This window comes from Lactuca serriola, chromosome 9, assembly GCF_051521515.1.
Source record: "Lactuca serriola cultivar US96UC23 chromosome 9, Lser_US96UC23_V15, whole genome shotgun sequence".
Classification (NCBI taxonomy): domain Eukaryota; kingdom Viridiplantae; phylum Streptophyta; class Magnoliopsida; order Asterales; family Asteraceae; genus Lactuca; species Lactuca serriola.
The window spans coordinates 236,493-380,671 of record NC_136416.1 but is presented as its reverse complement, the minus strand read 5'-3'; the positions used below and the strand labels follow the sequence as shown (position 1 = coordinate 380,671).

Below are 144,179 nucleotides of genomic sequence, written 5' to 3'. Positions count from 1 at the left end.
TAATTCAATTTAAAATAGTATGTGAGAAATATAATAGTTTTAAAACTAATAGTATCTAATAATTTAATAAGTTAGAGGATGAAAACATGAAAACACAATAATTAATATGTTTCCTAATTATATAAAACAAATCTTTTGAATTTTAAGTATTAACAAAAATTTTAAAAATTAAAAAAAACTATAATGATAGTTGTATAATTTTAATTTAAGTATTGTGAAACTATAATTATTGAAAGTCTTTTTAAATTTCAAAAAACAAAGTTTATATACATTTTATTTTTTTTACACGATCTGTAGACTTTAAAAGAAAACAATCTTTTTTTTGCAGACTTTAGACATTTGGTTCATATTTTTTTTTTTTTTTTTTCTATAGATGTCTACAGATATGATTCTCAGACTGCAGATTTACCTATTAAAAAACAAACAACATTTTAGATGGTAACAATATGAGGGACCAGCCATGCAACTTTTGGGAACTATAGAGACGACCCATATCAATTTTCAGAAAGCTGGACTCAAACTACACATGGGTGTAAACAACATGGACCAAAAGTATAATTTACTTTTTTCCCGATTTCGGTATATCAAGATCGACACCTTATCCGAAGCAGTTTGCTTTGCTAGTCTCATCCAATTTTCCCCACTCATCTTCTTCGTTGCATAACTGAGAAGGGGTTCTTACCTTCGAAGTCATGGGGTACCCAGTAGCAAGTATATAACAGTAGTACTAATTTTTGGGAAGTGGAATGGCGCTCCCATCTCTGTCGCCCACCAATAACTTTTCCTCCCCATCCTCCTATTCTGTTTCACCTTTCAGTTCCAAATTTCCCACTTTTCATCGTCAACTCAATAGTTATTGCACTCGACATCTTCTACTATTAAGGGAATGCACCAGTAGCAGTAGCTTCCTTTTCCGGGGTGGAAAAAATAACTCGGCACACGGATATTGTCATTTTTACGCTCCAAGAGAGCGGAAGACGATGACAGTGGCGGCGGCGTCATTAGGAGGTCTACTGGGCGGAATCTTCAAGGGTGGGGCTGACACCGGGGAGTCCACCAGGCAGCAATACTCTGCCACCGTCGCTCTCATCAACTCTCTTGAATCCGAGCTGACGTCTCTCTCGGACTCTCAGCTGAGGGATAGGACCACTCTCTTGAGGCAACGAGCTCGCCAAGGTCCCCAATCTTTAGACTCTATTTTACCTGTAAGCACATCTCATTTCTATATCACATTTGGGATTTGGAGACCATGTATTGTTCTCTACACATTTTCCCCTTTGAATTTGCGTAAGGATAATACAATGCAAGAAAAAGAGATAACTGACTTTATTTTTTCGGTCCTGTTGGTTCATAAACCACCTCTTGTTGGAAGACCTATATTCCTCTTTCTCTGCAACGTTCTTAAATCATTACTTTGGCTGTTAGAAGTGTTGTGCTCCGTGGCTTATCATTCTAAATATATATATAATATCGTGCAGGAGGCGTTTGCTATAGTGAGAGAGGCTTCGAAGAGGGTTCTAGGTCTTCGTCCTTTTGATGTTCAACTGATAGGTAAATAAATACTAAATTGTTTTGAGTTCAATTCGGCTACAACATCAAACCTGAAATGAGAAACTAGGCTGCTTAAAAAGCATGAAAGTTTAATGTCCATTACAATTTACAAACATGCTATGGTGATGTAGGTGGCATGGTACTTCATAAAGGAGAAATAGCTGAAATGAGGACGGGAGAGGGAAAGACTCTGGTGGCCATATTACCAGCTTATTTAAATGCTTTAAGTGGTAAAGGAGTTCATGTTGTTACTGTGAATGATTACCTTGCAAGGAGGGACTGTGAATGGGTCGGTCAAGTTGCCCGTTTTCTTGGACTCACGGTTGGCCTAATCCAGCGTATACTTCTTCTTCTTCTTCTTTTGATTTATATGCATATGGTTATTGTATAATTGTTGAAGGTGGATGGATAACAAAGTTAAGAGGACTTTGTTATCTAACTTTCAATCCAAATAAGATCAACCCTTAGCTAGAGTCTTTCTTCATGTACCTCAAAATTCTGGTGACAAGAATTAGGTGTGATAACTAGGATTTTTGCATTGTATGCCATGTTTGTTGCAAACTGTAAAAAAGATGAGTAAGGAAGTATCATATCCAAGCACAACATAAACACTTTAGAGTGACCATATTAATTAGAAAATCATCGGTACCATACAAGGCTTGACAATTTAGCTCTTTTTGTTGTTTTGTATCAGTTGGATTAAGAGTTTGTGGGCTTGGTTATTGACAACATCAAAAATTGCCCAATATTTACAGTAATAGACTCATTATGACCTAGTTTGATGAAGGCTTTTCCCTTTTGTGGGTAGGCTACTAGGCTCAGTGCCCTTTTACCTTGGTGCCCATGTCATCCTATTGCAACTTCAAAGAACGATGTGCCCTATGCTACAACCCAGGCCCACAAAACTCAAAAAACATGTCATTACTTAAATAGCATACATGAGATATGATGTTATTAAGATTTTTTTGGCTGATTTTCATCTTTCTGTCTAACTGGAAAAGTCAGAGTTTTCCTCTTCATTTTCTTGTTCTTTTTGACATTTTTCCTTTCCTAATAGATGCAATTGTACTTGATTAGCTATGAGTGCTGGTGTATTCTAGATCTCAGGTTTCTTAGTTGAAAGTATCCCCCTGACAATCAATTATTTGGCAGAAAACATGACAAGTGAACAAAGGAGGCAGAATTACTTGTGTGACATCACATATGTCACCAATAGTGAGCTTGGTTTTGATTACTTAAGAGACAATCTTGCCATGGAAAGTAATTTATGCTATACGCAGTCTTCAATAATATTCTCTTATACCATTCATTTTCACTTATAACTTCTTCTCTTGGTCTACAGAGTGTTGATGAGCTTGTATTAAGAGGTTTCAATTACTGTGTCATCGATGAGGTCGATTCAATTCTAATTGATGAAGCAAGAACTCCTCTTATTATATCAGGACCTGCTGAAAAACCAAGCGAACAATACTACAAAGCTGCTAAAATAGCTGCTGCTTTTGAGCGAGATATACATTATACGGTCAGGATTCAGAAAGAAAGATGCTTGCAAATATACATCACATGTCTTTTTTTTTTTCTTTTCTAATGTGCATCTGCCACTTGGCTATTTCTTGCAGGTTGATGAGAAGCAGAAAAATGTTTTACTCACAGAACAGGGTTATGCAGATGCTGAGGAAATTCTAGAAGTAAAGGATCTATATGATCCTCGAGAACAGTGGGCCTCATTTGTCTTGAATGCAATAAAAGCTAAAGAGCTCTTTCTCAGAGATGTCAACTATATTATACGTGCCAAAGAGGTTCTCATAGTGGACGAGTTTAGTGGTCGAGTCATGCAGGTAAAGGATTTCAGTTTTTAGTTTATATATATCTTGTTTCCAAGTTGGAAGTAAATGAGGTGTATTTTATTGTGTTACAGGGGAGGCGTTGGAGTGATGGGCTTCACCAGGCGGTGGAAGCCAAAGAAAGCTTGCCCATACAAAATGAGACGGTGACACTGGCCTCAATTAGCTACCAAAACTTCTTTCTTCAGGTTCTAAGCATCTTTGTGATCTTTAGAGGGTTGACAAGTCAACTTGTTATAGTTGTTGAAGCTAATGGGATTTTTACGTTTCTATTAGTTCCCAAAACTTTGTGGCATGACTGGCACCGCTGCAACTGAGAGTTCAGAGTTTGAAAGTATTTACAAGCTCAAAGTTACAATTGTGCCCACAAACAAGCCTATGATAAGAAAGGTTCATTAATTTGAAATATTCCACCACGTGGTTTCTTTCTGTTTTTTCATGAAATGAATATTGAAAAGGAGTGATATGATGTGATGCTTAGGATGACTCAGACGTGGTATTTAGGGCAACCACGGGAAAATGGCAGGCGGTGGTGGTAGAAATTTCTAGAATGAACAAGACAGGGCGGCCTGTGCTTGTTGGGACAACCAGTGTTGAACAGAGTGACACATTGTCCAAACAACTCCGTGAAGCTGGAATCCCTCATGAGGTGATTCATTGAATCCTATTCCTATCTTGTTTTTCTAAGAGAAGAAGAACAACATAGGTATAAATGATAAAATGAATAATACACTCACATTATATTTGATATTTGGAGCAACTTAGGTTCTAAATGCCAAACCAGAAAATGTGGAAAGAGAAGCTGAGATTGTGGCACAAAGTGGTCGCCTTGGTGCAGTTACTATTGCTACAAATATGGCGGGCCGAGGAACCGATATAATTCTTGGTGGTAATGCAGAGTTTATGGCTAGGTTGAAGCTACGTGAGTTGCTCATGCCAAGGTAAGAATACAACAAAATCTATTTTTGCTTTTAGTTCCTTAAACAGCTTTCGCTTAATAAATGTTGCAGCATTGTAAAGCCAGCTGAGGGAGTTTTTGTTTCTGTGAAGAAAGCTCCCCCAAAGAAGACATGGAAGGTCTGTGTGTGTGTGTGTGTATTTGCTTTTAGCCATATGTATTCTCTTACTTTTGGGTGCATTTTTAGGTGAGTGAAAGTTTGTTCCCGTGTTCACTATCTCAAGAAAATAGCTTGGTGGTTGAGGAAGCTGTACATTTGGCTGTCAGTTCATGGGGTCGAAGATCTTTAGCTGAGTTGGAAGCAGAAGAGCGGCTATCTTATGCTTGTGAAAAGGTGCCACCTGTCTGTCGATAGATGATGTCTTTGTTTTTGTAACAAGTTCATTCCCTAAACAACTCTAATGTTGGGTAGTATCTATAGGGTCCGGCTCAAGATGAAGTAATTGCCAAATTGCGCCATTCTTTCCTACAAATTGCAAAAGAATATAAGACTTACACCGAGGAAGAAAGGAAGAAGGTAAGGGGCTGTTTCTTTGCGACTTAATGGGTTAACCACTTCATCTGGGCAGCTAGCTTAGCTATACATGGTTGTTTCTTTATTAAAACCTGGCTTAATGTATTAAGACACCGATTCTTTACACATTTGCCCTTCTTTTTTCCTCCTAACTCTGATGAATATTGTGAAATTTATTTTTTGGAATGTAAGGGTAAAGTGGTGATTTAGACAGCCACTTTACGCATACATGACTTAATGGCCCCTAAATTGTCTTTGATCTATATATATATATATATATATATATATATATATATATATATATATATATATATATATATATATATATATATATATATTCTTGTTTCCAAGTTCCAACTGAGACTTTCTTTATTAAAAACAAGCGTCAAGTGTAAATGACATGAAAGAAATCAAGAATAATAAAAATGTTGTGCTTCCGTGTCACAGGTTGTAGCAGCTGGGGGACTTCATGTCATCGGGACGGAACGCCATGAATCACGGAGAATCGACAACCAGGTGCAATTTTTATAATTTAACTTAACAATTAAATAATAATAATAATAATAATAATAATAATAATAATAATAATAATAATATATTAGTTTCCAAATGAAATGTATACAGCTGCGTGGTAGAAGTGGCAGGCAGGGGGATCCTGGAAGTTCGCGTTTCTTCCTTAGTCTGGAAGATAATATCTTTCGCATTTTTGGGGGTGATAGAATTCAGGTTTAATTTTCTCTTTTCTTTTGATATGATTATTAATGCTTAATTTGGAAACCAGTTTAAAAAGTTGCAAGTTGTAGGGTATGATGAGGGCTTTTAGAGTTGAGGATTTACCAATTGAATCAAAAATGTTGACGAAAGCATTGGACGAAGCTCAAAGAAAAGTGGAGAATTACTTTTTTGATATCAGAAAGCAATTATTTGAGTATGACGAGGTTCTCAACAGCCAAAGAGACCGTGTCTATACGGAGAGAAGGAGAGCTCTACAGTCTGAAGATCTTCAATCTCTATTGATCGAATATTCTGAACTCACAATGGATGACATATTAGAGGTAAACAAATGATTAATAAAAGAGGTAAAAATGATTTACTATTGTATTTTTGTTAAACTTTGTTGTAGGCAAATATTGGTTCTGATGCTCCAAAGGAAAACTGGGATTTTGAAAAGCTTATTGCAAAACTCCAGCAGTAAGTTGTAGTCTGAAGAGGTTGCTTATTTTCTCTTAAAACTCCATTAAAGATGATTTTTGTGAGTACAGGTATTGCTATCTTTTGAATGACTTGACTCCAGATTTACTGGCAAGCCAGTGTGCGACTTATGAAGATTTGAGGATTTATCTTCGTGTTTGTGGACGCAAAGCATATTTACAGAAGAGGGTAAGAAAGAATGGATGTAAATTGTGAATTGTAGAAGAGAAGCACCACCTAATTATTATTATTATCATAGGATATTGTGGAGAAAGAAGCTCCAGGGTTGATGAAGGAAGCAGAAAGGTTTCTGATATTGAGCAACATAGATAGGCTATGGAAAGAACACTTGCAAGCACTTAAATTTGTTCAACAAGCTGTAGGGTTACGTGGATATGCACAAAGAGATCCTTTGATCGAGTACAAGCTTGAAGGCTACAATCTTTTTATTGAGATGATGGCGCAAATAAGAAGAAATGTTATATATTCTATATACCAGGTATCAAATCATGTCAATATAACATATTAATATGTTTGTTGTGTGGACTTTTTCATATTTGTATTCTTTTCCCAGTTTAAACCGGTGATGGTGAACAAGGATCAAGGGAAAACCAGCAACAGCAAAATAAAGGATAAGGATAATGGCTCAGTGACCCCGCCACCACCACCATCATCATCATCATCATCATCATCATCAGCCTCATCTGTCAGCGTCTGAGTAGCAGTCCAAATGGCATGGACCCCACCTGCAGATAATTGTGTATATTTGTGACCCTGAAGATAATAAGAATTTGGGCTGCCTGTAGACTGTAGAGAGGAGAGGAAAGGAAGAGGAAGCATATACTTACTGTAAAGTTGCTTCATAATCATTTCCTATTTCCATAATCATACAAAAAGAATTGTGTAGCCTTCCTTGTAAACAGATCGACTTCCTTGGAAACTAATTCACAATATTATATTATTATATGATGGTAATAAATGCTTTTAAGCTATGCATCTGACCAGGAAAGTGGAAACCATCCAAGCCCGTCATATACATAGCATACATATTGTCTGAAAAGCATGTCATTTGCCGGGTGACTGGGTATGATATGATTTGTATGCTTTTTGTTTTGATACTCGGGAACACTACCACCACTACTGTTGTGCAAAAAAGTGTGTGCGGAATCATTTAACAAGAAGAGGTGCTTCAATAGTTGCAAAAACCCTGGACTTGTTATTTCTCCGATGAGATAGGAACATCTATACAACAGAAAGAAAGAGGAAAAATAACTAGATACGAAAAAATGTATTAAATTCTTTCAACAAAACATTATTCTTTCTATACCAAACTCAAAAGTGTCGTTTTAACTTTAACCACTGCCAACTCTTTTTTAGTCCATAGACTTATTTGTAAGTCAGAAAATAGCTTACAAAACTTCACACCTCCGATAAAAAAAAACAAAACAAGCATTCCACCTTGAATTGAATTGGATGCTTAAAAGCTCTTTCAACTTTTAGACATCCATATCTATTAGTACGTATTTTACGTTCATTAAAATCCTGATCTTGATATTAAGATCTTATGATTTTAAAATCCTATAAGTGAAAAACGATCTTTATCACACCACGACTCGATCTCACCTCTTTAGTTTTATTATATACATGAGTTTCAAAAATCGTCATTTTAACTTGAAATCGACCATTGCGAGAAGTCTTGTAGAATATCACTATTTTATTATTTCATGTTAAACTAGGCAGAATGCACTCATAACAATCCTTTTGTGATCTCATGTCTTAAGTTGAACATGATCAAAACGATTTATTTTTATTTTTTTTTTCTAATTAAGATATTTTCTTCTTATGGTTTGTAGCAACAAAATTTATGGTTCATGCTTAAGAAGTTAAATTTGATTCCACTATCGACGTCTTCATCAATATCAAGTTATAATGTATACTTTACACCCAATATCTTTCGAGCAAATTTGAATATGAATTCATTTTGGTAGGATCTTTCAATCTCGATCTGATCTTACAATCACAATCTTGCAAAACATAAAACAATCATAAGTAAGATCATGATCTTGACAACCTTGCTCCAAAGCAATGAGAAATCTGATACGAAAACATTTAAAACATACATGGTATCATGGATTCTTTCTCTGCTATCCATCCATTTGCCTTTTTTGCTCAACCTTAACCGACTACCATCATTGCATTGATGTCGTATTATTCATCTACTTCTCCTACTTTCTTCTCGCACCTCTCCTTTATACGATCTCATGGCTGACAATGCTCAACCCCAGGTGAACAACAAACCCTTCAGCATCACCACCACCACCCAATCTTATGCACCCCTGATCCTTGATCTAAACAAATTGCACTATGACGTATGGCGAGAGCTATTTAAAACTCATTGCGTTGGATTCAGTGTTCTTGGACACCTCGATGGTGTAACATCCTAAAATACAGATAATTTTATTATTTTTATTTTTATTTATATTTATTTATTTATTTTAAGTTCATTCAAACATAGATTACTCATTGCGTTGGATTTAGTGTTGTTGGACACCTCGATGGTGTAACATCCTAAAATAAAGATAATTTTATTTATTTATTTATTTATTTATTTATTTTTAAAGTTCATTCAAACATAGACTACTCATAATAAATTAGTCAAATACGTATCATGGTAGCATATTCTCAGAGTACAAAATCCCAAAATCGCAATTGTGGAAAACATAGGGTGATGCAGTGCGATCAGACGGTCCCTTCCCCTTCAAACTGGAAGTACCTGAAACATAAACTGAAAACTATAAGCACAAAGCTTAGTGGGTTCCCCCAAAATACCACATACTAAACAAACATACTCCTAAGCATATCTGGGTGTTTGCCTACCCCTTCGGTCTATTTCAACCAGATACTATCAAGCATATATGGGTGCTTGCACTCCCATTCGGTCTATTTCAACCGGATACTGTCAAACATATATGGGTGCTTGCAATCCCCTTCGGTCTATTTCAACTGGATACCGGGTCTATTTCACCCCCAACTTATACCACATAATATCACAACAGGAATCACAAAGTCATCAAGCAAATACATGCATAACTAACAATTATCACAAAGACAATCATCACTCTACATCGTAAACTAGTGGGCCGACATTAGTGCCTTAGACTCACGAATATAGCGAAGGAAAACTCACCTCTCGATCGATAATCAACTACTATTGCTCTCACGATCAGCTACACAGGTGCTATTCCACACTTAGATAATCATGCAAGGCAAACCTTAGATTTGCCCTTCAAAACCAAGAATAGACCAAAAGTCAAATCAAGTCAAAAGTCAACGCCTAAGGTCAAAGTTCAACTTTCTCCTTAGCTCACCCTCACGTCGTCTAAGGCTCACGTCGTGAGGATCGACTCGACCAAGAACCACTCAACGAGTCGACTCAGTTTCACTCATCCAACATAGTCCTCAGATTGGGACAACCACCTGGATCACGACGTGAGTTTCCATTTCTCATGTTGTGAGATCGGTTCTGACCAACTTTGAGCATTAATCTCTTAATCCTTTAAGGCATACACTGAGACTTTCCATAACACCTTCCTCGAACCTTAGGACCATAAAAAATCGTAGCTTTCAGTCATGCATGTCCAATGCATGACTTAGACACTAACTAAGTCAAAAGAAGGGTATTAAGATCAAGACTCAAGCTTGGAGTCCAAAACGCACACCAAAACTTAGATCCAAGGACTCACATACAGAAGATGTCTCAATGATCCATAAAGTTGCCAAATTTATGGATCTCGTGCATGTTAAACAACCCAACCATGCAAAGAAAGGTTCCAAAGATTAGATCTAGCATGCTTAAGGCAAAAAGATAGGAGCTTTATGACTTACAAATGCTCACAAACTCAGTGGTAGAAACTAGATTGCCAAAATGAAACACCACAAGAGCCTTCTTCCACTTCAAAGAACCAAAAAACTCCAAGTAAGCTCTTCAAAATCACCAACAATGGCCCAAGGTATCAAGGAGGTCGAAGTTAGGGTTTTTAGGGGGCTAAAGAGTGAGAGAGGTTGAGGATGGGCGATCCTAGCGCTCTCATTCCATTAAATAATCGAAAATTAGGGTTTTGGGTCATCAAACTTGGCTCACGGCGTGAGATCTTATGCCTCACATCATGAGGTTCGAAAATACGGGTCAAATGGTAAATGGGCATTCTCACGTCGTGAGCCTCCCCCAAAATGCAAAATTTCAAGAGTTTAAGTACCTCAAGGATTTGGATGGTACAAATCTCCCCCAATTGAATCGGACTTCATCCTCGAAGTCCATCGCTGCAAATAACTTTGGGTAATGTTCCATCATCTCATCCTGAGGCTCCCACGTCCATTCTAAACCCTTTCGGTGCTGCCATTGCACCTTCACCAAATCTACGAATTTGTTCCTCAAGGCCTTTGTCTTCCTGTCGGGGATCGCTACCGATCTTTCAATGTAGTTTTGGCGGTCATCCACCTGTATATCCTCCAATGGAACCATTGCAGAATCATCAGCCAAACACCTCTGCAGACGAGAGACGTGAAAAGTACTGTGGATCTGACTAAGTTCCTTCGGTAGATTGAACCGATATGCTACCTTACCCACCCAGGCTATAACCCTGAAAGGACCGATATACATGGGGCCCAACTTGACACGCTTCCTGAATCGAATGACACATTTCCAAGGTGACACATTCAGGAGAACCATAACCCCAACCTGAAACTCTAGGTCTGATCGACGCTTGTCGGCATAACTTTTCTGCCGACTCTGAGTTGTCTGAAGTCTGCTCCGATATAACATCCCATATATTAAATAAATAGATAAGGGTTAATATGAATAATAATCCTAAAGTAAATAAAATTTAGCGAGGTGTTGGTGTTGGGGAGCCAATTGATACAATTATAGAAGTTGATAAATCATTGGGAATTAATTTGAAAAGATTTGAGAGGCTCAGGGACTAAATGGTAAGTTTTGGACCCTAAATGAAAGGAATTTATAGAAGCAGGGGCTAAAGGGTAACTTTTGGATTTACTTTGAAAATATTTTAGTGGGGAGGGACCGACATCGTATATTGGGCATCATAGTTTGAATTGTACACGGGTTAACCCCGTATCCTCCTTTTCCTTCCCTCTAGTTGGATATTGTAACCCTAAACCATTATGAGATCGGCCACCACCATCAGTTGTAGACTTGTAGCACCTCCAGCCGCCGCCCCTGTCGTGACCGAGCACCACCTTCCTTCGACAACCACTTCGCCACCGAGAACGCAACCATGATGCCGGAAACGTTGTGACAGTCGAGGAAACCACCGAGATCGAGCGTTGAACCTCAGATGCGTCGTTATGAGGGGCGTATGTGAACGAGAAGCTTCCAGTATGTCTTAACGCCACCCTCCTTCTCTCTCTTTTGTTTTTGTTGTGATGCGACATCGGCTGTGGTTGCCGGTGGCCTTAGGCTGCCGCTTCTACGCCTTCGGTTGTTGACTGCCGCCCAATGAGGTTGAGTGGGGTGTGTTGTTGTGTTCGGATCGTGTATGTGATCGTGTTCGTGGGTTGCACGATAGGAAATCATAAGAACCTGTGACAACCTGAAATTTCCATTCTGAACAAACCATTTGAAGCCAATAGAAGTAGAACAGTTACAGTGAAAACTCAGATTTCGAGTATAAGTTTGGCAGTTTTCAAGATTTTACACTTAAGGAGATATTAGGAGAGTGGATGCACTAGGGTTTTGTGCAACACTGTTATTCCAATACTCTAGGACATTAGAGTTCGTTCCAGGAATAAAAATATTTTCTGCCAAAAAATATCTCAGGACTATAAATAGAATTCTGAACCAAATTGGTTCATTTGTTGAATTCCATTTAGAGAAAAGTCAAAATTCTCTCTCACGGATCTTCGGGTTTTTATCCCAAATTGTGAGTACTTCGATCTAGTTATGTTATATAGCTTAGATTGTGTTTAGAAACACCAATTACATATCAAATCTGTGAGACTCGGGAGTTTACCGCCCAAGAACGTTCTTGGGGAGTAAACTCCAAAATGTGGCTTAAATGCTACCTAGTCCTTTCCCCGTGAATTGTAACTACCTTAGACTAGTATGCTAGTGAGTATATGACAAGAAAACATCAAAAACGAATTAAGACCCCAAGATTTGGGAGTTTACCGCCCAAGAACACTTGGGGAGTAAACTTCATTTTAAGGTCCTAAAGGGTTCCAATGACCCTCAAAGCTTTAGAACTCGAACTAGAACCCACCATTGCATGTTTAGGACACCAAAAACAATTAAAATCAATGATGAAAAGTGAGTTCACGGCCAAGGGTGTTCTTGGGCTGTGAACTCCATGTTTAAGTGCCAAAATGCCCTTAAAACCTTCCTTAAGCCAAGAGACTAATTTGGGCATGTACCTAAATGAGTTTTGGACTAGCTAACACACTTAGAACACCAAGAGTAAGGGAGTTTATGGCCCAAAAGGTTCTAGGGCCGTGAACTCCATAAAATGATGCCAAATGGTGCCATAAACTCTTCTAAAGCCAAGTACAAAAGCCTAGTTTAGTTCCTAGTTAATTTAGAGACTTGAAAACACCATAAACACCCTCCCAAGGGAGTTTACGGCCGTAAACTCCATGGAATATGGTCCCAGGGCCGTAAACTCCTCAAAGGAGTTAATAAGAAGCCCAAACACTTGTTTAAGCCTTGAAGCAATTCACCACATGAGTTGTATAATTATTAGACTTCATTTAGGGACTTGGTTGTGAGTTTACGGCCAGGAGTTTACTCCCCTGGGCTGTAAACTCCAAAACATATGGCCATTAGACCATAAACTCCCATTAGGGGCATTGCACTCCTTTGTTGCAACCCATTAGCCTCCTAGCACTTGACCAAAAGTGTTTTCCTTGTGTTTAATTGTTTATACTTGTATAATTAGTGTTTTAATCACTAATTATTTATATACATATGTCTTCATATGTAATTAGGATCATTGTGTGTGTCTAAAGTCTTCACTTGACACCGAGCACTTGCCCGATCCTTCCTTACGATAACAGTCCGTTCAATTCCAGTCACTTACTGCAGGTGAGTTCATACCCCTTAAATAATGTTTCAAACTATTTTTAAATGTTTTATGGGGGGGGGATACAAGTAGAATTATTCTAGTTATTATATCAATCACATGTGATTAATAAGTAGAATTATGCTAGTTATTATATCAATCACATGTGATTAATATACAACATTCAAATGATTTACTACACATTAGCCGTTTTACCAAACAGTTTCCTTCAAATGATTTTTATAAACAATTTTATATGTTTTAAACTCTTTATTACACTGTACATTTTACTCTGTATATTACATTTCAAACTTATTTACAATTCTGTTTCAAACAAATGTTTCCTTATACTTAAACTGTTTTATCAAACCTATGCCTTCAAATTGTTTTATAGATTGACATCAAGTCGATCTTTTCTTAAGATAATAATTATGTTTCAAATGTTTTACAAAACTTATTTATGCTTTTATATTATAAATTACATGCCTTTATATGTATAGTTATATAAGAAATGTTTAAAAGACTTAGGAAGGCTATCCACCCTATTTCCTTTTCGCGCTTGAGATGTGGTCTGGTGGGATATCGGGTATTCGTCCGAAGGTCGTTTAAATATTAGTTATATATCATGTGTACATATATAGTCATAAAAGGTCCTTGCAGTTCATCCCATGCCCTTGGGTAGCAAGGGTATACATCCATGTCCATACGTACCAGATAGATTACTAGTAAACTACCATATGGGTAGTTTAGGAAGATACTAGAACAATTACTAGAACGCGATATCATACAATGAGTCAGTTCATTCATAAGTCAATACTTTCTAGAACATTACAGTACATTACATATACTACGATACTAGGAATAGAACATATACAACGATACTAGAACGATTACATTACTATACTTGCTAGGTAGAGAGCACGTACATTACAACTAGAACAGTTCATTACGTTTCATAGATATGAATACGTTAATTATTGTGATGTGTATCGGAGCATGCCTTAAATGTCATGACCCGAGTTGTAGCCAGAGTCTCTTGAAGGGAGAGCCTGAGTTTGCGTATAGATCTATACTGGATTGACTATCCTACACCTTGCTGCTAGCTACAGCGGGACCTACAGGTCTGCGGGTGCCAAACGTCATTCCTTATTACGACCATTCTTATGTCGTTGTTACCAGTCGATAGTATGGTGCAATTAATCACATGATGCCTTAATATAAATCCGGTTTAAGGTAGTTAGTACAGCAGTAGTTCTTATAGCGCTACGTTTTAGTACTACATTCATTTTCCCCGTACATATATTTAGTGATGTTTTCACTTAAACTATAAATGTAAAAACTATATTTTGATAATGATAGTTACACTTGGGAAAATTTCACACTTTTACAAGAGACGAACATATAGAACAATTAAGTCTTGGTAGAAGACTACATAGAGATCAGTTAAGTCTTGGTAGAAGACTCCCTGTTATAATAGTAGGACTCATAGGGATTTCTAGGGTTTTTCAATCGTTTATAGTTGTTTTACAAACATCTTCATACTTACAGTTCATATATAAATTCTTACATACAAATACTTACATACAAATTAAGACACTAAAATACTTATGATCTCACCAGCTTCAAAGCTGATACTCGCTTTCGAAATTACTTGTATCCTCAGGTCATCATAGACAGGTACCGATGCAAGGAGAAAGGAAGATGGAGCTTGTTCAAGACTCATCTTTCATTTTGATTTATGCTTTAGTGTTTATCAAAATTTGACAAAAAACTTGTATAATAATTATATTATTAATGCAATGGATGATGTTGTTGCTTGTTTACTACTTTTCATTGTTGTGATACTGTACATGACGTCCTCCGCCCCAGAACGTTTCCTCCGTTCTTGGTTTTGGGGTGTGACAGATTGGTATCAGAGCATTGTTTATAGTGAATTAAGTATATCAAGCCATAAAAGATATACTAACTATAAATACATAAGGGATTAAAAATACTCTGACCAAGAGTTTATACTTTAAATAATAAAATATTTAATAAAGTATACGTGCCTGCATTCATACTAAAATCAGTGTCATTAGGACAATACAAAAGAATTACGATTGTTGGGCAACACAAGTGGGCTTAGAGACATATGGTCAAAACTGGGAAGATATAACCTGATCACCTATATTATCCGAGGGTTGACTAGCATGTGCCTAAGTTTAATTGTGTGGTTGCAACAATGCTAAAATCTTACCAACCCTACCACAATGAGAACAATAGAACATAACATTAAAATTTAAAATACTATAGGAGTATTTGGTGTTACTATAAGTACGTTATACTTGAGAACTAAAACGGGATCTTCATTACTAAGTTGATAGTTGCTAAGTGGATACACTAAGGATATATGTAATTAGGATGTTATAGACTTAGAATCTATGAAATTTTACTTTACCACGATTCTGTGTGAATTTGGAGTTAAGATCACTTATTCGAAGGTCTATCCTGTTTAGATTACACATAGCTGGTATGCACTTCACAAATAGCGATGTAACTAATGAAGGTTTTCTAAATAATTATCTAGATAGTTCGTCTAATAATTATTCTCTTACCCTAAATTCTTGCATAGAAAATATAGCTGGACTCCATCCCCACGGCAACCAGTACCTTCTGAGTGAGGTCATAACTGGTTGGTTTGGAGAAGAACCAGAGAATGATCATCCTATCCCCTTGAATGATCACCATGATTAAGACCTTTCGTATGATGCTAACTCCGAACCAGAGGTTGAGAACCTACCCTAAGCAGCTCCCTTTCCAATTCCTAACCCTCGTCCGACTTTTCATGGCCCGACCCTGAGTGAGTGGAATGCTTGGAAATATGGAGCCAAGGACAAGATCAACCCATGCCATTTAATGGTGACCGAAGCTTTTGCGACTTGAACAATGGGGGCTCAGCAGATAGAGTCTTGCCAATCTTGGTCCGCAGAGTGACCCGAAATGAGATTCAAGGCAGGACAACCCTACATCAGATTACCGAAGTTGTCGCCAATGCGAGAATGCATACCCTCCACACCATTCGTCTAGAAGATGCTCGCGAGAAATCAGAGAGAAACCATGAAACCCTGCTGCAAGCACTGGCTGAATCAGGAGCCGAAGTCATAGAGCTCCGAGTACACCAGAGGGTGTACGAAAGACACCTACTTGATGTAGAACGTCAACTGGCTGAACTGAGAGTTCACCAGAGGGGTGACCGTCGTCAGTAGTAGACTCTTTACTTTGCTTCCCTTGTTAGAAAGTAATTGTTTTCTGTCTTTGCCTGATGTGGCATTTTATATGAAATTACCTTGTACTGTAAGTACTTTAGGTTAGGTCCTTATGCTGTCAGGAACTATCTTCTGTGGATATGATGTAAGACCTTTACAAGGTCATTTTCCCGAATCTTTACGTCGTGGATATCCAAGATATTGACAGCCGGCTAACTTCTGTGTCATTCTTTATTCAAGTACTCTTATCATACTCTTATTGGAGTCTATCTGGAACATGCTTTAGTCAAGTCATTGGACTATAGTGATCTATCTCCAGAGACATTTCCAAGTCTCTTTCAGTGGTTGGATCCTGTTATTCACCAACCAACGATACCTCGGCTTGTACGACAAACGTCTTGAGAACATTCTACAAACTCACTTCCATTCCGTACTAGGACTGCATCATAAGGATGTAGGTCAAACCTTTGTAATCATACCTTCAATCTGTACTAGGACTGCATCATAGGGATGTAGGTCAAACTTTCGAGAACATACTTCTATTCTTTACATAAACAGTCGAACTACGTCTAGAGTCAACCAGAATCGCTCACAAATTCCTTGTCTTTCGTATTACAGAATCATGTCGTCATCCGGAAACAATCATCCAAGCAATGAAACCTCTACTTTTCCTATGGACGCCGCTACTTTCCAAACCGCCGTTACAGCTGCTGTGATGGCTGCCGTGACAACTATCCTAGCTAATCGCAGCACTGTCAACGCAACCGAGACTGAAAAAGGAATTGACAATCCCGATCGTGTTAACGATCCGAGAAATCAACAAATAGTAAAAGTCGCCACCGCTCAAAACAACAACTCAGAGTTCAAGAAACGAAAATGTCAAACTCAAGTAAAACGCAAGCGATTTCAGAGAATTGCCGTACAACAACCACAAGTGGAAACTGCTGCCATCCCAGTACCGGACAGACCATATAAAGGAACACTCCCGAAGTGTTACCGGTGCAACTACCACCACAAGGGAATTTGCCGAGCCTGGCAATGCAATAGTTGCAACAACATGGGGCACATTGCTCGTTTCTGTAGAACTACCTCCACCACTGGAGCAAGCCTAGTTTGCTATAGTTATGGTGAGGCAGGGCATTATCACATGAATTTTCCAAAAGAGAAGATCAATGAAAGCAACCGTGTCCCCATAACTCCTACTCGATACTTCACTTCCACCACCAATGTTGGTGCTGTCCAGATATGTCACCAATGCGGTGAAATTGGGCACTTCAAGAAAGATTGCCCGATAACAAAGAACTCGGGTGCTAATGGGAAGATTCTCAGGATCACAGCCGCAGGAGAGCCTACTCCGGAACCCTCATTAATGTAATTTAGGCGTTTCGTTGTATCAGACTTATAAACTATCCAGGACTAGTGCAACTAGAGTCTTACCTTTTGCGAGATCTTGTATGTATAGGGATTCTCGTGCTACGTATACTTGTCTTTTGTAGTATATCTTATTCGCAGCAATAGTCTTGTGGTAAATCTAAAGTACTGTAACTCTATTCATGGTTGCACGGTTGTGTTTTGTCTGTAAACGTCTTATGTTCAAATCTAATGTCTTTAAGTTTCAGTATAATTCCGACATTATCATACGGCTCGATTCAATTTGATCCTCACAAAAACAACTTTTTACGTACATCTCTTTCTTCTAGATCACTTTTCCAGCGAAGCCGTCATATCAGAACACCGAAGTAATCATGCCAGGAGTACCTCTTAGTTATTTTCTTTCCGAAGAAATCCCCGAAGTACCACTCATGTAGTACGTCAAGTTTAATCCAAGGATTCATGCGATTGATCTATCACTGAGGAAGGTATACATAAGAGTGATATATAATCAAGCTTCTACAGGTTTAGAATTGATGATTCCACTTTAACTTCTTTTTCCCCCAGGGGATGTGAGCTTAAAGAAGAATCAGTTATTCAACTACCTTTTCAATCTTAATTATATACGACTCGTATACACGAAAAAGTGATTGTGAAACCAGGTATGAATTCTAAAATGAACTTCAGGACGGAGAACTGCCTAAGCCTACGAGAAATCGCATCGTCATGTGAACAAACTTAGAACCCAGTACGACTCGTGTAAACAGATCACCCTATAGTCTAAACACCCACAGAGATACCGGAACAGTACAAACAACTTAGCGAACTGCACAACGATAGAATAAGAAGACTAGGCTTCTCACCCTGGAGAAACCCCAATCTTATTCTCCCAGAGATCGACGGATTGCATCGTATGTGCCTCGGATTTCGAGGACTCCGTCAAGATTTTTCATTAGAAATCGTTATCTCTACCGCACATAGATGAAATGGTTGGGCAAACACAAGGAAAGAATTACTTTCAGAAATGGATCTGAGATCCGAATATCACCAGTTCGAGTGTTAGGGAAGGATGTCCGGAAGACTATCTTCTGAACTCGATGCGGACACTTCGAGTCCGTAGTGATACCCTTCGGATAGGACCAATACGCCCATAGCTTTCATGAGCTAAATGAGTAGGGTACGTCTTTCTTACTTGGATCTGTTCGTCATTTCTCCATGAAATGACTTACTTACCTACCCTCGTAGTAAGAAGAAAACCCATGGAAACATTTCCTACAGAGGAGCTTTTAGCGAAGTTCTCTAGGCACGAGTTTTGAAATTGAAAAGTCAAATTTGTATGACACACTGTTGTAATGTGGGAAATTTTGAGTACTCTTTCAATTTGTCAAAACTGTTGAGCATTTATCGACACCAGAGACGCCGATAGTCTTTCGCCAAATTCTAGGTCTTACCAACCTATCGTCATAATTCATTCAGAACTCCTCGCAAATTTCAGAAACCCGTACGACTCTGACCCAGCAAAGGGTGGCCTTTGACTGGGAAGTTAAGCAAGAAAAGGAACCTTTGGAATTCCAAGTGAGTGACCAAGCTCTTTAGGTTAACTCACTCTGGGAATGGCTTAATACGCTTCGTATCGCGTGGAAAGCTAAATCCAATATAGTTAGGACCTCCGAGATTCTTATCAGAATCAGTCCTGTGCCTCGCACAAACTAGACCTACTCCGCGAACTCAATAGCGTACATTCTACTCTTCGCGTCTCGATCGTGAAACCATACCTTTCCGTTAGGACTCTTGTAAGTCCACTCATCGAGATCCTCGCCTTCATATTAGAACCGTAGTGACCCTCGAACGAGAGGTCAAGCGGACGAAGCAACGCCAACGCCCGATAGTGAAGGTTCGTTGGGATTCCAACCGAGAACCCGATTTCACTTAGCTGCGCTAGAACCAATCGATTAGGAAGTTTCCTCCTCACGACTCGATCTTTCGTACATACTTCCTTGCCTAAATTCTAATTTCGGGACGAAATTCCCTTCAACAGGGGGATGATGTGACAACCCGAAATTTCCATTCTGAACAAACCATTTGAAGCCAATAGAAGTAGAATAGTTACAGTGAAAACTCAGATTTCGAGTATAAGTTTGGCAGTTTTTAGGATTTTACACTTAAGGAGATATTAGGAGAGTGGATGCACTAGGGTTTTGTGCAACACTGTTATTCCCATACTCTAGGACATTAGACTTCGTTCCAGGAATAAAAATATTTTCTGCCAAAAAATATCTCAGGACTATAAATAGAATTCTGAACCAAATTGGTTCATTTGTTGAATTCCATTTAGAGAAAAGTCAAAATTCTCTCTCTCACGGATCTTCAGGTTTTTATCCCAAATTGTGAGTACTTCGATCTAGTTATGTTATATAGCTTAGATTGTGTTTAGAAACACCATTTACATATCAAATCTGTGAGACTCGGGAGTTTACCGCCCAAGAACGTTCTTGGGGAGTAAACTCCAAAATGTGGCTTAAATGCTACCTAGTCCTTTCCCCGTGAATTGTAACTACCTTAGACTAGTATGCTAGTGAGTATATGACAAGAAAACATCAAAAACGGATTAAGACCCCAAGATTTGGGAGTTTACCGCCCAAGAACACTTGGGGAGTAAACTCCATTTTAAGGTCCTAAAGGGCTCCAATGACCCTCAAAGCTTTAGAACTCGAACTAGAACCCACCATTGCATGTTTAGGACACCAAAAACAATTAAAATCAATGATGAAAAGTGAGTTCACGGCCAAGGGTGTTCTTGGGCCGTGAACTCCATGTTTAAGTGCTAAAATGTCCTTAAAACCTTCCTTAAGCCAAGAGACTAATTTGGGCATGTACCTAAATGAGTTTTGGACTAGCTAACACACTTATAACACCAAGAGTAAGGGAGTTTACGGCCCAAAAGGTTCTAGGGCCGTGAACTCCATAAAATGATGCCAAATGGTGCCATAAACTCTTCTAAAGCCAAGTACAAAAGCCTAGTTTTGTTCCTAGTTAATTTAGAGACTTGAAAACACCATAAACACCCTCCCAAGGGAGTTTACGGCCGTAAACTCCAGGGAATATGGTCCCAGGGCCGTAAACTCCTCAAAGGAGTTAATAAGAAGCCCAAACACTTGTTTAAGCCTTGAAGCAATTCACCACATGAGTTGTATAATTATTAGACTTCATTTAGGGACTTGGTTGTGAGTTTACGGCCAGGAGTTTACTCCCCTGGGCCGTAAACTCCAAAACATATGGCCATTAGACCATAAACTCCCATTAGGGGCATTGCACTCCTTTGTTGCAACCCATTAGCCTCCTAGCACTTGACCAAAAGTGTTTTCCTTGCGTTTAATTGTTTATACTTGTATAATTAGTGTTTTAATCACTAATTATTTATATACATATGTCTTCATATGTAATTAGGATCATTGTGTGTGTCTAAAGTCTTCACTTGACACCGAGCACTTGCCCGATCCTTCCTTACGATAACAGTCCGTTCAATTCCAGTCACTTACTGCAGGTGAGTTCATACCCCTTAAATAATGTTTCAAACTATTTTTAAATGTTTTATGGGGGGGGGGATACAAGTAGAATTATTCTAGTTATTATATCAATCACATGTGATTAATAAGTAGAATTATGCTAGTTATTATATCAATCACATGTGATTAATATGCAGCATTCAAATGATTTACTACACATTAGCCGTTTTACCAAACAGTTTCCTTCAAATGATTTTTATAAACAATTTTATATGTTTTAAACTCTTTATTACACTATACATTTTACTCTGTATATTACATTTCAAACTTATTTACAATTCTGTTTCAAACAAATGTTTCCTTATACTTAAACTGTTTTATCAAACCTATGCCTTCAAATTGTTTTATAGATTGACATCAAGTTCATCTTTTCTTAAGATAATAATTATGTTTCAAATGTTTTACAAAACTTATTTATGCTTTTATATTATAAATTGCATGCCTTGATATGTATAGTTATATAAGAAATGTTTAAAAGACTTAGGAAGGCTATCCACCCTATTTCCTTTTCGCGCTTGAGATGTGGTCTGGTGGGATATCGGGTACTCGTCCGAAGGTCGTTTAAATATTAGTTATATATCATGTGTACATATATAGTCATAAAAGGTCCTTCCAGTTCATCCCATGCCCTTGGGTAGCAAGGGTATACATCCATGTCCATACGTACCAGATAGATTACTAGTAAACTACCATATGGGTAGTTTAGGAAGATACTAGAACAATTACTAGAATGTGATATCATACAATGAGTCAGTTCATTCATGAGTCAATACTTTCTAGAACATTACAGTACATTACATATACTACGATACTAGGAATAGAACATATACAACGATACTAGAACGATTACATTACTATACTTGCCAGGTAGAGAGCACGTACATTACAATTAGAACAGTTCATTACGTTTCATAGATATGAATACGTTAATTATTGTGATGTGTATCGGAGCATGCCTTAAATGTCATGACCCGAGTTGTAGCCAGAGTCTCTTGAAGGGAGAGCGTGAGTTTGCGTATAGATCTATACTGGATTGACTATCCTACACCTTGCTGCTAGCTACAGCGGGACCTGCAGGTCTTCGGGTGCCAAACGTCATTCCTTATTACGACCATTCTTATGTCGTTGTTACCAGTCGATAGTATGGTGCAATTAATCACATGCTGCCTTAATATAAATCCGGTTTAAGGTAGTTAGTACAGCAGTAGTTCTTATAGCGCTACGTTTTAGTACTACATTCATTTTCCCCGTACATATATTTAGTGATCTTTTCACTTAAACTATAAATGTAAAAACTATATTTTGATAATGATAGTTACACTTGGGAAAATTTCACACTTTTACAAGAGACGAACATATAGAACAGTTAAGTCTTGGTAGAAGACTACATAGAGATCAGTTAAGTCTTGGTAGAAGACTCCCTGTTATAATAGTAGGAATCATTGGGATTTCTAGGGTTTTTCAAACGTTTACAGTTGTTTTACAAACATCTTCATACTTACAGTTCATATACAAATTCTTACATACAAATACTTACATACAAATTAAGACACTAAAATACTTATGATCTCACCAGCTTCAAAGCTGATACTCGCTTTCAAAATTACTTGTATCCTCAGGTCATCATAGACAGGTACCGATGCAAGGAGAAAGGAAGATGGAGCTTGTTCAAGACTCATCTTTCATTTTGATTTATGCTTTAGTGTTTATCAAATTTTGACAGAACACTTGTATAATAATTATATTATTAATGCAATGGATGATGTTGTTGCTTGTTTACTACTTTTCATTGTTGTGATACTGTACATGATGTCCTCCGCCGCAGAACATTTCCGCCGTTCTTGGTTTTGGGGTGTGACAGAACCCACCACCACCACCGGGGGGGGGTGGTGGCTGCCACCCATTGTCGCATTCTGCCGCTCTTTGCCGCCACCAGCAACCATGGGAGGTGGTTGTGTGCATGTGTATTTCATGTAAGGTTGTTATGCATGTTTATGTGGTCGGAAAACCCACCACCACCACCGTGAACCGCCACTGACCACCACTACCTGAGGTGGTAGAGGGTGGTGCTTGGCATAGTTAACCCTAGCTAGCCCAATTGATTATTATTGGACTGGGTTGGCTCGTGATTGGACCATAAATCCTAATTAGGGTTTAGAAAACTCTAATTTTGGGTTTGTTGGTTTGAGCCTATTGGGACCCGCGTTTGGACCAGTGGACTGAAGTTGTGACTCATCCTGATTCCATTATATGATGGCTTAGTGGAGTAATGGACTTAATGGGTTAAGTGAGATATACTTAACCCTAATCGTCATTTTATGTGAAAACCCTAATTTGGAAAATTGGGCCATAGTTGGGCCATTAGTGGACCTTTGAGGACCCATGTGGTATTGGGCCTTGGTGGGCCCAATAGGCTTGGGTTATTTATGGGATGGTTTAGTGTACCATATTTAGACCTAATATATGAAGATTTGTTCTTAGATCATAATGGGGTTAATTGTGGGTTTGGCTCAATGATAGAAGTCGGAGTGTAGCAGCAACATTTATAGGATCTGCTCGCCATCCGAGGTGAGTCTTCTCACTATACTTTTCTGTGTTGTAATTTGTGTGTGATCAGAAGGTCTTATTCTTGTTGATGACCGGAGGGTCGTATTTACACTATTGACCGGAGGGTCTTAGTATATTATTGACCGGAGGGTCACTGTACGTTGTAGACCGGAGGGCTTAGTACATTATGGACCGGAGGGTCTTGTTTGTTTATAATGAGATATGTATTATCGTGCATACTGTCTTTGTGACTTATGCTGTTATAGTAATATGTGAAAATATTGATCTTATGTGCTTACCCGAGTTATGTGATAGTATGCATTTTCTTATGTGCATATAATGTGTATTGAGATATCCTGCTTATTGTTGTTGTGATATGTATATTGTTATTAATTGAGTTACTGAGTTGAGGGACCGGAGGGTCTATCTGAGTTGTGGGACCAGAGGGCCCCACTGAGACACATTAACAGGAGGGTCTTAGTGTGAGTATAGCCACGAGGGGCTAATGGGATGTGTGTGGTATTTTGGGGAACTCACTAAGCTTTGTGCTTACGGTGTTATGTGATATGTGTTTCAGGTTCTCTCAGGATCGCGGGAAGGCGCTGGCTTGATTGTACACACCAGAGAAAGAGTTATGATTTGAGGATCCTGGATTATTAAACGAACAATTATGGAGTTGTGCTGGTAAATTAAATAAATGGGATTTTGTGAAATGTATTATGAGAATATTTGTGATTTAAAAATAAAGAAAATTTTGTTTGAAAATTTACGGTGTTACAGGTTGGTATCAGAGCCTTGGTTTGAGGGATTCGGATGCACCTTCGGGTATGTCTGGACTCAAACTGGGGAGTTGAGAAAATTGTTCAAAAGAAATTATTTTTCTAAAACGAGCAAGAGTTTCTAAGAGAAAACGAGAATGAGCAGTGTGTACAATCAGCCAGAGTCCGAACGGTGATTCCCAAAATACCCTTACTTATTTGTGAACACCTTTACTTATTTGTGTTATGAGTTATTATTGAGATATTAGAGATTCATGCTACAAGATAGGCTAGGTATTTCCTATATTAGGGCTAGAGTTGCCTGATTTGTGATGCCTTAGCCTAGGAGCTGTTGTTATTTGTAATGTGCTTTGAGTATGTGCGAAGTAATAGTATCCAACATGAATCATTTAGAGAGAACTTTGGGTAGAGGAGTAATCTAGGAGAGATACCTAGATGAGCTTTGGAGGAGCCTACTGAGGGAGTAGTTAGATACCCATGAGGGGTAGGGATGCTTGAGTTCAGTGATACCTTTTGAGTGTGAATAGAGCAAGTGAAGTGGAAACCTAGAGTGGTTTTGCATGTTGGTGGAGATTATTCGATGCTCGAATACTGTTGCTTCATGCTTTGGGGAACTCTTGATGATGGGAGTCAGCTACTAAGTGAATATGACGATATTCAAGAGGTAGATGGCTGATATCATAGGGAGTTCTTCAGTAGCTGATGGCAGAGAAATGCGAGAACTTAGGAAGAGCCTAGGGAGTGACATTTGTCAGATGAGTAAGCTAATAGGGGAGAGTATTCATAGGGGAGTGACCAGGTATGACGGGATTGGTCATTGAGGAGGATGAGCAACAACTTAGGAAATATGGGATGATCCTTGTGGAAAGTATGGGTAGATGTGGCAGGTAGTATGGGCCTGTACTATTGAAAGCAGAGGACCCATACTCGATAAAATGAAAATTCCAGAGGTTCTAAGTAGTAGAACGAGAGGTGATCACATGGTTCGAGTATCATGATTCGTAGAAGATTGAGGGGTGGTCATATAGTTCGAGTACCATGGTTCGTGGCGGTTAGTGTTTCTGGTTTTACCAGTTATCCTGTTGTGTTTGAGTAGTCTGAGATCAGATATGATAGAGTGTGGGGCCAGAGGGCCATGTCGAGTGAGTTTCAATGGAGCATACCTTGAGAGAGGGATCAAGTTAGCTTCCGAGAGATCTTATTGGTGAGATGCCAACTGGAGTTGCAAGACTCAAGGATGAGTAGAGATGATGCTTATTGGAGGATCGCGGTTTGAGTTGAAAAATCGACCGATAGATGAGACGTCACCCCATGTGACAAGAGTTGCACTGTCCCCATTTCATGGGAGGAGCAAAAGAGATAATGAGTTTCCGATTTCAGAAGTGGAGGTAAACCCCATGGGGTAGCATATGATGGTGACCTTTTCACCAGTGTATTTGGACAATGTGTTTGTTGTGAGGTATATTTCTTATATATACCCCGGAGGAGTCATTAGTGGGGACTAAGATGGAAGAGAACAAGGAGGTTCCTTATTGAGGAAAGCATACTTGTAACAACAGTTCCGGGTGATTAAGAGGAGTATATCGGGGTGGTGGCCCTCGTTGTCTACGTTGTGTATCGACTGTGAGAGTGGGGTCTCTGACTTTTATAATGATTCCCGTGATGGGAGGCTGATCGAGGAATCAGAGACGAGGTGCGTGATAGTGCATTATTTCCAAATTGAGAATAGGGACTAATTCGGAACAGTTGGGGTATCCGGCGGTGTGTGTGACATCCCCAATTTCACGGCCAGAAAAAACCGATTTGTTTATGCTTTGTTTTATAATATCAGAGTAATCCTTTGATTAAAAGAGTTGCAGAATTTGTTCCCAAAATAAAATATGATAAACTAAAATTTATCAAAGCATTTCTTAAAGAAATGTATTTTCATTAAATAACAAAATCTCGGGATGTCATGTTCCGATACAGACCAAAAGCATAAAAAAATATAAAATAGACCTTACAACAATTATTTATAACTACTGATTTATAATCCAAAATCTCTCGTCAAGTCCACCAACTTATACCCTTGTGCCATTACCTGTAATGCAAAGAAAACTGAGTGGGTCAGGCTTTGGAGCCTGGTGAGCATATAGGGTTTTCAACCCACAATAATATAATTATTATATTTAATCATGAAATAATCAACCCAATTACCCATCCCCATTATCTTCTTTATTTCTTAAGGTTTTACCCTAAGAACCAACAATCCTTCATTCATTCATTCCTAAGGATTTACCTAAGGAATTGGCACGAAGTCCATTGCTGCCAAAGTTTATCTACCAGGTACTAAATCCATAGCTATCAGGCGCTAACTCTATAGTCACCAAGGTTCACTTAACAAGCGCTAACTCCATAGTCGCCAAGGTTTACTCAACAAACGCTAACTCCATAGTCGCCAAGGTTTACTCAACGTGCGCTAACTCTATAGTCGCCAAGGTTCATCAAATAGGAATGAAGTCACATCGTCGCCAAGGTTTATACATTAGGCGCTAACTCCATAGTCACCAACTATCCCATCTACCCATGTTCTACCCAACATTTTCGCAGATACAAATACTTACACAGTTTAAATCATTTAACACCTGTATAAAACATCAATTCTATGCCCATCTCAAATAGACAAACAATATGTAAACACATAGCACGTATTTCATAGCAAATACTTCGTATTTATGTGTTAGAAGAAAGTAACTACACACTCACACATATAAACAACAATATATATATATATATATATATATATATATATATATATATATATATATATACATATAACACGTATTTTATAAAATACTTCATATCTATGTGTAAGATGAAAGTGACTATACACTCACTTGATCAGAAGACGATTGAACAACACTACGACTTGTAGAAGTAGTATTCTTCGGTGAAACCGGTAGATCTTCACAAAAACCGGCTTCTCACGGGCAGAGCTTCGGCTCGGGAATTTCACTTCTCGGGATCTTCGGGGCTTCGGGACTTGCTTCGGGTCTCGGGAATGATACCGGGGCTTCGGGATATTTCTTGCATGCAAAACGATGCAAAACGGGAGAGAAAGGGAAGAATGGAGCACCAAAACTCGGTAGTCCTCAACATCTATTTATAGGGTCCTGAAACTAGGATTACGCTGGGCGTAATTTCAGAGTACGCTGGGCGTACTAAGCGCTATGCTGGGCGTACGCTTCGGATCAGGCCGAAGACGTCATTGCTTACGATCCCGTGTACTCGAGTGTTGGGTCAGGTCGACGTGGCCCATTTCAGTTCATGCATATGGGTACGCTGGGCGTACTCCATTACGCTTAGCGTACACCGACATACCAAACTTCAAAATTGCGTAACTTTCGCATACGAGCTCCGTTTTCAACGTTCTTTATATCCACGCGTAGGTGAGACTAAGCTCTACAACTTTAATATAGACTCTGTCGGCTAATTTTGACTTTATTCTTATTATTATATTTTTAACAGGCTGGGACAGGAAATGTCCGTTAAAAATTCATAACTTCTTCATCCGACGTCCGTTTTCGTCTGTCTTTTTACCGTTGAACTACTATCAACGAGATCTTCGATTCTATTTTAGATTGTTTCGGCTAGAAATCACTCGATCTTGAATTCGAGTTTCGGGCTGCAGACTGCTAAGTTGAAATTTAGAAAAATCATATCTTCTTCATACGAAGTCAGATTTGGATGTTCTTTTTATGCACGCTCTCGGTTTAACGAACTCTATGACTTTCATTTAGATCACTAAGGCTAGAAATCGCTCTAACATAAATTCACATTTTACGTCACTCAGTGTCGTGCCGGTTCTGTCGCAAAACTTCGACATGTCATAACTTCTTCATTATAACTCGAATTTCGGCGTTCTTTATATTTACGAAATCCTTGTAACATATACTACAACTTAGTTAAGATTACTCCTTCTAAATAATCTTCCATAAAAAGTCATTTTTGACGCTTATCGTCTCTAGATTGACTAGCCTTGATCTACGAGCGTTATAGTGTGTCGGTTTGAGGCTTCGAGATGATTAGAGGCAGTCACGTTGGGAGGGTTCTGAGATTTTTGTATGAGTTACGGGATATTGGAGTTTCTTGGTTTCCATCAGGAAGATCATTGAGTGATTATGTGGTATGTTCCAAGAGTCAAGGGTGATGTACCTGGAGAAATAGTCTGTGGAGTAGACTGTTAGTATGCCAATTAGCGATGGTTCGAAGCCTGAGTGGGGGAGAACTGGGTGTTCTATTGAGAGGATCAACGATCCATTGAAATACGATTAGAGAACTGGTTATGGAGGTCTATAGTGCGGACACATGAGACCTGGGTTATTGGTAGATGAAGCCAGATGCAAGATGGGAAAATTTATGAGAATGTGTTTAAGAAAGGATGTGTGAATCCACGGAAGGTGGCCGTTGGTCAGAGAATTTATTGTGGCTAGGGATTTTTTAGGTTTGCAATGGATGGGTTCGAGGCGGTTGGCTCGTTGAGGTCCCGTTTCATTTGTTGGGATTTCCATTTTGTTGTATAGATTTTTATTTAATACTTCGGGAGGAGCAACATTTGATTTGTCAATTAGTTTCAGAGTCATTATGAGCAGCTTCGCATGGGTTTTTATCAGCAAGAGGATGGGGTTTCAGATAGTCATCAACGTGATCTCAGACATTGACGATTTCTCCGTGGTTCAAATTGTGAGCGGAGTATTTCGAGGTTATGGGTTGTGCGAGAAGAAGATCACTGTTCGTAGCAGACATTATGAGATTCTATGATGGTGTATCGCAGTATCCTAGTATGATTCCGTGAGTGGAAGATCAGAAGTTGGGGCAAGCGAGCGTGAGATTCTGCGATAAGTGTATCGGGGTATCCAAGTATGATACCCTAAGTCGTTGGATTATTTTGAGACTCGAGTTTATGAGATGGCAAGTGGGATACCGGGTAATTATCATTCCAGTGGGAACCTATCAACTGGTTTTTCGGACGGGGATTGTTAAAGAATATAACTAGTATTGAGGGAAAGTGCGTTGTTGCGACAATTGCTGTCAGGGGTAGTGATGCTCAGTCTGGGTGGGTGCACCTATCCATGATGGGTCGCGGAGCATGAGTTTAGTGAACGCAACATGGTGTTGGATTGATGAGATTGTGGGATGGTAAGAGAGTGGAAGGATCCAAGTGGGAGTAATCACTTTGTAATAACAGGGAAAACGATGGGGAGAGCCCATGGTGAGTGAGTAAGTGATCTAAGCCTACCAGGAGCCGTAGCATTCACGAGTGAGTGAGTAAGTGATGTAATGTAACACTCGTGTTTCTATCCTAGGCATTTATATTGAGTTGATACTCTAGGTTAACCTTTGTAACTTATTTTGAAGAAATGAAAAGGAATTATGTGAATATTATATGAATTATGTGTTTTATGCTTAATGATTAGGGCTTAATTAATTAAGAATAAAAATAAGCGTCAAAATTAAAGTGTAAGATAAGCCCGATATCTTTACATAAAGTTGTAGTGGTCGAAACAAGGATTTCGGGGATATAAAGAATACCAAAATCCGAGTTATAACGAAGAAGTTATGACTTGTCGAAGTTTCGCGACAAAACCGGCACAGTGTTGAATGTCGTAAAAAGTGAGTTTTCGATAAACTACTTTTTAGCCTCAGTGATCTAAACGAAATTCATAGTATTCGTTAAACCGAGAAGTTCGATAAAAAGAATGCCCAAATCTGACTTCATATGAGGAAGTTATGATTTTTTGAAGTTTCAACTTAGCAGTAGACAGCTAAAAACTCGAATTTTAGATCGAGCGATTTTTAGCCAACACAACCTAAATGAGAATTGAAGGTCTCATCATTAGGAGCACAACGGTAAAAAGTCTGACGAAAACGGACGTCGGATGAAGAAGTTATGAATTTTTAACGGATTTCCTATCCCGGTCTGTTAAAAATAATAATATAAAATTTAAAGTCAAAATTAGCCGACGAAGTCTAAATGAAAGTTGTAGAGCGTAATTTTAGCTACGCGTTCATATCAAGAACGTCAAAAACGGAGCTCGTATGCGAAAGTTATGGATTTTAGAAGTTTTGGCGCGAAAATCGAGAAAATTCGCATAGTCACGAGTTGCCACGTCACCCTCGCTGAAAAAGTGCCACGTGTCCTGCTGAGTCACCGAAGCTGCTGAGTCATGCAAAGCCACGTGTAGGATTCTGATTTGACCGAAGGGAGGTCCAATCCGAGGCTAGCATATGGACCGAACCCCGCACCCTAGCTCCGAGCCTCTCATGTGTGATACGACTCCGCGGTCCAATCAGGGAGTGCCACTGAGACCTTTGCACATGCTGACCACCTGCGCATCGGACACACGCCTTGGTCCAATCACAGACTGCCAGCGAGCCCTCGCATGCGCAGACCATGTGTGAGCCACCCCCTGCGAAGCCTCTCAGCCGTCGGATCAGAAGCTTCTCAGCCGTTGGATCAGGACTTCGGACCCTATAAATAGAAGGGTGCGAGACCTCCCGGGTAACTTTGAAAATTTGTCAATTTTAACCCCTAAACCCATATTTCTTTCATCTTAACATCCCGCGAAGCCCCAGTATCGATTGTAAAGCCCGGAATACGCCACGAAGTGCCTGAGAAACCCGAAAAATTTATTTTTTCGGTTTCGAAGCCCGACTTTTACAAAACCTGTTTTCTCAATAAAACTCTCGGTTTTATTAGAAACGATCGTTTTAGGAAACGAATTGATGCCCGATTATCACCAAATCATGTGAGTTTATAGTCACTTTCATTTTATACATAGATACGAAGTATATACCTTATAATACGTGCTATGTGTAAATATATTAATTGTTTATTTGAGGTGACTGTTGAGTTGTGGTTTTATACAAGTTTTAAATTGTATAAGTATTTTGTATTTTTATCTACAAATATCTTGGGTAGAACATGGGTAGATAGTGATGTGTGATAAAATAAAATTGAGGAGAGGCCTCGATGTTTTTTGAGATCCAGTCATCTAGCGGAGTTTGGATGACGACCACGGACTTTCTAGACAGTCCAGTGGGAAATATTAGCAGGCCGCAAACTGTAGGTGTTAATGAACTGAGAGTGTTCATTCGATGTACTTCATCCCCCTCATGGTTGCCTTTAGGACATGTATGGCTGGGGAAACCCCTTAGCAGTAGTGTCCATCTCGATGATATTCTTTAGGCTAGGTCCCTTGTGATAAGTGTTTAGGGACATAAAGTAAGGATAACGGGAATGGGTAATCAAGGTTATTGTTGATTGATGAACTTAGTAAGTTTATTATTATTGTGGGTTGAAAACCCTATATGCTCACCAGGCTCCCAAGCCTGACCCACTCAGCTCTTTATGTTACAGGAAGTGGACCCCGAGCATAGTCGGAGGACGAATAGAGATTTTTGGATTATAGGCCAGTAGTTGTAAATAACTGTTGAAAGGCTTATAATGTCTTGTTTATGCTTTTGATCTGTATCAGAACATGACATCCAAGGTTTTGATATATATGGAAAATATATACCTTCTTAATGAAGGATTTTGATAAACTTTTATCACATGTTGTTTGGGGACCAATTCTGCAACATCTTTTAAAAAGATTTCTCTGATTTTATTTTAAAAAGCATAAATTAAATCGGTTTTTTCTGGCCGAGAAATTAGGGGATGTCACAAAAAACCTTTTAGACAATCTACAAACAAATTCATGACAATCTTACTTCATATCTACTTCCAACATATGAACGATTGTGGACTGTTTGAATAATCTTATTATTCGAGAAGTCAAAACTGTTGGATTAGTGTCTAAGTCCATAACTATTTTGGTATGTACTTGACCCGATGGTGCATGGTCCTTTTGGGTTGCCTTCGCCAAAGCAACTTGATAGGATGAATTATGGAGAGAAAGGATTGATTATGATTTATTAATATATTATGAGAATAATATATTAAAGGAGAAATCATATTGTTTAATAAATATTAGTCAAGAATTAATTGATAATTAATTTTGTGGCTAAACTTAAGGGACTGGAATTGTAATTATAAGATAATTGCAATTGGGCTATGGATTACCTTATAATATAAGGTTGGACGAATTCTATGGGGAAACCCATTAGAAATCGTCCAAGGCTTATTAAAGAAGGGTTCATGGGCTGCTTAGGGCTTAAGTAGTCAGTTTAGGGTTTCCTAGTTCAAAACCCTAATAACCTACATGTATATAAAGGACCCTTAAGCCCCAAAAACGTGGTGGACATGTTCCTTAGGGTTTTCACACGTTTTGGGCAGCCTCTCTCTCTTCTCATTCTTCATCCTCTTTCTCTTGGTGTTTGTGAACCATTAGAGGAGTGACATTTGTGACTCTAAGCTTTCTAAAGTCATTACAAGGAGGATTTGAGATTGTTATTGCTACATAACAATCAAGGTAATATCTTAAACCCATTGTTATGTTAATATTGATTTTCATATGCTAGATCTAGGGTTTAAAGTCTTGGATAAATTGCATGTACAATAGAGAAACCTAGATCCAAGCATTAGGGTTTGTATGAGCACATAGGATGTTCTTATGGCTAAAACCCATCAGTGGTATCAGAGCTTTGATTGCTTTCTATTGTATTGATGCCTCTAATGTTCATTCTTGTTGCAAAATCGAAATTTTGGCTTTCTGACTGATGAACTCGGCGAGTTCCAATGTGGACTCGGCGAGTTGGCTCCTACTCGGCGAGTCCATAGAGGAACTCGGCGAGTTCGAGCGTCAGAAGGAGGCAGTTTCGGGATTTCTTGTTGTTTTACTCAAAGATACTTGCCTTAACTATTATGAGTCATTAAAATTCGAATTTTAATCATATTTTGAGTGTATCCTTGATTAAACAAAAGATAATTACCAATTGATTAGATAATAACTTCCTTATTTGATTAAAGTTTGATTATTTGTATTAATTGGTGATATGAGTATATTTAGTTATAAAATTCATGCATTATCTTAATACTTTATGTTAATTTTATCTCAAATTATGAACCAAAGGTGCTTAATTAGCTTAAATATTTCACTTTCAGTAACGATTACATGCTCGGATGGAAAAGGAAGCGGAACTAGTGATTAGAAGCTTGGATCTTGGATTTTGAAGAAAGAAGGATGTTGTTGGACAGCTTGACCCCTTGTCAGTGTTTTGGCGATATCTCATGAACCATAACACCGATTGACGAGATTCAAAATGTTCTGAAAACTAGACACAATTTCGGACGACTTTCATGTTTTGAGAAAATGCTGATTCCAAATGGACTCGGCGAGTAGGCCATCAACTCGCCGAGTTGGTCAGAAGTTTCGCGATTCTGGACGCGCCGACTTGTCGTACACGGGTTTTAAGTGACAGACTCGCCGAGTAGGTCACTGGACTCACCGAGTAGCCTCTGTTTTGTGAAAATCTATATAAAGGGACTTTCAGATCGATACCCTAGCATATAGAGGTGAACCCTTGGAGGCCAATTGTCGACTAATGGTGCTGCTGGAGCGTGGGAAGCAAGGGAATCAACCCTACATTCAATTTTAAGGAGAATCAATTCAAAATCAAGTTTACTCTTACCTAATCTCTTGTTTGAACTATGTTTTTACCAATTGATTTCGTTTTTGTGCTTGTTTCTGCTGTAATCATGAGCAAAAAACTCATAACTTCTATTTAGGTAGATGAATTTGTGAACATGGATTGATTATTTGATTAGGATTAATTTTAATTGGTGATTATGTTTTATTAAGCTTGTTAAAGAACCTTATGTGTTAACAATATCTATTCTTCTGTTAATAAATCAGTAATTAAGTTGTATGAACATCTCTTAGTTGCTAATTTCATATGATTTATTGTGACCACATAGTTGTATGTCTAGGAATAACGAATGTGAAACTAGAATTAACTAGAAGATAGGTAAGTTAATGTGTGAGATTGTTTGATGAACATCAACAAGAGGTTAATTGAAGGGTCAATTTAATTAACCATTACGAGTCTTATTTAACCCGAATCAATAACTAGGAAATCCGTTAATTTAGACAACTGGTCACTGCTTGAGTTAATTTGTTTCCTAAGGATTAGTAATAGCGAACGTGAAACTAATCATCTTAGTCGGTAGCTGATGAACAATTAATCCGATACATTGAAATCATCCATGGGAACAAATGAGTCGAACCTAAACAGAAGTCCTCTTTATTATTGAATTTAGTCGATTTTAATTTGTGTAGCTCTTAGTTTCTTAGTTTAAGTTTTAGTTAATTGTTTAAGTTTCTAGTCTTGCAAAACTAGAGAAAACCCTCTTTCTATTACTTATTTTATTTAGATAATATTAGCATTTATTTTAATTGTTTACCGTTCCCTATGTTCGATACCCTACTTACCTGAACTAAACTACTAATCGATAGGTACACTGCCTTTCGTGTGTTTATTTTGTGTCTAAGTTAGTAGGATTAAAACTAGTTCGTTTTACACACATCAAGGTTTTGCCGGGGAACGGTTCAAATAGTTAATTTTATTTGTTAATTGTTATCATTTTTATTTTATTGATTTTTTTATATAGTTTAATTTTTAATTTTTTTTTTTATTTATTATGTATTTTCCAAATCTCGATGCTTTTGATGCTTTTCTTAAGGAAGTAGTGCAGGAAATTAAGCAAGAAGATGAGGAGTATGACTCAGATGATGATTTGAAGAAATTTGGAAGATGGTTAGATAACTTCTTGACTAACAAACAAGAGCAATCTGAGTCACAAGAGCTAAAGTTACAATATGAAGAATTTAATCAAGAAAAAGATTTGGAGGAGCTGGAAAGGTTGCTGGCAGAAGGGTCAGATGAAGAACAAGAACAAGATGAATTGCAGAAACCAAGTTGTGGTTTGACTATTACCACGACGTGGCCCCCTTTTCTTCCGGTTTGTGTTTCGAAGCATGGGGTGACGATTCCAACTTTGGAGAAAGTTCTGAAGCGCGATCCATTTCTGATTAGTATCCAACCGGTCCCAACCCTTGTCAAAATTCTTGGGTTTTATGTATTCAAGCTCGTTTGGCCAATTTTAGAAGAAAAGAGCCAAATTTTACGAATTGGTCCAAAGAAAATATTTAATGCAATGGATGGATTGGCATTGAGTTTATTGAAAGTTTATTAAGTTGGGAGTCCAGCTCAAGACTTGCACAAAAAGAAGCGCTTGCGGGAGGCAACCCGTCATTAGAGTTTGCTTTTCTTTTTCTTTTTAAACTTCTAGTGTTTAAGGATAATTTAGGATTTTTTTTTATTTTAATGTTTTTTTATTACTTGGTTTTTGTTTTTGATCTTTTCAGTTTGAGTGTAAGGATGTATGTGAGGGTCTAGAGTCAAGGCTAACGAAGCAAGAAATTGAGTCTAGGCGAGAGAGGAAACGAAGTTTTGAGTCAAGCTATGAGTCCAATTGATAGAAGGGTTATAGAGTGTTTATTCCCTGAAGAAAAATGAGGGAAATTATTAGTTTATATAACCCCCATACATCAGAAACGGACTTGGGCAGAATAAAATTTTTGTCACACATCGGTCTACTCGCCGAGTGCATCTCATGGACTCGCTGAGTCCATGTGAAAATTCACGATTCTTCTGCCATTTACGCTTCAACTCGGCGAGTCTACATACTTACTCGACGAGTCACTCATTCTTCTTACTTTTGAGCTGAAGATTTGATGACATTCGATATGGGCATTGGTTCTATTCTTTGAAGATCATTTTTCGAGCATTTCCAAGAGTTTTTCCCTTATATTTGGAGCTTTTATAAAGGCTGTACCACACGAGATTTTGACACCCAATACATGGATGAGTTGTTCCCATGTCTAAAGTCAATTGAAGATGGAGCTGAAGAGAAAAGATATCAACCTCGCCACTACTATCCCAAGGGAGTTTGTTCCAATTCTCTCTTTATTTTATTGTTCCTTATCATGCATAATATGCAATGGGAACATTGCATAAATTAAGTGTGGGGTAGGGGGTTGGTTATATTAGTTAAAATTTTAGTTAATTTTTGATAATTTGGCATTAAAATTGCTAGGGCTAAATTAGAAAATTTTGGTAAAGCAATTAGGGATCATGCTAGTATTATATTTGATGATTTTATGAAGACCCAAATGTTTAGTTGAGCCTATATACATTCTAGTGCATTTGTGGCTTCCTTATTCTAGTGAAATCATGGGACAAAAACACGACCCCACTTAGTTTGAGGGATGCAATATGTTTAGCATCGTGTCCCAGAAATGTATCCAGGAAAATTATTATCGTTAACCAATAAAGGTTGAAGTTGAGCGCCCTTGCTTAAGCATGTAGGGTTTTGAGTGAAAAAAAAGTGAGGTACATGTAAAAAAAAAAGAGAATTACAAGAAAAGTTGTAAGAATTTTGGAGCAATCAAAGTGAAGATCAAAAGATCAAAAATTCTGAAGAAATTCAAAAGTTGAAGATACCAAAAATCAAACAACAAGGTGGTGAATTCAAAAAAATTAAAGATCAAATGTCAAAGAAGTGAAGAATTCCAAAGAGCTCCATAGTGGTATCATAAATTGTAATTGTCTAGATTATGTATGCTTGGGTTGCTCAACCAAAAATACCTTGAGGTTAAGAGGTTTTATGAGGATAGATTCAGAGGGATGCATAAAATGAGCATTGTTCGGAAAGAGTGGGCGAATGTTTATGAGGATTGTGAGTATTTGGAGTATGGGGGGTTATTAGGAAAATTTTAGACACAAATGCATGCGTTGCGGTCTTGGCATAATGGCTGGGTTCGATTGGGATTGTCTTATGTAATATTAGTGTAGTAAAATTCAGTTTTGCTTGGGGGCAAGCAAAAGTCAAGTGTGGGGTATTTTGATATGAATATATTTAGTTATAAAATTCATGCATTATCTTAATACTTTATGTTAATTTTATCTCAAATAATGAACCAAAGGTGCTTAATTAGCTTAAATATTTCACTTTCAGTAACGATTACATGCTCGGATGGAAAAGGAAGCGAAACTAGTGATTAGAAGCTTGGATCTTGGATTTTGAAGAAAGAAGGATGTTGTTGGACACTTGACCCCTTGTCAGTGTTTTGGCGATATCTCATGAACCATAACACCGATTGACGAGATTCAAAATGTTCTGAAAACTAGACACAATTTCGGACGACTTTCATGTTTTGAGAAAATGCTGATTCCAAATGGACTCGGCGAGTAGGCCATCAACTCGCCGAGTTGGTCAGAAGTTTCGCGATTCTGGACGCGCCGACTTGTCGTACACGGGTTTTAAGTGACAGACTCGCCGAGTAGGTCACTGGACTCACCGAGTAGCCTCTGTTTTGTGAAAATCTATATAAAGGGACTTTCAGATCGATACCCTAGCATATAGAGGTGAACCCTTGGAGGCCAATTGTCGACTAATGGTGCTGCTGGAGCGTGGGAAGCAAGGGAATCAACCCTACATTCAATTTTAAGGAGAATCAATTCAAAATCAAGTTTACTCTTACCTAATCTCTTGTTTGAACTATGTTTTTACCAATTGATTTCGTTTTTGTGCTTGTTTCTGCTGTAATCATGAGCAAAAAACTCATAACTTCTATTTAGGTAGATGAATTTGTGAACATGGATTGATTATTTGATTAGGATTAATTTTAATTGGTGATTATGTTTTATTAAGCTTGTTAAAGAACCTTATGTGTTAACAATATCTATTCTTCTGTTAATAAATCAGTAATTAAGTTGTATGAACATCTCTTAGTTGCTAATTTCATATGATTTATTGTGACCACATAGTTGTATGTCTAGGAATAACGAATGTGAAACTAGAATTAACTAGAAGATAGGTAAGTTAATGTGTGAGAGTGTTTGATGAACATCAACAAGAGGTTAATTGAAGGGTCAATTTAATTAACCATTACGAGTCTTATTTAACCCGAATCAATAACTAGGAAATCCGTTAATTTAGACAACTGGTCACTGCTTGAGTTAATTTGTTTCCTAAGGATTAGTAATAGCGAACGTGAAACTAATCATCTTAGTCGGTAGCTGATGAACAATTAATCCGATACATTGAAATCATCCATGGGAACAAATGAGTCGAACCTAAACAGAAGTCCTCTTTATTATTGAATTTAGTCGATTTTAATTTGTGTAGCTCTTAGTTTCTTAGTTTAAGTTTTAGTTAATTGTTTAAGTTTCTAGTCTTGCAAAACTGGAGAAAACCCTCTTTCTATTACTTGTTTTATTTAGATAATATTAGCATTTATTTTAATTGTTTACCGTTCCCTGTGTTCGATACCCTACTTACCTGAACTAAACTACTAATCGATAGGTACACTGCCTTTCGTGTGTTTATTTTGTGTCTAAGTTAGTAGGATTAAAACTAGTTCGTTTTACACACATCAATTGGGTAACTTACTTTGCAAGAAATTGAAATTAGGTCAAATATAGATAATGATAAAATTAATTGTTTAATTTAAGTTATTTGCTATTTGATCCTTGTGTTTTGAAAAGTTTCCAGACTTGCCCTCAAGTTTTGGAATTTAAATTTTGATTAAAAGGTTTGATTTTGAAATATTTAAGTTCTAAACCCTAATGTTTTGAAATGTTTCAAAACTTGCCCTCATGTTTTTGGAATTTAAAAGTTGATTAAAAGTTTAATTTTAGAAATGTTAAATTCTAAAACCCTAATGTTGTTTTGAAAAGTTCAAATCACACCCTTATGGTTTTATTAATTAATTAAGGTGTATAATTAAAAGAGGTTTAATAAATCCATAAAGTTTTGGTTCATAATCTAATTGAATTAAAAGTATAATTGTTAAATTTGACCACCTAGTATTTTATAAGTGTAAAATACACCCTATACTATATATATAACATTAAAAGTATAACATTATATATATATATATATATATATATATATATATATATATATATATATATATATATATTTATGAGTAAAAGTCAGTCTTACTGTTAGTAGGCCTCATTCATGAAGCTAGTATATAAGGGGTGTTTAAGGAAATTGCCTATAAAATGGCGATTGAATGGGTATCCACTCTTACCCACCGCACTGTTGACTAGTGGAGGGTCGTTAGCCGAACGGGTAGGATAGGACAGAAACCTTCCATTATAAGTATAATGAAGTACAAAAGTAACTCAATGTTTTACAAATTCCCAATCTTAGTTACTCTAAGCAAAAGTGAATTGATGCAATTCCATGAAATTACACTTTGTACCCTTGCGAAGACGTTAGTGGAGCGTGTGTGGTTAACCGACACACTAAATGGTTCTAAGCAAAGGTAGCGAAGGGGTGACTCAATGTTTGTCATAGTTCAGTGGAGCGTGTGTGGTTAACCGGCACATCGAATAGGTGACTGTAACATGTAGGGGCACCATGTAAGTTTGCATGGTTATTCACACCCGATTTGTGATCCTCGGTATCCCAGTCACAAACTGGAGGGGCATATCGAGATTTAAACATGCCATTGAAAAGTTCAATGAATCTCAAAGAATCTAGGAGTTTTCAAAGCATTTAAAACTTAATCCGTTTTTCGTTTTTCATGGTGGAAAATTAGTGAATCGTCATTCACTTACCTTCAAATATTCTGCAACTAGATTAGAACATCCCTTTTCTAGGTTGTAGCGTATTGTGTTGGGTCCTAGCCTTAATATCTCATTTGGGTGATTTATTAAGGACTCAATCAATCAACTAACTTGAATTTATTTTCTCCCATTTTGTAGATGTCAAAGTACGACAACTATGGTCTTCCCAAATCCCGTGGAACAAGCATTCCACATGAAGATGATATTCCACGATTCGATCGAGGAACAAAAGATCATGTTTCGCTTCCTCCTCCTCCTACCATTGTTCTCCCTAACCCACAAGATCGAAGAATTGAAAGGTTCAATGTCACTAAAGCCCTATTGAAATGAAACATGAAGATGGTAAACCCATGTGTGCCCACGTTCTAGGAATGAAATCACACATCGATAGGTTGATAATGTTGGGTGCGTCATTCCCTGATAAGTTGGCTGTGAACTAGGTTCTGCAGTCACTCCCTGAATCATATAATGAGTTCAAAAGAAAGTATTATATGATGGATCATGACGAAAACTTCATTGACCTAACTTACATGCTCATTGCTGCTGAATCAAAAATGATTTGGCAAAGCAATGAAGCGTATTTGTTGGGAAAGTCAACCAACCATGCTTCCGAGGACGTTCTAGGAGAACCGACCTGCGTTTGCTGCCAAGTGAAAGGGCGTTGGATACAAGTCTGCCCTAAGAGCCTGAAGAGTCTAGAAGATGGGAGAGTCAAAGAGTATGGTTGTGCTTCAGGTAAAATCCACTATCTGACTCCATTAAGTTTCTATCCGTTGATTCTTAATACATGATGTGATAAGGTTGCATTTGAATGTTTTGCAGGATCAGTGAAAAGAGAGGAAGCTTGATGAAAGAGCAAGATGAGTCTAATCACGAAGAAATGGATCTTGATCGCATGGATTTGAAGATTAGATTTTGAGCTTAGAAAGTTATGATAGAGTTGTTAGAAATTTTTCTTTTTGACTACATAGTTTTCAGTTCATTTTGCATTGTAAGGACAAATGTTTTCCGCTGCTTTTATGAATAAATAAATTTTTGTTTGACTTATTTATTTATTTATTTCCTTGCAATGAAATCGTTATGAAAAATTGATGTTCGCATATTTCTACAACAAATGGATGTGATTCTTAATTATGTAATTTATGGAAATGTCAAGAATTTACCAAATAGGGAGAGTTTCTCATCGCCCAAGTTTCAGTTGGACAGAAACTTGGAATCATCCAACAAGTATTGTATGATGAATGAAAAACTTTCACATTTGGGAAATTTAGACTAATTCTTTGACAAAGTGTCAATTGAAAGGACTAGGAGATCGAGTACACAAAGTTGTGTATTGATCAAGTCCACCATAAGAGTGACAAAGATATTCGTCATGATTTACTAAAGGTTTAGTAAATATGATTATACTTATAAGATTAAGTGTAATTCTGAATTGATTGAAAGAGTTTAAATCAATAGCAGAACGAATAAGAAGAATCAAATAGGCAGAAAGATAAAAGTTTCTCTATTCTAAGAAGAAGGGAGAGTACCTTTTATGCTTTATGATCTGTCTTAATGATTAAGAACCATATCTCAATTGATCCTCTAAGTAAATCTTAGTACAATTGTATGTCTGAGAAGAGGAATAAAGAATTGGAGAAATGGTTAAACCAAGAAGTCAATCATACTTCATTCCAAAACAAGTCTTAGAGTTAAGATTGTGACATTGAGTGACAAGTCTTAAAAAGGTTTATAACATTCATCAAATGTAGAATTTAGAAAAAGGTTTTTCTTATTCTTGCACATTTGGAATTGGTAAGTTGTGATGTCTTGGATAAGACAAAGACCAACTAGGACCAATTTTGTGAAGTGTTTTGTCTTGACAAAAATTACACTAACTCTTGAATATTGGTTTGTCAAGAAATGTTTATTGATAAAAGAATCTTATATGTCAAGGAATTAGTGGGAGTCTTAATGATCTCGAAAAGTTTCAAGAACTAATCAAGAATAAACCTTATCGATCATCACTAGCACACGAGTTGAGGTTTACAACGTATCGTGTTGACACTATATTGTTTCTGTGCCGTTCCAATTGAGTTAATTATGCATATGAGTCCTATGAGTTCTCATTTGAATGCATAAATGGCAAGGACCTTGATCAATGAAAAGTACATTGATAGGAAAAGGTGAGCTGCTTAACTACTTGGAAGACATGGTGGGCGGCTGTGTTATCATAAGGCAATAAATCAAGATTGAGAAAGTTCGGTCCATATGAGTTTGGATTTGTCACAAACCTTGGTTTTGACAAATTCGCATGGATAGGAACACATACACAATTAAAATCTAAGTGTCATAAGATTCCCTCCTTCATTAAAATGACTGTGAGGAAATGTTTTCACTAAGGAAGATTTTAAGAAGATAGTGATGTGAAATTGTATTCTCGAATTCGATTATGGTTACGGTATCCCTTTCCATGATTCAAATTGTGAGATTTGGCAATTAGTCTGAATTGTTTAGACACACATATGAGCTATCTAAGGCAAAGGTGTATAAGTTTAAGAAGCCTTGATAAAATATTATCAAAGAATTGGGTATTAGAAATATGAACTTAAAGAAATTCAATAGGCATTGTTTTTCTAAAAGTTAAGTTGTTTCTGAATACGTGTCAAAGCTAGTGGGAGCATAAGTGTTATGTTTATAATAATCATCGTGATAGTGAGAGCATATAAGTTATGCTTGTATGATTATTAAGGCAAGTATTGCAAGTTAGCAATATTAATTATAGAAAACAAGAGTCATACTTTGCAAAGTTGTAAGGGTTGAATAGTTGTTTTTTCTATAATTAAGGGAGATAATGTTATGCTTCATTTCAAAATACTAAAGGCTTAGGTTATGGAATGTTAATAAACTTAGTCAAGGATACATAGTGTGTTCCTAAATTGCGATTATGATTACGACATTCCTCTTCATAGTTCGAATTGTGAGAACGTAGCACATAAAATATTATGGCAGAAGATTGATAAAGTATCAAATCTTTATGTAAGACATTATGCATCGTGTCCCATATGTTTCGGGTATAGGATTGATTGCAAATGCTATAATATTTGACCATTCTAAAATTTTCCAAATGTATAGCGCATTTAGAGGGAAAAAGGACAAGAATCGGTTTTGACTAAGATAATTAAACAACTATCAAAGGACGATCCAAAGCTCGCTGAGGATTGGTTGCTAGTGAGTAGTTGGAAGTATGATATTGGATGGACCATATCAAAATTATTATGAATATATAAGATTCTGTTAAGAATGAGTTGTCATATGGAAAATATGGAAATGTTTCCATATTGGGAGTTGAATATTGAGAATCTATGTCTAGATTAGAAACTTTTATGCAAAAGGATGTTCAAAGGAATGTACTTTGAGTGAGAGACATCACATCTATGGGATTGTCTTGTAACAATCTCCGATAGAGGACTTTGTAATTTCACTGGCAATAGTCATTGTGACTTTAGTGCAGTGATATTATGAAAGGATCATTGCATAAAATGTTAGAATCTAACATATTCTATAAGTGGCAAGAATTTGATATTCTTACGCTTGTGATAAGGATTGGAAATGTGTTCATTTGATCTATTTCACAAAGTAAGGATCATAGGTTAGCATTGTGTGCATGCTAAGAGCATGGGACAAGTGTAGTTATAATTCAAGTAAGAAGTTGATTACCTGAAACAACAAATAATGAGTAATTAAAAGGTGTTTTATTTATACTCAAAGGTTTGGGGCCATATGGGATTAGTATTATTCTTGTGTTTCACTTTGCATGTTTTGACTTCCTGAATAATTTAATTGGTTCAGAACAGTCAAATTATTCGAACGGGCCACAGTCATTCATATGTTGGAAGTAGGTATGAATGAAGACTGTCATGAATTAGTGTGTGGATTGTCTGAAGTATATTAGACATAAGCAAATGTTTGCTGCAACGTTCATGAGTGCTTATGAATATGATTTAAGCATTGGATTAAACCCACGCTCACTTGGATCACTTCATGAATTGTATCACGAATGATTGGTGAGACGATAACATCTTATATTCTTGAAACCGAGATGTGTGAGTTGTATCTTGCGAGTCGGTTGCACATTGATAATATGTAATCCCACCAATAACTTGGTGTTATAAAACATGTTGTTGTGTGTGATTCGGTAAGTGAGTGCAAGCGAGCATTAGGTCAAAGTTTATCCGTTACTTTTATCCAAAGAAGGATAAAAGCGATATTTGTGGGCCTCTCGATGATTTAGTGATGACATCTAAGCGCTTGGCCAAGCCGGGACTAATTTGATGTGTTCAATTGTAGTTTGTTGTCGGTCATCATAAATTGGAAGTCGGGAAATAGTATAGAGAGAATGATTAAGTTCGTGTCTCATATCTATACGGTATCTAGAATGGAGGAATATATGATCCCTTATCTAAAGGACAGGCGTATCTGATAAGATCAGAGTTGACAGCGGATTTAGAAAGCTATGATTGCAGATCAGGATCTGAAGTCATATGCATAATAGTTATTAGACTTATCCTAGTGGGAGACTGTTGGATTAGTGTCTAAGTCCATAACTATTTTGGTATGTACTTGACCCGATGGTGCATGGTCCTTTTGGATTGCCTTCACCAAAACAACTTGATAGGATGAATTATGGAGAGAAAGGATTGATTATGATTTATTAATATATTATGAGAATAATATATTAAAGGAGAAATCATATTGTTCAATTAATATTAGTCAAGAATTAATTGATAATTAATTTGTTGGCTAAAAGAGATTAATTAAACTTAAGGGACTGGAATTGTAATTATAAGATAATTGCAATTGGGCTATGGATTACCTTATAATATAAGGTTGGCCGAATTCTATGGGGAAACCCATTAGAAATCGTCCAAGGCTTATTAAAGAAGGGTCTATGGGCTGCTTAGGGCTTAAGCAGTCAGTTTAGGGTTTCCTAGTTCAAAACCCTAATAGCCTACATGTATATAAAGGACCCTTAAGCCCCAAAAACGTGTTGGACATGTTCCTTAGGGTTTTCACACGTTTTGGACAGCCTCTCTCTCTTCTCATTCTTCATCCTCTTGCTCTTGGTGTTTGTGAACCATTAGAGGAGTGACATTTGTGACTCTAAGCTTTCTAAAGTCAATACAAGGAGGATTTGAGATTGTTATTGCTACATAACAATCAAGGTAATATCTTGAACCCATTGTTATGTTAATATTGATTATCATATGCTAGATCTAGGGTTTAAAGTCTTGGATGAATTGCATGTACAATAGAGAAACCTAGATCTAAGCATTAGGGTTTGTATGAGCACATAGGATGTTCTTATGGCTAAAACCCATCAAAAACATGAAAAATAGAAACAATAGATAAATAATCAACATAAGATAGTAACCTTTCTTATAAATAACACATCTTTATTTAATCATCAAATGTTGAATCCAAAATTATCTATTACAAGTTTCCTACCTATCTAATCCAAACTAATATCGTCCTTTAGCCCAACGCTCTTAGCGTGCTGCAAATGCTTGGCCCTACTCAGTCCCTTCGTAAGAGGATCTTCTGGGTTATCTTCTGACGATACCCTCTTCACAACGAGGAGTCCCTCTTCTACCCGATGTCTAATAAAATGGTATTTTCTGTCGATATGTCGAGATCTGCCATGATCCCTTGGTTCCTTGGTTAAGGCAACCGCTCCTTCATTATCACAGAAAATTTCCATGGGCTCCTTTATGGATGGCACAACTCCAAGGTCTCCAATGAAGTTCTTAAACCATATAGCCTCTTTCGACGCTTCGTTTGCCGCAATGTACTCTGATTCACACGTTGAATCAGCCACGGTCTCTTGCTTGGAACTTTTCCAAGTCACTGCTCCTCCGTTCAGGGTAAAGACCCAACCCGACTACGATCGATAATTATCCCGATCTGTCTGAAAGCTAGCGTCACTGTACCCTCGTACCCTTAAGTCATCACTCCCACCAAGGACTAGAAATCATTCCTTGGTCCTTCGTAGGTACTTAATAATATTCTTGACAGCAATCCAATGCGCTCTACCAGGGTTCCCTTGATATCTGCTGACCATGCTCAAAGCGAAGGCCACATCAGGGCGAGTACAAGTCATAGCATACATGATAGAGCCAACTGCGGAAGTGTAAGGTACTCGGCTCATATCAACTATTTCTGCCTCTGTACTCGGGAATTGAGTCTTACTCAACTTGTTATTGCTTTGGATTGGCAACTCCTCTTTCTTGGAATTTTCCATACTAAAACACTTTAGTACCTTATCCAAGTATGTATCCTGACTGAGTCCTATCAGTCTCTTACTTGTGTTTCTTACTATCCTTATTCCTAGAATATACGCAGCCTCTCCGAGGTCCTTCATAGAGAAACACTTCCCAAGCAAGGACTTAACCTCCTGCAAGGTTGGGATGTCGTATCCTATGAGAAATATGTCATCGACATACAATACGAGGAAGCTCACTATACTCCTACTGGCCTTGACATACCCACATGACTCATCTTCTCTTCACAGAAATCCAAACTCTTTGACCTTCTCGTCAAAACAAAGATTCCATCTGCGAGACGCTTGATTTAATCCATAAATGGATTTTTAAAGCTTACACACTCTATTTGGATGCTTCGCATCGACAAAACCCTCTGGCTGATTCATGTAAACATCCTCATCCAACTTTCCATTAAGAAAAGCGGTTTTCACGTCCATCTGCCATATTTCATAATCATGAAACGCAGCTATTGCGAGCAGCACCCTAATAGACTTTATCTTGGCAACTGGCAAGAAGGTCTCATCATAGTCAACTCCAGGAGTTTGAGTAAAGCCCTTCGCAACCAATCGCGCTTTATAAGTGTGCACATTCCCATCCATGTATATCTTCTTCTTGAATATCCACTTGCACCCGACTGTCTTACGACCCGGTACATTATCAACCAAATTCCAAACTTGGTTGTCGTACATGGACTGAGTCTCGCTGTCCATTGCCTCTTTCTACTTAGCAGACTCCGGGCCTGCCATGGCTTCCTTGTAGCTACTAGGTTCGTCCAAATACACTAGTGTACTATCACTAATAAATGTATCCCCTTAAGTAGTAATATGGAATCCATAAAATTGGGGTGGAACACTAGCCCTACTGGAACGTCTAAGAGGTAAGGACTCGTCAACAGGTTCAACAGGAGTTTCCTCCTTAGGTTGAGTGCCAGTGTTAGAAGCTCCTTCACCGCTCTGCTTTTGAATCTCTTCAAGGTCAATTTGCCTCCCACTGTCTCATTGGCTTTTAAGTTCTCTTTCTTGGAAAACCCCTCTCCTCACAACAAAGACAACATTGTCACTCGGTCTGTAGAAGAGATAGCCAAAGGACCTCTTTGGATAGCCAATGAAATCACACTTCTCACTATGAGGTTCGAGTTTCTCGTGAGTCTCTCATCGTACGAAAGCCTCGCAACCCCAAACCTTGATATGTGCCAACGAGGGAGCTTTCCCTGTCCACATCTCGTGAGGTGTTTTTGCGACCTTCTTGGTGGGAAATAAATTTAGGATGTGGGTGGCTGTCTCTAAGGTGTACCCCCAGAAAGCTATTGGTAACGAATCCCGACTCATCATAAAACGAACCATGTCCAACAAGGTCCGATTACGTCTCTCAACCACACCATTCAATTTTGGCGTTCTCGGAAGCGTCAATTGTGAAACGATTCTGCATTCCTTTAGATAGTCATGAAACTCAAGACTTCGGTACTCTCCTCCTCGGTTTGACCGAAGCATCTTAATTTCCCTGCCCAACTGATTCTCCACTTCATTATTAAACTCTTTGAACTTTTCAAAGGTTTCTGACTTTTGCTTGATTAAGTAGATACATCCATATGTGCTATAATCATCCGTAAAAGTCACGTAGAAACGGCAAGCATCCCTTGTGGTGGATCTAAAGGGCCCACACACATCAGTGTGTATGAGATCCAATAGACCCTCACCCCTTTCACAAGTGCCAGTAAAGGGTGACTTGGTCATCTTCCCACGTAAGCAAGATTCACACACGTCATCGTCCCTAAGGCGAATGACTCCAAGACTCCATCCTTTTGGAGTTGGGCTATGTGTTTCTTGTTTACATGAACAAGGCGACAATGCCACAAGCATGCTTTGTCCAAACTATTGGACGAATCAATATTCAACACATCATTTCCCAAATTATCAACAACTAACACAGATTCATAAATCCCATTACAAGGTAATGCATTGAAATAAAAAAACACCATTCAAATAAACATTAATAGAACCATTACTATTATCAAATGAATATATGAAACCTTGTTTATATAATCCATGAAAAGAAATGATGTTCCTTGCCATATCTGGCAAATAACAACAATTATTTAAATCTAATCCTAACCCATTACTCAACACTAAAGAATAAACTCTGACTCTGGTCACAAGCGACAATGTTCTGTTTCCCATAATCAGGTTTATCTTCCCATGTTCCACCTCCCTACTTCTTCTTAGGCCCTGCAAATCGGAACAAATGTGGAAACCACATCCTGTATCAAGAACCCATGAAGTAGCAAGTGATGAGTTGTTAGATTTAATAGAATACATACCTGCATAGGTGGGCTTTATCTTCCCATCTCTAATGTCCTACAGATATTTTGGGTAGCTTCGATTCCAGTGGTCCTTCTCGTGGCAATAGAATCACTATGCTTCTTTAGGGTCAGAGGAGGGTTTAGCAGAACCTACTTTGGTCCCACTAGAGGATGAACCATCACGGGATTTTCCTTTCCGGTAGCTCTTTGAAGGAGCCTTCCTCTTCTTTCCCTTCCCTTGGCCAATTGCCAACACGGGAGAATACACAACAGAGGATGATGCAACAGATTTGTCCTTGAGGTTGCTCTCATCAGTCCTTGAAGCTTACTCAAGGAGACCTCCTCTTTATTCATGTGGTAGGTCATTTTGAACTGGTTGTAGTAGGAAGGCAAGGAGTGGAGGATGATGTCGATAGCCAAATCCTCATCAAACTTAACATTAAGTTTGAGAAGACGATCAACATACCTCTACATTTTCTGCAAATGCGAGGTTAGGGATTCTCCACTCCTCATCTTAGCGGTGATCATGTTAGTAATGATGTCATAGCGTTCTTGCCTTGCGCTTTGGTGGTATCTGTCCAGCAAATCTTGATGCATCTCATATGGATACATGTCCACATAGGACTTTTGGAGTTCGAGGTTCATGGTGGCCAGCATGATGCAACGAACTTTCGTGGCATCATGCTCGTGGGCCTCAAAGGCGGCCAACTCTTCAGGAGTAGCAACATCTGGGTTGATCTTTTCAAGTTTCTCATCGAGGACATATTCTTTGTCCTCGCAATGAGTGATCATACGAATGTATCTCATCCACTCGTTGAAATTCGACCCATCAAATGTCACCTTTTGGGATAGATTCATTAGCGAGAATGACCTTGAAGCGTTGTTGTTTGCGTTTGCATTAGACATCTGAAATAGAAAGGAACAAAGTTTGATTAGAAAGGAATTCCCAATTAAACACCCAAATGAGAAATTAGGGCTAGGATCCAACAACATTATTTACAACTTAGAAAAGGGATGCCGTAATCTAAAAGTAAATAATTTGAAGGTAAGTGAATGACGATTCACTAATTTTCACCATGAAAAACGAAAAAAAAGATTAAGTTTTAAATGTATTTGAAAACTCCTAGATCGTTGAGATTCATTGAACTTTTCAATGACATGTTTAAATCTCGATATGCACTTCAAATTTGCGACTGGGATACCGAGGATCGCAAACAAGTTGTGAATAACCATGCGAACCAACATGGTGCACTCAATGTCACTATCACCCAATCAATGTGCCGGTAAGCCACGCACGCTCTATTGATCTATGATACACATCGAGCCACCCTTCGCCACCAATGTCAATCCCAAATTAGTGTGCCGGTTAACCACGCATGCTCCACTAACGTTTGACAAGGGTGCAAAGTGTAATTCCATGGAATGGCATCATTTTCACATTTTACCATAAAGTAACTGAGATTGGGAATTTGTAAAAACATGTTAGTTACTTTGTAATGTTCATTATACTTATAATGAGATATTAAGTGCCATATCCTATCCGTTCGGCTAAGGACCCTTCACCAGTCAAGCAAGCGGTGGGTGTGAGTGTACACCCATTAAGCGCCATTTTATAGGCAACAACCTTATACCGACCTTATAGACTGGCTTCGTGAATGAGGCCTAGTAGCAATAAGACTAGCTTATTCTTATACATATATATTAATTAATCTTATAATAATATAATAGTATAGGGTTGAATTTTAAACTTGTAAAATTCTAAGGGTTTGAAATTTAAATCATTCAAAATTAAACTTTGAATCATAAAATTTAAATTTCAAAACTTGAGCACAAGTTTTGAACTTTTCAAAACATAAGGGGTCAAATAACAAATAATATAAATCAAACAATTAATTTTATGATTATCTATATTTGAGCTAATCTAATTTTAGTCATAAGATAATTACCAAATAATTTAAATAATCCATATTTATCATATAAAGAAACTATTATTCAAAAGATTTGAAATTATCTTTTGTTTTGGTAAGGATAATCATTTGCATACAATAAAATTCGGATTTTATTATCAAAAAATGAGTTGTGCCAACTCGCCGAGTCCAGATACTGACTTGTTGAGTTGAGTCGGGCAGAGGCCAAAAAATCGATTTTCAGCAGAAATACGACAATTACATCACATACAACAGAAACCAATCAAGTCTCTGATACCACTGATGGGTTTTATGCATAAGAACAATGTTATGTGCTCATACAAACCCTAATGCTTGGATCTAGGTTTCTCTATTGTACATGCAATGAATCCAAGACTTACAACCCCTAAACAAGCATACATATTTCATTAATTAACATATAGAATCAGATCTAGATGTTTACCTCTTCAAATAGTGGTTTGAATTTTCTTCTCTTGAGCTTAGAGTTACAATTGTAACTCCTCTAGTGGATCACAAACACCCCAAGTAAGAAGGAAAATATGAGAGAGGAGGGAGGATGCTTAATTTCGGCCTAGGGTTTCTCTTGGGAAGCAAGTCTCTGAAAATTAGAGCCTTGGGGTCTTACTTATAGTGCAGGTTGCTAGGGTTTCAGTCTAAACCCTAATGGACAACTTAGCCACCAAGTAACCCAAGGAACCTTCTGGAATAAGGCCCTTGGATGAAAATATGATGATCCCTCATCATAATTTCGTTCCCCCTTATTCCATTAGGTTTCCCAGCACAAAACTCAACTATCATACATTTGACAGTTTATGCCCCTTTATTTAATTAATCTCTTTTAGTCACCAAATTAATTCCTAATTAATTTATGACTAATACTAATTAAATAAATATGATTTCTCCTTTAATATTTTATTCTTATAATACATTAATAAATCAAATTATCCTCACTATCTCATCAAATTACCTTGTCAAGTTGCTTTGGTGAAGGCAACCCAAAAGGACCATGCACAACCGGGTCAAGTACATACCAAATATACTTACAGACTTAGACACTAATCCAACAGTATGGTGGTGATTAGGCTAGAGAGATATGGAGGGGGAGAGAGATTTGAAAGAGAGCTGGAGTTGTTGTGTGAAAATGGAGATGGTGTGAGCTTCCTTTTATAGTTAAAGTTCTCACTCACAACACAAGTGAACCATACCTCCAACTCATCTTGTACTCTCTTGGTGAAACTTGCACAAAAAGACGAAGAAGAAGAAGAAAGGGAGAAGCTATAGTCATGTGGGATGATACAAGAGAGGAAAATATCAGATTTTTGAGTTTCTAAAGTCACATGTGGGCCCCACATGGGTTATTCCTCCATTAATGGCCCAAAACACATAAAACCGGGTGTATGGGGATCCGTGCGTCAATAATTTTTTTTTCGAGAACATCGTTGGATATAGTTTAATTCAAGGATTACGGAACATCAATCAGATTAATTTTTGGAGTTATGAATCTCTGGGAAATTGCGTTTGAAGTTTCACATCTTAACGGCTCGCGGTGTCCATTTTCGCAAATTTTGTAAATAATTTCGTAAAAATTATTTCAAGTGTGAAATTAAATAATAGACTATAACCTGACTATAACCTGAGTCCATAAACGCTCTCGGAAATCCCTTCGGAAAAGCGTAAGTGCATCAACGGATTAAAACAATTTATGCAGAACAGGTAAAACCGGTGTTATACCAGTTTGTTTTCTTAAAATAGTTGTATGTTTTGCATACGAACTCCATTTTGGATGTTCTTTATATTTTTGCAAACAAGGGAACATGTACTATAATTTTTTAATATTTTATTTGCTCAAAATTGCTTAATACAAAATTTCAGTTTTTTTGATGCATTAATTGGTGTTGCAGTTTGAGCGGTTTGATTCGGTTAACAGTTTACATATTTGGAAGTAAGGTAACATTTGACATCTTATATTATTTGAAATAAACTCATTTATTTTACTTTAGATGCACTAAAACTGAATGAGTTAAATTCCAAACAGATTTACGGTAGTTTCGTCATTCGTAATCTATGCCCTGAATTTCAGGATGTTACATTACCTCCTTGTTAAGGTAATATCGTCCCGAAATTATTATGTTTTATGCTACTTTCTGTTGTTATTAAGTCGTTCCACAAGTGGAGGGAGAATTACCGAACATGTGTGGATAATCTGTTTCATATTATCCTCGCGTTCCCAACTAAGCTTCGCCCCCTACAAGAATTCATTCAGACTTTTACTATAGGACGTGACTTTGCTTGAAGTAATTTGAGCTTGAAAGCCACCGAACCAACCCTTTCCAGGGTTTTGAAAGGATGTAAACTTTAGCTTTCCTCGTTTTCCAAATCTGATGATGCCCTTCTATGGAGCAAACTTTAGCAGGAAATGGTCTCCTACTTTGAATTTCAATGGCTTGTGTCTATTGTTAGCATAGCTCTTCTATCGAATATGTGTGGCTTTTAATCGTTCCTTTATTTGTATGGTCTTTTCCTTCTTTTCATGAATCATCTCGGGACCAGTGAGTTGATTGTCTCCAGCATGCTTTTTAGCTACTTGAGTATCTCTAACTTCTGCCTAACATAACAGATAATGGAACTTGCGTCCATACATGGCCTTGAATGGAACGACCTTTATATGGGTGTGATAGTTGTTGTTGGTGCTTCCAATTCTTAACCACTTCAATCTTTGCAGGAAAGACATGATTCCCTTTACTGATGACCACATGACCGAGGAAATGAACTTCGTTAATCCAGAACTCATATTTAGAAAACTTTGCATAATGTTTCTCTTTTCTTAACAGTTCCATAATTAAATGCAAGTGTTGACCATGTACTTCCTTGGTTCGTGAGTATATCAATATTTCGTCGATGAATACAATCACGAATTTATCTAATTAGGGTTTACACACCCGATTCATAAGGTCCATGAATATAGTTCGTGCGTCGTCCAGTCCAAATGGCATAACTAGAAACTCGTAGTGACTATATCTTGTTCAAAATGTTGTATTTGGAATATCTACTTCTCAAACTCTAAGTTAATGAGCCGGTGGTTAGGCCGATCTTCGAGTAGTAGCAGAATTCTTGCAGTTGGTCAAACAGGTCATCGATCCTTGGTAGTGGATATTGGTTCTTGATGGTGAGCTTTTTCAACTCTCGATAGTCGATGCACATCCTGAACGATCCATCCTTCTTTTTGATAAATAATATCGGGGCTCCCCATGGAGAGAAGCTTGGCCGGATAAAGCCTTTGTTGAGAAGTTCTTGAAGTTGACTGGATAGTTTTTGCATTTTCGATGGAGCCAGACGATAAGGAGATCATGCCATTGGTGCCGCACCCGGAATTAGGTCGATTTGGATTTCAACCTATCTTACCGAAGGTACTCCAGATAGATCTTCTATAAATACGTTTGGGTGGTCGCACACTTGCGGTATGTCTGTGATTTCCTTACCCTTGTCTTGCATATCCACCACTTGGGCTAAGAAAGCGAAGCATATTTTCTAAAAATACTTCCTTTCCTTCATGCAAGTGATTACTCTTAGGTTCTTCCCTGCCTTGTCTCTGTAACTCACAAGGGCTTCGTCGTTTTGTATGGGGTAGTCGAACGGCTTTTTCGTATCGTTAAACTTCCATTCGATGTGGTGATGATCAATCCATTTTGATGATCACATTGAACTTCCAATGGTCATAGGAATTAGGTCGACATAAGAGATATGGTTATTCAAGGTGAGAAGGCAATTGGCGGTTATATCTAAAGTGTTTTCTAATTGGACTGATTGCGATTTCTGTTATGTAAGTTTTATTAAGTTTACGGGATCTAGGTTTTATCATGTTTCTAAAACTATGGTCAATAAAGCTTATATCGTTTATCAGTATCAAATCATATGGAAGCATAAATATTGTTGATGTGAAATGTATCAATAACTACTGTTGGTTCCTGTCGAGTATCTTCATCATTGATCACAAGTGCTCTTCCATGGCCACCATGATTCTTTAGTTCCGGGCAGTCCTTCCTAAAATGCCCCTGGTTGATTGCATTTGAAGCAGTTACGACTTCCTTCGGCCATAGTGGTTGATGTTGTAATCGTTGGGGTCTTTCTATAGTACCTCGAGATGTGACCTCTTCAGTTACAGTTGTTGCAGATTATCTCCCTACAATTTCCGACGTGGTGGAAATTGCATTCGATACAATGGGGTAAAGTCCCAGAGTAGGACTTGGACGGAATGGGAGTGTTTGAGTTGTGGACAGTCATAGGTTCTGATTTGGGCTTGAGGAGTTTGAAGTTCCCTTTATACTCCTCGTACTTTCGTTTCTTACCCTTCGGCTGGTCCTACTCCGTCTGTTGGATTGTGGTACTCGGACGGAGATATTGTTCAGTCAAATGATAGACCAATTGTTTAGCACTATCAAAGGTAGTGGGTCTAACTGTAACAACTAGAACCTAAACTGGGGGAGTTAGCCCCTAAATGTACCTTTCCATCTTTTTGTATTCTGAGTTTACTATACCCAGACAGAGGTTGGCATGGTAGTTAAATCGGGAGGTGTAAGTAGTCACTTCTGACTCTTTCATAGAAATGTTTAACAATTCTCGTTCTAGGGCCTGGATTTCTTGTCGTGGACAATACTCCTCGATCAACATTTGTTTCAGGGCTTCCCAAGAAATGGCATAGGCTGCATCAATTCCTATAGACTTGGCATGGTTATTCCGCCAAGTCAGGGTAGAATCCATTAGCGTACAAGTGGCATACTTAACACGTCAATCATTAGCACAAGAGTTGATACAAAACACTGCCTCCATCAACTCTATCCAACGGGATAGTGTCACACCCCCGAACTAGAAAGGCGGAAACGTCCGGGGGCGGATGACGTCATTGTACAGTATCATAACAATTGAATATAAATGAAACAAGCATCACAACCAATATAGTGAAAATAGAAATATTACATTGTTTTCAAAGTGTTGTTTACATAACATCAAAAATATGTAATAAAAGAAAATGACACGTTGTGACATCGTCCCATTTCTCAAAAGGTTGTCACTTGAACTTACCTGTTACTGATTCCCTGAGAATACAAGTGATTTTGAAAAGTGTCAATAATTAAGTTTTTGGGTTCATAAGCATTTTGTATGAAAAGGGCTTGTATCTGTTTCACGTAAAATGGTTTCGTATACTTCCAGAAAATCCGATATTTTCTTTATAAAAACGAGTTGTAAGCCTTATGCCCAAGACTAAAAATGTAGTATTTCCTTTGTATCTTTCCTTGTAAAATTATAATGTATGTTTCCAGAAAATCCAATATTTTATTAAATATGAACTGTAGTCTTAAAACCCTAAGACCAGAAATGTAAGTGATGATGTACCGAATAATAGTATGTAGTTTTATCTTTTTATAAAACTGATGAAGTGAAAGTTACCCTGTAACTCGAATGTTTTGTTAATCCCTATGTGAGTTATTATAAACATGTTGAATATGACTGATATGCCTGAACGACGTTCTTCAGGCGCCGGAATTGGTAGATATTTGTCACCCTAAACTTGCCGGTCTAACTGTAGCAAACAGCTTAGGTGCGGGGTTGTCAATCCCGTATAGATCTATACACAACTATCTCGCTCTCCTTCCAGGAGACTCTGGATATAATGCATGACTTAAAGTGTACGCTAGGTAGGTATGGTGAAGAGAATGTCTCACAAGAGAATCAACAGATTTATGTGAACTATGACTCATTTTTCTTGTAAAATGAAATAATTATACCATTGAATAATTATATGGTTCTTCAAAAATGAAAGTGTAGTTTTGTAACTCCCAAACTATACCAATTATAGTTTGTCTTGTATGTTTTGTTTAGACTTTTTATATAATCTTTTATATAAATATAAAGTTGTAATTTTGTCTATTGTCAAAATATGTAATCAAAACATGGTATCTTTGGGTTGTAACCCACCAAAATAGTTAATGACTATATTGTAACCTTTTTTTGCTAGAAAAGCTATCTTTTAGTAAAAGTTTCCAAAAACTTGTAGTTTTCCAAATCATACTTTTCCTTATGATATTTGTAGCACATAATGACTTATGTTCTTGTTGAATTTGCATATCCAAAACTAATATATCACGAATATTGTATAAAAAGTAGTGATATTCATAAATTAAACAAATAAAGGTTTATATAAAAGTAGTGATATTCATAACTCCTTCCATACCGAAGAAGGATGGGGGTTGGTAGGCTAATAAATCATTTTATGAACAGGACATGGGGTTGTTTTTGTTAAAGACTAGAATATCGTCATTACTTCCATCGTTCACGGAAGATTCGTTCCAGGCAGCCTCATACGTAGCTAAGGCTCTAGCAATCCCTTATGTAATCATGGTTTGCATTAGTGTTGAGTCCATTCGAAATGTTGGGTGAACTCGCAGACTCCTTCGAAGGCCTTTATCCTAAACGTTTTAGAAAAAGACACACTTAAGTTGTTTATACTACTTAATCATAAATAAGCATGTGGGAATTATATTGCATGAAAGTGTCTTAGTATACTTTGTTCTTAGAATCCTATAGATTTCCAAATTATAGAGTGAGATTGATTCCTGAAATCCTACGGAATTCCAAGTGATAAGGGAAAGGTGATTGATTCGGAAATCCTCCAAGTTTCCAAATGATGGGGAGGGAATTGAAATCCTTAAGATTGAAGTCTTTTTCATCTTTGGAAGAGAGAAGTTTGGAGACTATTGAACGATTAACTGATAACTTATGGGTTTCTTTGTTACGAAGGTGGCAGAGTTATCGATTCTTCAGATTTAGGCGAATTAGGAAAATCTAAAGGTTATCCCATATTTTAAGTATTTTTATATGATTTAAAATGTATATATTTTTTGGGGTTGAAATAAGGTTTCTAAGGTACTAGGTATCTGCAGCGAATCTTGAGAACATTCTTCAATCTCGACCACAAATAACATAGGCGCTCGTTCCATGTTTATTTGTGGTATGGATTATGTACGGTACTAACCTTTAATTGAGGCGTCTGACCTAAAGGGTTGAGTTAATAGTTTTAGTTGAAGGGATGGTTAGACTTTTTATTGAGTGTTCTCATTACGGGTTAGAGTATATATAAACTCTTATATATTATGGTTGGTGGGGTTTGTAGTATTATTAATTTTTGTTTTGTACTCCAAGGATAATATGTACAGACGAGGGTCATACATGAAGCACCAGAGGGCATGATCATTTTGGCAATTAAGCTATTCTGAAATCCAAAAACCTTATTCGGCACTTCAAACCAGATTCCTCGTACTGTACGTAGCAAAGAAGTAGTGTTATTATTAATAATACTTCTATTAGAAGCTAGTTGATATAGTTGTATTTCCTCTCTCGAGGATACGAGTTCTCTGTAGCCAATCTAGCTTTGATACCAATCCGTCACACTCCCGGCTGAGGTGGCGAAACATACCGGGTTGTGCGACTAAGTTCAAGGATCACAGATAAATTGAATATACAACACAAGTACAACAATAAACAAAACAGCATTTGTATTCCATCATTATGTTTGAATACTGGGTCCTTAAAGATAATAATAATAATAATAATAATAATAATAATAATAATAATAATAATAATAATAATAATAATAATAATACATGAAGTGCCATAACAATTAGGCTAACCAAAACAAAAAGTAACAATTTAAAGGGCCTGCAATCCATGTTTTCCAATGTCTGAATATGCTTGAGATTCACTGATTTCCTGAGAATACATGTATTTTGAAAGTCGACACAAGGTTTGTGAGAGTCACAGGCTTTCTGCTTAACCGCAGTATAATACTTTTAAAAAGTTCAAAAAGTATTTTGTTTTTGTAAGTATAACCATACTCAAAAATAGTTTGAAACTAACCAAGTCTATGATTTGTGAAAAGTGAGAGTTTTTAGTTAGGGGTTGTTTGTTTTTTTTTTGTGAAGAGCTGCGCAACCACTTTTGTCTGCGCCGCGCAAACAACGCGCAGACGTACGCCCTCGCAGAGTGTTTGTTTTTTGGAAGTGCGCAGACCAAAAAACGTCTGCGCGATGTCTTCCTGGCGCAGACATGGGCCACTGTCTTCAAAGGTCTTCAGACCTCATTTTAACCAAAAAAAAAAAAAGACCAGCCGTTTTTTTCTTTCTCTTTTTGCTGAAAATGCATTTTTAATCTTTATGACATGAAATTAAGTTTGAAAAATTAATTTATTTCAACAGCTGCAGACATTAAAAACAAATAGTCTTCTTATTGCAGACTGCCGACATTTTGGCTTCAAAAAAACAAACAACACCTTAATGTTTTTAATGAGTCCTATAACCGAGCTATTTGACTGAATTTACCCCCTACAACGCTTCATTGGACGTTGCAGTAATGATTGATAAACATTTATCACCTACTTCGATTGATCAGTCGAGAATGTAGCTAGCAGCCACAGGTGGGGATGTCAACCCCATATAGATCTATACATATGTATCTCGTTTCGAAGATTAACGGTTATAGTAGTATGGGTATGCTAAGTGATTAAACTTAGCTAATGAATAACGTCTCACTAAAAAGCCTTTAACTAAGGGAGTTGAAAAAGCTCTCAGCCTAAGAGTATTTAGGTAATATGAATTTGTATAGAAGTTAACCATGTACACCATAAGGCACTTAACTAAGTATATTCCTTGAATAAATTTCAAAATAGAAGGCATATGTTATTTCAATGACTGTATTCTCATAACATACTTGAAGTCTACGAGCAATATTGTTTTACTTGTGTTATATAAATGTTAAATAATACTTTTCAATGAATATGTACAGACAGGGGCCAAACATGAAACACCGGAGGGCATGACCATTTTGACATTTAAGCACTTCTGAAATCCAACAACCCTATGCGGCCCTTCAAACCAGATTCCCCATACCATAAGCAGTAAAAAGGTATTATAATAACATTTTTGTATAATTTATAATACTTAGTACATTTATTCTCCCCAAAATAAGTAAATACAAAAGATGGGTCATAACACTCACCTTATCGAGTGGTTAATAAGTAGTTCTGAAAGCCGGGAAGTACCGTCGAGAGGTTGTGATCTCCGGGATTAATCCGATTTTCGAGAAATTTCGATATATATTAATATTTGGATGCGATTTGGCATTTTGGTTAAGTATAAGGCTTTATTAATTTTTCCAAGTTTTTATTATTCCAAAATTTATTTAAATAACCATTTTAAATAAATTTTATTTTAAAAATTAAAATTTTAATTTATTATTTTCCCAAAATTCTTTAAATAAACGAACATTTTAAATTAAGATTTAATTAATAACTTCAAAAAGAATTTATTTATTCTAAATCTTATTTAATAAATTAATATTTATAAATATATTTTTTTATTTTGTATTAAAATTGGATTTGTTTTGAAAGTAGTTTGTAGATTAGGGTAAGTTTTAAACATTTTGATTAAACTTTCATTGTTTAAAACTTAAATTATATATATATATATATATATATATATATATATATATATATATATATATATATATATATATATATTAAACTTGGACAATGCTAAGGAATAGTGAACATTGCCTTTTTTTGTCACAGCTGCCCCTCGCTTTCTATCTGTCCTTCTTATTTTCGAATGAAATGTATTTTGGGTGCTATTTGACAATTTGTTGAGACTTTTCCGTTTTCGTATCCAATCATGCTTTCACTGCTGTATTTGTTTAATTTTTTTATGGGTAATATTTTGGCATTTTGTATATTCTAAAACATGTTGTTTCTATCTTACTTTCACCGCTTTTCGACCCAATTAGATTCCGATGAGTGTTATTCTTCTTCACGTGCTTCCGATCAATGTTAATCCCTCCACCCATCCACCGCCTCGGATACTTCTTAATTCTTCATTATCGCTCACTTCCACTGCAAACTTTCATACACTCCAAAACCCACCGTCTCTCTCTAAAGGCATCGATGGGTTCTTGACTGACGCGATTTATCAGAGGCTCGGGTTCGTGTCGGGCTTTCCAGAACAGCCTAATACTCCTTCTTCGATATCATCTGATGCGTCCAGATTGGGTGGATTAAGGTGCCCAGGAGTGGTTCATGTGATCCACGCCCAAGACGAGAACAAAAATCAGCGAACGATTTATCGGAGGCTCGGGTTCGTGTGGGGCTTTCCAGAACAGCCGAATACTCCTTCTTCGATATCATCTGATGCGTCTAGATTGGGTGGATTAAGGCGCCCAGGAGTGGTTCATGTGATCCAGGCCCAAGACGAGAACAAAAATCAGCGAACGTGGGCATCCAATAAAGGGATCGATGGTGCTTAACTGTAATCTATATGGTCGCTTATGTTTCTCTTCTCCAATCTACATATGGGTGCTGCTGTTGGTGGGTTGTACACTATCAACCCTCTCATACACGTTTACTGGTGTTTTACCTGAATTTTTTAATTTGATTATACATATTGAATTCTTATTCGATTCTATTCATTCTTGGTTTTTTTTCGATTTCATCATGTTTCAAGTTGAAAACCATGTATCACAGAGGACATAATCGATTCGTCTGTGTTGCTTTCAGGTCACGGGAACGAAAAATATGAGTGCAGCCACTGATTGTTATAGTGCCGACCATCGGAGGGTGTAGCGGTGGCATCCCGTTTTTCCAAACGATGGATGGAAATTGCCTAAGCAATATCGCAGTAAACAAATTAGATATCGACGTAAGTTCTTCAATCCATAGTTCACCACTCTGTTTGAACTGAAAAGGATATGGGGAAGCATATTGGTAAAGAAAGAATGTAGCATGGGTAATAAATATATATTTAGATATCTAGATGTATCATTTAGTTATATGTCAAACAAAATTAACATTAAGCATTGAAATACTTGGAAGAAACTTTTATAATAATATAATTTATTTGGTCTTACAATTCAATTTTTTTTTATATAATTCAGCTATCATTCTGATTGAGAAGATAGTCGATACTGCAGAAGAAATGGTGCTGCCCTCATACAGGTTAGATATCTAATATCGGATGAATTATGTATTTCCACTTATTTCAATTTTTTAATTTGGAAACAGGAAAGCGGGACTGACAAGGCTATCGTTGGTAATCAAAATATGGTTAACATGTTTCTATTTTAGATGCATATAAAGTGTTCTATGAAATGCCCAAATGAACCTTCTATTTATAAAAGCACTTTTCAAGTCTTAAGAAACGACATCATGTAGTGGTGTTTGAGAAGATCGTTAGCTTTCACAATTTAAGCTTGAAGCCAAGCATATTTATTTATTTATTTTTTATTTATGTATATTTTATATTTTATACATGTTTTTTTTATAATTTGTAATAATTTTGAAGTGGAAGTTGGTATGAACATGACAGAAGTAGATGGACGTGTGATGGCCCCACGACAACTCAAACTCGGTTCTTTAGATGGTAAAAAATAGCAGCAACGACAGAATATGCGACAGTAAAAAGGTAAAACGCAGACAATATCATGAAATCCAAATATAAGTTGTATTACATTATTTATATTCATTATTAGATAGCCTAAAAAGAGATTGACTTACGCTTATGGTACTTTGTGTATATGACAGGCAACACTTTTGGAATTTATCTGGAAAATTTATTGATAGACAATTTGTTAGTTGCTGCTGATAAATATGATTTGTAAGGGTATATCTGTCAATTCTGTTGGTAGCCCTCTACCACTTGCAGATGGTTATTAACTTATTATGTCAGAGAATTGAAAGTTGTTTGCTTAAGATTTGTTGTTGAAAAAATTACGGGTATACTCTCATTTTACAAAAGTTTTTTTTCCATTCAAACGATTAGGTCCATACATACCGGTCACCGCTTCCAGCTCCTACATCGACAATCAAATCAAATACGTACACGAATGTAGACCAGATGCGACCGTCTTCACGGTTCTCATACGCCTTTGTGTCCGTTTACACCTGTCACGGTTCTCATATTGCTCAAAGGAGAGGGACCCAGACTCCGGACACTTCCTGAAATAGCTGCGCTCCATCTTTGAAAGTTGAAATGGGTTTAATACACATCTCTAGGTGTTTTGATTTCTAAACAATTAAATCCAATTTACTTGATTTTGACTCTTTTTTTTCATTTGGGATTTCATATCTTCTCCTGTTGAGGTTTTCTCTTGTGGTTTTTGTAGTAAATAATGATTTCGTGGAGTATTATGGAGAAGGAAGCAGGTTTTACCAAAGTGATTGGTGGTGGTTAAAGCAAGAATTGAACGTGGAGGCGAATATTTGGTCTTTAGGGGTAACAACAACTGAAATGGAAAAAAAAGGAACCTCCGTTACCAAGTCTTCATCAATGAGAGTACATTTCATTATCAGGTCTTGATTTTTCCCTTTATTTCATCATTTCAAGATTTTCCTTGAATAAAGTCTCTTTGTTTTGTTTATTAATTTTTCTATTTCAATATGTATATTGATTGTTTTTATACTCTTTATTTACATACTGTTTTAGACAAATGGAACTCCAACTAAATAAATGCAACATTTTTCCAATATTGACCTTTTTCCCATTAACAAGCATTGTAATAACGATTTTGACTAAAGTCATTGACTTTGTTTATAGTGTAGTATAATTTTGACCATAGAATTGGATTTCTGATTGAATTTGCAGGTTAGTGGATGAAGATTTGTATTTAAAGCTAAACCCATTCAGAAAATGGAGTTGATTGTGTCGACTATTGCAAAGTCTCAGGTAGACACCCGATGTTAGTTGTAATTTTTGATTTTCTTGATAAGTCATTGATTCATTAACGTCTTATAATCAATTTTTATAGGCAACTGATTTGTTGACTCAGTACTGCAGCCATGGAAGCGTATTCCAAGATCCTGAAAGACCTTCCCCACATGTAACAACGAATGATCTTATATTATCATCTAAACAGATAAGCATCGGATGTAATATACACTATGTCTTCACACCAATATCAACTATGTGACATTCATGCTTTCAACTATCTCTTACCGCATTAAGTTGCAAATATGCATATTGATGTAGACTCAACAACATATCATTAACACTTAAAAAGAGTAGTTTGCATTAGGTAACTAATATTTTTTACAAAATTCATAGCTATGCCATAACGATTCCACAAACAAATTGTCCATAAATTAATATATAATCCTTCATATTCATAAGAAGCATAAGATGCCAAAAATAATGATCATATATGTTTATATCCATCCCCACAGTGCGGGACTCCTCATCTAGTTTGAAATAATTTTTGTGAGGGTGGGACTATTGCTCCGTAAATTCAAAGTTGAGGGGCTGAACTCATTAAAATGTTATATAAGTTTGAATTACAAAGAAGATGCCTCCTATGTTTCTTCCTCACTCGACGCAGGTAAAACAAAAATTGTATACTCGCTCAGTGATCAGTCAACGATGCATGGAGAATTGGAAATCAAATTTAAGAGGTGGATATGCTTACTGGTGGAGTAAAGGAGGCCAGTGGTGGTGGTGACCGGTGGTGAGGGCGGGTGAAAGTTGGACGTTCGGTGAATGCAGGGGGGTGACGGAGCTTACTGCTTCGTTTCCTCCTTGATTCTTTGGCAGCCACACGATGGAATGGGGTGAGGGAGAGTAGGAAAAGATTTCCCAGTAGCATTGCAGTTCACAACGGTGGTGGCGGTGATCCTTGATGGCAGCGGCGGTGGGTGTCAAAGGGCAGCAATCGGTGGTCTTTCAAGGTGGCAGAGTTGTGTCAGCATCACTCTTTGCTGCTTCCTTCGTCGTTTATGTTTGTTTTTTATGTCGATGGAGGGAAGAGAAGACAGGGGCTGGTGGGTGGTGGGCTGATTGATTATGGTAAGAGGTTAAATGGGTGGTTTAGTAGTGGTGTATGGTGGTGATTAGGCTAGAAGGATATGGAGGGGGAGAGATAGATTTGAGAGAGAGTTGGATTTGTTGTGTGAAAATGGAGGTCGTGTGAGCTTCCTTTTATAGTTGAAATTCTCACTCACAGGGAACCATACCTCCAACTCATCTTAATTGGTGAAACTTGCACACAAAGAAAAAGAAGGGGAGAAGATATAGTCATGTGGGATGATAAAGAGAGCGATACATTTTTGGGCTTCTTAAGTAACATGTGGGCTACAGATAGCTATTCCTCTATTAATGGCCTAAAACACGCAAAACTGAGTGTATCGGGATCCGTGCATTGAGAATTTTTTTCGAGAATATCATTGGATATAGTTTAAATCAAGGATTCTAGAACATCAAACGGATTAATTTTTGGAGTTACAGATCTCCGAAAAATTGCGTTTGAAGTTTCACGTCTTAACGGCTCGCGATATCCGTTTTTGCGACTTTTGTAAATATTTTCATAAAAATTATTTCAAGTGTGAAATTAAATAGTAGACTATGACCTAAGTCCAAAAACGCTCTCGAAAATCCCGTCGGCAAAGCGTAAGTGCCTCAACGGATTTAAAAAGTTTATGCAGAAGAGGTAAAACTGGTGTTATATCGGTTTGTTTTCTTAAAACAGCTGTATCTTTTGCATACGAACTCCGTTTTGGCGTTCTTTATATTTTTGGAAACAGTGGAACATGTACTATTATATTTTAATATTTTCTTTGCTCAAAATTGCTTAATACAAAATTTTAGTTTTTCAGCTACATTAATCGGTGTTGCAGTTTGAGCAATTTGATTCGGTTGACAGTTTACACATTTGGAAGTATGGTAACATTTTACATCTTATATTATTTGAAATAAACTCATTTATTTTACTTTAGATGCACTAAAATTGAATGAGTTAAATTACAAACAAAATTACGGTAGTTTTGTTGTTCATAGTATATGCCCTGAATTCCAGGATGTCACATTTTGGCTATCTGAGTCGTACCTGCGAGTTGTTAGAAAATTGGGGTATGGAAAGACTTGGAAATCTTGAGAATCGTGTGTTAAACACTTTCAGATTAAAGTATTTGGGTGGTACTCCCAACCTTTAATCGGATAAGACTCAGAAGAGTTTCTAGAATAGAGAATATGAAGTTATGATTTCGTGATTGTTCTTGTACCAGGAAAATAATGACCAAAGAATGATTATGTATATCATTTGTCTGAAAATTGTCAAGGCAGTTTTCTTTGTCCAAAAACTACTCCAACTGTCAAAACGGTTAATAACAGTCACAAACTATCACTAAAACCGGATCATTAAAAACGGTTAAAATGAAGTCAAAAAAGCGGGTTCATTTATAGAAAATTCGATCCCAGCCAGGGGCTCTGCCCCTTGGACCCCGCCAGGGGCTGCCGCCCCTTGGACCCCGCTCCCAGGGGCGTTGCCCCCGGACCCCTATTCATTTATGGTCAACAAGTCAATCCATTACACTTAAATACACATTGATGATGCAAAATCACCAACAAACCTCCCCCATTTAAGTGTAATCTTGATTAACTTAAAACAAAACATAACAACAACAAACTGATACATAAATGAAATGTCGTGACGATTGAATTTCACATTAGTATATTATTCAATCCAAATATTCGAATATCAGGGTGTCTCTAAGGATTGAACCCTTTCTATTCATAGTGAATACATGAAAATAATACACACAACAGTTTATATTCTCATAAGTTCTAACTTGACACTATATTTTACTAGCTTGTGTCCCATCCTTCAATAAGCATATCAAAGCCAAGTCCTAACTTCTTGAAGCAGCTAAACTTCATGCTTATATAGGTAGTCTTTTTATTCTTGCACCTACAAATGCAATTTTTCAAAAGAACTATTAAGAATATAAATTTAACCTCCTTTACTTGCAGTACTGAACACATACCTTGGGATGATGATAATAATGTGTTCCAATCTTCAAATATCAAGCTTTCCACATTGATTTTAGCATCTAATATTACATTAGATGGGAATTGGGTATCTCAACATAAAAGATTTTAAGTGGACTTTAAACCCATCCCAACAGCCGCCTTGTGCACAAGATCTCTTGCTAACCCTTTGGTTAGATGATCGGCTAAATTCAACTGAGTTCTTACAAACTCCACAGATATCACACCAGTCATGATGAGCTCACGAATCATGCTATGTCTAACACCTAAATGTCTAGACTTTCCATTGTATACTTGACTATAAGCCTTAGCCAATGTTGCAGCACTATCACATCTGATAGAAATGGTAGATATCGGTTTGGGCCATAATGGAATTTCATAAATCAAATTCCTTAGCCACTCAGCTTCTTTACTAGCAGCGGATAATGCAACAAACTCAGACTCCGTGGTTGAGTTAGTAATACAAGTTTGTTTCTTAGATTCCCAAGAAATGGCACCTCCTCCAAGAAGAAACACCCAACCACTTGTAGAGGAGTGATCCTATAAGTTGTTAATCCAGCTGGAATCTGAATAACCTTCCAAAACAAAAGGATATCCATTATAAGTTAAACCATAATTAATGATCCCTTTCAAGTACTTGAATACTCTACTCACAGCTTGCCAATGATGTGAACTAGGATTACTAGTATATCTACTAAGCCTTCCCACAGCATATGCGGTATCAGGCGTAGTACTAATCATGGCATACATTAGACAACCAATAGCCCTTGAGTATTCAAGTTGAGACACTAGAGATCCTTTATTATGTAGAATCTTAAGACTAGGATCTATAGGAGTGCTTACAGGAGAACAATTCTCAAAGTTAAACTTTTTCAAGATCTTCTCAGTATAATGAGATTGAGAAATTGAATCCCATTGTTACCTTTTCTAATTCTTATACCAAGAATTAACTCAGCCTCCCCCATGTCTTTCATATCAAAACTAGATTATAAGAATTTCTTGGTTTTATCAACTTCTTCTAAATCAGTACCAAAAATCAACATATCATCTACATATAAGCAAATCATGACTCCTTTACTAGAAGTATCAAATTTGCTATATACACACTTGTCAGCTTGGTTTAATGCAAAACCATTAGACAAGACAACATCATCAAACTTTTGATGCCATTGTTTTGGTGCTTGTTTCAAACCATATAATGATTTCTTCAACTTGCACACCTTGTGTTCATTTCCAGGCATCACAAACCCTTCAGGTTGTTTCATGTATATTTCCTCATCCAAGTCACCATTCAAGAATGCAGTTTTCACATCCATTTGGTGAATCACAAGATTATGTATAGCTGCAAGAGCTAATAATAATCTAATAGTAGAAATTCTGGCAACAGGAGCATAAGTGTCAAAGAAATCAATGCCTTCCTTTTGTCTAAAGCCTTGGATAACCAATCTGGCTTTATACTTATCAATAGCGCCATCCACCTTCATTTTTCTTTTGAGGATCCATTTACATCCTAATGCCTTGCAACCAGGAGGTAAATCAGCCAATACCCAAGTATTGTTATGCATGATAGAATCAATCTCATCATGAATTGCCTCTTTCCATAAATGAACATACCTAGAAGCCATAGCTTCACTGAAAGTCTTTGGATCCTCTTCAATATTAAAACAATATTGATGTTGAGAAATAGTTTCATTCCTTGTTCCTTCAACTAAATATAGTTGAAAATCAGATCCAAAAGACTTAGCTTTTCTAGCTCTGGTGCTTTTCCTAGGTTCAAAACTTACACCACCAGAAACATCTTCAACTTGAGTAGTACTCTTCCTAGAAGATTGATGAACCATGTCCCTTGGTCTAGGTATAGATGTAAATCTTTCTTCATCAAAGATAGCATTTCTTGACTCTATCACTGTGTTTACAGACACAGAGTCATTAGATTCTAAAACATAGAATCTATATGCTTTGGAATGCTCAGCATATCCAATAAAGATACAATCTATACCTCTCTCACCCCAATGTTTTCCTTTTGGGTTCAGTGAGCCTTACAACTGCTCTACAACCCAAACTTTGAGATAACTCAAATTTGGTACCTTTTTACACCAAAGTTCATAAGGAGTATTCTTACTCCTTTTATTTGGAGTTCTATTTAAGATGTAACATGCAGTTAACATTGCCTCACCCCAAAACCATTCACTTAATCCAAAATATGACAACATGGAATTAACCATTTCTTTCAAAGTCCTATTCTTCCTTTCAGCTACACCATTTTGTTGTGGTGTATATGGAGCTGTGGTTTGATGTATTATTCCAGTTGATTCAAAATAAACTGGATCATAATACTCACCACCTCTATCAGTACGCAATACTTTTATTAATTCATTTTTATGAAGCTCAACTTGTTGTTTATAAATTTTAAATTTATCAAGTGCTTCATCCTTAGAATGTAGCAAATAGATATAACAATATCTAGATGCATCATCAATAAAAGTAATAACATACTTCTTGTTTCCAAGGGAAGGTGTTGCATGGAAATCACATAAATCACTATGTATAAGATCCAACACCTTGGTTTCCCTAACAACATCTTTGAAAGGTTGTCTAGTTATTTTAGTTAGCATGCATGTTTTACATTTTTCATTATTTTGCATATCAAAAGCAGGAATTAAACTCATTTAAGAAGTGTCTTTTCATCTTTTGTAATGAATGTCCTAGTCTAGCATGCCATAATTCATATTTATTAAAATTATTGCTAGTACTAGTAGAAGCCATGCAAATAGAATTATCAATAAAAGGATAATTAATATTTAGCCTAATCATTCCATTACATACATATCCAAATCCCATAAAAGAACCATGTCTTGACAAGATATACTTGTCACTTTCTAATACTTGTTTGTAACCATAATTATTTAATACAATTTCAGACACGAGATTCTTACGAATCCCTGGAACATAAAAAACATTGTTCAAACACAAACATTTCCCAGAAGTAAAAGTAAGTAAAATAGATCCTATGCCCTTGATTGGTTCAGTTGCAACATTTCCCATCTTCACAACAGATCCATCATTAATTGGTTGAAAGTCCTTGAACCAATATTGATTTTTGCAAACATAATTTGTTGCTCCCGAATCAACCCACCATGCAACATTATCATCCTACACATAAAATGCTTCAAAAATCACAGAAATATAATTGTGAATATAGTTAGACTTCTGCATGAAAACAGAATTCTGACCTTGTTGCTTTTCAGGATCCTTGGATCCACTTGGCCCTGCACCATCCTTGTTCATTTTACGCAAATGACAATCTTTCTTGAAGTGACCCGGTTTGTTACAATTCCAACACACCCCTTTTTTCCTACTACATATAGCTGGTCCGCACTTTGACCTTTAGCATAAAGCTAGTCCGCTCGAGTTTATTGGCCTTTAACACGAGGCTAGTCCGCCCTCAACTCCCCATATAATATATATCAATACATTTAAACATTACAACATGCAATAATCCAATACTACTGGTGTTGTGATATGTCTTTGAGCTTAATTTCGTATGTGGTATTTCCGCCTGAGTTAAGTCTAAGAATCACAACAAAGAAAGAGCCGACATTAGTCGTCGTCTGGGAGAGGGTCCCGAAACGAGGTTCTGATAGTCTAGTCAGTATTTGTATGATAGAATTAGGGTTTAATTTGATATAGAGAGAGAGAGAGGCGATCCCTTCTTCTAAAGAAGAATGATCTCTTTAATACTTGTCATCATGGGAGCATGTCCTTGAAAATACTTCTTGTCTTGTCTGGACCGTCAAGACTTGGGGGCATCTTATTGGCGGATCATGCACCACTAGTGGTTATCTGCTATTAGTGCATAACCACCAAAGAGCAGCGCTCTGAGCACTACACTTGTCGCTCTGGGAAGTGGTTGGTACGTTTTGGTCTGTTATAGAATGAAGCTAATTGTTCTGTGTGACATCCCCTAAATTCTCGGCCAGAAAAGACCGATTTAATTTATGCTTTTTAAAATAAAATCAGAGAAATCTTTTTAAAAGATGTTGTGGAATTGCTCCCCAACAAAATATGATAAAAGTTTATCAAAACCCTTCATTAAGAAGGTATATGTTTTCCATATATATATCAAAACCTCGGGATGTCATGTTCCGATACAGATCAAAAGCATAAACAAGAAATTATAAGCCTTTCAATAGTTATTTACAACTACTGGCCTATAATCCAAAAATCTCTCGTTGTCCTCCGACTATGCTCGGGGTCCACTACCTGTAACATAAAAAGCTGAGTGGGTCAGGCTTGGGAGCCTGGTGAGCATATAGGGTTTTCGACCCACAATAATAATAAACTTACTAAGTTCATCAATCAACAATAACCCTAATTACCCGTTCCCGTTATCCTCACTTTATGTCCCTAAACACTTATCACAAGGGACCTAGTCTAAAGAATATCATCGGGATGGACACTACTGCTAAGGGGTTTCCTCATCCATACATTTCCTAAAGGAAACTATGAGGGGGATGGAGTACAGCGAATGAACACTCTAAGTTCATTAACACCTACAGGTTGCGGACCTGCTAATGTTTCCCACTGGACTGTCTAGAAAGTCCGTGGTCGTCATCCAAACTCCGCTAGATGACTGGATCTCAAAACACATCGAGGCCTCTCATCAATTTTATTTTATCACACATCACAATCTACCCATGTTCTACCCAACATATTTGTAGATAAAAATACTTATACAGTTTAAAACTTGTATAAAACATCAACACAACAATCACCTCAAATAAATAATTAATATATTTACACATAACACGTATTATAAGGTAAATACTGCATATCTATGTGTAAAATGAAAGTGACTATACACTCACATGATTTGATGATAATCGGGCAGCAATTTGTTTCCTAAAACGATCGTTTCTAATAAAACCGGGAGTTTTATTAAGAAACCGGGCTTTGTAAAAGTCGGGCTCCGAAACCGAAAAAAATAAATTTTCTGGGCTTCTCGGGCACTTCGTGGTGTATTCCGGGCTTTACAATCGATATCAGGGCTTTGCGGGATGTTAATATGAAGAAAATATGGGTTTAGGGGCTAAATATGGCAAAATTCCAAAAATACCTGGGAGGTCTCGCACCCTTCTATTTATAGGGGCGAGGCTTCTGATCGGACGGTCAGGAGGTCTTCTGATCCGACGGCTGAGAAGGCTCGCAGGGGGGGAGGCTCGCATGAGGTCTGCGCGTGCGAAGGAGCTGCTAGCGGCCTGTGATTGGACCGAAGTCCGGATCCGATGAGGGAAGCACGTGGCTTCTGCGAGGGCTCGGACACGAGGGAGAAGGCACACGTCGGATCTTCACTGGACCACTTCAGATAGGGCCATGTGCTCGGATGAATCAGAAGCTGCGGTGACTCAGCAGCCTGGTGACTCAGCAGGACACGTGGCGCATGCGAGGCGAGGGTGACGTGGCAAAGTGTGACTATGCGAAATTTCTCGGTTTTCGCGCCAAAACTTCTAAAATCCATAACTTTCGCATACGAGCTCTGTTTTTAACGTTCTTTATATGCACGCGTAGCTAAAATTACGATCTACAACTTCCGTTTAGACTTCGTCGGCTAATTTTGACTTTAAATTTTATATTATTATTTTTAACAGACCGGGACAGGAAATCCATTAAAAATTCATAACTTCTTCATCCGACGTCCATTTTTGTCAGACTTTTTACCGTTGTGCTCTTAATGACGAGACCTTCAATTCTTGTTTAGGTTGTGTCGGCTAAAAATCGCTCGATCTAAAATTCGAGTTTTTAGCTGTCTATTGCTACGCTGAAACTTCGAAAAATCATAACTTCCTCATACGAAGTCAGATTTGGGCGTTCTTTTTATCGAACTTCTCGGTTTAACAAATACTACGACTTTCATTTAGATTACTAAGGCTAAAAAGTAGTTTATCAAAAACTCACTTTTTACGACATTCAGCACCATGTCGGTTTTGTCGCGAAACTTCGACAGGTCATAACTTCTTCGTCATAACTCGGATTTTGGTATTCTTTATATCCCCGAAATCCTTGGTTCGACCACTACAACTTTATGTAAAGATATCGGGCTTATCTCACACTTTAATTTTGATGCTTATTTTTATTCTTAATTAATTAAGCCCTAATAATTAAGCATAAAACACATAATTCACATAATATTCACATAATTCATTTTCATTTCTTCAAAATGAGTTACAAAGGTTAACCTAGACTATTAACTCAATATAAATTCCTAGGCTAGAAACACGAGTGTTACAATTCTCTCCCCATTAGGATGATTCCGTCCCCGGAATCACATATCACCAAACAACTGCGGGTAGCGACTCTTCATGTCACTCTCCGCTTCCCAAGTGAGATTTGGTCCATTCGTATGTTTCCAGCGCACAAGCACTAAATCGACCATCTTGCGTCGTAACTTCATAGTCTTATGGTCAACGATTGCCTCAGGTTCCTCGATCAACCTCTTGTTTTCATCCAACCTTAACTCAGAAATCGGAATTATGTCGGGAACATCTCCTGTGAACTCTCTCAAATAACACACATGAAAGGTGTTATGAATACCCTCTAGTTCTTCCGGTAACTCTAGCTTGTAAGCTTGATTCCTGATTCTCTGAAGAACTTTAAATGGTCCAATAAACCTTGGACTCAACTTCCCTCTCTTACCAAATTTTATAAGTCCCTTCCACGGCGAGACTTTAAGTAAAACCGAATCTCCAACATTGAAGGATATCGGTTGTCTTTTCTTGTCAGCATAACTCTTTTGTCGATCTTGAGCAGCTAACATCCTTTCCCTTATCACTTTCAACTTTTCAGCAATCTCATGGACTATTTCAGGTCCCATAAACTGCTTTTCCCCAGCTTCCAGCCAACATGATGGCGTTCGACACTTTTCCCCATACAAAGCGTGATAAGGTGTCATCTTAATGCTTGAGTGGAAACTATTATTATAGGAGAATTCTACTAAAGGTAAGTGTTCATCCCAGTTACCTTGGAATTCTAGGGTGCATGCTCTCAGCATATCCTCCAATGTTTGAATCGTTCGCTCGCTCTGACCATCGGTTTGCGGATGGTAAGCTGTACTCAAACACAACTTGGTACCCAATTCCTCTTGTAGACTCCTCCAAAACCTTGAGGTAAAACGGCTATCACGATCGGACACAATCGTTAACGGAACACCGTGAAGCCTCACCATTTCCTTCACTTAAGAATTCGCAAGTTTATCCATAGACCACTTCTCTTTGGCTGCTATGAAATGCGCACTCTTAGTGAAGCGATCAACGACCACCCAAATCATGTCGTGACCGTTCCTTGTTCTGGGCAGTTTAGTCACAAAATCCATGGTGATGTCTTCCCATTTACCCATGGGTACGGGTAAAGATTCTAAACTCCCATATGGTTTCTGATGTTGTGCCTTAACCCTAGCACAAGTTACACACTCGGCCACATACTTAGCAAAATCGAGCTTCATCGTCGGCCACCAATAATAGGGTTTTAGATCCCTATACATTTTGTACTGTCGGGATGAATCGAGTACATGGTCTTGTGAGCTTCTTCCATCAGAAGATCTCTGACTCCGCCCGTCTTAGGTACCCAAATTCTATCTTGGAATACCCTCAACTCTTGGTTGTTTGTACCGAACACTAACGTTTTGTCCAAACATTCTTCCTTTCGGTCATTTTTCTCTAAAGCTTCCTCTTGAGCTTTCTTTATACTTTCCACAATTGTCGAGACAACTTCAATTCTCAACGCTCTTGGCCTTTTCTTTTCAAGGTTTACCTTCCGACTGAGAGCATCGGTAACAACATTTGCTTTACCAGGGTGGTAAAGTATCTCACAGTCGTAGTCCTTGAGTAACTCTAGCCAGCGTCATTGCCTCATGTTCAATTCCTTTTGATTAAAGAGATATTGGAGACTCTTATGATCAGTGAAAAGTTTACACTTTGTGCCATAAAGATAATGCCTCCATATCTTCAAGGCAAATACTACCGCTGCCAACTCCAGATCATGAGTGGGGTAGTTCTTTTCATGTTCCTTCAATTGCCTCGATGCATACGCTATCACTTTATCCCTTTGGGTTAGAACACAACCTAACCCAACTCCAGATGCATCGCTATAAACATGCGAAGTCATCAACTCCTTCGGGCAACGAAAGAATCGGTGCTTCACACAGTCACTTCTTCAACTTCTCAAAGGCTTCCTTCTGCTTCTCATTCCAAGCATAAGTGGCTCCTTTGTGGGTCAAAGTTGTTAATGGAGTAGCAATCGAAGAAAAGCCTTGGATAAACCTTCGGTAATATCCAGCTAATCCTAAAAAGCTTCGAATCTCCGTAGGACTTTTTGGTTGTTCCCACTTCATTACAGCTTCAATCTTTGCTGGGTCAACCATTATTCCTTCTTGTTTAACCACATGACCTAAAAATTGGACTTCTTATGTAACAGCCCGAAATCTCAGGTATTATTAATATTATGTTTTGGGGTGATTTAAGAGGGGACTCGGCGAGTTGGAGCCTAGACTCGCCGAGTAGGATCACAGTCTTGGTCGCGGAATCGCCATTGGACTCGACGAGTCCAGATATGGACTCGGCGAGTCGACGCTGTTTAGCGAAAACCCTAACCGTTCAGGTTTGGGACGTATAAAGGAGACTTATTGGCCGTCATTATTCATTTTAGCCTTCTGAGAAGAACCCTAAATCGATTGGGTGCATCTGGAGCAAGGATCATAGGCCATTATTGATTATAGAAGAGTGATTGTGCAAGGAAGAGAAGAGATTGGCTAAGGGAGCAGCAAGGGGGTCACATTCTGAGGATTGGGGACACAGAGAATACATCATCCAGGTAAGAATTCGTGTATGCTCTGCTATATTGATGAATTTACGGATTTAGGGTTTATGGAACCCTTGTGTGATTAGATTGACTGTGACCCTAGTTCCCTAAACGAGTGTAAACCTGTATTGAGACCCTTGGAGGTCCAGAATGTCCCATGTCTATGCATTTCGGGAATTGATGAAGGTTTTGGATTGGAATCCTTATGCCTTAGGTCAAATGTAAATTATGAATCACATGGTGTATCATGAGCACTGAAATGAGGACTTCACGTGGTAGATCATTCTAGGAAGGCCAGACCTAGGAATGGTCGAAGCAGTTCTGACCTTAGGATGCAGTTTGAGCGGTTGCATGGCATGGACTCGCCGAGTTCGATGAGCAGACTCGGCGAGTAGCTTGAAGATTAACTGGGACTCGTCGAGTTGTTCTTCAGACTCGGCGAGTTGAGTTGGGGTGGCCCCGCGATTCTTCCAGGAGTAACTCGTCGGGTCAAGGAGGATACTCGACGAGTAGATAGGGAATCCCAGAGAGTTGGAGGACGTCTAGACTCGCCGAGTCGCCATGGTACTCGCCGAGTCCGGTCGAGTTGACCGTCGACCGTTGACCAGAGTTGACCTAAGTCTGACTTCTTAGGGATAGTCACACTTAGAAGGTATATGTGTTAATGAGATATGTGATGTTATAGGGAGGTTGTAGCTCGTCGGATTGTGCACGAGTGATTTCAGGATCTGCTAGCTTTCAGCATTCATGAGGTGAGTCTTCTCACTATACTGTACCCGGAAGGGTTTGACTGTGTGACCGGAAGGTCAGATACGATATGTGATATGTATGCTATATGTGGTAAGATATTTGTTATATGTGCTATGTATGTTATGTGCGCCGGAAGGCGAATATGTTATGGGCCGGAAGGCGTGGTGTTGATGACCGGAAGGTCAGGGCCTGGAAAGGCGTATGTGCGTAAGTTGTATATTGGGAAACTCACTAAGCATTTATGCTTACAGTTGTTATGTATGCGTTTCAGGTACTAGCGAGGATCGTGGGAAGGCGCCGGCGTGATCGATACACACTGAAGGATGCTTTTATGATCTTGGGATTTTGAATATTTGTAATTGACAGAATACTTAAACTATTTATGCCTTGTTTTGAATGGAAATAATTATATTTTTAAAAATGAAAAATTTGTTTGAAAATTTGAGTTGTTACAATTGGTATCAGAGCCTTGGTTTGAGGGATTCGGGTGCACCTTCGGGGGTAACTGAACTCAAACCGAGGATTTGAGGAAACTTTTTTAAATAAAGGCATAAACTTTTGTAAATGGTTTTGTGGTAAGCAAGAAAGAAGCAGTGTGTACGATCAGTCAGCGCCCGAACGGTAAAGATCCCCAAAATACCTTACAATATTATATGATATGAATTGTTATGCATGCTAGAAGACTAGGTAATCATGATAGGACTAGAGTGGCCTGATTTGTGATGCCTTAGTCTAGGGAAGTTTGCATATATTAGATGCTTTGCTAGTATGCGGGTAGATAGTGCATATCCGAAGTAGAGTGCTCACTATCCGGAGTTTGGGGAGGAAGACTTGGGGTGAACACTGATGCGGTGTGGTCGGTAGTATTGGGCCCGTACTACCGAGGACACCGGGTCAGTGGGAGGCCCAAGTAAGAATCCCTGGATATCGGAGACTGAGTAAGGTTGCGTTATCGATTGCGATTACACTCGCTGGAGTCCCTGATAGTTTATGTTGTATTTCAGAGACATCATGGTTAGACCACGCCACGGAGCAAGTTCGAGCGGTGTGAGTGACGAGGAGATTCGTCAGATGATTCACGAGGAAGTAGCGGCGGCGATCCGGGCTGAGATCCCGGAGATGTTTGGGTCTATTAAGACCACACTGATGGAGACGTTCGATGAGCGGTACGCCGCATTGACTGAGGCTGCAACCGCTGCAGCTACCGCAGCTGTGGCCGCTGCTAGGCCACAGGGGGGTGACTCGTTGCTGTTCCGAGAGTTCAGCAACACGAAGCCACCAGAGTTCGATGGGACGCAGGATCCGATTGCTGCGATGAGGTGGATCGCAGATATAGAGGGGTGCTTCTACACTTGTTCATGCCCGGAGCACTTGAGGGTACGGTTCGCTTTGAACCAGCTCCGTCTGGGAGCGAAGGATTGGTGGAAGTTCGTGACGGCGAACTTCACTTTGGCAGAAACTGCGGCAGTGACATGGGAGGGGTTCACTGCCATGTTCAGGGATGAGTACGTTCCCCCGGTGGAGCGGGAACGATTGGTTCAGGAGTTCTTAACCCTCAAGCAGGGTACTAACTCGGTGGCAGCAATCACGCGGAAGTTTCATGAGAGGGCGATGTTTTGCCCCGAACTGGTGGCCACAGAGCAGGCTCGGATGAGCCGGTACTTGGGTGTTCTGAGGAGGGAGATCCGGGAGTTTGTGTCAAACTCCACTTACCACACTTTTACTGAGCTTCAGGCGAATGCCAGGAAGCGTGAGATCGAGTTGGAGACTCAGGCCAGGGAGGAGGCCGAGTCTCAGCAGACAGACCGGCGGCCGGCTCAGTCTCAGCCGGCAGCCAAGCGGATCAAGTTCGCCGATTCGAGGACGGGAGGTTCGAAGAACCGCACTTGCGGAAAGTGCGGCAAGGGTCACGACGGGGCGTGTCGAGCCGGTGCTTGCTACAAGTGTGGCAAGGAGGGGCACATTGCTAGGGAGTGTCCCAAGGGGTTTATGGTTTGCTTTCATTGCAACCAGACCGGCCATCGGAAGGCCGAGTGCCCTCAGCTTCGTCAGGGATCTGCGCCTACTGCCAGGACTACTGAGACTCGACCGGTGAAGGTCGAGGCCCCGAGGGCTCGTGGGAGAGCCTTTCAGCTGACTGCGGAGGAGGTCCGCGCTGCGCCCGATGTTGTGGCAGGTATGTTGTAATTCATGTATTTATTTTTGATGTCGAGATGTTATGCTTATGTTATTATATGCGTAGGTACTTTCCTTGTGAACTTTGTGCCTGCCTTAATGTTATTTGACTCGGGTGCGAGTAGGTCCTTTGTATCTTTAGCCTTTAGTCAGCATATCAGCGTTAATCGTGAGTCTTTGAGTCGGCCTTTGAGAGTTTCTATAGCTGACGAGAAATCGATTTATGCCACGGAAGTTCTTCAGGGATGTGTGCTAGAGATTTTCGGGGTTGGGTTTCCGATTGACCTGATTCCTATTGCGATGGGTGATGTCTGTGTCATTGTGGGCATGGACTGGTTAAGCCGATTCGGCGCTGTCATCGACTGTGAGCGTCAGTTGGTGACTATACGAGACCATAGTGGAGGAGTTCTTTCGGTGTACGGCGAGGGTACCCGTTCGGGATCAGCTTTTTGTTCGGCCGCTAGGGCGAGGCAGTGTCTACAGCAGGGCTGTAAGGGTTTTGTGGCGTATGTGACGGATACGCGGGAGGTTTCCGAGAGACCGAAATCAGTTGAGGAGGTTCCTGTGGTGCGCGAGTTTTCAGATGTTTTCCCCGAGGAGTTGCCGGGAGTACCTCCTGTGAGACAAGTAGAGTTTGGTATTGACCTGGTTCCGGGGGCCGCGCCTATTGCTAAGGTGCCTTATCGTCTTGCACCTCCAGAGATGCAAGAGTTGTCCTCGCAGCTCCAGGAGTTGCTGGGGAAGGGATTCATTCGACCGAGCAGTTCACCGTGGGGAGCACCTATTCTGTTCGTCAAGAAGAAGGATGGTTCACACCGGATGTGTATTGATTACCGGGAGTTGAACAAGTTGACGGTCAAGAACCGTTATCCGTTACCGAGAATCGATGACTTATTCGATCAGTTGCAGGGAGCATCTTGGTTTTCCAAGATCGATCTGAGGTCAGGGTACCATCAGGTGAGAGTGCGGGATGAGGACGTTCAGAAGACAGCGTTTAGGACACGGTATGGACATTATGAGTTTGTAGTGATGCCTTTCGGGCTCACCAATGCCCCGGCTGTGTTCATGGATCTCATGAACAGGGTATGCAGACCGATGTTGGATCGGTCAGTGATTGTATTTATCGACGACATTCTGGTGTATTCGAGGTCTAGAGAGCAGCATGAGGAGCACTTGAGGGAGGTCCTTGAGATATTGAGGTCGGAGAAGCTTTATGCAAAGTTCTCCAAATGTGACTTCTGGTTGCGGGAGGTCCAATTTCTAGGACATGTGGTTAATCAGAAAGGGATATTGGTCGATCCGGCCAAGATTGAGGCGGTGATGAGTTGGGAGGTGCCGAAGTCACCCTCTGAGATCAGGAGTTTCCTTGGGTTGGCAGGGTATTATCGGAGATTCATTAAGGATTTCTCCAAGATCGCAGTGCCGCTCACCAGATTGACCCGGAAGGGTGTTGCATTCTCATGGGGGCCCGAACAGCAGACCTCCTTTGAGACACTTCGCCAAAGGTTGTGCGAAGCCCCGATATTAGCTCTCCCGGAAGGGATGGAAGATTTTGTAGTATATTGTGACGCATCGATTTCGGGACTGGGTGCAGTGTTGATGCAGAGGGGTCATGTGATAGCGTATGCGTCGAGGCAGCTGAAGCCTCATGAGGCGAGATACCCCACGCATGATTTAGAGTTGGGAGCAGTAGTGTTCGCTCTCAAGATTTGGCGTCACTACCTGTATGGGGTTCGATGTACGATATACACGGACCATAAAAGCTTGAAGTATTTGATGGATCAGCCCAACCTAAATATGCGTCAGAGGAGGTGGCTGGATGTGGTCAAGGATTATGATTGTGAGATCCTGTACCACCCAGGTAAGGCTAATGTGGTGGTCGACGCGTTGAGCCGCAAGGCGGAGAGCACTCCATTGCGAGATGTATGCTTGAGACTGACTGTGATGACTCCTGTATTGGATGCTATTCGTGGGGCACAGGCCGAAGCGGTGCGACCAGAAATGCAGAAGAAAGAGCGGGTTGTGGGGTTAATTTCAGAGTTCGTCCAGGATGGTCGAGGGCTTATGACGTTTCAGGGCCGGATTTGGGTACCGTTCGTGGGCGGTACACGTATTACTTTGATGGAAGAGGCTCATAGATCGAAATTCTCGATCCATCCCGGTGCTACGAAGATGTATTTAGACTTGAGGAAAGAGTATTGGTGGCCCTGTATGAAGAGGGACGTCGCATGGTTCGTTGAGAGGTGCTTGACCTGTCGTAGGGTTAAGGCCGAGCACCAGAGACCGCATGGCAAGTTACAGCCATTGGAGATCCCCGAGTGGAAGTGGGAACAGATCACTATGGATTTCATCACCAAATTGCTGAAAACTGCCAGGGGAGTTGATGCAATTTGGGTGATTGTGGATAGGTTGACGAAGAGTGCACACTTCCTTGCCATCAGTGAGAGTTCTTCAGCGGAGAAGTTGGCGGAGACATATGTGAGAGAGGTGGTATCTCGGCATGGGGTACCGATTTCGATTGTTTCAGACCGTGATGTGCGTTTCACTTCCAGGTTCTGGAAGAAATTTCATGAGGAGCTGGGTACTAAATTGCATTTTAGTACCGCATACCATCCCCAGACAGACGGTCAGAGCGAGCGAACGATTCAGACGCTGGAGGACATGCTTCGAGCATGTGTATTAGACTTCGGGGGTAGCTGGGATGCGTATTTACCCTTAGCAGAGTTTTCCTACAACAACAGCCATCATTCGAGCATTGGTATGCCACCTTTTGAGGTGTTGTATGGTAGGAGGTGTCGGACCCCCATTTGCTGGGGAGAGGTGGGACAGAGAGTGATGGGTGGCACAGAGATCGTTCTTCAGACGACAGAGCAGATTCAACAAATTAGACAGAGGTTATTGACCGCCCAGAGCCGACAGAAGAGTTATGCAGACAGGCGCCGATCCGAGCTTGAGTTTCAAGTCGGCGACTTCGTTCTCCTGAAGGTCTCTCCTTGGAAAGGAGTGATTCGATTCAGGAAGGGGGGCAAGTTGGGGCCCCGGTATATTGGGCCATTTCGTGTGATTGCAAGGGTAGGTCGGGTAGCCTATCGGTTGGAGTTGCCAGCGGAGTTGGGACAGATCCACGACACGTTTCATGTGTCGCAATTGAGGAAATGCATAGCCGATGAGTCGGCAGTGGTTCCATTGGAGGATATCCAGGTGGATGCGAGCCAGAATTATGCTGAGAAACCAGTGGCCATCAGGGATCGGAAGATCAAGGTTCTGAGGAACAAGGAGGTACCTCTGGTGTTGGTTCAGTGGCAACACCGTAAGGGATCGGAAATGACTTGGGAGATGGAACGTGAGATGCGGGAGCAGCATCCGGAACTATTTGCAGAGTGAGACTTCGAGGGCGAAGTCTAATCCTAGTGGGGGAGAGTTGTAACAGCCCGAAATCTCAGGTATTATTAATATTATGTTGTGGGGTGATTTAAGAGGGGACTCGGCGAGTTGGAGCCTAGACTCGCCGAGTAGGATCGCAGACTTGGTCGCGGAATCGCGACTGGACTCGACGAGTCCAGATATGGACTCGGCGAGTCGACGCTGTTTAGCGAAAACCCTAACCGTTCAGGTTTGGGACGTATAAAGGAGACTTATTGGCCATCATTATTCATTTTAGCCTTCTGAGAAGAACCCTAAATCGATTGGGTGCATCTGGAGCAAGGATCATAGGCCATTATTGATTATAGAAGAGTGATTGTGCAAGGAAGAGAAGAGATTGGCTAAGGGAGCAGCAAGGGGGTCACATTCTGAGGATTGGGGACACAGAGAATACATCATCCAGGTAAGAATTCGTGTATGCTCTGCTATATTGATGAATTTACGGATTTAGGGTTTATGGAACCCTTGTGTGATTAGATTGACTGTGACCCTAGTTCCCTAAACGAGTGTAAACCTGTATTGAGACCCTTGGAGGTCCAGAATGTCCCATGTCTATGCATTTCGGGAATTGATGAAGGTTTTGGATTGGAATCCTTATGCCTTAGGTCAAATGTAAATTATGAATCACATGGTGTATCATGAGCACTGAAATGAGGACTTCACGTGGTAGATCATTCTAGGAAGGCCAGACCTAGGAATGGTCGAAGCAGTTCTGACCTTAGGATGCAGTTTGAGCGGTTGCATGGCATGGACTCGCCGAGTTCGATGAGCAGACTCGGCGAGTAGCTTGAAGATTAACTGGGACTCGTCGAGTTGTTCTTCAGACTCGGCGAGTTGAGTTGGGGTGGCCCCGCGATTCTTCCAGGAGTAACTTGTCGGGTCAAGGAGGATACTCGACGAGTAGATACGGAATCCCAGAGAGTTGGAGGACGTCTAGACTCGCCGAGTCGCCATGGTACTCGCCGAGTCCGGTCGAGTTGACCGTCGACCGTTGACCAGAGTTGACCTAAGTCTGACTTCTTAGGGATAGTCACACTTAGAAGGTATATGTGTTAATGAGATATGTGATGTTATAGGGAGGTTGTAGCTAGTCGGATTGTGCACGAGTGATTTCAGGATCTGCTAGCTTTCAGCATTCACGAGGTGAGTCTTCTCACTATACTGTACCCAGAAGGGTTTGACTGTGTGACCGGAAGGTCAGATACGATATGTGATATGTATTCTATATGTGGTAAGATATTTGTTATATGTGCTATGTATGTTATGTGGGCCGGAAGGCGAATATGTTATGGGCCGGAAGGCGTGTTGTTGATGACCGGAAGGTCAGGGCCTGGAAAGGCGTATGTGCGTAAGTTGTATATTGGGGAACTCACTAAGCATTTATGCTTACAGTTGTTATGTATGCGTTTCAGGTACTAGCGAGGACCGTGGGAAGGCGCCGACGTGATCGATACACACTGAAGGATGCTTTTATGATCTTGGGATTTTGAATATTTGTAATTGACAGAATACTTAAACTATTTATGCCTTGTTTTGAATGGAAATAATTATATTTTTAAAAATGAAAATTTTGTTTGAAAATTTGAGTTGTTACATCTTGAATCCAAAATTCACACTTGGAGAACTTTGCATACAGCTTCTCCTTTTTCAGGACTTCTAGCACTTCACGTAGATGCTTTTCATGCTCCTGCTTGCTTTTCGAATAAATCAAGATATCGTCTATGAATATAATCACGGATTTGTCTAAGAATGGTTTACAAACCCTATTCATCAAATCCATGAAAGCTGCTGGGGCATTGGTTAGTCCGAACGACATAACCAAAAATTCATAGTGTCCATATCTCGTTCTAAAAGCAGTCTTTTCGATATCCTGCTCTCTCACCTTTAGTTGATGGTATCCCGACCTAAGATTGATCTTCGAGAAATAGCTCGAACCCTGCAACTGGTCGAACAAGTCATCGATCCTTGGTAACGGGTACTTGTTCTTTATCGTCACTTTGTTCAGCTCTCTGTAATCGATGCACATTCTCATGCTTCCATCTTTCTTCTTTACAAATAACACAGGGGCTCCCCAGGGTGATGAACTAGGTCGAATGAAACCTTTGTCCAATAACTCCTGAAGTTGCGTCATAAGTTCTTTCATTTCGGTTGGCGCTAATCGATAAGGTGCTTTCGCTATCGGCGTCGTTCCTGGTAACAAGTCGATACGAAATTCTACTTGTCGATCAGGGGGCAATCCGGGAAGATCTTCGGGAAAGACTTCCAGATACTCACACACCACCAGAATATTCTGCACCTCCTTCTTTTCCATCTTGGCATCGATCACAAACGCTAGATATGATGTACATCCCTTGGCCAAACACTTTCTGGCTTTCATTAGGGAAATGATTCCAGAGTTTACTCTGCGTTTGTCTCCATACACCATAAACGACTCTTTCCCTGGCGGGTTTACTTTAACTATCTTCTTTCTACATAGTATTTCTGCATCATTGGCGCTAAGCCAATCCATTCCTAAAACTATGTCGAATCCATTTAACTCGATAGGCAATAATTCCTCTTCGAACTTATTCCCATCCAAGTCAATGAGGATGCTTTCCATACGATGGCTAACAGGTACAAACTTGCCACTAGCAATCTCGACTAATAAGGCATTAACTAGCCTATCTACAGGCAAAGCTAGCTTTCTACCAAATTCATGCGATATAAAGGAGTAATTGGCTCCAGAATCAAACAAAATTTGGGCAGGCAATTTGTTTACGAGAAAGGTACCAGAAGCAACATCGACTTCTTCTTTTGCAGCTTCAAGTGTCATCTGAAAGGCTCTCGCCTTCGGCTTTGGTGGTAGATTGGGCTTTGCGGCATCCTTCCTCTTTGGATAGTCTTTAAGAACATACCCTACTTCATGGCACTCAAAACATACCCTCTTGTCGGACGGACACACGTTGGCATAATGCCCAGTCATTCCACATTTGAAGCAAGTCACCTCCTCACTACATCTCTCAGAGTGCTTTCTCTTGCACTTCTCACACCATTTCACTTCACCTCCTCCTCCTCCAAACTTCTTGGACTTAGAAAATTTGCTTTTCTTGTTGGAACCCGAAGTTCCTTCAAATTTTCTCTTTTCACCAACTTCTGCCCTCTCCAGACCCTTCTCTTTGATCTGAACCTCGACATTCTTAGCAGCCCAGATGGCGGCTTTCAAAGTGGTTGCTTGCTTAACCATCGGACCAAAGTCCGCTGGTAATCCAAGGGCAAACTTGTTGACCTTAGAGAGTTCAGTTGGAACTAGATGAGGAACTAGCTTCATCTTTTCCATAAAACTAGCAACGTATTTAGTAACGCTCATCTTTCCTTTCTTTAAATTCTGAAACTCATTGTTGATTTCCAGAAGATCCTGCTCAGAGCAGTACTGCAATTTCAGTTGTACCATAAATTCTTCCCAAGACATCTTACTAGCTTCACTGTTGGGCATCGAATCAGCTAGTAACTTCCACCAGCTCAACACACCAGACTTTAACAGAGGAATCGCAAGTGCGGTCTTTTGTTTGTTGCTGCACTCGCAACTTTCAAACATCGTCTCCATTTCGGAGATCCAATTCATGACTTCCACCGGTGTCGGACTTCCAGATAGACACGGCGGTTTAGATGCCATGAAATCTTTGTATTTGCATCCGCGTCCATCAACTCCTCCATCCTGGTTGTTTTGCCTAACTATCGGTGGGTTGGCTTGACCAAGAGTCCCACTGTAGTTCCCTCCTACTGATTGCCCTTCATTCAATACAGGTTGTTCAACAGGCATCGTAGTCTCTTCCCTATGTTGTTGTAGTAATCGCCTTGTCTCCTCCATTTGGCGATCTAACATCATTTGCATAATTGCTTGTACCCCAACCATCGTCATTGGCTCAGGTGCAGCTCCCACAACAGGTACTTGCTCAACTACTTGAGGTTGAGGCTGTTGATCCATGTTTCCATTTGCATTTGCACCTCCACTACGAGTTAAGGCCATTACAATCTATATAAAGAATAAGGCGAATTTAGGTCATTATCCTTGTTAGACATGTCAATTCCCTTATCACTCCGAAACGTTTACATGTTAGTTCTAATCTCATAATCATACGCTTATAATCCTACACACATAAGGTTTCCAGATCCGGTCGGCAACAGACCATAGATCCGAACAAATAATGGCACACATAGCAAACACATAGCATTTAGCACATAAGGGCATTTTAGGCATCTTCCCTAAAATAAACTAGTGCTCGTGTCTAAAATATGGTAGACACTCATCTCACAATCATCACTTAGCATTCTAAGTTCAAGTCTAGAAATTCTACAATTTCTTAGTTCTCTTAAACTAATGCTCTGATACCAACTGTGACATCCCCTAATTTCTCGGCCAGAAAAGACCGATTTAATTTATGCTTTTTAAAATAAAAACAGAGAAATCTTTTTAAAAGATGTTGTGGAATTGGTCCCCAAACAAAATATGATAAAAGTTTATCAAAACCCTTCATTAAGAAGGTATATGTTTTCCATATATATATCAAAACCTCGGGATGTCATGTTCCGATACAGATCAAAAGCATAAACAAGAAATTATAAGCCTTTCAACAGTTATTTACAACTACTGGCCTATAATCCAAAAATCTCTCGTTGTCCTCCGACTATGCTCGGGGTCCACTACCTGTAACATAAAAAGCTGAGTGGGTCAGGCTTGGGAGCCTGGTGAGCATATAGGGTTTTCAACCCACAATAATAATAAACTTACTAAGTTCATCAATCAACAATAACCCTGATTACCCGTTCCTGTTATCCTCACTTTATGTCCTTAAACACTTATCACAAGGGACCTAGTCTAAAGAATATCATCGGGATGGACACTACTGCTAAGGGATTTCCTAAGCCATACATGTCCTAAAGGCAACTATGAGGGGGATGGAGTACAGCTAATGAACACTCTTAGTTCATTAACACCTACAGGTTGCGGACCTGCTAATGTTTCCCACTGGACTGTCTAGAAAGTCCGTGGTCGTCATCCAAACTCCGCTAGATGACTGGATCTCAAAACACATCGACGCCTCTCATCAATTTTATTTTATCACACATCACAATCTACCCATGTTCTACCCAACATATTTGTAGATAAAAATACTTATACAGTTTAAAACTTGTATAAAACATCAACACAACAATCACCTCAAATAAATAATTAATATATTTACACATAACACGTATTATAAGGTAAATACTTCATATCTATGTGTAAAATGAAAGTGACTATACACTCACATGATTTGATGATAATCGGGCAGCAATTTGTTTCCTAAAACGATCGTTTCTAATAAAACCGGGAGTTTTATTGAGAAACTGGGCTTTGTAAAAGTCGGGCTTCGAAACCAAAAAAAATAAATTTTTCAGGCTTCTCGAGCACTTCGTGGCGTATTCCGGGCTTTACAATCGATAACGGAGCTTTGCGAGATGTTAATATGAAGAAAAATATTCCAAAAATACCCGGGAGGTCTCGCACCCTTCTATTTATAGGGGCGAGGCTTCTGATCGGACGGTCAGGAGGTCTTCTAATCCGACGGCTGAGAAGGCTCGCAGGAGGGGAGGCTCGCATGAGGTCTGCGCGTGCGAAGGAGCTGCTGGCGGCCTGTGATTGGACCGAAGTCCGGATCCGATGAGGGAAGCACGTGGCTTCTGCGAGGGCTCGGACACGAGGGAGAAGGCACGTGTCGGATCTTCACTGGACCACTTCGGATAGGGCCATGTGCTCGGATGACTCAGCAGATGCGGTGACTCAGCAGCCTGGTGACTCAGCAGGACACGTGGCGCATGCGAGGCGAGGGTGACGTGGCAAAGTGTGACTATGTGAAATTTCCCGGTTTTCGCACCAAAACTTCTAAAATCCATAACTTTCGCATATGAGCTCCGTTTTTGACGTTCTTTATATGCACGCATAGCTAAAATTACGATCTACAACTCCCGTTTAGACTTCGTCGGCTAATTTTGATTTTAATTTTATATTATTATTTTTAACAGACCGGGACAGGAAATCCGTTAAAAATTCATAACTTCTTCATCCGATGTCCGTTTTCGTCAGACTTTTTACCGTTGTGCTCCTAATGACGAGACCTTCAATTCTCGTTTAGTTTGTGTCGGCTAAAAATCGCTTGATCTAAAATTCGAGTTTTTAGCTGTCTACTGTTACGCTGAAACTTCGAAAAATCATAACTTCCTCATACGAAGTCAGATTTGGGCGTTCTTTTTATCGAACTTCTCGGTTTAACGAATACTACGACTTTCGTTTAGATTACTAAGGCTAAAAAGTAGTTTATCAAAAACTCACTTTTTACGACATTCAGCACCGTGCCGGTTTTGTCGCGAAACTTCGACAGGTCATAACTTCTTCGTTATAACTCGGATTTTGGTATTCTTTATATCCCCAAAATCCTTGTTTCGACCACTACAATTTTATGTAAAGATATCGGGCTTATCTCACACTTTAATTTTGACGCTTATTTTTATTCTTAATTAATTAAGCCCTAATAATTAAGCATAAAACACATAATTCACATAATATTCACATAATTCCTTTTCATTTCTTCAAAATGAGTTACAAAGGTTAACCTAGACTATTAACTCAATATAAATGCCTAGGATAGAAACACGAGTGTTACATTCTGGACCTTGGCGTTAGAACGTCAGGGCATGAGTATAAGGCTGTGAGGGAGAGGGCCTGGGCCTAGCACTTAAGCTGAGTAGCGACCGTTAGGTAGGTCGTCCTTTAGATAATTATCCCATTATCTTTGACGTATTCCTAGAGGGGTATGTTAACAACCAAAAACTAACAGAACTAGCCTAGTGGCATGCTACAGGGTAACTATATCCTAACATACATAGGATATATACTGGAGCACATAATATAGTGAGAAAACTCACCTTGACACTGACTCGGAAGATTGACAGTTGTTTGGTGATTCTACTGACGATCCAACTGACGAATAGCACGCCGAACGAGTATTAACAGATGTTTTAGCGAAACAAGGAATTTCGCAGGTGGGACCCCAGTACTGTCACACCCCCAAACCAAGGATGGCGAAGACATCCGGGAGTGGCGGACTTCATGTGTAGTATCATAACAACGAGTATAATAGTGCTCAAAGTAAATACAACCATCATAAATATAATTGACAAGGTTACAATGTAGCATGTGCTCACATATTTCAAAATCAATTACATTATGATGACAAAATGAAATGTTTGACGTCTGAGCGTCCCATCCTTAAAAGTTGTTGTTTATCTGGTTCACTGATTTCCTGAGAATACAAGTAGTTTCAAAAAAGTGTCAACAATTAATTTGGTGAGTTCATAAGCTTTTGAACCCGGTGTTTGAATTTCTTTCCTTGTAAAAGTAATGCTTGTTCCAGAAAAATCCAATATTCCCCTTATAAAATGCATTGTAGTCTTAAAAGTCAAGACCAAAATGTACAAGTATTTTACCATACTTAAATAATTTATGCAAGTTTAAATTGACATAAACTCGTTTAATTTGAAAGTAAAACCCGTAAATCTTATGTTTTGTTAATACCCCATGTGAGTTAGTATAACCATACTATGACTTAGACGGCCTCGTAATACGACGTTCTTCAAGCGTCGCAAAGTTAAATGACACTTGTCACCCCAGCCATGCCGGTCTAGCTGTTGCATGCAGCTCGGGTGTGGGTTTGTCAGACCCAATATAGATCTATACACAACTATCACACTCTCCCAACAAGAGACTCTGGTTACAATTTACAGGACCTTTGATTTCATTACTTTGGAAGTAACGTGAAGCGAATGTCTCACAAATTTATTCATTAACATATTTACGTGAACGGAACTAAAAACCCCTTTTTGTATAAACCCGGTACTTTGTATTTTCACCCCGTTTATATGAACTGAAAACCTTTGGTAATGAGTTTGAAAGGTAAATGAAACATAAACTATACCTATTATAGTTTAACATAATTGTTTATAATGTATATGAAACATAAACTATACTTACTATAGTTTATCATAAGTGTTTGTAATGTATACGAAACATAAACTATACCTATTATAGTTTATCCAAAACGTTTGTAATGTAAAAGAACCCTTTTCTATGTAAGTCGAATGTATAGCAAAAATATAACTATGTTTATCATGCCTTGTCTTGTACTATTGATAATGATAGAGGATTCTTACAAATCAGTGAGTATTTTCTGTTATATAATTATACCAAAACAAGAAACACATGTAAAATATAAAATCCTCAAAGATTAACACTTTGCTCAACATGTTACAAAGTCTGATGAAAGTTATAAGTTGTTAACTTGTTACTAACATTTCTACACTGTTTTGGAAAAATCATAGAGAAATCATACGAAGTCAAAAACTAAATCTGTAAACTCTGAGAGTTTAGAAAATGTGTTTATTTTGTTCATAAAATTTATTATGATTTTTAGAAGTCTCTAACTGGTGTGAAAACGTTCATATTCACAAACTGGTCCGAATTCGTAGCTACAATGATAGGCAGTTTTGTAAAAATCACCATAAATTGTAAAAAATTGTGTAAATATGTGCAAGTAGTCATTTTAAAGGTATAAACCTAAACTATTTGCATCTAATATAGTTTTGAAAACTAAAAAGTTTAAGATGTTCAAAACAGTCCATGAATGAACATTAACTTTTCTGTTGAAAGTTGATGTTTGATTTAGTTATGTTTTTGGTGTTTTTACTTGTATCCCCCCCCCCTAAAACTTGAAGAAAAACATGAAAATGTGGGGGTATGAACTCACCTTGAGTGATTTCTTAGTATGGATGATGAATAGAAGAAGTTTCCAAGTCAATAACACTTGGGAGATGCTTGAAGATTCGAAGATCTAGCAACAATTATGATGATATTTGTGTAAGGAACCCATGATTTGAGTGAAGGGGTGTAAGATAATCAAGTGATGGATGAAATTTACTTACCAAAGGAGGATTAAAAGCTCAATATCTCTGGAGAATCTCGAAATCTTGGAGAGAAGTGGAGAGAGAAAAGTGTTTAGCTTAAAGTGAAAGGAAGGACTTCTTGGAGGTGAGATAAGAAATTCCCAGCCCTAGTGCAAGATAACTTGATGGGGAAGGGTGGGAGGGGAAAAGGAATAGACTAGGGATGATGGGATTGGTGACTTAAATCATGAATAGTGATATGGAGTGGATATGGGAGGTTATTTGTGTCATAACTTTAAGGCAAAGTCAACACTCTACCTTAATATCTTATCCACTAGATACTATTCCTAGACAATGATTTTCCTCCAAAAATGATTAAAATATGATTATATAGGGTCTCATATGCCAAAATACGAGTTTGGGTGAAAATCCCGCGTTAAAATCATGAAAAACGGGCTTAAAACGAAGTTGGGGTCGAAAATCGGGAAAAAGATTCGAAATCTGCGAAATTCTGAGCTCAAGACCAAAGTTCGATCCCAACATGCTTAGAACCGAGAGGGAGGTTCGGGTGTTGATGAGAGCTGAGAGGTTGGTTCGGTCCATGGTGCTGAGAAGCGAAAGGGAAGTCAAGGCGAGAGAAGAGAAGCGAAGGCGAAGGCTCAATTCGAAGTAGTCTCGGTTTCGGTCCATGCGAGGTTCGGTCCCATATGTAGTTTCAGTCTCATGCAGGTTCGGTCCTCCTAGTTAGGTTCTTAAGGCTTCCTTCGGTCCTCGCAAGGGGTTTCGGTCCAAGAGGCTTCTTAGGGTTTCGCCTCTAAGAGGGTTTCATTTCTATAGAGTTGTTTCATTAATAATCTTCCCGTTTCACGCAGTTTTTGGCTTCGTTATGGGTCGGGATGTCCCCTAATGATTATAAAACGTTGAGGAAGTTATGAGAGAGATTTCACATACTTGGAGAGATTTCACATACTTAGAGAGATTTGGGAGAGATTTTACATACTTAGAGAGATTTCAGAGAGATTTGGGAGAGATTTCACATACTTGGAGAGATTTCGAAGACATTTCACATACTTGAAGAGATTTCGGAGAGATTTGAGATAGAGAGAGATAGGGCGAGAGAGATTTAGAGAGACTTTAGTTACGACTTCTGTGAGTGTTTGACTTCGAAATGCGAGGTTTGTAAGCCCCATTTTGCCTTGTTATGAGCGTTATACGCCCCCGAAGGGTATGTATTAATGTTTTATTGATTTGTTCCATCAGTTACACTGATTAGGGTTTAGATTTTCTGAACACGTGAAGACTCAAAGTGATACTTTGCATAAAGATAGTGTGTTGTACAATAGCAATCACGATGTAAACCCTAATACACAAGGGTTAATTGAGTTGACCGGTTTGACTTGTTGACTTTATTTGACTTTGATTTGACCGGAAATTGACAGTTGTCACAAATTCCGAGCACTTCTATCGGCACAGATTTCTACCTGAGAGTCTTGCCAGAATAAGATTCCTCAAAATCCCCAAAATAGCCTTGGAATTCAGGTTCTAGAGAGAGATGAATAAATGAGAATGGAGTGGGAAGAAAGAATGAGAACTGAAGGTTATTATAGCTAAATGGGGGGCGTGGTGCAGGGTATTGGTGTGCACCACTCGTTATGTCAGAACAGTTAGTGTGGGTCGCGTAGAAATATGCCATGTGTAGCACCTAGTTCTTGGTACGTATTCTTTGTAATTAACTCTTTAAATAATTGCATTTCGGCCTCTGACTCGGCGAGTTGAAGGACCAACTCGCCGAGTAGAAGAGGGATAAGATGCGGGGTTTAAGCTATGGACTCGGCGAGTAGACCCTGTCTGGACAAAAACCCTAATCCGAGGGTCTGCCCCCTATTTAAACACTTTAACCCGGCCTCCTTCATCCCATTTACTCTCAGAAGACTCCCATAGCAAACACTAGCCGTTTTTTAGCAAATCTAGGGCATTTGAAGTGAGTTGGTGTTCTTGTGATCCAAAAAAGGAAGAGAAGCTTGAAGGAGCAAGAAGGGACTAAAGGGGATCCGAATTTATGCATCATTGGCAGCTCATTCAAGGTAAAAAGTCTGTACCTTGATCTTCCAAATGCTAGATCCCATTTTGTGTAGTTTTAGGGCTTTATGAGCCATTTTAGCTAGTCAACAATGAATGCAAACATGGTTGGGGCCAAAGGGTCGGATCTAGGACCCTTGAGGGGTCACAAGGCAGAAAGTAGGTGCTTTTCCACCCAAAGAAGACCCCATGCAACCCAAGAACTTGTTTTAGGACATTTTGAGCTCAAAGTCCCATGCATGCACGTAAAGTTTGTAACTTTACGTGCTATATCGACTATAGAAGCATAAATCTATCTTTTGATCAAGGGTTGTACGCCTGAAGTCGAAGATTTAGTGAGAGGATGTGATCGACTCAATGGACTCGGCGAGTCCAAGCTTGAGTCCCAAATCAGTTGAGGATCAAAAGGACCCAGTTGAGTGTGGAAAGGTTTTAGGGAGTCCCAGGGAGTGACCCAACGTTCAGGACTAAGCCATTGTTCGGGATATTCATGGGACTCGGCGAGTGCATGAGCAGACTCGGCGAGTCCAAGGCAATCTTCATATAGATGAAGATGAACTCGACGAGTTGTTCATACGACTCAGCGAGTCAAGGGCAGGACCTGTTTATCAGTTGAAGATGAACTCGACGAGTTGTTCATACAACTCGGCGAGTCGGATGAAGATTCAGTCGATGTTCATTTAGAAGGAAAACCCGTCGAGTCATTGCCTAACTCGACGAGTAGAGTCGGGTATAAGGACAAATGGAGGGGTAGGGACTCGGCGAGTTGGCGAGCCAACTCGACGATTCAGGTCAACTGGAAGTTGACTTTGACCTTAACTTTGACATGGTAGGGGTAGGATGGTCATTTTACCCTAAGGTCAGTTAGCAGTGTTTGATTAAGTGTTTTGTGGGAAGTGCAGCCGGAGGATTTCCGAAGTAGCAGCAGCAGATAGACAATTCCCAAGCAGATCAGCAGCTACTTCGAGGTGAGTTACCTTCCAGTAGTGGTGGTTCTACGACCATAATGTCGGCCCATCAGTAGGATTTTTATGATTAGGTGATTGTCTATGTGATATTCATCTAGGTTTTCTACTACCTGATATGTTTATGTGCTAGTATGATATGATGCTATGTGCTAGTGACAGTAGGGGAGATAGTCCCCAGAGTGCCGGTCGATTGGGCCGAAGGGTACGTAGTTATGCCCAGCCGTGCTAGATGGATTATGTGATATGTGTTATGTAGTAGTAGTAGAGGGGTGAAATAGTCCCCATTATCCGGTCGAGAGGACTGAAGGGGAGACCAGCACCCAGATATGCTAGTCAGTATCTGGTCGAGAGGACCGAAGGGGAGGCCAACACCCAGATATGTTAGCCAGTATCCGGTCGAGAGGACCGAAGGGGTAGGTCGGGCACCCAGATATGCCTGACAATATATGTATGTTATGTGATGATATGGTATGTGGTATTGTGGGGGAACTCACTAAGCTTCGTGCTTACAGTTTCCAGTTTTGGTTTTAGGTACCTCTTCTTCGAAGGGGAAGGAGCTGGCGCGGTAGTGGCACATCATACACACACACTGTTTTTCCGCCTTCCGAGATGGTTCTGGGATTTGTACTCTGACTTTTGGTTGATTTCGTAATTTGGTTTTCAAACACGATGTATGGATGCGAAATGATTTGATCAAACAATGTTTTATTTACAAATGTTTTGCAAAGTGTTTAATTAAAAATGAAATTTTTGGACGTGAAATTTGGGATGTTACACCACGTGTCGCTGTTGTGTTGGTCCACGTCACTCTTGTCGGCCGCCTTCTAGAACACACCAGGTGTCAACATGTGGCGGTGCCACGAGTCCGATTCTCATGATGCCACGTTGGCCGGTCGGTGGAGGAGTTTGGCGCCTCTTCTGCCATGTGGCGCACTCTGGTGCCGTCATCGCATTAGGTATTTTCCTGAAATCTTTGGATGACCATAACTTTCGCATACAAGCTCTGTTTTCGACGTTCTTTATATCCTTAGAATCCTCCTCGACGAGATATACAACTTTTCTTTAGATCCCAACAGCTAATTCTCACTCTATCAAAAATTTATATTTTTTTATATGCTTAGGCTGTAAGAGATCGTTGCAGAAAGCATAACTCCTATATATGGACTCCGTTTCCTACTGTCTTTATATTGACTGAATCATATCGATGAGATCTTCAATTTTCGTTTAGATTATTTTTCCTAATAATCTATCGATCTAAGATTCAATTTCTGTGCACGCACTGTCACGCTGAAACTTCGAAAAATCATAACTTCCTTTCACAAAGTCAGATTTTGACGTTCTTTACATGCACGCTCTTGGTTTAATGACTACTGACAACTAACAGAACTAGTCTATTGGCATGCTACAAGGTAACTGTATCCTAACATATAGAGCATATATACCGGAGCACATAATATAGTGAGAAAACTCACCTTGACACTGACTCGGAAGATTGACAATTATGAGGTGATTTTACTGACGATCTGGCTGACGAATAGCACGACGAATGAGTATTAACAGAGGTTTTAGAAAAAACCAGGAATTTCACAGGCGGGACCCCGATACCGAGCACTTCTATCAGCCTGGATTTCTGCCTCAGAGTCTTTCCATAATAAGATTACTCAGAATCCCCAAAATAGCATCGGAATTCGGGTTCTAGAGAGAGATAGAGAAATGAGAATGGAGTGGGAAGAAAGAATGAGAACTGAAGGTATTTATAGCCAAAATGGGGGCGTTGTGCAGGGTATCAGCGTACACCACGTGTTATGTTAGAACAATTGGTGTTGATCGCGTCGAAATTTGTCACGTATCATTGTTGGATTGATCCACGTTACTCTTGTCAGTGACCTTCTAGAACACGTCGTGTGTCAAAATTTGGTTGTGCCATGTGTCTGATTCTCACGATGCCACGTCAACCAGTCGGTGGAGGAGTCTGGTGCCTCTTCTTCCACGTGGCGCACTCCAGTGCCGCCACATCATTGCATCAGGTATTTTCCTGAAAGCTTCGTACAACCTTGACGTCCTCATATGAGCTTCATTTTCAACGTTTTTTATATCCCCGAAATCCTCTCGATGAGATCTACAACTTTTCTTTAGATCCCAATAGCTAATTCTAACTTTATCAAAAATTTATATTTTTGATAGGCTTATGCTATAAGAGATCGTTAGAGAAAGAATAACTCTTATATACATACTCTGTTTCCTACTGTATTTATATTGACGGAATCATATCGATGAGATCTTCAATTCTCGTTTAGATTATTTTGCCTAATAATCTATCGATCTAAGATTCAATTTATGTGCCCGCACCGCCGCACTAAACTTCGAAAAATTATAACTTCGCACGAAGTCAAATTTGGACGTTCTTTATATGCACGCTCTCGGTTAAATGAATGCTATGATTTTCATTTAGATCTCTCAGGCTAGAAAGTGATTTATCAAAAATTCACTCTTTATGATACGTTGAGCCGTGTCGGCTTAATCACGAAACTTTGAAGAACCATAACTTCTTCATACGAAATCGGATTTAAGCGTTCTATATATCTACGGAAATCCTATTCACATTTCATGCATGTTTATGACGATTACTTTGGCTAAAGAGTAATAAATATCTACTTCGAATTTTTATAAACAGCGGTTTATATTGAATTCTATTGGAATGCGAAAATAGGGTGTTACAATTTATTTCTCGGTTTCGAATAACCTTAAGGAACTCTTACGAGATACCAAGATATCTTGTGCAACTGAACTCGAAAACGGAATCCATACCTTGGTTCTTTCTTTTAAGTGTATTGGTTTATACTGGTAGGCATAAAAAAAAGAAAAAAGCAATGGATGAAGGGAGTAGCCAAACTCAAAAGTTGTCAATAAAGTTTATGACAGTGACTTGTAGCAAGTGTAAAAACTAAGGGCATAACTCTAGGAGTTTCAAGGGTCAAGGTGGATCAACTAAGAGTAAAAGGAAATGGGGATATGCCAAGAAGGACAATAGGAAAAGACGGAGAAGGGACCAATGGTCTATGTGTTGGCATAAGAACTTTTGTTTATGTTTTAAGGATGTAAGACATTGTTTCTTCTTGTTGGTTTGCTTTATCTTGGTTTGCTTTGTTTTGTGAAAACACTTATATGAAATATTTTGTAGTGATTTTTAAACAATCAACACCATGGATATGCTTAAGACAATTATGTGTAACTTTTATATGTGGTTTCATACCATAGTAATGTATGTGCCTATTATGCTAACAAAGTTACCCATTCATTTTGGTTGTATATGCAATGATCGTTAAACGGTCAATATTGGATCTTTTGCTTACTAAATTACTAGTAAACGAACCAATATATTCTTGCAAACAAAATATAATTGCACCATTGCACAAACAACAAACACATTTCAAATAAATAAATAAACCAAATTTTCATTACAACAATAAGAAACAAAAACAATTACAACCCTTAAACTAGGATCATAACACCACCTGCTACAAAGTTCAAATCTTCAACCAAATAAAAAAATTAAAACCCAAGTAAATATGCATAAAACTTGAACATTCTAGCATGTTGAAGAGCTTCTTCAAGCCTATTTCTTCCACTCAACAAGTTGGGAAATATTTGCATGGATCTATGGCACATTGGTGGATCGATCCATCGAATGAATGGACACTTCGATCTAGATTTCGAGCATGCCAAAAACTTCGACTTGGGTTGTCGTCGGTCCACAATGTCATAACTACAACTCCTCAACCACAGAAGCAAACAGTCATCTTTGACGTGTGTGTAACGGGTTGGAGAAGAAAGAGAGAATTGGAGAAGAAAAAAAGAGATGAAAGAAAGAGATCGACAGGGATAAACCCTTAAATAAGACCAATTGAACGAGCAACGTAAAAGAACCATTTTACCCTCACATGCTATGCACGTGATGGGAATAAACGACACGTGATCGACGCCGTTTGACGGAAGGACCAATTTTGTAATATCGAAATAACACAATTACACAAGGACCAAGTTTGTCCATTTTCTTAAAGTTGGATTTTATTTGCCTATTTCAACATACCACTGTGAGCATTTCTGTAATTTTGTTTAAATTAAATGACTATATTAATAAAATTAAAATAATTATTTTTCAATATTTTGGGGTTTATTTTATTACTTGGAAAGTTGAAGGGCCCGGAGCCGCATCATAGAATCCCAATTTGGTTTTCACTCAAAATTCAAAATACAAATGGAGTTAGTCGACCGTTGAAGTCAATGGAGTAGATTTCAGTGGTTTCAAACTAAATCTAGGCAAACGGAGACGCTTTCTAGGGTTTACTCACTCGACGTTGTCTGAGGAGGATTCTTCAGCTGAAATATCTCATCTTTTGTTGCTCCTAAATTATGAGGCGCCATGGCTGGCAACGGCCCCTTCACCCTCTACAGGTTACCTCCTTTTTGGGTTTTACAGTTGCTGCTGCCGACTTGTTTATTTGCGTTCTTTTCAAAAACTTCACCTGGTTAAGATTACTAGGGGAGTTGATTTGTTCCTTCAACTCATTCCTTAATCCTTATGTGTGTGTTTACAGATAGTGGGAATGTCAATATACGGTTTCTTGGTTGTAGCCTTCTATACCTTCCTTGGGCTTTTCCTTGGTACCCGGACCACTGTGATTGTCGTCACGTCAATCTTTTCTTTTACGGTAGGTAGCAAACAATCGGTGACAATTAATTAATTGCTCATCATTTTATTCCTCTTATCAAAATTTTCTTTTGAATTTCTTCAGGCACTTGCAGTTATGCTTTTATTTGTCAGGTGCACTGCAATTGACCCGACTGATAAAACTAACTTTAAAAGGAAGAAGAAGAAGAGCATGTCCAATGCAGTTTCGCAGCTCAATTATGGTTTTATACTGGGTCACATAGTTATGAGATTTTTCACTAAAATTGAGCGCAAGATCCTTCAGAAATTTATAAGGCGCAAGTACCTGGATCCTTTGAGTACAACAGCTCAGATGGAGCCTCTGCTTCCATTCCCTCTTGTCATTAAGGATGATTCAGTTTCACCTGACCCACTACTAGCAGACATCTCATTTTGCGTTCTATGTGATTCTCAGGTCCGTACTTTAATTTATATAAATGGAGTTAAAATGGGGATTTAAACTATGAAGTTGGCTGATGCCGGGTGCATAATTAATTGTATATAAGGCCAGATATGTCAACACGGAAAATCAACCTGCATGATCTATGAAGCAATTTAGATTTTGTGTTTCCTACCCCTATTTTCTAACATTCTTTTTATAATATTAATTAATACTATTCGACCTTCTTTTTTTATAGGTTAAAAAGCAGAGCAAGCACTGCAGGACCTGCAATCGCTGTGTTGAAGGGTTCGATCACCACTGCAGGGTAACTAAGATTTGAATATCTTGTTTTGTTTCTTTCATTATTTTATAAAAATCTGAAAGTAAGTAATAATGATTTCTGGTTCCAGTGGTTAAACAACTGTGTTGGGAAAAAGAACTACAGAACCTTCATTCTTCTCCTCATCTTTGTCTTGTTAATGGTAAGTGAGGTGCTATTTTTCATTAATATCTCCTCATGTCATGTGTTTGTTTGACCACAAAGTTTTGATAATCCATCCTTCCAGCTTATGATAGAAGGAGGGACCGCAGTTGTGGTTTTTATTAGGTGCTTTATGGATGCAAAAGGGCTAGACATGGAGCTTCAAAGAAGGCTCCATGTTCATTTTCCTAGACCACTTCTTTCAGCCATCTGCGTAAGTTGTTCTTAGTTTCAAACTCATAAAACCTCTCTGCTCTCTGTTTGTTTATCAATTATCAATCATACATTACAAACTGATTATTAGTGTTTATCATATCAATGTGACAGGTTTTCCTGGTTCTACTCACAGCTTATGGTTCAGCAGCTCTAGGACAACTTTTCTTCTTTCATGTTGTTCTTATCCGAAAGGTATTAAATCCGATGATATATGATTGTTAATTTTCTATTTAATAATGATTCACATCTCATGATCAAACTAAAACTATAGGGAATGCGAACTTATGATTACATAATGGCATTGAAAGAAGAAAATGAGTTGGCGGAACTAGAGCTGTCTGATGATTCGGATTTGTCTTCTGAAGAGAGTATAGACTTTGATTCCCCTAAAAAAACAAAATTCGCCATGTGTATGTGTAGAGAGAGAACACCGGAGGTACTTATTGGGGCACAATTTGTTTAATTTGTCTTGGGTGTGTGAGACACAATTTGTTTAATTTTTTATTTTTTCAGACCCAGCACAGACTTTCTGTAAGAATCGATAGAGAACCTACCCAGACAACAAAGAAGCAGAAGCAGGAGGGTGGTTTTCGTGCAAGTATTAATCCATGGAAGCTTATCAATATGAGCAGGGAGAAAGCTGTAGCAGCTGCTGCAAAGGCTAGGGAAAGGTTCACGAGACAAAAGGATGATTCCCTAATTAAGCCATTACCATTACCACTGGAGACCAAAAACGGACTGTTGATGACTCCTCTTCCGCTTGTTGTAAAACCTGGATCGCCTGGGAGGTTCTCAAGCCCAAGAAGACGGGTATCTATTTCTCCATCACCAAACCAAAAGTATAAGAGTAATTTCGATCTTAAGTTAACAGATGTGTCTAGGGAACTTGATACTTATATTTCAAGGCAGGTGTTATGCTCTGTTCTGAAGAAGGGCGAGAGTGAGTCATCCCCATCCCCAAGATAGATATATTCTTCTCTCAGTCTTTGAGAAAGATAAATTATTTACTTTTAATTATTACAAGTTTTTCTGTTCTTTTGATTTGCTTCTCAATTTATCTATCTTGCATTACAATCAATGGTAGTAATACCGAAGTATAAAGGTATATGCAATGCAACGGAAAACTGTTCCATTGAAGAGTAAAACAGGATGTTTCACAAAAGAAAAAACCAACTCACTCCAATCGAATAACTAGAGACAAATTAAACTCAATAAAGAATGGCCGAAAAGGATTTTAATGACTTCTTGTGATATATGCGATACAGATAGAAAAACCAAAAGAAAGAACTTAGAACTTAAAACCTACTTTACGATCACTCACAACTGAACACAAAACTCCTATTTACACAAATGGTCCCTTGCACTATAGCCTCGTTCACACGTTAGACCCTATACTTAGTTTTAAGCCATTTTACCTACAATTAAGTTATACTGTGAGGATTTTTTTCGTTCTCAAGCTAGGCTTTTGGATAAGACTTTGGCTCGTCTTTGGACAAGACTCTTGATTCTCTAGTGGATCATTGTTCTCCAGTCTTACCCTAGTTTTTGATATTAGGCTATCCTCATTCTCAACTCAATCCTACCCAATTATCTATTAAAAAATTGTTATCTCCTTCATTAAAATACATAACCCAATTATACAAAAAATTTATCACTCGTAAGCAATCCAATCCAACCCATTTTTAACTAACAAATTATATATAAAAAATATATCAATATTAATCTCATTTGTAGAGAAAAATAAATTATGTATTTTGGTATATTTTATTTTATTTTATTTTTTAATAAAGATAAAATATATTTATTTCAAATTTACTTTTAGTTTATAAAAGTTAATATAATTCCCTCGTTGAGCGGTTGACATGTGGACAATGAAAGGGTAAAGAAATTAGCGAGCTGAGTTCGTAGGCATGAGCGATAGCTTTGGCTCACCAATAGGGTTAATTTTAGGTCCTACTAACTTATAAGTTCTATCATTATCTCTAAAATACTAGTAGAACATGACAAGTCATCTTTTCAAACACAATGTGACCTTTTCCGGATGGTTTGTGAGACTTAGAGTGTGTTTGTCAATGAATGTTGTCTTTTTGCTTTTGATGTCCGTTCTACCTTGCTCCAAGAAGCGATATCATCTCCTATATAAAGTTGTGAACCATAAGGAATAAATACATGTTTATTGAGTTTTCCCTCGAAATTTTTTTTCGTCGTATTTAATCTTTATGCAAGAAATAAAACCGAAAACTTTAAGTGTGAAAGAGTCACCTCCCAACATGAAGCCTCGTGTTATTCACCATTTTATTTAGTGTGATGTTCATTCTTTCAACAACTTCTTTTTGGTAGGGTGTTTTTGGAACTGTAACGACCATAAAATTCCAACCAATTTAAACTTTTCAAAAACAACCCGATTTCATTAAATTATTACAAAAGGGTTTTCAATACAATTAATTTAGAGTATTCCCAGAATCACATCACAACATAAATATGAGGAGCGGTGCGATCACGCCTTTGTCTTGTCACAGTCTCCTGAAGAACCTGAAAAACATTAAACCACAACTGTAAGCCCGAAAGCTTAGTGAGATATCCCCAAAATACCAACCACATATACCATACACGCATAACATGCCATATCATATTCGATCACAAAACAGACATGCACTTCGGGTCTACTGTGTGACTAGTCCGCCGCACCGGCCAACAGTCCACCTGGTCCACCCTCCGAGTCTAGCCATATACATCGAGTCTGCAGTGTGATTGGTCCGCCCACACCGGGCCTTTAGTCGGCATGGTCCACTCTCCAACCCTCGGCACGTCTGGTCCGCCCTCTTGGGGCCTACAGCCTATCCGGACCGCTCGTTGGGCCTTTGGGATAACCAGTCCGCCCTGGGTATCTTGGCCTACAGCACAAAGCAGGACCCGCCTCAACCCAACCCCAGTCCAACAACCATGTGCACATAAACATACAATCATATAACAATTCACAGTCAACAAGCCGATCTAGCAGATCACATAACATATCATCATCCTAACCAGGATACCGACCTAACCGGTCACTAGCATAGCATCATCCTACATAACAGGATACCGACCTTAACCAAGTCTCTAACATATACCATCCTAGCTACCAGGATGCAACCATATCAAAGCAATAACATAACAACAAATACCCGGATCTCAATCCGATAAAGGGTCGGCCTTGGTTCCTTAGACCCTGTTGATATAGTGAGGGTAACTCACCTTGCCACTGCCGAAACTCTGAACTGAAGAAGCAGATTCTCGAATCACCGACTCACCGAAAATCCCGAACTAGCCAACATAGCACAAATAATCGTTAGGCTAAGCACAATACCCTTCCAAGGATAAATTGACCAATTTACCCTTAACTCATTCCGACCCAACACTGGATAAGCTCTCAAGCCCACTAATGGCCCAAAGTCCAAAAGTCCGAAGCAAAGCCCACTATTGGCCCAATTTACTAAATTGGGCCCACCTCACCAAATGGGCCTAGACCCATGGTTCACAACAACTAATGGGTCCACAATACTCTATCCATAATGTCCAGTCACAGCCCAAAATCCAGCAGCCCGAATAATCAGCCCAATCCCTAAGGCCCAAAATGAAAAACCCAACAGAGGGAGTACGATGGGCGTACCCTCCTTGGTACGCGGGGCGTACACGCTGATTCGCAAATGGGGATCGGGGCGTAACTTCGCTGCTCATTAAGTCCGCATAACTTCTTAATAGCTTAAGCTCTTAAGCCCAAACTTCAGATCCTTAGGCCAAATATGCCTAAGATTCATAAAGTCTCAAACTTTATCACTTGGGACGTTCATAAAGCTCTTAATCCATTAAAACCTATATATCTCACACATGGAACAACCACAGCCCTTGGGACCTCATTTTTCTCACTCAAGACCTCTCCAAAGGTCTGAAAGGACAGATAATCTCGACCAACTCAAAACATGCATCAAGATGAGGACTTTTGGGACAAGAATGATATCAAAACTTCACAACACTTAGATCTATGCAATATAAATGGCAAGAAAGAAGCTTTATACCTCAGATAGGCTCCAAAGGATGATATCTTTCTAGATCTATAAGCTCCAGCCACTCAACTCCTTCTTTGACAACTTCCTCTTTCTTCTTCTATCCTCTCCTTTGCCAAAATAAGCTTTTCAAGGCCAAACACACCCAACAATGGAGGTGGAACGGCTATCTAGGGTTTCTAAGATTAAGAGAGAGCTTATGGAGGCTAGGGTATGAACCAACATGTTCCTTATATAGTGGCTGACCCTAATTTTAGGGTTTTAGAACTCTGAGAGTACATTGGGCGTACTCAACCTTGCACCCGCGTCCAATTACACACTTACGCTGGGCGTACTCGGCGTGTCCCCAAATTTCATATTTGGCCCTCCTTTTCCACTTTTCTCACAAAAGGACCAAAATACCCTTCCTCTTAAATCCCGGGGACTCACAAATAAGTATTTTTAGGAACGGGGCGTTACAATTCTCCCCCACTTAAATTAGGCTTCGCCCTTGAAGCCTGCGGCAACTCTACTCCAGAACTTCTCCCGCAACGCACCACCTGGCATTAACCAAACCAGGTTCCTTAAGACACACCCTTCGAAATCCATAACTCAACCTTCCCTTTTCTTGCGGTGTTCTGACCACCGCTTCAAGCCGGCCACCGGCTTCACCCTTTGATAACCACACTTATCAGATTCTACACTTATCAACCGAGTACCACTCCATGGAACTTTTCTCGATCCTGATTACAACAATCACTTGACTCTTACGAGCTAGATATAACGCTGAACCATCGGGTTCCCGATCCGAGTCCAACTCTATCCATTCCATGCTGACAGAATGACACATTCTTCAACCTCAGAGCACTCCCACGAGTTCTCCTCTTACAATCGCATGCACATGCCGAACTAGCTCTAGCACCCTCGGGATGGGAAAACCCGTCACACTGACGACACCTCCAAACATCCCCAGGATGAATCACCACTACATACACAATTCCTTGATCAGAGTCAATCTGGGAATCCAAGACTCCATCCCAACATCCTTTCCGAGCCTTTTGGCTCTACCCCCGCGGAAATCCTTCCGCAACCTCAGCAGACATCCCATCCAGATGTGATTCCGTACCACTGCCGCAATCACGCTACTCAATGACCATAATTGGATCACTCTGATCATAACTCTACACTGCCGCTTTCACTTCCGTGAATTTACACTCCCTCTCGGAGCTACATTCCTCTCTCTTTCCTTATCAAGAAAATCCACTTGGCCGCCTTGTCACTGCGACAAGTGCCACGGTGCTCGCCCAACGCTACACCACTCCCCTATAGCATAACCGCTATCCATGCAACACACATGCTCTGAATCTGCTCGCAAGGACTCTCGAGTCCATGCACTATCTCCACTAATCGAGATCAATACCCGGGGCCAGGGCTTCTAATGCTAACACATCGCGACATACTCAATCCATTTCCTCGAACCGATCTAACAATACCTGCAAAGTCTTCAGCATGACTGGACCGCCTTACCAGGACTTCAGCCAATCTGGACCACTCTCAGAACCTTCAGCCAATCTGGACCGCCCTCCATGGCCTTCAGCCTGGCTGAACCGTTCTCCGAGCCTTCGGCCTGACTGGTACGCCTACCGGCCTTCAGTCTACCCGAACCGCTCAACTAGCATTCATCCTTCCGAGTTATCTCTCGGGGAAATCCTCCCATGCATACTGTTCTACCCCTCTAGGGGTTCCGAACTCTATCTCCATCATACATACTCAATCCCGGCCTGATCCCAGGCCCTCTACAATCAAATACCCTTGGTCTGTATTCCGCCCCGCATGCCTGCCACTTACTCATACCAGCCTACGCTCTTGGCTGAAAGAACACTGCTGGATCCCAAGCAGCTAAACAACCTCCCATGCTCATCGATTGTCCGGAGAATTTTTCAATTCTCCCCCACTTATAACACTGACTATCAACCACCGGTCGCCATCACCGACCTCCCTTAACAACCCTACACAACACAAACACGAACACGCGAACTGATTCCCACTAGCACTAGCAACCTTAACAAAATCACATATCAACACTGATCATCCCGAGCTCGAAAGAAACTCGATCTTCAGCTAACCCCTCCTCAGATGCAGATGCTACCCGGCATTCAGACCAAATGCCAGATTTCCACTAATAACCCTCATGAATGATAACCAACGAAATTCCCAACACTAACCCATAACCATACCATGACCCTCAAGGAACAACGAATACCACACCGAAAACCACACAATGAGAGTAGCAGATAAACAATACTCCACAATAATCACAAGATAACAAGTCATCAAGAAAGAAACATACCCGCAGCTGCATCCGGCACTGCTCTGACCTCCTCTGTTGTAAGCTGAAAAGCACGACCTTGAGCCCTTGGGGGCTCCGCTTCACCCTGACCTCCACCCGTGATCCTCAAAGTGGCCGGTGCTGGAGCCTGCACCGGTCCTGCAGCAAGCTGTGGACAGTTGACCCTCAAATGTCCAACCTGATGACAATCATAACAAATTCTCAAATCCTAAACAGGCGCTGACTGCCAACAATCCCTCGCATAGTGCCCCTCCTTTCCGCACTTGCGGCATGCACCACCGGACCTACAAACTCCGGTGTGACCCTTCCCACACTTCCCACAAGTGTGGCTGCTCTGATCTCCCACCCTAGAATCAACGGTCTTGGACCGTTTCGGCGCTGGCTGCGACTGCACCAGAGCCTGCCTCAGCTCACGCAACTGCAACTCAATCTCCAACTCACGCTTCCTGGCGGCCTCCTGCAACTCCAACAAAGTCTCGCACCTCTGCGTAGACACAAACTGTCTGATATCTCTCTTGAGCATACTCAGATATCGGGACATCTGAGCCTGCTCCGAAGCGAACTCAGGGCAAAACATCGCCCTCTCAGTGAACATCCTGGTGATCTCAGTCACCAACTCCGAACCCTGTTTTAGCTCCAGGAACTCCTGAGCCAATCTCTCCCTCTCAACCCGCGGAACATAACGAGTGCTGAACATCTCTCTAAACTGATCCCATGAAACCGCAACCCTCTGCGCATCCGAATATGACCCCGTGGTCAATCTCCACCAATCCTTCGCCCCGAGCCTCAACAGGTTCAAAGCACACCTCACCCTCTGATCAGCAGGGCATGAACACGTGAAGAAACACCCCTCCACGTCCGACAACCATCTCATAGCAACAATCGGGTCTTGAACTCCATCAAAGGTAGGAGGCTTCGTATTATCGAAGTCCCGATACTGAAAACCTCGACCGACTCCTCCCCTGCCGCTGCTACAGCCGTTGTAGCCGTCGCGGTAGCCGTCTCAGTGAGAGCCGCATAGCGCTCATCAAAATACTCAACCATGGCAGTCTTGATCGACCCAAACAGTTCTGGCAGCTCGGCCCGGAACAACGCAGCAACCTCATCATGCAGGATCTCACGAATCCTAGCATCCAACTCGCCTGTGCTCATCTGACCAACAACCTCGGGCGGTACTGACCCGCCCAGAATTCCCTCTTCTGCTCCCGATCCTGACCCGGATCCACTCCCAGCATCCCTCGGAATCTCCATACTGAAAAACACCACAAAATCTTAGATTCTTCCCACTATCCTGGGAACCAACTCTCAATCCAACCCTAGAGGTCATGGTTTCCCTGATATGCGTATGGGTCCTGTGCTTTCAGTAGTACGGCCCCATACTACCTTCCACACCTACCCATATTTGTATTAAGTACTACCACAACACCCTAGTGAAAACATACATAACAAATGCTCAACCCTCACTACTAGATGAACACTGGAAATCTCCCACAAGGAAACCCTAGGCTAACAGGCATCATAAATCAGGCAACATTATCATGAAATCCTGAAGATCCCTAGCCTAGCACTAGCATGCCGTTCTATCAAAGCTCAAAAACAAATATCATGTATGGTATTTTGGGGTTACTTACTGGCTCCGGCTGATCGTACCTCTGCGTCCTCCTTTACCCATTTTGAAAACCGTTATAAATTCTCTTTTGAAAACCCTCCTCGATTTGAGACTGGAGTCACACGAGTTTTCCTCCAATTCACTCAAACCAAGGCTCTGATACCAACTTGTAACGACCATAAAATTCCAACCAATTTAAACTTCTCAAAAACAACCTGATTTCATTAAATTATTACAAAAGGGTTTTCAATACAATTAATTTAGAGTATTCCCAGAATCACATCACAACATAAATATGAGGAGCGGTACGATCACGCATTTGCCTTGCCACGATCTCCTAAAGAACCTGAAAAACATTAAACCACAACTGTAAGCCCGAAAGTTTAGTGAGATATCCCCAAAATACCAACCACATATACCATACACGCATAACATGTCATATCATATCCGATCACAGAACAGCCATGCACTTCGGGTCTACTGTGTGACTAGTCCGCCGCACCGGCCAACAGTCCACCTGGTCCACCCTCCGAGTCTAGCCATATACATCGAGTCTGCAGTGTGATTGGTCCGCCCGTACCATGCCTTCAATCCACCTGGCCCACTCTCTGAGTCTAGAGTATGATTGGTCCGCCCACACCGGGCCTTTAGTCGGCATGGTCCACTCTCCAAGCCTCGGCACGTCTGGTCCGCCCTCTTGGGGCCTACAGCCTATCCGAACCGCTCGTTGGGCCTTTGGGATAACCAGTCTGCCCTGGGTATCTTGGCCTACAGCACAAAGCAGGAACCGCCTCAACCCAACCCCAGTCCAACAACCATGTGCACATAAACATACAATCATATAACAATTCACAGTCAACAAGCCGATCTAGCAGATCACATAACATATCATCATCCTAACCAGGATACCGACCTAACCGGTCACTAGCATAGCATCATCCTACATAACAGGATACCGACCTTAACCAAGTCTCTAACATATACCATCCTAGCTACCAGGATGCAACCATATCAAAGCAATAACATAACAACAAATACCCGGATCTCAATCCGATAAAGGGTCGGCCTTGGTTCCTTAGACCCTGTTGATATAGTGAGGGTAACTCACCTTGCCACTGCCGAAACTCTGAACTGAAGAAGCAGATTCTCGAATCACCGACTCACCGAAAATCCCGAACTAGCCAACATAGCACAAATAATCGTTAGGCTAAGCACAATACCCTTCCATGGATAAATTGACCAATTTACCCTTAACTCATTCCGGCCCAACACTGGATAAGCTCTCAAGCCCACTAATGGACCAAAGTCCAAAAGTCCGAATCAAAGCCCACTATTGGCCCAATTTACTAAATTGGGCCCACCTCACCAAATGGGCTTAGACCCATGGTCCACAACAACTAATGGGTCCACAATACTCTATCCATAATGTCCAGTCACGGCCCAAAATCCAGCAGCCCGAATAATCAGCCCAATCCCTAAGGCCCAAAATGAAAAACCCAACAGATGGAGTACGTTGGGTGTACCCTCCTTGGTACGCGGTGCGTACACGTTGATTCGCAAATGGGGATCGGGGCACTGACTCACTACGCGGGGTGTAACTTCGCTGCTCATTAAGTCCACATAACTTCTTAATGGCTTAAGCTCTTAAGCCCAAACTTCAGATCCTTAGGCCAAATATGCCTAAGATTCATAAAGTCTCAAACTTTATCACTTGGGACGTCCATAAAGCTCTTAATCCAAGGTCTTAATCCATTAAGACCTACATATCTCACACATGGAACAACCACAGCCCTTGGGACCTCATTTTTCTCACTCAAGACCTCTCCAAAGGTCTAAAAGGACAAATAATCTCGACCAACTCAAAACATGCATCAAAATGAGGACTTTTGGGACAAGAATGATGTCAAAACTTCACAACACTTAGATCTATGCAATATAAATGACAAGCAAGAAGCTTTATACCTCAGATAGGCTCCAAAGGATGATATCTTTCCAGATCCATAAGCTCCAGCCACTCAACTCCTTCTTTGACAACTTCCTCTTTCTTCTTCTAGCCTCTCCTTTTCCAAAATAAGCTTTTCAAGGCCAAACACACCCAACAATGGAGGTGGAACGGCTATCTAGGGTTTCTGAGATTAAGAGAGAGCTTATGGAGGCTAGGGTATGAACCAACATGTTCCTTATAAAGCGGCTGACCATAATTTTAGGGTTTTAGAACTCTGAGAGTACGTTGGGCATACCTCTAGTACGTTGGGCGTACTCAACCTTGCACCCGCGTCCAATTACACACTTACGCTGGGCGTACTCGGCGTGTCCCCAAATTTCATATTTGGCCCTCCTTTTCCACTTTTCTCCCAAAAGGACCAAAATACCCTTCCTCTTAAATCTCAGGGACTCACAAATAAGTACTTTGAGGAACGGGGCGTTACAGGAACTATCAACATGTTCTTCATTGTTGCATTCACCTATCTTATTAGAATTCAAGTATTTTATCTTCAAATTTATTTCATTCTCGAAAATAGCTTTCAACTTCTTGAATATAGTAATGACATAAGTGTGATGTAGTATTATGATCCTTTTATTAATGAATCTGATGTAGTATTGTAAACATAAGAATAGTATCGTAAACATAAGCATATTTCTGGGTTGTACTTAACACCTTATGGTTAACAACACACCTCAATTAGAGCTCAAGTCTCATCAAGTTATACAGAATGTGAAATAAGAATGTCAGTCAACAGAAATAAAGTTGTGTGATGATTCAAATTTGTCTTTAGAAGAGAGAGAGAGAGAGAGAGAGAGAGAGAGAGAGAGAGAGATTTGTTAAAAGGTTACATGCCTGTGAGGTAGTTTTAGTAAGAAATCACATAGAACCGGTCAAAAAAAATAAGCAAGTGAGTTTAATGTGAATATCAAATCCTAGTCCTGATACAATGCAAAAGCCATACATAGTCAGGAATCAATGCAAAAGCAATAAATCATACAAGAACCATGCAGTCGGGCATTAGACCAAGAGTTCTCAGGCTATCCAACTTGACTGCACACAATCCCTTAGGGTAAACATTCAACAAACAGTCAATACTATCATTACCTTAACCAATTATGACACTTAGCAGTATTATATAATCCACATACAAGACTTTATCAGTTTAGCATACCATAACACCCAAGGTCCTACACTACACAAGCATAACAAGGAGTTATCCTAGTCAACTAACGTACTTGTACTCTAATAATATCTTTATCCTACCATGCAAAGGATATACAATGGGATACATGGCATAGTCAGAAACGCACATGAGCTGAAAAAGCGGAGAAGCACAACAACACTCTCACACCTTGCACTGAACAATCTCTTGAACCAACTAGAACCACAAGAGATGAATCCTTAATCAACAATCTAAATCCTCCAAGTTTAACCCAAAGTCAAACTGGTCAAAAGCCAACGGTCAACCAAGTCAATAGCCACCATGACATGGAGACTATTGGATTAGGTGTCTAAGCACATAACTATATAATTGGTATATACTTGAACTGATAGAAGCACAAGTCCTTTGAGGTTGCCTTCACTCTTGCAACTTGACATGATGACTTTTGGAGAGAAGTTAAATTAATATAAGTGATTTATTAATATGTTATGAAAATAATATATTAATTAGAAATCATGTTATTTAATTAATATTTAATCATAAATTAATTTGGAATTAATTTTGGGATTAAAGGAATTAATTAAAAGTACAGGGGTTGTTTTGCAAATCATTGATAGTTGTAAAGTTTGGCTCTTGGACTCCTTGGATAGGAGTGGACGAAAATTATAGGGTGGACCTATAAGTTTTCGTCCAAGGACTTTTAAAAGAGGAGTACATAGGTTCCTTAGGCCTTAAGCAGGGAATTAGGGTTTCCAACTGCAAACCTGTGACATCCCCAAAATCACGGTCAGAAAAAACCGGTTTAATTTATACTTTTAAAATAATTTCAGAGTAATCTTTTGATTAAAAGAGTTGCGGAATTTTTTCCCAAAACGAAATATGTCAAAGATAGTACAAGTATAGTCCCATTCATGGTATTGTATGTTGATGACATACTGCTTATAGGAAACGACGTTCCAACTCTGCAGGAGGTTAAGTTCTGACTTGGAAAGTGTTTCACTATGAAGGATCTATGAGAGGTTTCCTATATTTTGGGAATAAGGAATTTGAGGAATAGGAGTAGAAGACTAATTGGACTTAGTCAAAGTATGTACTTGGATAAGGTGCTAAAGCGTTTTAGCATGGAGAATTCCAAGAAAGGAGAGCTACCTATCCAGAGCAATACCAAACTAAGTAAGACTCAGAGTCCGAGTACGGATGTCAAGATAGCATAAATGATTCGGGTTCCATATGCTTCTGCCGTTGGGTCGATCATGTATGTTATGACATGTACTCTCCCTGACGTGGCTTTTGCTTTGAGCATGGTTAGTCGATATCAGGGAAATCCGGGTAAAGTTCATTGGATAGCGGTTAAGAACATTCTTAAGTATCTGCAAAGGATGAAGGACTAGGTCCTTGTGCTTTGTGGCATTGATGACTTAAGAGTTACTGGGTATAGCGACGCCAACTTTCATACAGACAGAGACAACTTCCGTTCTCAGTCGGGCTGGGTGTTTACCCTTAATGGAGGAGTAGTAACTTGGAAAAGTTCCAAGAAAGAGACCTTAGCAGATTCAACATGTGAATCGGAATATATAGCTACGAGCAAAGCATCAAAGGAGGCTATATGGTTGAAGAACTTCATTGGAGACCTTGGAGTTGTGTCAGCCATTAAGGAGCCGATGGAAATTTTCTGTGATAATGAAGGAGCAGTTGCCTTAACCAAGGAACCAAGAGATCATGGCAGATCTAGACATATCGATAGGAAATACCATTTCATCAGACATCGAGTAGAAGAAGGACACCTCATTGTTAAGAGGGTATCATCAGAAGAGAATCATGTCGATCCCCTCACAAAGGGTCTAAGTAGGATTAAGCACATTCAGCATGCGAGGAACATTGGTCTGAAGGATGATATTAATTTTAGTGATTAGATAAATTGAGAAACTTGTAACAGATAAATGTAATTAACATTTGATGATTAAGTAATGGAGATTTATTTATGAGTATAGTTTACTATCTTTTGTCAATTGTTTATCTTTATGTTTCCACTTTGCATGTTTTACTTCGCAAATAATTGGATAATTCAAATATCCACAGTCGATCATACTTTAGAAGTAAGTAGTGAATTAAGACTGTCATGAATTGGTTTGTAGATTGTCTAAGTGTTTAGATATATCAATGGTTTACTGCAACGTTCATGAGTACTTTTGAAATGGGGATTTAAGTATGGATCAAACTCACACTCATAGAATTACTTCATGGAATTTATCACGGGTAATTATGAGATGATAATATTGTATAATCTTTAAACTGAGATATATGAGTTGTTGTTTACGAGTTGGTTGTGCATTGATAAACGCATCAGTAACTTGATGTTATAAAATGTATTGTTGTGTACAATTTAATGAGTAAATAGTAGAAGCATAAAACCCAAAATTTATCTGTTCCTTTTGCCCTAAGGGGGGAAAAGCGATATCTTGGGCCCCTCGATGATTTGGTGTTCACTTATGTGTCAGGCCCGGTCAGGATTGAATTGATGTGTTCAATTAAGTTCTATGTCATTACAAATCAGAAATCGAGAAACAAACTATTGGACAATGAGAATGATTTTGTTCCATCTCATTTGCCCACATGATATCTTGCAAAACGGAGGATTATATGATCCCTTATCTTAGGACACATTACTAACTAGCTTAAAGTTCGACAGCGGCTTTTGAAAGCTACAATGTGTTGGTCAATTTTTTAAGTTGTACTTGCAATTATAGTTATTAGACTTATCCAAGTGGGAGACTGTTGGATTAGGTGTCTAAACCCATAACTATAATTTGTATATACTTAAATTGATAGAAGCACAAGTCCTTTTGGGTTGCCTTCACTCTTGTAACTTGACAGGATGACTTTTGGAGAGAAGTTAAATTGATATAAGTGATTTATTAAGATGTTATGAAAATAATATATTAATTAGAAACCATATTATTTAATTAATATTTAATCAGAAATTAATTTCGAATTAATTTTGGGATTAAAGAAATTAATTAAAAGTATAGGGGTTGTTTTGCAAATCATTGATAGTTATGAAACTAGGCTCTTGAACTCCTTGGATAGGAGTGGACGAAAATTATAGAGTGGCCCTATAAGTTTTCGTCCAAGGCCTTCTAGAAGAGGAGTCCATCGTTGCTTAGGCCTTAAGTAGGGAATTAGGGTTTCCAACTGCAAACCCTAACTTTGGGACTAAGCAATCACAAGTATATAAGGAGGGTAACTCCTTGGATTTTCGGCAACTTCACTCTAACCCTAGAAGAGCCGAAATTCTTGTGTAACGACCCAATTTTCACATCCAAAAATTTCGTTTTTAAAACATACTTAGAAAACATTAATAATTAAAAACATTGTTTAATTAAACCATTTCACATCGGAAACCAAATTTGAAATCCACAACATGTCAACAACCAAAATATCAGAGCGTCAATCCCAGAATAAACTCATAACTGCGGAAACAAGAGTGTGTGTGATATGCCGCTACCGCGCCGGCTCCTTTCCCCTAGCTGAAGAGGTACCTGAAACAACAACTGAAAAATGTAAGCACAAAGCTTAGTGAGTTCCCCCATCATACCACATACCATACAACACATATCATACATACTGCCAGGCTATTCTGGGGTGCCTGACTACCCAGTACGGCCATTCTGGGGTGTCGACTACTCATGCGGCCATTCTGGGGTGCCGTCTACCCGTGCGGCCATTCTGGGGTGCCGTCTACCCGTGTCAAGCCATTTTGGGGTGCTGACTACCCATGCCAAGCCGTTCTGGGGTGTTGACTACCCTTTGGTCCTAACGACCAAACCTCGGGGACTATTTCACCCCCTACTACTACTTCTATCACATATCATAACATAACATATTATTAGACATATCTGGGGTGTCTGAACTACCTTTCGGTCCTAACAACCGAACTCGGGGACTGCTCCCCTCCTACTACCTCTAACTCATATAACAGATCATACTAGCATATAAACATAACATCACATACTGTCAAACGTATATGGGGTGTCTAACTACTCTCCGGTCCTAACAACCGAACTCTACTACTGTCACATATAACATATCATGCTAGCATTTAACATATCAGGTAGTAGCAAACCTAGATGATATCACAGAGACAATCATCTATCATACGTCTCCTACTGGTGGGCCGGCATTGTGGCCTTAGACCCACCGCTACTGGAAGGTAACTCACCTCGAAATAGCTGCTGAAAGTCTGCTTGCTGAGCGCCTGACTGCTGAACCGGAGCTCCCCGGCTAAAATTTCCAAAATCACTAAGTCAGATACTGATAACTAATCTTAGGGTAAAATGACTATTTTACCCCCCGGTCAAAGTCAACATCCTGGTCAAAGTCAACTTCCTGGTTGATCGGACTCGCCGAGTCCATCGTTCTACTCGCCGAGTTCATTCAGTCCTTTTTCTATACAGACCTGATTTAAGCCATGCAGCGGCTCCAAACCACAGATCTAGGCTTCTAGGGCATGCTTATCACGTAAAGTTGCAAACTTTACGTGCATGCATAGCTTTAGGGGCTTCAAATGTCCAAACTAAGCTCTTAATGGGGTTCTAAGCTCAAGAGGGACCTTAATCCCCAATATGACTGAAACGTAACACTTCAAGAAGGTAATGAGAGTCCAGATCTGAAGTATAACCCGACCATAAGGTTTCTCTTCAAGGATTTGGGGTTTTAGGGCTTAAAAGCAACAATTTAGGGACAAACAAGATCTAATAGATCAATAACCAAGATGGAAACTTTATTACCATAATGGATGACCACAAATGAATGTGTTCTGGATCTAAGTCCCCCTCCTTGACCTCTTCAACTTCTCCCTTCTTCCACTTGCTCCAAGGTGCACCAAAAGTCCCTTCACAAGGCAACAATCACTCAAACTTATCAATGGAGGCTAGGGTTTTCGATAAGGAATGCTCTAAGGGTGATGGGGGCTGAGATGGGGTTGTAAGGACATTTAAATAGGGTGCAAACCCTAAGGATTAGGGTCTCCTCCTGATTGGCCTACTCATCGAGTCCAGGCGTGGACTCGCCGAGTAGATCACTTAAAGCCCGCATCCACTCGACATCTACTCGGCGAGTTAGGGCTACAACTCGCCGAGTAGCTCTTCCCAAAAGAACATTTAATCAAAATAAATACGTACCAGGAACGGGGCGTTACATCTTGTGTGCCTCCTTACCTCTCCTTCTCATCCTCTTGCAAAGAGTGTTTGTAAGCCATTAAAGGTGTCATATTTGAGGCACTTACTTTCAAGAGTTAAAGATCTACAAGGTTTTCTTGTTATTACTACATAACAAGTAAGGTACACATATAAACCCTATTTTGTATAGATTTCGAATTATATACTAGCTTCCAAGGGTTTTCTCTTTTGTATTCAAGTTTGCATGTTCAACTAGTGAAAACCTAAATCCTTAATTATAGTGTTGCATGAACGCATAGGATTTGTAGTTATGCTCATAACCCATCAGGGACCTCTTAGCCATGTTGTGGGCATGACAGGGCAAAACAATCACGAGATTGGACTCCACCACGTCGTGGTCACGTCATGGTCACTAGCAGTTTCTACAATTCTTCATTAAGAGCTTAATCCTTACAGATCAAGGCTCAAAACTTCGGATCTAATCATTCTCATTGACTTAATAGATAAAGTTTCCAAATTTATCCATTAGGACCTCACCCCAAACAAAGATCTACAACCCTAAGTCCATTAAGTCCTTAACATGGCCAAAACTTGCTCAAGAACACAAAATAGCCTCAAACATGAGTTTTTTCTCATTTTCAGAAACCTAATGACCATTTGAGAGCCACAACAAGCTCTATAGTTCCTCAAACTCCAAGAGCATCCATGGAAGGGACCAAAATCATCCAAAATGAACTCAAACTTGAAACAAAAAGATCAAAGGTTAAGGTATGAACTTTATAGCTTTAATAACTCATAAATCAGAAGAGGGTGATGGATCCAAGCTAGCTCCTTGCACCAATATGAGCTTCCTCATTCCTCAAGCTTCACCAAAATCCAAGAACAAGCTATTCAATCAAGCAAACAAGCTCTAATCATGCATAAAGGCTAAGGTTTCGAAATGGGGAGATGAGGGCTAATGGAGAAGACTTAATCCATGAATTAAGATGATTAAATATAGGAGAAACCCTAAAAAAATCATGGTCTTGGGCTGCAACAGCCACAACGTTCATGGCACCCTTCATGTCACGCCGTGGTGTCGGTAAGGATACGCGCACATAACAAGCCATGTTATGTCGTGCCCATCCATGCACCACGTCGTGGCATGAGGTTTTCTTCAAAAACCTTATCTTTGACTCCTTTAAGTTACCAACTGATCCATTCTGGAAAACGAGTGTTTCAAGTACCTGAAACATTTAAATCCACAACTGTAAGTCAAAGCTTAACGAGTCTTCCCAAAATACCTCACACAACAATACACTTACAATGCATGCACACAAAGCCTACATCATGAGGCTGGACCGCAATTCGGAGTCTATAACATCCGACGCGGGTCGCTCCCCTTGGGCATACAGTATGAACTGGACCGCCCGGGTCTCTTGGCCTACAACACAAAGCAAGACCACCTCAACCCAAAAACAATATGTCGACATATGCAAACCACAATAACAAGCAAACACATGTAATCATAACAAATCTACCAGTCTAACAAATCACTATAGCAATCAACATTCTAACATACAAAGGATACATATTGCAACACAAAGTATAGTGAGAAAACTCACCTCCTGGTGAAAGCAGAAATCCCTACAACTCGCCGCACGCAATAACCCGTACCACACCCACCAAGCCAAATAAGGATAAATCCTCATATCTAAGACATGAACCCTAAAGTTTGACCTAAAGTCAAACTTGGTCAAAAAGTCAACAGTCGAGTCACCCCGTCAAAGACATGAACCCTCACACAACAATACACTTACAATGCATGCACACAAAGCCTACATCATGAGGCTGGACCGCAATTTGGAGTCTATAACATCCAAGTCGGGTCGCTCCCCTTGGGCATACAGTATGAACTGGACCGCCTGGGTCTCTTGGCCTACAACACAAAGCAAGACCACCTCAACCCAAAAACAATATGTCGACATATTCAAACCACAATAACAAGCAAACACATGTAATCATAACAAATCTACCAGTCTAACAAATCGCTACAACAATCAACATTCTAACATACAAAGGATACATATTGCAACACAAAGTATAGTGAGAAAACTCACCTCCTAATGAAAGCAGAAATCCCTACAACTCGCCACACACAATAACCCGTACCACACCCACTAAGCCAAATAAGGATAAATCCTCAATCTAAGACATGAACCCTAAAGTTTGACCTAAAGTCAAACTTGGTCAAAAAGTCAACAGTCAAGTCACCCTGTCATGGCCAACACCATGGCCACGTCACGATGGCTAAACGTTAAAACAGTCACGAACTCCCTCGTCGCCATGTCGTGGCAGCAACCTTGTCGCATCGCAGTTACGTCATGTCCAACTTAATTCATTAAGCTCTTAATCCTTATTTTTAAAGCTTTAAAGTTCATATATGGATCGATTAAGGCCATGCATGGATAATGTTTCCAAATTTATCCCTTCTCTAGCCTAAAGGGACCAAATGACCTAGAAAGCTCATGCATGGTTGATTCATGACCAAGATACAAACTTTATGGGACCATAAGGTCCAAGAACTAGCATATATCTTATCAAAGGTCTCGGAGTTCCTTCAAGCTCCAAGGATTCATTTCCAAAAGCAAAAAAGGGACTTAATCACATCATAAGCAACTCATAGAATGGAAAGGTATGAAGTTTATACCTTCTAGAGCCTAAGGATTGAAGTAGAAGCAACCCTCAACAGCAACAAGTTACACCACAAGCTTGAATCACCCTCTCCTTCTTCAAAGAAACTTGAAAGCCCAAGAACACACACACACATACACACTCAATGGTTTCTCTTAAAGGGATGGAGGCTTGAGTTGAGAGAAAACCCTAGCCATAATGTTGTTTAAATAGGGCTCAAGACCCGAAATTAGGGTTTCTCATTCAGCCGTCGCCATGTCGTGGCCATTGCATGATCACATCGTGGTGATTGAAAACACATGTCCCTTTATGGAGTGCTACCATGTCGTGGTGAGCTTCATCACCACGTCGTGGCAGCCATAAAACTCTCAAAAATAGCAAGGTTGGGTCTCGAGAGCAATACCTGGGAATAGATGTTACAACAAAAGGCAATAGGGAAGATGATGATTAAAGTTTTAGGAAGCCTATTAGTAGTCCTTTGACAGTGTGAAGAATTTGGTTAAGATATCCCCTTGTGTTACTATAAGATAAGATTGTAAGGAGTGGGGGTCGCCACCCTCGCTAGCAAGCGCCAAACATCACTCCATGGCTTGCGCCAAGGGGGTCGCCAAGGAAGCCTCGTCATGGCTGTAGCGAGAGAGAAGAGAGAAAAAGTGGGGTCAAAGGGTTGGGTTTGACAGCTATAATGCTTTGCCAATTTTTTTTTAAATGTCTCTTTTTTTATATAAAAATATAATCGCTTTTTATTAAGAAAATCAATTTTCTAACTTCTTATCAACCACTATAAATAAACACATAAACCTCTACATTTCAACACACATAAATCTCAATACATCTCTTAGAATCTTTATCCTTTTATAAAAATGTCTTCATCATCGTCATCTTCCTCAGGCGATGCTCTCAGAACCGTAATACAAGCAGTCATCGACGTACGTAAAATACTAGAATAAGCAATTAAGCTAGGAGCGAGCATTGCGCAACGTAAACAAAAAAGATATATCCAAAGAGAACGTGAAACAGCCCACCAACGTCTCATGCATGATTATTTTGACGAACATCTCTTCAAAGATATTACTTTTGTCTACAGTTCCGAATGCATAAAGATTTATTTTTGCGTATTGTTGAAGGCGTGAGTGGAGCATATGATTATATCTGGCAATGCTAGGATGCAAAAGATACGTTAGGCTTTGATCCAATTCAAAAATGTATAACTTTATTTCATATGTTAGCATACGTTTCCCTCCCCGATGCATTAGACGAGAGTTTCACGATTCCTGCACGTACCACGAGAAAGTCTTCACGGATTTTGTAGATCTATCATGTCTTTGTACGGTTCATGCTATTTGTGTCATCCTGCTTCCAGTAACACACAAAAGTTGTATGCTAATATGGTGGTCAAGAATGGATAATGAGAATAAGGATAGTAAACAATGTAGTAACCCATTTCGATCTTCAACGCCATTTGATCGATCATCTTTAGACGATTGACAACCTTGATCTTAATATGCCACCCGAAGATGAATTGGAAGGCCAATTTCTGGACGAATACATGTTGCTTTAGTTATAATGTGTTGTTTTTTTATGTATTAAGTCGTGTTTCTAGGTATTAAGTCTTGTTTTAATTTATTTAGTCGTATTTTAAGTTATAATTTATTGTAACTTTTTTATTTAATATGAAATGTTTGTGTTTTATAAAAATGTAATTTATTTAAATTGAGAAAAAAAAAATCAAAAATGCATCTAGGAGCTAAGGGTGCTACCACACCCTAAGAAATGCTAAGGAGAGCATGTCTATTGAGATGGCAGCACAAAAAAATAAGGTAGCAGTGTGTACTAAGGGTGCTATCACTCCCTCCAGCCTAAAGTTTTTGATCATGTATATAAGCTTTTGATTATTATACATGCAACATAGTTTAATTTGATCGCCTTGGTTTAATTTAGGGTGTAATGCCTCGGTTTAATTTAGGGTTAATTACACGAATAGTCCACGTGGTTTGGGGTAACAATATTTTGTCCATATCTCTTTTTTAACTCGAAATGTCCTTGTAGTTTGGATTTATTTTGGATTTGGTCCCTAACAGAACTGAAATGGTTGTTATACTTTTTTCTTTTTTTGTATTTCTTTTCATTTTATAATTATTAGAGTAAATTACAAAATTGATCCATGTGGTTGGGCCCAATTCACACTAATAATCCATGTATTGAAAATGTAAGATTGAGGGTTTGTAGGGTTTACAGTCCATAACAATAAAGTCCACGAGACCGATAGTGTTAAGTTAGTTTCGTTAATAGTATGTGAAAAGCTACTTTTTCCCTCACCCATATGTTATAACCCTAACTCAACACTCGTCCCTCCTTATTCTTTCTCCTTCTCGACGACAGTCCGCTTTATTCTTTCTCCTTCTCGACGACAGTCCGCTCCCAGGATCAGCACCTAAAAAACTCAACATCTCCAACACCAACACCATCGACGGTCGGCTAACAATAGCAGCGTCATCAACAACATCCTACATTACAACCTTCTTCGATTTCAGTTTAGAATCTATATCTCCTTTAATTTCGATTTTGCTTAGATATATATTGTTGATTTCTGAACCAGATGCCATTTTAGGTTAGTATTTAGGTTGTTTTAGGTTGGGGTTAGAAGTTAAATTGTTGGAAATGAAATGAAAATTTGAAATCACTTATGTTTCATTTTAGGTCTTGAAGTCACTCTAGTCATACTAGGTGAATTTTCAAGCACCCACCGGAAAAGATTGTCTTCGTGCGAAGAATAAGGGCGTAATACAAGGTGAATTTCAAGCACCCACCGAAAAACATTATCTTCCCAATGGAAATGTTAAGGGTCCACCACAAATAAGACAACGATGTTTAGTCTTCTAGACAATCAGTGGTTTGGTTATGTTTTTAAAAGACAATGTGTGGTTTGGTAATGTACTTTTAAGACAATTTGTTATTTGGTTATGTTTGTTGAAGAAAATAGTTATTAATGTACTTTAAAGACAATGTGCTAGTCTTTGTGTGTTGTTATCCTTGTTGTGATTGTAATATTAATGTCAAGTGCAATGATTGAATGGCATTGGGATGGTGATGTGGTGACAATGAGGGAGGTGGTAGTATGGCAGTGGGATTGTGGTGTGGTGACGGCGAGGGGGTTGGTGATAGGGCAATGGGATTGTGGTGTGGTGGTAGTAAGGTAAGTGCATTTTAAGGATTGAATTGTTTAGTCATTGAAGTGGTTTTAGTCATGGTGAGTTGTGGTAGTCATGGTGGTGGTGTTAGATGTAGCCCAAAAGTGTTTCATTGAGACATTTTTAGTTTAAGAGTAATTTAGTCTTTTCCAGGGTTTTTTAGCATTTAGGTAATGGTTGCACCAACAAATGGTGGTGATACTATGATGGTGGTTGTAGCGATGAATGGTGGGTGGAGGTGGGTTGATGTTATGGTGGTGATGCTAGTTAGTATTTATATGAATTTATTAGTAGCTAATTAATACAAGATAATACATAAGGGCAAAATGATCAATAAAAAATCTAACACCTACTAACTTAACACTAACGGTATGGGGAACTTAATTGTTACGACTTGTAAACCAGAGGAGCCCTCATCGTTATTTTTTAAATACTTGGACTATTAAGTGTGAATTGGGCACAATCATGTACAGGTTGATTTCTTTGATCTTGCCTAAGAAAATGAAGGGGGTGGGGAAGGGATGATGACTGACCTAGGTCGGAGAAGACGGAAGGAGTAGAAAGGAGGGGATCAGGTGGTCATCAAAGAGGTTGATTTCTTTGATTATCAGCGGAGAAAACAAAGTATGATGTGGGGAGGGGATGACGGCTGGCCTAGGTTGGAGAAGACAAACGGGGTGGAAGAGAAGGGATCAGGTATAAACTCTTGATAATTTTATAGTGATAAAAATAGAAAATATAGAATAAAAAGGGGTAATATAGACAATTTATGTATGTTACAGACAAAATTCAAAACAAATCCAAACCATATGGAGCTCCCGAGTTTAAAAGAAAAGTTAGTGACCAAATACACAAATTACCCCAAAACCATAGGGACCATTCGTGTAATTTACTTTTTAATTTATAAAATTATGGTTTAAGTTGTAATTTATTAAAGTAGTTTTATTCATAATCAAAGACAACGGGCACGTAAACAAATCACAAGAACCAAAACACTTGCCAAAACATAAAAATTACTTGCCCCATAATCATAAAGAATGATAAAATTTACTCACTTACTTGTAGTACACACCTTGTGACAAAAAATTACTTACCTCAGTTGCAACATCATAAGCACTCTCCACACATTTACCTAAAGCCACCCCAGACACATAGTTGCCACCAAGAAACATACCTTGAAATCCACCGTTGCTCAGAGCAGCTTTTGCAGAATCTAGAATGTCATAATGACCAATCAGAAACTGCGGGATTGCTCGAGGCCACACCCGCACTCCCAAAGTCAATGGATCTCCCGCATCACACCTTATCAGCATCTTCCGTAGGTCACGGTCGACCGCATCCACAATTTGGCCCTCCGTCTGATCATCAAATTATAATTTATAAATAAATCCATGTTTTTTTTAAAAAAAAAAAAAAAAAAAAAAAAAAAAAACAAACAGACTTAAGTCTTACCTTTGATAGGATTTCAGGATTTGTAGCCCCTCCTATGTAGTTCAAGAGCAAAACCCTTCCAGGTGGCGCTCGGTTAGGGAAAAGAGATGAACTGTAGATCGTGCCTGAACAATCAAAAATATTAACATAAAGTATTAAAAAAAGAGAGAGAGAAAGAAAAAAAAAGTCACCTAAAGTTTCCACCCCTTGACTTCGCGGATGCAACTGCCCAAAACCCTTGAGTTGACCATCAATCAAACGGTCAGCACGAATTGCATCTTTTGGATATGAAACAGATACAGCTGCAACCGGAGGATAATAAAACTTTGACAATTCATCTGCTGCACCCAACTGAAATAATAATAAAAATAATAATAAAATTTCGCATTCAAAAACTGTTTGAGCATACCACCATTATTCTTTAACATACCGAAAGAGGACGCAACAAGTCACTCGCCACGTAGGAAGGAACAGTCATCACAATGGTTTTAGTCCGCAAACTTTGAAATCCGTTTGGTGTTTCATATGTCAAGTTATAACCTCTACTCTCCAATTTTGAAATACTCGTGAGCTTCCAAGACAATTTCACTCTGCTACCCAACCTAATAAAAATTTGTGAAATCATCAAACAATCTGGAAACATATTCACATGGAATTAAAAATCATTAAAATTACCTGGATGAGATTGCTTTAGGCAACATTGCTTGTCCTTTCCTAAAAGATCCAACAGTTTGGCCCTTTGGTTTGGGTAACCTCCTGTCCACATATTCAAACATCTTTATAAAAATATAAAAGATCCAACAGAAGAGTTTGGGGTTAAAAATATTACGGGTCCCGCGGAGGCTTTTCAGTATTATTTCTGTCCCGAATTGCCTTGAAGGCTCCACCAACAATGCTACCCCCGTTTTGCTCAAGGTTCCAGACCTTTCCAAATGCTGCTTTCATACTAAGTTTTGAGGGATCACCAGCATAAACACCTGAGCAAAATGGTTCTATCAACCGTTCGAAAACTTCATCTCCAAGATTGCGTCTAACAAACTCCTCAACTGATTCTTCACGGTCCTGTTACAACTTGTAATGTGATGTCATGATATGATTATGATGTAGAATGAAAAAGGGAGGAATGGAATGGAATGGATTATGGAGTACAAACTGGGGGTGAAGGACGGAATCCAAGAGCACCAAAACCGGCTCTGACTTTTCCAGGAAAGCTCATGAGGTCAAAGAAAGGGATGTCGGCTGGTTTGGACGGAACTGGTTTCAGTTCACCCCCCCATAATACAAACCGCGGTGCAGTTGGGTCACCTAACACCAGATCATCCTTCAACCCGCTATCCACCTGAAATATGCATATCACTATGAATTAACACCATAACTCACGAATTTTATCCAAACATTCTAGCAAAATTACTGCATTTCAAGTAAGCTTAATTGAGGATATATGAGGAAGGTATGATTCCAGAGGGTAAAGGATCCGTAGAATCTTCAAGTGAGTGAGGATATATGAGGTACTTGGCTTCCTGCTAATGCCTTGATGGGAACTAAAAAGTCTGGATATGAAGAATTTGATCTCTAATAATCGCATCCACTCTTGTCCATCTTAATCAAGCACCTCGATAGCAAGGATGTTATCACACAACCTGTTATCCAACTTAGGTGTAGTCAAGAACCAACCATGGTAGTTGAGAAGATCTACCACTTGCTTCTGATATTTATAAAGACGAGAGAGCTGATAATTTTAAAGGTAATTATTCGGATCATCGTGGGTTAAATTGGTCATTGCCCATTAAGCAACATGCACGATGATAGACAACGGGTCAAATATTAACATAGGGCAAACATGGAGGGACCTGGTTGTAATGTTTATTACTTTATGTTTTACACGACACTCTAGAATCATCCTTTGTTAGGTTAAATAGCATGAGTCATAGCAGTAGTGGGATTCATTCAGTATTTTGCATTTGTATTTCGAGTCTTCGGCATTAGCTTGGGCAGGAGGTCATCTCTTTGAGATCCTCTCTGATTTAGATCAGGAAGGACAATCATTTGATTAACTTCTCTGAATTGTTATTCTCTTATTTCCACGCGAAGTTCATAGTAATCAAGCATTCAATTTCTGTTCTTCATTATTGTGTTATCGATTCCTATCAATTGGTTCCATTGCCCTTCAACCCTCTTCTTCCTACGTAAAACATGGAGCAACCAAATGAATCTGAAATGGAAACCTATCTCCAAACCAGATTGGATATTCACGATGAGAAAATTGAAGTTCTAGCTAAACAGATGAATAGTCTTGCTCAATCTATTCACGCCATGAAGGATCTCATCAACAAGCTTCCTAAATCTATTGAGAAGAGGATTCCCGAATTTCAGACGCCAGGAGGGAAACCATACTTACCTAACCCCAAAGTAGAAACACCGCTTTTCAAAGGACCCAACAACATCACTGGCGTTTTCAACAAAGCACCTATCTACACTGCCGACCCTAGGGATTGGATCAATAAGGTCGAAATCTTCCAGGAAGGAAACATGGAGGATTACATTGAGAAATTCAAAGCTTTATCAGCCCTAATTCCAAATCTTCCACTGAACCCTACACCTTCTTTCATACAACTTCCATCAGTAGATGATAAGAAGGATTCCAATTCAAAACCTTATTCTTCATATCTTGTAACAACTTTAACACCGAAATTTGAATCGGTACTCCAAATGTATCACCATTATCTTATAAGCACAGGCTCGTGTCTCACCTCATATTCAAAAGGGGAATTAATTGTACCTTTAATGTCTTTTCTATCTATTGATAGCTCAAACTACTTTGATAAACCTAGGTGTAAGATGAAACTCCCATCTTCTATTTGGATCGGCACCTTGGTAACTATTAGTGAAGTGAAATCAACATCAGGTATCACCATGCAAGGTGTTGCCACATTTAGCAAGGTACAATCTACCTTTTCACGCAATGAAGTTGCACTACTACTTGATGCAGGAGAGGGTATCACTGGTGTTCTAGATAATTCTAAACGATTTGCAGCTAAAAAACATGATTTTCTAACATGTGTGGAAGGGCTCAAGGGATTTGATAGCGATGAGCTTCTTAATATTGACAGTGGGGGAGTTGTATTATCACAGACCATGGTCATTTAGTTCTTTTCAATATTTATGGGTCTCAAGCTACCTATGATGATACAGAACGACATGATTTCAAGCTCTCATTCTACAAAATACAGCAGAATCGATGGGAGAATCTCATTCTTAATGAAAGAAGGATAATTGGTGTTGGTCATTCAAACATTGCTACTTCTGTTGATGGGTGTGATGCAGGACCACATTTTGAAAATAATGACCCAAGAAGCTGGTTCAGATCTTTACTTGTGTATAGTGGAGGCTTTTTCTTTGATGTGATCAGAGCAAAACATCCCAACAGACAAGAAGCTTGGGCTACAAGCATGGATGGTGACGTGTTCAACTTTAGTTCCAGAATGGACCATATTTTAAGTGTTGGTTCATGCTTACATCAAGATACTGATCTCAAAGGAACCACACCAGACTACCAATGGGAAGGAAGGGGAAAAGCAAAGGTGCAAGGATGTCAGCGGACTCTTGTGTCGATGATGTCACAAAGGCAATATATTGAGGAAGTCAAAGCCAATGAAAAATCAGTCCACAGGGGTGAGTGCAGAGAAAATAAAAAAATTGTGCTGGTTATAACACAACATGGAGGGGATCTTGCTTTATTTGAGAGTGTTATGGCATCTACTATGTGGTGGGTGCCAGCTGTGAAAGAATTCCTTGGTGTTATGCACAGTAACCCTTCCTGCATGCTCACAAGACAAATCCTCCACATACTGGACCTGCATCTTTGGATCACGACCCATATGTCAATGTTGCAAATGGTTTGGATTGTTTTCCAAACCCTAGGCTTGAGGACAAGCCTGTTTCAAGACGGTGGTATTGATAGAGAACGGGTCAAATATTAACATAGGGCAAACATGGAGGGACCTGGTTGTAATGTTTATTACTTTATGTTTTACACGTCACTCTAGAATCATCCTTTGTTAGGTTAAATAGCATGAGTCATAGCAGTAGTGGGATTCATTCAGTATTTTGCATTTGTATTTTGAGTCTTCGGCATTAGCTTGGGCAGGAGGTCATCTCTTTGAGATCCTCTCTGATTTAGGTCATAAAGGACAATCATTTGATTAACTTCTCTAAATTGTTATTCTCTTATTTCCACGTGAAGTTCATAGTAATCAAGCATTCAATTTCTGTTCTTCATTATTGTGTTATCGATTCCTATCACACGACCAAGCTCACTTAACAAGTTAACATGAGGAACACAGCCAATGAGTGGCATAGCAGCTTGACAAGTCCATTATTACAAGGCAATAATCCTACCAATGAAAAAGGAACAACATTGTCTCAACCAATTGAAGGCTTGTTTCTTTTCTATAAAAATCCTCAAGATTTAATTCAAGGTCCACTGGTAGTGACCTCATTGATCGATTAGATATTAGATAACTTGAAAGAGATCTACTAGCACGTCTTGCAAATGCACCGCAAGGCCCATCATTTAGTTTAATTAGTGATGCCATCATAGTTGTGAACTCATGACTCAAAAATGTAAATTTTCTACCCGTGACCCAACTTGTAAGAGCCACGGTATTACAATATATACATCATACACATATAAAGAAATAATATTTTGGGAAATTATATATATGAGTAGTAACTGGAATGTACAAAGCTGGAAGTGTTAGGCTTGAATATAAATATCGAGAAGTGATGGGCTTAAATATAAAATATAGAAACGCCAATTTGACTTCAAAGCTTGGATATCCTATGAAAAAATTTAAGGTTTTCTAGAGAAGTTGTTGAGAAAGGTGACAAGCCAACTGGAAACACACTTTTAAATGGATATAGTTTGAAGGTGAGGGAGAGAGATGCCAACTAAGGGGCTGAATATATAGGGATGCCTAGTCGAATATAGTTAGAGGTTGTTTCTTTTCTAGAATTAATAAAATGTCTGAATAGGAATAAATGACGATTATACCCTCTTTTATAAAATTTATGTTTAAAATAAAATAACTTATCAATTTAATAATAGTCAAATATATGATTATAAAAAATAAAAAATAAAAAAAAAATAAAACACACACACACACTATAGAATAATGAATTATGTCTTCACGGTTCTATTTTAAAGTATTTAAATAATAAATGGTTTCATATTTAAAAATAATACAAAATAAAGGCATAATCTCATATCTATCATTGTTATCTGGAAAATGAAGATCTAAATCTATAAAGTATCCATATCTTCACTTAGCATGTTGAGTCATGATTTATATATTAAGTAAAAAAGTAACATTCATATATCTGAATCTATTAAGTTTGGTTCATGTTAAATCCATTGTCAAAAAGAAACGGCCACTAAGCAATGAGAAGCTAGAGGTACAGGGGAGATTTTGGATGCTATACGCCATTTCTATCCACCTTGAGGACAAGGTTTTAGATAAGGGTAATGTGGGAAATCAGCAAAATAAAAGAGCATCTTCTTAGTGCAGGGGTAATTTAGATATTTTACCTTGTTTTAGTTTGTTACACACCGTACTTATAGGAGGTACAGGGGGTGAGAGAAGGGATCTTTTGTAAAAATCTGGTAATTCTACCATTGGGAGAGGCTAGGCTCTTGAATCCCTAGCAAATCATTAGGGTTACCTTGTTCATTTTGGTGTATTTTGAGTATTAATCGGTACATTGAAGCTTTTATTGATTTGTTCCTGTTTTTCTGATTTCAACTTATTAGTCAGTTTATAGCATAGAATGTTAATATGATTTACCAGAGGAAAGTAACAAATGCAAAGGGGAGAGAAGTTGTCTAAGTTGAAGGAGTGATTGTGCTAGCTAAACTTGGAAAACCAAGTTCTCATATCAAAGATGTCCTCGAGGAATCTGTGAAGACAGAATTAAACTAGACTAGCCAGCATTTCCCAATCCTTCCTTCTGAAATATGGTAACTCAAGACTCAGAAACGGTGAATAACTATAGCTGTTTCTATAGAAGAGAGAAAACATATAACCATAGAATGAAGAGATATTGTAAAATCATAAATGTGAAACAGTAGAATCTAAGAAATAGGCCATGGAATGTAACAGATCCAAATCTGAACCACAAACATAGGACTTGAGTAAAAGGAAATTTGACCAAATGTATTGAGGTTTTCTCCTCCATGGTGCAAGAGATAAATTCAGATATACCTAGTCATAGCGGGAAGGGTCATATGCTCCCTTTGAAAACGAGGTCCAGACTTTTTTTTTTATCTCGACCACGGTATTTTCCAAAGATATAAGGAATATGAATATGATTACTAACTTAAAATCAACACTCTTCAAGATTTGTGTTGCTTGTTACAAAGTTTATCCCTAAGAATTTTATAATGAAAGGAAATCACGACATACCACCATGGTGAGCATAGCATCAGATGGCTGGAAGCTGTTAGGACCTTCTTCCCAGAGATACCCATCCCTTTCAACCGTTGAGATATTGCCCCCGACTCTGTCTCGTGCCTCGGTGACAATCAGATCCGGAGAGACAGCAGCGTGTTTCGTCGCTAGGGCCTGCGCAATGCAAAGGCCGCTAATGCCGGCGCCCACAATGACACAGTCCAGCAATGACTGGGCGTTGGACTCATTTGAAATAGGAGGAGTAATTGGGGAATCCTTGGCAATTGAGCAGCGGAACCTCCACCTATTGCATTTGCGATGCGCCGGAGCATAGGTGATGAGGTTCCTAGGATTCTTTGACGTCAACGACCCTCCGGAAACAGGTAGCGGAAGGGACGACCAACTACGGGAACCAACGTCTGTGAGAGATGTCATCTTATCTGCTTCTCTTCTAAATCTGTAATTTCATTCTCCGGGTTTACAAGTCCTGCCGATTTTGCCAAAAAATAAATAAATAATTACGTATTTTTATTTTCAGTGATTTACAAGTTTTAACTTTTTAATTTTTAATTTTATTTAATTTAGAGTAAATGACAAAAATCGTCCTTGTGTTTATGTGAAAATCAAGAATTGGATCATTAAAAAGTTGTTGATTTCATCCCATGGTTTCAATTTGTTTTGATTCAGATCCCCATCATTGGGGTCGTTTATTTTTTTGTTAAATAAACATAAAGTTACTAATTTACCCTTAACTTATATTGGTTATTTTAAAATTGGTATGATATGCTCTCCATCTTTGATCATTTGGTGACCCACCCAGTCTCCCTCTTCTTCCCGTCCATACCCTTCTCTAGGAACCTCATCGCAGCAACACGTCCACTCCATTGACCTCCCATCACTTTCTCAAAGAGGGAAAAGACTAATATGTCATTCCAAAGTCCATGGAAAACGAGACCAAAGAGTTGTAACACCTATTTTAGCTAAATGGTTCATTTATGTTGTTGGTTCAATTAAAGATGTAAAATCATGGATTTTAAGATGATCACGACATAAGGAAGGAGGCCTCACAACATGACCATCGATGCAGAAGCGCGCACTCATCTTTGTGGGTCACGACGTGACAAGTAAGTGGTCACGACGTGACGTCTACCTAGGGATTAACCTGTAACATCCGGTTTCGAGAAGTTTCTTATTTCAGGATTGTGGACAATAAATGGATCAAGTAAAGGCCTTGGGCTTCAAGGGAATATGGTTTAGAATCTATTGGATGTTGATAATATTGGTTATGTGATCTAAGCCTTGGTTTTGTGTTTTAGAGTCAAAGGAGAAAGTGGGAAAAGTGATGTTTCAGGCTTCCTTTATGGATAATGGTTTTTAGTCAGCATGTGCTAAGCCAAAATTAACTCGATAGAAGTGTAGGGCTCGTCAATACCTTTCCGTGGATATAAAGATCGCCGAAAACGAGGTTGAAACGAAAAATTTATGATTGTTTGAAGCTTAAATGGATTTGGGCGAAAACCGTCACCATGGAGTGGTGAGACGGAACCGTGAGGTGGTGGTCACCACTGAGTGGTGAGACGGAACCACGAGGTGGTGGTCACCACGGAGTGGTGAGTAACACCCTGCTCCTGAGTATCACTTAATGAAAGAAGGGAACGGAATTGAGAGGATTTGGAAGGAAAGAAGAGAAGTTTGGGTGCTCCCGAGTATTTTTTTTTGAAGAGAAGAGATGAAGAGAGCAGATTTGGGAGGATTTGTATCGTTCCAAACTTTCCTCCCAAAATGGGCGGAATTGGAGAGAAAGAAAACGGCTGGAAGATAAAAAGGTAGATTATGACGAAAATACCCTTTAGCCTAACAATAAAAAGATATGCTCACTAATTCTACTAATCGATTAGCTTCTGCCTCGTCTTCTTCTCTGTTACAAACACCAGGTACCCAATTTCTTCTTCAACTGTTTTTTTTTTTTTTTTTTGATATCCTTCTGTATTCTACCTGATTAGGCTTCTGCCTTATGTTTGTTGCCCAATTTCTTCTTATTTGTGTTACGGATTCTGCTTCTGTTATGACTTCTGCCATTTTTTTTTGTTAGACTATGTATCTGTGTTGTATTATAGCACTAATTAATCCCATCAAACTGCTTACAAATTTTTTTTATCAATGGGACAAAAAATTGTAATATTTTGTCCCTCCTAAAAATTGTAATATTTTGTCCATCTTTTGTTTATAATAGCAGAGAATTTTACCTGTAACAGGTAATACCCTTAACTTGAATTGTTCAAACTGCTTAAAGATAATATAGAGTTAATAGGTTATAAACTAACCCATCTGTAGGGACATTTGCAATACTCAGTTTCACAGTATATAAAGGATGTCCCATGGTTACCCAGAATCTGCATATAAAGTTTTTAAAAAATTAAACAAGGTTTTAAACAGAAGATGAGTTATATAGTTTGTATCTATTACATGGATTTTAAGAAAAAATATATATAATTTTATGGAGTAAACTTATGGATCTGCATGTCTAAGTCTACAAATTTCACAAACAATATGCTGCCACAGGTTGCATTTTTTTATCTTCACACAAAGATGAAAAAGTGAAATTTTCAAGATTATTAGCATATAGAGATTCTCGTTTTAGAAAAAGAAAGAAAAATTGTTTTTTGAAGCTAATTACATGTTATTTTTATCAAAATGACTGTTTTGCCCCTAGATTACATTTAACTTTTATAACAAAAAAAGTTTATTAATTATAATTAATAAATCAACTCTTTATAATTACATGTTATTTTTATCAAAATGACTGTTTTGCCCCTAGATTACATTTAACTTTTATAACAAAAAAAGTTTATTAATTATAATTAATAAATCAACTCTTTATAATTACATGTTATTTTTATCAAAACGGCTGTTTTGCCCCTAGATTACATTTAACTTTTATAACAAAAAAAGTTTATTAATTATAATTAATAAATCAACTCTTTATAATTACATGTTATTTTTATCAAAACGGCTATTTTGCCCCTAGATTACATTTAACTTTTATAACAAAAAAAGTTTATTAATTATAATTAATAAATCAACTCTTTATAATTACATGTTATTTTTATCAAAACGGCTGTTTTGCCCCTAGATTACATTTAACTTTTATAACAAAAAAAGTTTATTAATTATAATTAATAAATCAACTCTTTATAATTACATGTTATTTTTATCAAAACGGCTGTTTTGCCCCTAGATTACATTTAACTTTTATAACAAAAAAAGTTTATTAATTATAATTAATAAATCAACTCTTTATAATTACATGTTATTTTTATCAATGTTGTTTAAATTTAACTTAAACTATTTGATCATGTATCAGAAAAAAGGATTAGTTCATATTTAGTCCTTATGGATGCTCCGGTACTCAACCCTGCTCATGCTTTAAGAGCCCGACAATTGCAAGTCGTTAACTTGATTTGCTTGTTGTTGACTTTTATTACACAACGTAATATGGCCAACAAAAATCGGGTTAGATTACCCACTAGAAAAGTTATTTTAGAAAGACAAGGTGTACGGGAAGAGTTGCTCCACAATCTTTTAGAAGGTGGTCAATGTCGTGACCTTATTCGTATGAGTGAAAACGCTTTTAGGAGATTGTGTGAAATCTTACAAACTGTAGGTGGTCTACGACGTACGCAACGCATGTCCGTTGAGGAACATGTTGCTAGATTTTTGCATATTGTAAGTAATGATTTGCGAACTCGGTTTACCTCGTGGATGTATCGTCGCTCTAGATCAACAACGAGTAGGTGCTTCCATAGAGTATTACGATCAATTATAGCAATAGAAGGTCTTTATATTCATCAACCTACAGGTGATGTTGTCCCGAGAGAAATTCAAGAAAGTACAAGATTTTATCCTTTTTTCAAGGATTGTATAGGGGCAATAGATGGGACACATGTTCGTGTCCATGTGCCTAATAGAGATGCCCCTAGATACCGTGGTCGTAAGGGATACCCGACAATAAATGTATTAGCTGCTTGTACATTTGATTTGAAGTTTACGTATGTGTTAACGGGTTGGGAGGGTACTGCATCAGACTCGAGAATAATAAAGAACGCATTTACTAGAAATGATAAACTGATAATTCCATCAGGTAATTTATTAAACCAATGTAATTTCAATATCTAATATTTTTCAATAATATTGATTAAGCTCTTTATAGGTAAATACTGTTTAGTAGATGGGGGTTTGCCTCATACGAATAAACTAATGGCGCCATATAGAGGTGTTAGATATCATTTAAAAGAGTACTCCATGCGTGGTCCACAAAATTCTAAAGAGTTGTTTAATCTTCGTCATGCTTCTTTACGTAACACCATTGAGCGAGCTTTTGGTGTCCTTAAAAGAAGGTTTCCTATCATTTGAAGTACAACGGAACCATTTTACTCTTGTGAAACACAATCTGCCATATTTTTGGCATGTTGTATTCTACACAACTTTTTATTAGATGAAGACCGCGACATAAATCTTGAAGATGAGGTGATGCAAGAGATCTTAAACGGACCACAAGAGCAAGATCGTCGTAATTCAACAGAAACAAATGAGGCTAATAGAATGGCAGAGCAACTAAGGAATTCAATTGCAAATGAAATGTGGGCAAATTATTTGACACATTCAAACAATTAAATTAATATGTAAAACAAGTTTCATTTTGATACATTTTGTTTACAATTTCACATTGTATTGATGATTGGTTTTTGAGATTAATTATGTTATTTACCCTTCATATTTTTTATTAGTATTATCCTTCATATTGTGGTCTAACAATGTACCATTCTTTAATTTTTATTCCTATGTGCAAAGTAATCATGATCAAACAGGAAGCTGGTGGTAGTGAAAAGGAACAAGTTAAATGGTCAGAAATAATGGATTATGCGTACATCCAAGCGATGATTAAACAACAAGAGACAGTCAATAGGGTGAATGGTAGTTTCACACCAACTGCATATGCTCAAATGGTTGAGGAATTGAACACAAACCATCAAATGGATATTACCAAAAGTCATTTGAAGAATCGCTACAAAACCTTAAAAAAACATTTTTCGCAATGGTACGATGTGTTTAGGGGAATTTCAATGAGTGGGTTCTCTTGGAATTCGTCTACTCAACTAATAGAAGCGGAGGAAGAAGTATGGGATAATTTAATAAAAGTAATTGTTCCTTTTATGTCTATGTTATTTTTTTAAAATATTTTATGTTATCGTTTGCAATACTAATTATTTTTGTATTGTTATACAGTCAAAACCTGAGGCTGTGTCGTTAAAGACAAAAAAGATTGCATACTTCGATGAGATGTTGATGTTATTTGCAAGGGATAGGGCATCTGGTGCACATGCTGAGACAGCGAAAGAAAGAAATGCCCGATTAAATAAAAATGAAAATATTCAAGTTGAAACAATTAAAGAAGTTGATGACATGTTAGCTAACAATGAAATTCATTTGGAGAACGAATATGTTGATCTTGATGATAACATTCAGGATGTTATTCCACCTCCTTTTTCACAAGAACAGTCTTCATGTGCAAAGAAGTGTAAGAGTAAAAAGAGGAAATTTGAAGACGACGACGAAGAAGAAGATATTAACTCAAAGATAATGAAATCGGTTGATAATGTGGCTGGTGCTATCAGGGAGGGTAATATAATTTTTGAAAGAGCTTATCCTCGGGAATATACAGGGGAAGAAATTTATAGAGAATTGGAGTTGGTGGGTTTGGAACCCCATGAATTACCGAGGGCTCTAAATTTTTTGGCAACAAATCAAGCAAAAGCTAGGACATTGTTCAGTTGTCCCCTTCAGATACGGATGGGTGTCCTCAAAGATATGATGGGTGCACGTGATTAAATAACCTTGGGTGATTGTTACTGGATTGATCTAATGCGTTTATGATTTTGGTTTTTTTTATTTTTTTTGAGTTGTTTGTGGTTTTCGTTTTGCATCTTGAAAACAATTGAATAACATGCGGTTTCCCTTTTTACAATTTACTTTATGTTAAAATAAAATTGTTTTGTTAATGTTTTAAGTAGAGGGGAGGAAGGGAGAGTTGGTTTTTTTGGGGTAGGGGGTACGGTAGAATGAATGTGGGGATGTAAAGACTTAATATTTACTCAAAAACATAAAAGGGTATAATTGTCTTTTTTTACTTTCTTTTCTTTCCTTTAATGAACTCGGGAGCACCTAAAATGAATACTCTCTTTTCCTTTCTTTTGAACTCGGGAGCACTGAATACTTTATTATTTCCGTTCCCTTCCTTTTCCTTTCTCTCCTTGTTCTTCCTTTCTTTTCTTTTCTTTCCTTTAGTGAACTCGGGAGCAGGGTGTAAGGACCACAAGGTGGTGCTCACCACGGAGTGGTGAGTCGAGACCATGAGGTGGTGATCTGTCAGGCCCAAGCCCATGATTTTAGGATTTTCAACGTATTTAAGCTTAATGTTCCGCATTTTTTGGCATTTTAACAACCTCCACCACCTCTAAGACCCCTTGGGAGAAACCCTAGCCTCCACCTTCAAGATTTGAGCCCCTCGCCTCTCCTCTTTTAGATGTTTTTTATGATATTTTGATGAAGCACAAAGATTTAAGGAAGTTCTTTTGGTTGCAAGGAATGATGTTTCAAGCTTGGATCCATCAAAGACACAACATTTATAGATTATTGTAAGTATAAAGTTCTAATCTTGCTCTTTAGTTCTTTAGATCTCTTTATATGTGGTTTTTGGCACTTTTGGTCCATTTATGAGTGATCATGGAGTTGAGTGGACTCCAACACCTTTTGATCAGTTTGGAATGTTTCTTAGACCTCATGGACTAGGAAAGTTATGATATTTTGCCTCTCCTTGTAGATATGCAAGTTATCTTGGTCCTTTAGGTAATTTTGGTGCAATGAAGTTTAGATCTTGAAGGATTGTGGCGTTATTATGGATAAAGTTAGAAACTTTATCCATCTAGACATCTTGTTGATTCAGGTCTGTAAGTGGAAGACTTTGACTTATTTGATTTAGTTGAGAAAGATGCATTTTGGGTCCCTTTAAGATTTAAAGTCTAGGTCTTGGTGGTTTGGACCATCTTAATGGATAAAGTTGGAAACTTTATCCATTATGAAGCCATTATGAATCAGATCTGATGTTTTAGCTTTGGTCCTTATGAATTAAGCTATTTTTTGAAGAAAAGCCTTTCAGACCAAGGACCACGGCATGTCCAAAGAAGGCCACAACATGGTGGCGGGACTTATCGTGTTTGTTTTGTCTGGACATCCCCATGGCATGGTGGCATGTCTGTCACAGCATGGTAGCATATTTTGATCGGGATTGAATTGAGTGGCCACGACATGACCATGGGTTGGCCATGACGTAGGTATCAATTAGATTGACTTTGACCGTTGGCTTTTTGACCAATTGACTTTTGGTCAACCTTGGGTAGGAGTATTTGACTAAGGTTTGGTATCAGTTTGGCTTTAGGAAGCTTAGGTTGGTTGATTTGTTACTAAGGTGGTTGTAAGCTTCTGTTGGGTAGTTCAGGTGAGTCTCCTCACAGTACCTGTGGGTCGAAGGCAACAATGTCATCCCACTAGGATCTATATATGCTAGTTGTATTTTTGACTATTGCATGGTACGATTGATGTTATGTGATTATAGGTGTTGCATGCTCGGGTTGAAATAAACCCCAGGGCAGGACCCACTATTGCGTTCGGGTTGAAATATACCACAAGGGAGGGCCCATATTTGTTTATTAGGTTGAAATATACCCCAAGGTGGGGCCCACTATGGCATGATCGAGTTGAAACATACCCCAGGGCGTGGCCCATTGATTTGTATGACTTGTGGTATTTTGAGTAACTCGCTCAACTTTGTGTTTACAGTTTATGTTTAAAATGTTTTTAGGTACTTATGGTTTCAAAAGGGCCAGTGCCCGACTTGATCGTACTGCATCCACTAGAGATTATTCCGCAAGGATTGTTTATGATTTTACTCTGATGTTTTGAGAATACTTTTACTCTGGTCATATTTTGGAATAATGAATGAGTGGTTTTAACTTAATAAAAATGTGAAAAAAAAACGTCTTGGTATTTTTTAGATTTTACAAGCTGGTATCAGTTCTTTGGTTTGAGGGATTCGGGCACACTCTCAGGTGCGTCTGAACTCAAACTAAGGATTTATAAAATCTTTCAAAAAGAAAAATGATTTTCTAAAAAGGTTTTTAAGAAAAAAGGGTGTGATGCATGCAATCAGTCGAGCTCAAGTAAATATTTCCCAAAATACTCATACATGTGTTATACTTATTGTTTTGGTATGATTATATGCGAATTGCATGCTAGATTTGTTGGGTTTTGATACGAAATATAAGTTTGTTTTTCACAAAAACCGACAACGGAATACTTTAAAAATAACAAGTTTATTTTTAGTTCATAACAAAACTAAACCATCATTGATCCATTTATAGAGGTTAAAATGAAATAAAAACAACCATAGAATGTTTTAGAGATAACCTTTGAAGCCTTTGAACCCACTTGGTTTTGGGGTGTTGATGAAGATAGCAAAAATCAAAGAATTTGATTTCTCTACAAGTATCCACTATCAAGAGTAAGGCACTTGGAATGCTGGTTCATTCTTGTATTCTTGAGTGTCTTAACCCTTTAAGTGCTTAACTCAAATAAGCACTAAAGGAGACAACTCAATAAGGCTTCTAAACTACCAAAGTAAAGCACTAAACTTCAAAAGAAGTGAGCGCTTCATGCTCACTATTTTTAGAGAGAAAGAAGGGAAGAAAAGAGTGATTTTTCTTGGACAAAATGCAAGCTTCATGCATCTCTTATATAATCCATGAAAGGTAAGGCCTAACCATTAAAATACTCTAAAGTATTTATAGCCTTTAGAAGCATGGGAGACAAAGCAATGAGGTTGAAAAGCAACCCCCATATTTTAATATTTTTGGCCATACCTCTTGAAAAGAGTAGGATTCTTTATTTTTTATAAACTCCAAGTTTATAAAATATAAACTTTGTCTTTAGGTAAAATACAAAAGAATCCAACTAGTCCAAAATATTTTGCATGACTTATTAATTCATACCATATGAAAAATAACTAGTTATACTCTCTTATAATTATTATTTTCATAAAACAATAATTATTCCCTAATTAAAATACAAGAATCGATATTATTTATTAATAATCATATTAATAATAAATATACAAAATGCGTCAACTTGATAAAGGTGTGACCCTATAGGATCATATATTATTAACAATATCACTCCATAATGATTATTGGTCATATAGATCCAACAATCTCTCACTTGCACAAGATTCATTATAGACTCACATAGATAGTAGTTGACGTCTATGTAACATCCGGAATCTAGAAGGTCAATTATGGAAATAAATTCCCTTTTTAGGGGCAAACTCATCGAGTTTATGGCACAAGCTCGACATGTTGGAAGCTTTTGGGACGCGTGTTTTTGAGGACCAACTCGTCGAGTTGGTATGGGGAAACTCGACGAGTTGGACGTTGTTTGAGAAAACCCTAATTTTAGGGTTTTGCACCCTATTTAAAGACCTTAACTCCCTTTGTTGGCCTCCTTACCAGCCTCCTTGTCCAGAAAACCCTAATTATGTGTATTATCCTTCAAGGTGTAGTGTGTGAGCTTGTGGTGAGCTTGGAGGGTTGGTTTTTGGTGTTCTTTGGAAAGAGTTTGAAGAATGAAGGTGCTTAGTTTGGAAGGAAGGCTTTAGATCCAGAAACTCTCCATTTGTTGCAGTCCTTGCAACATCCCATTTTTCAAGTAGCTTCAAATTCATCCCTCGGATTTGAATTCTGTCACTTTGGGCCCCTAGGTTTGGATGGAAGTGGAAAGAAAGGACCAAGCTTGAAAGGGTGGCAAATGGGTGAGTATGCCCAGCATAGAAGGTCGAGTGGTCGCGGGTGTTGGAGGCGTACGCCCATCATACGCTAAGTAGCACAAAACCTTAATTTTAGGGTCCAACACTATATAAAGAACATGAGGACTTGACCCCTAGCCCCTTATCAGCCTCCCCGACCTCAAAAAAACCCTAGAACTTCTCATCCTTTCATTCTTGAGTGATCTTGATCTTAAGAGGGCATCTTGGTGATTTTTAAGCTTAGAAGAGGAAAGAAGAAGTTGGCAAGGAAGGACTTGGGGAGTTGGAGCTCATAGATCTGATTAGCATCATCATTTGAGACTCTTTGGAGGTATAAAGTTCATAACTTTCCTCAAGAATGCTTAGATCTAGTGTAGCTTGATTTTGAAGTCATCTTGGTCCCAAGTATGGAACTTTATGGTTCAAATCCGATTTCTGAACTTAGAGTTGCCACTTTTAGTTTAAAATGAGTCCCTAAGGTAGAAAGTTGCCATCTTGAAATGCCTTATTGGATTCATGCATGAGTTAAGATCATTTCTATGAGAATAGAATGCTATTTTGGAGTTTGGGCTTATTAGGGTCATGTAGAGTCACCAAGTCAATGACTTTATGGATTAAGACGTTGAAAAGGACTTGGATCTGTAATTTTAGCTTCTGGATTGGGGTATTAAGAACTTAATGGGAAAGTGACTTAACAGGGGAGTACGCTGATTGTACATGCAGGTACGCCCAACGTACTCACCATTTAGCTAGTACGCCCAGCTTACATAAGAGTACGCCCAGCGTACTCATCATATATGGGCCTTGCGAGTTTTGGGCCTCGGTTTGAGCCATGTAGGGTATTTTGGTTCTTTGGGCCTTGGTGGGCCATCAAAAGTCAGATAATGTGGGCCTAGAAGATGTTTGGGCTTTGGGTAAGGCCCATTATGGGGTTTGGGCTTAATTTAGCAAATTAGGCCATTATTGGGCCACTAGTGGGCTTGGAAAGCCTATCTGGTGTTGGGCTTTGTTTTGGTATTGGGCCTTGGTCCCAAATTAAAGAAAAGACAAAATGGAATATATGGACCCCCCCTTAGTCTAGATTGACAGCCCATATGTTGACTCATAATTTGTTATTTTGGATAGTACGGGATTTTCAGTGAGACAGCACTTCGGGAGTCGATACTTCAGTTCAGACTGGCATTGCGAGGTGACTTATCCTCAGTACATCAACAGGGTCTAAGGCACCAAGGCCGACCCTTTATTGGATTTGTATCCGGGTATTTGCTTGATATGTTTATTGATCTGTTAGATCTACATCCTGGTAGTTAGGAATGTATTATGTTAGTGACCTAGTTTAGGTCGGTATCCTGGTATATAGGATGATGTTATGTTAGTGACCGGTTAGGTCGGAATCCTGGTTATAGGATGGTTGTTGTGTCAGTGATCTATTAGATCAATATGATTATTTGTTATATACATGCTAGCGTATGATATTTATGTGCACATGATTGTTTGATTGGTATGGGAATTGGGTTGAGGCGGGTCCTGCTTCGTTCTACAGGTCAACATACCCAAGGCGGACCGGATAGACAGCAGGCCCAGGAGGACACCTAGTCAGGCCGAAGGCCCGACGAGCGGTCCGGATAGGCTGAAGGCCCCGAGAGGGCGGTCCAGACGTGCCGAGGCTCGGAGAGTGAGCCAGACAGACTGAAGGCCCGGTGCGGGTGGTCTAGTCATACTGTAGACTCAGAGAGTGGACCAAGTGGACTGAAGACCCGGTGTGGGCGGACCAGTCACACTGTAGACTCGAGAAAATATGGCTATTTTGTTGCTTATATGTTTATATGATATGGTTATATCGGTATGAGGTTGGTATTTTGGGGGTAACTCACTAAGCCTTCGAGCTTACATTTATCGATTATTGTTTCATGTACAACGGATTATCGCGGGAAGGCGAAGGCTTGACCGTACACTTCCTTGCATTTTGATTGGATTTCTAGGATACTCTGATATAAACTGTTTTGAAAACCTTTTTGTAATAACTTTTAGTATTTGAAATGTTTTTAAAAACTTAAATTTTGGCATGAATTTTATGGATGTTACAGTCATTTTAAAGTATAAAGTCGGAACCTTGTGTTGTTATCTTCTAGATCTCTTTGTGGGATGTTTTAGTTTTATTTTTTGGTGTTTGGATGGGTTTGATGGGTTTTGGTCATAAGACATCCTATGTGCTCATACAAACCCTAATGCTTGGATCTAGGTTTCTCTATTGTACATGCTTTAAATCCAAGACTATAAACCCTAATTCTAGCATATGGAAATCAATATTAACATATAATTAGGTTTATGATATTACCTTGATTGTTATGTAGCAATAACAATCCCAATTCCTCCTTGAATTGACTTTGGAAGGCTTAGAGTCACAAGTGTCACTCCTCTAATGGCTCACAAACACCATAAGCAAGAGGATGAAGAGGAGAGAGGATGGAGGTTGCCCAAAATGTGTGAAAACCCTAGAAGGTTGCTTGTCCATGTTTTTGAGCCTTAAGGGTTCTATATATAGTGAGGCTATTAGGGTTATCTAACAAGGAAACCCTAATTTGGTTGCTTAAGCCCTAAGCAACCCATAGACTCCTTTAATCAAGCCCATGGATGATTTCCTTATGGGTTTCCCCATAGAATTCATCCACCCCTTGATTCAAGGCAATCCATGGCCCAAATTGCAATTATCCTATAATTACAATTCCAATCCCTTAAGTTTAACCTCTTTTAGTCACAAAACTAATTACCAATTAATTATTGACTAATATTAATTAAACAATATGATTTCTCCTTTAATATATTATTCTCATAATATATTAATAAATCATATTTAATCCTTTCTCTCCATAATTCATCCTATCAAGTTGCTTTGGTGAAGGCAACCCAAAAGGACCATGCACCATCGGGTCAAGTACATACCAAAATAGTTATGGACTTAGACACTAATCCAACAGTCTCCCACTTGGATAAGTCTAACAACTATTATGCGTATGACTTCGGATCCCGATCTGCAATCGTAGCTTTCCAAAGCCGCTGTCAACTCTGATCATATCAAATACGCGTGTCCTTAGATAATGGATCATATATTCCTCCATTCTAGATATCATATGAGATATGATTTCAAATCATTCTCTTTGTACTATATCTGGATTCCGATTTATGACGACTGACTAATTGAACAAATCAAATTAGCCCTAGCCCGGCCGAGCATTTACGTTTGTCATCACTAAACCATCGAGGGGCCCAAAGATATCGCTTTTATCCTACTTTGGATAAAAGGAACGGATAAACTTTGATACAATGCTTGCTTGCACTCACGCACCGAATCACACACAACAATATGTTTTATAACACCAAGTTACTAGTGCGTTTACATATTATCAATGTGCAACCGATTTGCAAGATACAACTCACACATCTCGGTTTCAAGAACATACGATGTTATCGTCTCACCAATCACTCGTGATACAATTCATGGAGTGATCCAAGTGAGCGTGGGTTTAATCCAATTCTCAAATCATATTCATAAGCACTCATGAACGTTGCAGCAAACATTTGCTTATGTCTAATACTTTCCTAGACAATCCACACACCAATTCACGACAGTCTTCATTCATATCTACTTCCATCATATGAACGACTGTGGCCCGTTTGAATAATTCGATTATTCTTAATAAACTCAATTATTCTGGAAGTCAAAACATGCAAATGTGAAACACAAGAATAATACTAATCTCATATGGCCTCAACCCTTTGAGCATAAATAAAACACCTTTTATTTATCACCATATTGATTACTCATTATTTGTAGTTTCGGGTAATCAACTTCTTACTTGAATTACAACGCTTGTCCCATGCTCCTAGCATGCACACAATGTTTACCTATGGTTCTTACTTTGTGAAATAGATCATATTGAACACATTTCCAATCATTCTCATTTCACAACTCCAAATCCTTTTCATAAGTGAAAGAATATCAAATTCTTGCTACTTATAGAATATGCTAGATTCTAACATTCTATGCAACCTATCCTTTCGTAATGTCACTGCACCAAAGTCACAAAGACTATTGCCAATGATATTACAAAGTCTTCTATCGGAGATTGTTACAAGACAATTCCATAGATGTGATGTCTCTCACTCAAAGTACTTTCTTTGAACATCGTTTTGCATAGAAGTTTCTAATCTAGTCATAGATTTCTCAATATTCAATTCCCAATATGGACACACTTCCATATGTTCCATATGATAACTCATTCTTAATAGAATCTTATCTATTCGTAATGATGTCGATATGGTCCATCCAATATGGAAACATTTCCATATTTTCCAATACTATACTTCCAACTACTCACAAGCGACCAATCCTCGTCGAACTTGGATTGTCCTTTGATAGTTGTTTAATTATTTTAGTCTAAACCGATTCTAGTCCTTTTTCCCTCTAAATGTGCTCGAAATTTGGAAAATTTTAGAATGGTCAAACATTAAAGCATTTGCAATCGATCCTATACCCGAAGCGTATGGGACACGACGCATAATGTTTTATTTGCTATGTTCT

General features: G+C 38.9%; 4 protein-coding genes across 12 annotated transcripts; 3 read left to right on the top strand and 1 right to left on the bottom strand.

Moving 5' to 3' along the window:
* Positions 1 to 604: 604 nt before the first annotated feature.
* AGY1 (Albino or Glassy Yellow 1) lies at positions 605 to 7,050 on the top strand. Its single transcript, XM_079021235.1, has 20 exons — positions 605 to 1,205; positions 1,479 to 1,551; positions 1,683 to 1,889; positions 2,704 to 2,807; positions 2,894 to 3,073; positions 3,171 to 3,389; positions 3,470 to 3,583; positions 3,672 to 3,785; positions 3,877 to 4,044; positions 4,161 to 4,336; positions 4,406 to 4,472; positions 4,541 to 4,687; positions 4,775 to 4,870; positions 5,315 to 5,383; positions 5,492 to 5,593; positions 5,671 to 5,922; positions 5,991 to 6,058; positions 6,130 to 6,247; positions 6,318 to 6,557; positions 6,633 to 7,050. The coding sequence occupies exons 1-20, from the start codon at positions 747 to 749 to the stop codon at positions 6,774 to 6,776; spliced, it is 3,117 nt and encodes a 1,038-aa protein (XP_078877361.1). The 5' UTR covers positions 605 to 746; the 3' UTR covers positions 6,777 to 7,050.
* A 91,045-nt stretch (positions 7,051 to 98,095) lies between these two features.
* On the top strand, positions 98,096 to 100,677 carry LOC145076942 (DHHC-type zinc finger family protein). Its single transcript, XM_079022737.1, has 9 exons — positions 98,096 to 98,301; positions 98,445 to 98,558; positions 98,643 to 98,972; positions 99,196 to 99,264; positions 99,350 to 99,421; positions 99,506 to 99,634; positions 99,748 to 99,828; positions 99,908 to 100,072; positions 100,150 to 100,677. The coding sequence occupies exons 1-9, from the start codon at positions 98,260 to 98,262 to the stop codon at positions 100,600 to 100,602; spliced, it is 1,455 nt and encodes a 484-aa protein (XP_078878863.1). The 5' UTR covers positions 98,096 to 98,259; the 3' UTR covers positions 100,603 to 100,677.
* Positions 100,678 to 102,118: 1,441 nt separating this feature from the next.
* LOC145073024 (Flavin containing amine oxidoreductase family) lies at positions 102,119 to 130,167 on the bottom strand. Of its 9 annotated transcripts, none has more exons than XR_013691214.1 (11): positions 129,700 to 130,167; positions 124,392 to 124,577; positions 124,068 to 124,300; positions 123,914 to 123,994; positions 123,669 to 123,840; positions 123,430 to 123,589; positions 123,260 to 123,363; positions 122,982 to 123,165; positions 115,554 to 117,366; positions 114,986 to 115,047; positions 114,077 to 114,305 (listed from the first exon to the last, which is right to left on the bottom strand). XR_013691214.1 is itself a non-coding variant. In XM_079019572.1 (9 exons), exons 1-9 carry the CDS (start codon positions 130,117 to 130,119, stop codon positions 102,134 to 102,136), a joined length of 1,575 nt encoding a protein of 524 aa, XP_078875698.1. In that variant the 5' UTR covers positions 130,120 to 130,167; the 3' UTR covers positions 102,119 to 102,133. The 9 variants fall into 9 exon arrangements, 5 of the variants coding, with proteins under 5 accessions (XP_078875698.1, XP_078875697.1, XP_078875699.1 ...); XR_013691215.1 differs by having other exon boundaries at positions 114,986 to 115,657; positions 115,947 to 117,366; XR_013691213.1 differs by having other exon boundaries at positions 114,986 to 117,169; positions 117,248 to 117,366.
* Positions 130,168 to 134,498: 4,331 nt separating this feature from the next.
* LOC145077041 (uncharacterized) lies at positions 134,499 to 135,940 on the top strand. Its single transcript, XM_079022821.1, has 2 exons — positions 134,499 to 134,882; positions 134,971 to 135,940. Exons 1-2 carry the CDS (start codon positions 134,499 to 134,501, stop codon positions 135,571 to 135,573), a joined length of 987 nt encoding a protein of 328 aa, XP_078878947.1. The 3' UTR covers positions 135,574 to 135,940.
* Positions 135,941 to 144,179: the final 8,239 nt, after the last annotated feature.

What these genes read in the sequence shown, in the direction of transcription:
- LOC145073024 (XM_079019570.1), bottom strand. Translation starts at nt 130,119, where the DNA reads ATGACATCTCTCACAGACGTTGGTTCCCGTAGTTGGTCGTCCCTTCCG. An exon ending in TCAAGGGGTGGAAACTTTAG is followed by an intron (nt 123,364 to 123,429) that starts GTGACTTTTTTT and finishes TTGATTGTTCAG; the next exon opens with GCACGATCTACAGTTCATCT. An exon ending in ATCCTGAAATCCTATCAAAG is followed by an intron (nt 123,166 to 123,259) that starts GTAAGACTTAAG and finishes TTTGATGATCAG; the next exon opens with ACGGAGGGCCAAATTGTGGA.
- AGY1 (XM_079021235.1), top strand. Translation starts at nt 747, where the DNA reads ATGGCGCTCCCATCTCTGTCGCCCACCAATAACTTTTCCTCCCCATCC. An exon ending in TTAGTGGTCGAGTCATGCAG is followed by an intron (nt 3,390 to 3,469) that starts GTAAAGGATTTC and finishes ATTGTGTTACAG; the next exon opens with GGGAGGCGTTGGAGTGATGG. An exon ending in TATCTTATGCTTGTGAAAAG is followed by an intron (nt 4,688 to 4,774) that starts GTGCCACCTGTC and finishes TAGTATCTATAG; the next exon opens with GGTCCGGCTCAAGATGAAGT.
- LOC145077041 (XM_079022821.1), top strand. Translation starts at nt 134,499, where the DNA reads ATGTACCATTCTTTAATTTTTATTCCTATGTGCAAAGTAATCATGATC. An exon ending in TATGGGATAATTTAATAAAA is followed by an intron (nt 134,883 to 134,970) that starts GTAATTGTTCCT and finishes ATTGTTATACAG; the next exon opens with TCAAAACCTGAGGCTGTGTC.
- LOC145076942 (XM_079022737.1), top strand. Translation starts at nt 98,260, where the DNA reads ATGAGGCGCCATGGCTGGCAACGGCCCCTTCACCCTCTACAG. An exon ending in GGCCCCTTCACCCTCTACAG is followed by an intron (nt 98,302 to 98,444) that starts GTTACCTCCTTT and finishes GTGTGTTTACAG; the next exon opens with ATAGTGGGAATGTCAATATA. An exon ending in ATGTTGTTCTTATCCGAAAG is followed by an intron (nt 99,829 to 99,907) that starts GTATTAAATCCG and finishes CTAAAACTATAG; the next exon opens with GGAATGCGAACTTATGATTA.